Below are 136,549 nucleotides of genomic sequence, written 5' to 3' on the forward strand. Positions count from 1 at the left end.
TTTTTTAACAAACTTTAATTTTGGATTAACTTTGGATTTATAAACAATTTCCATGTTTTTTGAGGCTAAAACTCAGGGGGAAATTGGCCCAAAAAGAAAACTAGAAATCAAAAACAAATAATGTTTCTTTCATACTTTGGCAATACTGCAATATTTGTTAAAATAGGATTTTTAAAAACTTTCATAACGTATAAAATCCACTTGTAGGCTATATTTCCTCACTTCTCAAGAATTCATACACACATGTACACTAATTAGTGAGAAATAAAATAAGAGAAATCATGAGTTGCATGGAAAACACAACAAAGAAATCATTAAGTATTTGGCCAAGGTATCTTCAGTCTAATTTCATAGCAAAGCTATTTTTGCAATCCTTTCAATGCTTTTTAACAGTAAAAAAAACTTATATTTCCTGGGCCATATAAAGACATATTAAATGCCACAGGGGAATTTCCTCAGGTAAGGGCACAAATCAGCCCTGCACTGAGACCTTAGCCTTATCATGGCACAGGTCCACTGAGCCCACCCCCAACAATGCCAGGTCTCCCCCTAGGTTGGCCTTTCCCAAAGGCAGCCACCACCACCCGCCCAGCACTCCCCAGGTCTTGGGGACTCAATCTTCACCAGTGTGTTGGTGCCTTCAAACTGTCCCATGACAGCTATGACAAAGTTCTTCATCTGCTTAAAGTCCCTTTGGTCAATACTTCCAGAGCCATCAATCAGGAAGACAATGTCCATCTCTTGACTTGGACACTCTGTAGAGAAGGAGGAAGGAATCAGAGATGCTAGTGTGGGACCCAGCTGTCTCCCAGGGCCCAGAGACCCTTCCTGCTCAACAGACTTACCGGGTCATTCTTGGTCTATGAACCAATTACTACCAATTTTCCAACACCCTCCACAGAAAAGGCCCAAATCCATTGCCCAAATATTAAGAAAGAAAACAAAAACACAAAGAAAGAGAGATAGAGACAGAGAGAAAGAGAGAAACAGGGAAACAGACTCTCAACTATAGACAACAAACTGATCCTTTTCAGAAGAGACATAGGTGGAGGGATGGGTTACATAGATGATAGAGATTAAGAATATACTTCCTAGTGCTGAAATGCCACATCCCCTACCCTGGCTGCACAGACATCCAAGGCAGGTCACGGTACCCCCCAAAGTCCTGAACACCCTTCCTCCACTCTCTCTGTCCCCACTGTAGATTCTGCTCTCACAGTTTGGTTGAGAGTTGTTTATGCTGCTATTTTATTTTTCCCTGGCATCATGACTTCTCTGGTCCAGAGCATTGCTCTCAGTAAGCACTTTAAGTGCCCCTGGCTCTTACTTGGAGCCCAGTATCTCTTCTGATACCACAGAGAAGACAGTTTATCTATATCTTCCTCCTAGTCCAAACACATGGTCCTAGCTAGAATTTCAGTCATAATGGTAATTACATATTATGTGCCAAGCAGAAGTCTAAGCACTTTATATTTATATTAAATATTTTACTCCTCATAACCATCTTAATTATTAAGACCCAGTTAACCAATGAGGAAATGAAAACCAGGGAATTAGGTCACTTGCCCAAGGACACAGAAGACAGACTTATTCAGAACGACTCTCAGAGAGATGCTGTTCAGTGTCCCTGGCACCACTCTCTGTGGAAGACATCAGCAACAAAATTGTGCATCACATTTTCCATGGTCCTAACGTTTGCTCCCCTTAGAAATTCATCAGTGAGTTATCAGGAATGGCCTCGTACTTGGATCGCTGGATCTATCATCCTCACCACATTTTCACCATCCACCTTTCACCTTTCCTCTGAAAGCCCAAGAAGCATCTCTGCACCTGTTGGCAACTATGAGATCCTCATGCCTCCTGTTGCCAGCACTCTGAAGCTCCCTTCCGCCTCATCTGAACCTTTTCCCCTCGGCCAGCTTAGAGAACCTGTTGTAAGCTGCCCTTCTTACGAGGCCAGACCATGTTCCCAGACCTTCTTGGGCTCACTGAGGCCTCTGGGAAGAGGCCATGAGCACAGGAAGCCAAGACCATAGTCTCAGGCTCTGCCCACTCCTCTGTGCCAGTATGTGTATAAAACAGAAATGCTGTCTCTAAAGGGACCTACTTGGCAGGGCAGCAGGCACTGTCCGAATGGTCTGCAGGTGGGAGCCCAACAGGAAGCAAAAGCCTTCTGCATACATATTCTCCCCACAGGCTCTGTGCATGGTTGGGCCGCAGGCCTAGAGGCAGAGACCTGTGTGAGCAAAGGGGCCCCAGAATTCTCCATATTCTTCTCCCCCAGCCCAAGCCTCCTCTGGCCCCTGATCCTGCCCTTGTGACCCTTCTATGACCCAGAGAAACTCACCAGCAGCCAGGAGCGATTGGTGGAGGCTGCCAGGGACAGGCCCAGGGACATGTTCACGGCCTCTGGTGGTGCTGAGGGCGGATACACATGATCATACTCATGGGCACACCCTCATTTTGGGGGAGAATCAGGACTAGAGGCCAAGGAGAGACATTCTTGTACAGGAGGAATGAGGGCCCCAATTCCCAGGTGGAGTCACTTACTGTGCAGTGATATAGGTTGACATAGGCCAGTGGCAGCTGCACAGTCATACAACCGTCCTGTCCGGTTGACCGCCACCACCTCCAGGGGGGCTCCCACCACGAGTCTGGAGGCACAAGCATGACATATAGTTGTATGAGGGGTAAGGACACAGGGCGCTTCAGGTGAGGAAGTATCACCATGTAACAAGGAAGTGAGAGTTTGAGAGGGAAGCTCTTGGCATTTGCCACTCATGAGGCTATTCAAAAAGGAGAGCTTCAGTTTAACCCACATGTGCTGAAGGACTATGCTGGACTTTTTGTTTGTGTATGTGTGAGGATACATAAATAAATTTGTATTTATATATACAAATGGTTTGAGTGCTGTTTTTTAACATTAACCAAAAATAAATATATTCAAAAGAAAAACATTTTTCAGCCGTGAATAAGTGCATTTTGTTTCTGGGGTACCATCATTCTGAGCCACCCAAGAAATAGATCACCTCAAGTTACATGGAAAAAAAAGAATTTTTTTGTATTAAATATAACTTATTGTCAAATTGGTTTCCATACAACACCCAGTGCTCAATCCAACAGGTATCCTGGAAAAAAAATTAAAGGTTATTTATTTTTGAAAGAGAGAGAGCATGAATGAGCTGGGGAGGGGCGGGGGGGGGGGGGGAGACAGAATCCCAAGCATGTTCCGTGCTGTCAGCACAAAGCTGAATGTGTGGCTCTAAGCCACAAACTGTGAGATCATCTCCTTAGCCAAACTCGGATGCTTAGCTGACTGAGTCAGCCAGGCACCCCTACATGGAAAAATTTTAAGCCATAAGGTATCAAAACAAAAAGATTATTCTGTATTTAATTGGATAATTTAAATATAACATAAACAATTTGAGTTGGACAACTTAAAGCAAAAGCATCAGACTCCATATCAATATCTACAGTCATATAAGTGCAAAAATTTATTTATAAAACCTTTTGAGAGGAGAGAATTTTTTAATTTTAAAAAAATGTTATCTCTGCCAACAATCTCTCCACTCAGATGAGAAAACTAGACAAATATTTGTGTGTTTTTAACTAATTAGCCAGGCAAACCACATTAGGTTAACATTTAAATCTTCCTTCTAGAAAGCTATTCCTTTATGGAAAGCTGAGATCCTTGTGGGTCTAACACTTGCTGATGAAAACCTAAATAGATGGTTAGAGATGTAGCAGTTTGGGACCTGCTGGCATAAATGGATGAGCAAACTTTTCATCTACATGTTTTTCTTTACCCTATCTATTCCTGATTCATAGGCTTGGTCTTTTCAGTGTTTGGGTTGTGTTTCAACAGACAACAGGAAAAACAATAGCTTTGTAGCAATCAGCATGTCATCCAGTCTATATATTTACTTTTTTGTAAATACTGGTGAACAGCAGTCAATCAATAGTTTATAGGTGTGTGTGTGTGTGTGTGTGTGTAACTGATGGTGATGGAAGTGGGACAGTGGCTATCTTTGAATTTGTTGGATTTTGAGTGATCAGAAAAGGCCTAAGGGAATCCAGGGGAGTGGACCTGAGGATGTTCTGTACCTGGATCCAGGCGGCAGCTACCTGGGTATACACATATGAAAAATTTATTGAGTTGGACCTTCCAAGATTGGGCACTTCAGTTTTTGCCCTGTATATTTCAAAATAAACAAACAAACAAACAAAAAAACCCCATAACTCTGACATCTGGCATTTTCTTCCATGCCCCAGGCTGCCAGCTGGGTGAGGAAGGGGGATGGATGTGCTTTTAGAACTCAGTGACCTCAATATGCTACTTCTTGGCCAATTAAATCTTCTTGTATTCTCAGGCTCATTGCCAACTTGACCTCCTCTGTGAAGCCTTCCTAGAATTCCCTCCTGGGTTTGATCTCTTCCTTCTTATGCCTCCAGATTTGTGTTATACTTGCATCACATTGGGACTTTAACAACTTGGGTCCCTGCTGCTGGGACCTGAGAATGTGAGTTTCTGGAAGCAGGGTGAGGTACATAATTGACAGTCCCAGTGTGAAATAAAAATGTGGGCCTTTTGTTCTGGGAGAAAAAAAGTTTTTTTCCCTTTTTTTTCCTCCCCATGATCCTCCTCTTTACCTGTCCTGTCTTTACCTGTTTGCTATTTAGTGTTGAATTCCCCAAGGCACAGGGATTTTCCCAGGGCCAGTGCAAACCCCACAGCCTGGGCAAACTGTGCACAGCCAACCTTGACCTTGCCTAACTCATACCAGGGGCTGAGGGCAGCAGGGGTCACTGGATAGGTGTGGGGAAGCAGGAAGCTAAGAACCACTCCACAGAAGGCTAGACTGCATGTGAGCCAAAGCTCCAAGCCTCCAGCACATCTCCGCTTCCCCATCAATCTTAATGACCACACACAAATGCTAAGATCAATTCTTAATAATTTCAAGAAGAAGACTGCAAAACATTATTACAAGTGCAAGGGTAACTGCAAGGGTGACCACTTACACTGGTCACATGCCACAAAGCGAGACCTGTCTGGAGGAGATTCAAGATCTCCCTCCTGAAGGAGTGTCTTGTCCAGAGTTTGTGGCCCTTCCTGGGACCGTGAATAGTTGGTAGTAGTGGTGTCAGTGGTGTCAGACTTTGCCCATGCTGCCCTTCCTCCAGATACCTCCTAACCCATGTTCATCCATTTGCCTGAAGGCTGAAGGGGTGAGGGTGGGGAGAGTGGGCAGGGCTTACCTCGATCTGCCAAACTGGGCCACACTCTGTCCAAAGCTAACTCCATCCTCTTGAAAGACCATGGGCTCCTCCACATCCAAGTTGAACCCATAATAAGAAGCAATGACTGAGGAATATGGAGAGGGAAGTGAGGGTGGGAGGAACAGTCAGAGAAGCCTCATCTCCTCTGGATACCTGACTTTTGGGATCTTGATGCCCACCCCAGTCCAGCTCATCTTCCCAGGAGAAGGGTGTTCTTTTTGTTTCCTGATTTGCCATCTGTGTGGCTCCTGTCTCTCCCTTCCTCAACAATAATCAAACCACAATACAAATGGCAACAATCCAGAGAAATGCCCCCTCAAGGATATTTCAAAGGACATGTACAACCTGAAATTGAGCCTGTCACCTCATGGTATGTTAGCCCAAGAATGTCCCTTATGATAATACAATTCATTTCCTAAACTGAGACCTTCTGAGAATGAAAGGGACACCATTAATAATTACATCATGGTCCACCCTAAGGTCCAGATGGGGAAACAGACTTAGAAGTTTTTGATTAATTATTTATTCTTATGTGTTTCCCATGCCCCCCTTCCTTGGTGCTAGGCTCTAAGACAACAAGGACTGCAACCATCTTGTGTTGGTGCCTGAGGCAGTGCCTGGCCCTTAACAGGTGACTAATTATTATTTGTTGGCTGACCCAGAACTGCACAGGAAGTCCCTGGTATAGCCAGGATTCCAACCCACTCTCCTGATCCTTCACATTCTCCTCTCTGGTGACTAAGCTCAAAAACCTCAGTGGAAGGCCCCCTACATTTCAAGGGCTTTTCCCACAACTCTCACTCCTAGACAGCAGGTTTCTTCTCCATTTCTACTAGAATTCCCAGCTGTCTCTGGATTGAGGAGTCAACTCCAACCCCAAAGTAGGGAAGCTCTAAGAATATAAAGCATTAGGCCAGGATGTGACAGGCAAGGTCCAAACAACTGAATCTTGGGGTTCTGGGAAAAGGCCAGATGTTGAAGGTGCCATAATCCTACCATGGCCACATGCAAGGGAGCTTCACATCCCAAATCTCCTCAAAGGATGATTCTATTTTTGAGTCTGAAAAAAGAACCTATGACCAGACAAGTAGGATGATGCCAAAAGTCTCAGACTGAAATGTCTCAGAGGCCAAGAGGGTGACATCAGTGAGTGAAGTGGGTGGTGTGAGTACCAGGGAATTATGGGCACTTAGAGCATGTGGCCCTTTTAAAGGAGGTAAGCATTACCAGGGTCTAGAATTCAGAGCTCCAGACCTTCCCATTTCTCAAGAGAAGCTGAAAGTCTGGATTTTTGTGTGGAATCTGATTTTTGACTGACACACAAATGATTTCAAATGACACAGAAATGTGATCCTGTTACAGGTTCAATTTCTGGACTATTCTCTTGGCAGTCGTGGAACAACCTACCTGAAATAAAAACCAAGGACCAAGGATGAGATATCCAAAGTTTCCCCTCCCTAGTGACTTCTATGGCCTTCCCCGCTGGGGCTCTGAGGCTGACTCCTGTCAACCATACCACCACCACCACCACACACACACACACACACACACACACACACACACACACCAGGGACCTGACAGAAGGTGGGGGGAAGCCTTGGGGAATGTGGAGAAGTAGCTTATTCTCCACCCAAACTTAGCCTATGAGTCTATCTTATCTCATCTTTGCTCAGGTTATGACCCTCCCCTGATTCCAGGCCATTCCTCTTTCCACACCAGACTCTAGACACTAAGGCACTCCCTTGCCTCACCTCCTCCACAGAGCTATATGAGCTGACCACCAGCCCCAGAATGCCCTATCAGACGGAGACGCCCCCGCCCAGACCTCTTCCAGTTCTGAGGCCCCACTTACCACCTAAGAGGAGCATAATTCCAAAAGCCATCATTGAGCAGCGTATTGAAGGAGGCGTGAAGAGCTGAGCAGTAGAGCACTGAAGGATACTCAGCGTCCTCGGGGAGAATTAAAATAATGACTCAGGCCTTCAAGTGACAGAAGGAGGGGCATAGTGAGGAAGTCTTTGGTTAATCATAGAACAGAGGCAGGGACAGGAGGCCAAAGACACTCTTGGGGAAAATCGCCCATACTCTCCCACCGCCACCACCTCTAGAGATCTGGCTTCCTTGTCTAGGACCTGGCTTTCCCAGAAGTCCACCCTCCCCCATCCCTTGAGATCCAGTTGATACCCAGGGAATCCTGGGACCCCTCTGGGGCCCAGAAACCAAAGTGCATATGACTGGAAGGGGTAAAACAGATGGCTGCAGATGCCCCACCACATGGATGTGAGTCTGGAGAACGGCAGACCTCCCCCTCAGATAGCAGTGTTGAGGATTGAGCATGAGTTAGGAGGCTGTTGTTTTAAAAACCAGACTCGGTGCATCTGGGTGGCTCAGTTGGTTACGTGACTGACTACAACTCAGGTCATGATCTCATGGTCCATGAGTTTAAGCCCTGTGTCAGGCTCTTAAATACAGAATAGAAACTGAGGGTTGCTAGAGGGGAGGTAGGTGGGGGTGAGCTAAATGGGTGATGGGCATTAAGGAGGGCACTTGTTGGGATGAGCACTGTTGTATGTTATATGTAAGTGATGAATCACTAAATTGTACTGAAACCAATAATAAACTATATGTTAACTAACTTGAATTTAAATTTAAAAAATTAATATAAATTAAAGACCAGATTCCATCAAGAGGAAAATGTATAATCAAACTGGCAAATAGGCGTAGTAGTCATACAAGGGGTTTACTAGTCCATAATAAGAGAACAGACTACAGATTGATGTAACAATATGGATGAATCTCAACTTTGTCATTAGGAAAAGAAGTCAAACACCAGACTGCAAAATGTTTGATTCATTTTGTATGAACAGGCAAAACTAATCTATGAGGATAGAATATGGAATAATGTTTACCTCAGATGAGGTGGAAAGGGAACTTCTAAATTTGTTAAACTTAACATTCAACTCCTGATATTTTGATATATAATACTTTAATATTTTAACATTTGTTAAATGGGATAAGGGTAGATAAGGGTATTTATTCTTTGTAATTTCCTTTGTGTTTTGAATATTCTATAATTAAGCATACACAAATGTTTCTCAAAAACATGAAAAAAGGTCCAAAGTATCAAAGTCCAGGAATAGATTTATAAGGTTAAAATACAGGGCAAAATGATACTCAGCAGAGATAGTTTAGCCAACCAAGAACTGATGTCCAGCTACCAGTGCAAAGGTAAAATTCCCCTGTGCTACAGCATGTGATAGGGAACAATGGCAAGGTGTAAGTGGGCAAGATGATCTTCTACATTAGGTTGCTGCATGGCTTTCATTACTGCTGGTTTTACCATGGCAGGAGCTAACTTCCCCCAAGGTCTTCAGAAGGCTATTTAGATCAGCCAATTGTAGACTTGACCATACTAAACACTCTTGGATAGTCCTCACAAACTCTTGGTATTTGTAGTATTAATGTCCCCTTTTCAGGGTTGCTTCTTCACATATTTTTACTGATAAGCCTCCAGCAGGGCTCTCAGCAGCTGAGCTACTGAGTTTTTATTAGTGAGAAAAGATGAGATAATGACATCCTGAAACAACTTTTTTATTTTCTTTTATTTTTATATCAAAACAACTTTACTTATGAAGGCAAGTTTTATTTTGTCTTGCTAGTGGATCTAAAATCATATTAAACCAATACATAAAACCTGTGCTTCTGACCCACTGGCTATAGCTTGAAGGTCTGCAACAACCCCTTCCTTGGATTTGAGTAATTTCCTAGAGCAACTACAAAACTCAGTAAAACCCTTTACTTACCAAACTACTGATTCATTAAAAAGGTTGTAACTCAGGAATAGCCAAATGCAAGAGATGCATAGGACAAGGTATGGGGAAAGGGCATGAAGGCTTCATGGCAATCATGGCAATCTGCCCAAATCTTTACTTGTTCACCTACCTAGAAGCTACCAGAACTCTGCTTTTGGATTTTTATGAAAGCTTCATTACATAGGCATGATTTATTAAGTCATTGCTCTTTGGTGGTTGAACTCAATCTAGAGCCCCTCTCTCCTCCCAGGAAATTGGGGAGGGGGGGTTGAGACTGAAACTTCTAACCTTGTAATTCCATGTTTGGCTCTACTGGCAACCAGTTCCCACTTTTAGGTGCTTTCCAAACCTCACCTTGTAACATGAGACACCTATATTGTTCTTATCACTTGGGAATTCCAAGAATTTTAGGAGCTCTGTGCCAGAAAAAAAGACAAAGACCAAATATGTATTTATTATAAATTACCATATCAAAAACTTTAAAAAAATTACAGAGAGTTGGTGGTTCTGCCAAGTATAGAACCCCCATTAAGTGCCCTGAAGATACCTAGAGTTGAGGAATATCACCTGCAGCAAGTTGGAGGAATCAGAACCTTGGAACATTCATCACCAGGCCTAGGAGAAAGATACTTTTATGACACTGTGTGGTTTTTATAAATATTTTAATATCTTTTTGCAATATGCCCTTATTGTTTTTTTTTTAATGAGTGCAAAACAAGCAAAAATTTTGCTGAGACAAATGATAATACAATTGAGGCAGTTGGAAATCTTTACAGTTGCTGAAATCAGCGAAATATTAGTTACCCTCAAGCTTTGCTTGGGAAGGGAAGTCCCAAATTAAAAATTATGTATGAAATGTTAATTCATTCAAGATTGTGTCTAAAAGATGAGGTGTACTGTAGATGGAGGAAACGAAGATATCTTTACATTTTGTGTTAAGGAAAATAATCAAAAATCATTTTGTGGTTCTAAACACAGAGACAAGTTCACAGATTCACAGAACTGATGGAGGGTGCTGTTTGCTACGGACCCCTTAGCACAAGAGGAAGAAGGGTATTGTTCAACTTGTCCTTGACATTCTTTGCAGAAAGTAGGTAAGTCAGCCTCAAAGCCAGCAATCATAATCTTTGGCCCTGTTCCCTGCATCAGTGCCCTTCCCAGCTTCTAATTAATTTTTTTTATTCATTAAATATCAGCTCAAGTAAATTGAGCTAAAAACTTTTGTTTAGAAATGATTTTATAATGATAACATGTATTTGACATTTCCAGTATTTTAAATAACTGTCACATATATACTTAAAATGATATGCCATAGGTAGGGCCATTAAATTTTGCCTGGGAAACTATTTCTTTTTCAATTCTGAATGTTAACATTGCTGGATAAAATATTCTTGTTTGGTTTTCTTTTGCTGCTTTCAAGGTTCTCTCTTTATTTTTTGCCATTTTAATTATTATGTGTCTTTTTTTTCTTTTTTTCTTTTTCTTTTTTTTTTTATTATGAAATTTGTTGTCAAGTTGGTTTCCATACAACACCCAGTGCTCATCTCAACAGGTGCCCTCAATACCCATCACCAACCCGCTCCTCCCTCCCACCCCCCATCAACCCTCAGTTTGTTCTCAGTTTTTAGGAGTCTCTTATATTTTGGCTCCCTCCCTCTCTAACCATTTTTTTCTTACCCTCCCTCATGGTCTTCTGTGAAGTTTCTCAGGATCCACATAGGAGTGAAAACATATGGAATCTGTACTTCTCTGTATGACTTATTTCACTTAGCATAACACACTCCAGTTCCATCCATGTTGCTACAAAAGGCCATATTTCATTCTTTCTCATTGCCACGTAGTATTCCATTATGTATATAAACCACAATTTCTTTATCCATTCATCAGTTTGTGGACATTTAAGCTCTTTCCATAATTTGGCTATTGTTGAAAGTACTGCTATAAACATTGAGGTACAAGTGCTCCTATGCATCAGCACTCCTGTATCCCTTGGGTAAATTCCTAGCAGTGCTATTGCTGGGTCATAGGGTAGATCTATTTTTAATTTTTTGAGGAACCTCCACACTGCTTTCCAGAGTGGCTGCACCAATTTGCATTCCCACCAACAGTGCAAGAGGGTTCCCATTTGTCCACATCCTCTCCAGCATCTATAGTCTCCTGATTTGTTCATTTCAGCCACTCTGACTGGCATGAGGTGATATCTGAGTGTGGTTTTGATTTGTATTTCCCTCATGAGGAGCGACGTTGAGCATCTTTTCATGTGCCTGTTGGCCATCTGGATATCTTCTTTAGAGAATTGTCTATTCATGTTTTCTGCTCATTTCTTCACTGGATTATTTGTTTTTCAGATGGGGAGTTTGGTGAGCTCTTTATAGATTTTGGATACTAGCCCTTTGTCTGATATGTCATTTGCAAATATCTTTTCCCATTCCGTTGGTTGCCTTTTAGTTTTGTTCATTGTTTCCTTTCCTGTGCAGAAGGTTTTTATCTTCACGAGGTCCCAATAGTTCATTTCTGCTTTTAATTCCCTTGCCTTTGGGGATGTGTCAAGTAAGAAATTGCTGCAGCTGAGGTCAGAGAGTTTTTTCCCTGCTTTCTCCTCTAGGATTTTGACGGTTTCCTGTCTCACATTTAGGTCCTTTATCCATTTTGAGTTTATTTTTGTGGATGGAGTAAGAAAGTGGTCTAGTTTCATCCTTCTGCATGTTGCTGTCCAGTTCTCCCAGCACCATTTGTTAAAGAGACTGTCTTTTTTCCATTGGATATTCTTTCCTGCTTTGTCAAAGATTAGTTGGCCATACTTTTGTGGGTCTAGTTCTGGGGTTTCTATTCTATTCCATTGGTCTATATGTCTATTTTTGTGCCAGTACCATGCTGCCTTGATGATTACAGCTTTGTAGTAGAGGCTAAAGTCTGGGATTCTGTTGCTTCCTGCTTTGGTCTTCTTATTCAAAATTACTTTGGCTATTCAGGGCCTTTTGTGGTTCCATACAAATTTAGGGTTGCTTTTTCTAGCTTTGAGAAGAATGCCAGTGCAATTTTGATTGGGATTGCATTGAATGTGTAGATAGCTTTGGGTAGTATTGACATTTTAACAATATTTATTCTTGCAATCCATGAGCACGGAATGTTTTTCCATTCCTTTATATCTTCTTCAATTTCTTTCATAAGCTTTCTATAGTTTTCGACATACAGATCTTTTGCTTTTTTAAAAAAAAAGTTTTATTTATTTGTTTTTAGGGAGAGAGAGAGAGATAGGGGGCAGAGAAAGAAGAAGGAGAATTCCCAGTAGGCCCCAAGTGCCTGACACAGGGCTTGATCTAACAAATTGTGAGATCATGACCTGAGCCAAAATTGAGTCAGATGCTTAACCAGCTGAGCCACCTAGTCACCCCTCTTTAACGTTTTTAAGTTTTTATTTTATTTCTAGTATAGTTAACATACAGTGCTATGTTAGTTTCAAGTGTACAATATAGTGACTCAACAATTCGATACATCACTGTGTGCTCATCGTGACAAGTGAACTGCTTAATCCCCATCACCCCTCACCCTTCACCCCTCTGCTATCCATCAGTTTGCTGTTTATAATTAAGAGTCTGTTTTTCTATTTGTCTGTTTCTCATTTTTCCCTTTTGCTTGTATGTTTTGTTTCTTAAATTCCACATATGAGTGAAATAATATGGTATTTGTCTTTCTCTTACTGGCTTCCTTTGCTTAACATTATGCTCTTTAGCTCCATCCATGTCATAGAAAATGGCAAGATTTCATTCTTTTTTATGGCTGAATAATATTCCATCACACACACACACACACACACACACACACACACACACCCCATACATATACATCCTCTTTATCCATTCATCCATTGATGGACACTTGGTCCTCCTGGCATTCATTTGGTTGGAGTTGTCCATGCTTCCTGGACCTGAATATCCATTTCCTCTCCCAGATTAAGGAAGTTTTTACTTATTTCTTCTTAAATAATTTTTCTGCTCCTTTCTCTTTTTCTTCTCCTCCAACAACCCATATAATGCTAATGTTACTATGCTTGGTGTTATTGTAGAGATCCTTTAACTTATCCTCACTTAACAAATTCTTCTTTTTGTTGTTCAGCTTGGATGCTTTCCACTACCCTTTCTTCCAGATTGCTGATCCATTCTTCTGCATCCTCTAATCTGTAGTGATTCCCTCTAGTGTATTTTTCATTTCAGTTAATGTATTTTTTTTTATCTCTGACTGGTTCTTTTTATGTTTTCTGTTTCTTTGATGAAGTTCTCACTGAATTGATCTACTCTTCTCCCAAGTTTGGCGAGTATTTTATTACTTTGAACTCTTTATTAGGCGAATTGCTTATCAGTGTTTCCTTTTACTATTTCTTGGGAGCTTTGTCTTGTTTTTTCATTTGGAACATATTTCTCTGTCTCCTCCTTTTGTCTAATCCTCTGTGTTTGTTTCTGTGTACTAGGTCCATCAGCTATGTCTCCTAGTCTTAAAATTGGTGGCCTTATGTACAAGACATCCTGTGGTATCCAGTAGCACAATCTCCTGGTTACCAGAACCAGGTGCTCCAGAAGTGTGCTTTATGTGGGTTGCTTGTGTCCTCCTGTTGTGACTGATCTGTCACTACTGCAGACATGCTGGTCAGTGAGGCAGACCCTCAGCCCAGTTGTCAGCAATGACTGGCCATGACTACTGTGTGTGAACTTGTAGTTAGGGCTTGCATCCTGTGCTGCTGGCTGAATAGCTACTTCATGTGTGCTGGTGGCTGGGGCTAGCTTGGGGCAGGAGCCACTCTGGAAGGGTTTCTGGTCCCAACCAGGACTACCTGCTGTGCCCTAGCAGTCACTTTAGAGGGAGACTGGTCCTGACCAATGCTGTCTGTCGGGTGTGGTGCAGTAGGAGAATCTTTGGAAAAGTGCCTGTTAGGGTAGATGGGTTGAGTGGGGTAGGTCCAAAGGGGAATGTCAGGGTGGGGCAAGCAGTGCTAGAATGAGAACGTGGATGGCATGAGAACTGGCTTCTGAACGCCTCTGGCCAGATAGGCTGAAAAAAGGCAAGAAAAATGGTGCTTATCAGCACTTCTGTTTTAGGAGAAACCTCCTGCAGAAACTTACCCCTACAGCACACACCCTAAAATTAGTCAATAAATCTCCTTCATTTATTACCAGGTGCTTTCATATGGATGCTTCTGTTTGGGGCTCTGACAAAGTGATACAGTGTGCTGGCCCCTTGATAGCAAAGACTTCATTTCCTATAGCCCTCAGGTATCCCAGAGTTAATTAAGCCTTGCTGATTTTCAAAGCTCCCAGAGGGAAGTCCTGCTCATTTTCAAAGCCAGACATCATGGGGCCTCTTCTTCCCCGTGCAGGTCCCCAGAGCCATGGGTGTCTGGTGTGGAGCTTGATCCTCTCAGTCCTCTGTGCCTGTGATATCCTTCTGACTTACGGGTCATTGTGATGGGAATTTGGTGCCTGACCATGTCTCTGCCCCTCCTACCCTTCTTGATGTGACCTTCTCTTTATGTTTTTAGATGCAGAAGGTCTCTTCTGACAGTCTTCAGGTTGCTGTCAGGGTGAGTTGCATTACATGTTGCCTCAGAATGTCCATGGAAGAAGGTGAGCTCAGGATTCTCCTATTCTGCCATTTTCTCCCACTTTCTCAAAGCTATCAATAGCTTTTTCTTGACTAAGTTGCTCTGCTCTTCTTATAAAATCAATCAGCTCTTCTGTGTTTCTGGTGCCTGAAAATACTGTAAATAGTGCTGTTCTGTCCAATGGGAGCAGTTTTTAGGATGACATTTTAAATTTCTTCTGTTGCTTCCACATGTAGCATGAGAGTGTCTGTCCCTTCTCAAACATAGCCAATAGTCTTAATTTAATTATTGTATGAGTAGCTTCCCTGATATTTTCCATTGAGATGTTTTTCAGGGATGGCATTAGATATAGGCCATCTTACTGTCTAGGCCTATGCTATCCAATCAAAGATCTTTGTAAATTAATATTATTTTCTCCAAATACTCTAAGATGTTGACTAAATTCAGTATTGATGGTAAGAGGTCTGGGTTGCACATCCTCTGTTCCTATGAGGATCAGACTGTGCTCTCATTTGCAGCATAATTCTAATAGCTGCTGGGTTTCTGTGTCTAAATCAGTTGTTGGGACTCAATTCTATTTTTTTTTTCAGTTATCTAGTATAAGCTTTCCCTTCAGTGACTCTGACTAGTTTCATATTATCATTTGTTGTGGTTTTGTCTATTTTCATGGGCTTAACTACTAGTAAGTTAAAGTTACCAGGATCAAAAATGTTAAAACAATTATTATTTTCAGGGCATGGATTGGTGCTTTTAGGAACAAAAAGGTCAGGGGTGCTTTTTATTCTGGAGATTACTTTTTGTACTACTTTTGTACTGTTCTTTTTCTACCTATTGACATCTATGTTACTTAATTCTCCTAAGAAGAACATTGGGAAGACCTCCTTATTCGGTCTTTCAAATATATGCTATAACTCACTGGCTTGGGAAATGAGGCCAACATCTGGAGTTTCTTTTTTCTGGATTATATCTTCAGTAAGATTCCAAGTGCCCTCAGAAGTTATTATATAATCCAATCTACCACTAAAGCACCCCTTGAGTAATTTGGATATGGTTAATGAATGAGGGATTGCCCTTCTGCCTTTCACAACAGTGTTCAAAGTTTTGTTTTAAAGACGTTTAATAGAGCATTCCAAAATGTTCATATTATGGTAAAGCAGTATTAAGATAATTATTGTGGTCAATGTTAGTATCCAATCTATCATGGCTCTATAAATTTTGTCTATTCACAGTCTGTTTATAATTTTGGTATAATGCCATAAATGGTAAATAGAATATTAAATGTGAAGTTTGCCTGTCCAATAATTGGCTTTATCAGGTTTTGGTCAATTATGAACTTAACATAAGTTACCAACTTGAATTTCAAATTTGGCATGGAGTATGATATAACCCACAGCACTGACCAAGTTTAATTATTACTATTTTGGGGTGGGTACCAACTATGTCAATTATTTTGTTTTGGGGAAACTTTTTTTCTTTGATAATATTTTTATTTTTTTCCTTCATTTAAGACAGATTTTATTTTATTTTTTAATATAATTTATTGTCAAATTAGCTAACATACAGTGTGTAAGTTGTACTTACACAAGTAGATCCCTGTGGTTCATTGCTTACATACAACACCCAGTGCTCATCCCAAGTGCCCTAAGTCCTCAATGTTCATCACCCATTTTCTCCTCTCCCCCACCACCACATCAACCCACAGATTGTTCTCTGTATTTAAGAGTCTGTAATGGTTTGCCTTCCTCCCTCTCTGTTTTTAACTATTTTCCCCCTTCCCTTCCCCCATGGTCTCTGTTAAGATCCACATATGACTGAAATCTATGATATGTCTTCCTTTGACTGACTTATTTCACTTAGCATAATACCTTCCAGTTCCATCCATGTTGCTACAAATGGTATGATTTCTTTCTTTCTCATTGCCAAGTACTATTCCATTGTCTATACATAACCACATCTTCTTTATACATTCATCAGTTGATGGATATTTAGGCTCTTTCCATAATTTGGCTATTGTTGAAAGCGCTGCTATAAACATTGGGGTACATGTGCCCCTGTGGATCAGCACTTCTGTATCCTTTGAAAATTCCTACTAGTGCTATTGCTTGGTCGTTGTTTTGTTTTGTTTTGTTTTTTGAGGAACCTCCATACTGTTTCCCAGAGCAGCTGCACCAGTGTGCATTTCCACCAACAGTGCAAGAGGGTTCCCTTTTCTCCACATCCTCACCAGCATCTGTTGTTTCCTGAGTTGTTAATTTTAGCCACTCTGACTGGTGTGAAGTGGTATCTCAGTGTGGTTGTGATTTGCATCTCTCTGATGATTAGTGATGTTGAGCATTGTTTCATGTGTCTGTTGGCTCCCTGGATGTCTTCTATGGAAAAGTGTCTATTCATGTTTTCTGCCCATTTCTTCACTGGATTATTTGTTTTTCAGGTGTAGAGTTTGGTAAGTTCTTTATAGATTTTGGATACTAACCCTTTATCTGATATGTCATTTGCAAATATCTTTTCCCATTCCGTTGTTTGCCTTTTAGTTTTGTTGATTATTCCTTTGCAGTGCAGAAACTTTTTATCTTCATGAGGTCCCAATAGTTCATTTTTGCTTCTAATTCCCTTGCCTTTGGAGATGTGTTGAGCAAGAAATTGCTTCAGGTGAGGTCAAAGAAGTTGTTGTCTGCTTTCTCCTCTAGGGTTTTGATAGTTTCATGTCTCACATTTAGGTCTTTCATCCATTTTGAGTTTATTTTTGTGTATGGTGTAAGGAAGTGGTGCAGGTTCATTCTTCTGCATGTTGCTGTCCAGTTCTCCCAGCAGCACCACTTGCTGAAGAGACTGTCTTTATTCCATTGACTATCCTTTCCTGCTTTGTCAAAGATTAGTTGGCCATACTTTTGTGGGTCCAATTCTAGAGTCTCTATTTGATTCCATTGGTCTATGTGTCTGTTTTTGTGCCGATACCATGCTGTCTTGATGATTACAGCTTTGTAGTAGAGGCTAAAGTCTGAGATTCTGATGCCTCCCACCTTGGTCTTCTTCAAAATTACTTTGGCTATTTGGGGTCTTTTGTGGTTCCATACAAATTTTAGGATTGCTTGTTCTAGCTTTAAGAAGAATGCTGGTGCAATTTTGATTGGGATTACATCAAATGTGTAGATAGCTTTGGGTAGTATTGACATTTTAACAATATTTATTCTTCCAATCCATGAGCATGGAAGGTTTTTCCATTTCTTTGTATCTTCTTCAATTTCCTTCATAAGCTTTCTATAGTTTTCAGCATACAGATCTTTTACATCTTTGGTTAGGTTTATTCCTAGGTATTTTATGGCTCTTGGTGCAACTGTAACTGGGATCGAAGACTTGATTTCTCTTTCTTTTTCTTCATTATTGGTGTATAGAAATGCAACAGATTTCTGTACATTGATTTTGTACCCTGTGACTTTGCTGAATTGATCTATCAGTTCTAGCAGTTTTTTGGTGGAGTCTTTCTGGTTTTCCATGTGGAATATCAAGTCATCTGCGAAAAGTGGAAGCTCAATTTCTTTGCCAATTTTGATGTTTTTTGTTTCATATTGTCATCTGATTGGTGATTTTAGGACTTCCAACACTATGTTAAACAACAGTTGTGAGAGTGGACATCCGTGTCGTGTTCCTGATCTCAGGGGAAAGATCTCAGTTTTTCCCCATTGAGGATAATATTAGCTGTGGGATTTTCATAAATGGCTTTTATGATGTTTAAGAATGTTCCTTCTATCCCAACATTCCTGAGAATTTTTATTAAGAAACGATGCTGTGTTCTGTCCAATCCTTTTTCTGCATCTATTGACAGGATCACATGGTTCTTATCCTTTCTTTATTAACGTGATGTATCACATTGATTTGCAAATATTGAACCTGCCCTGAAGCCCAGGAATGAATCCCACCTGATCATGGTGAATAATTCTTTTTATATGCTGCTGAATTCAATTTGTTAGGACCTTGTTGAGAATTTTTGCATCCATATTCATCAGGGATATTGGCCTGTAATTCTCCTTTTTTTGTGGGGTCTCTCTCTGGTTTGGGAATCAAAGTAATGCTGGCTTCATAGAATGAGTCCTGAATTTTTCCTTCTGTTTCTATTTTGGAACAGCTTTAGAAGGATAGATATTATCTCTGCTTTAAATGTGTGGTAGAATTCCCCTGGGAACCATCTGGCCCAGGACTCTTGTTTGTTGGGGCATTTTTGATAACTGATTCAATTTGTTCACTGGTTATGGGTCTGTTCAAATTTTCTATTTCTTCCCGTTTGAGTTTTGGTAGAGTGTGGGTGTCTAGGAATTTGTCCATTTCTTCTAGGTTGTCTTATTTGTTGGCATATAATTTTTCTTAGTATTCTGTAATAATTGCTTGTATTTCTGAGGATTTGTTGTCATAAATCCATTTTCATTCGTGATTGTGTCTATTTAGGTCCTCTCTCTTTTCCTTTTGAGGAATCTGGTTAGGGGTTTATGAATTTTGTTTATTTTTTCAAAAAACCAGCTCTTAGTTTCATTGACCTATTCTAATGTGTCTTTGGATTCTAGATTGTTTATGCTCTGATCTTTATTATTTCTCTTCTACTGCTGGCCTTGGGGTTTCTTTGTTGTTCTGCTTCTAATTCCTTTAGGTTTGATGTTCCATTTTGTATTTGGGTTTTTTTCTTGTTTCTTGAGATAGGCCTGGATTGCAATGTATTTTCCCCTTAGGACAGCCTTTGCTGCATCCCACAGGGCTTTGACTGTCTTGTTTTCATTTTCATTTCTTTCCATATATTTTTAAATTTCTTCTTTAATTTCCTGGTCACCCATTCATTCTTTAGTAGGATGTTCTTTAACTCCATGCATTTGGAGGTTTTCCAAACTGTTTCCTGTGGTTGATTTCAAGTTTCATAGCATTATGATCTGAAAAGGTGCATGATATGATGTCAATTCTTTTATATTTATTGAGGGCTGTTTTGTGACCCAGCATGTGATCTATCTTGGAGAATGTTCCATGTGCACTCAAGAAGAATGTGTATTCTGTTGCTTTTGGATGAAAAGTTCTGAATATATCTGTCAAGTCCATCTGGTCCAGTGTATCATTCAGGGCCATTGTTTCTTTACTGATTTTCTGTCTAGATGATCTGTCCATTGTTGTAAGTGGAGAATTAAAGTCCCCTGAAATTACCACATTCTTACCAATAAGATTGCTTACATTTGTGAATGTTTTATATATTTGGATGCTTCCATATTCAGTGCATAAATATTTATAATTATCTCTTCTTGATGGACAGACCCATAATTATGATACAATGCCCTTCTTCATCTCTTGTTACAGCCTTTAGTTTAAAATCTAGTTTGTATGATATAAGTATGGCTACTCCAGCTTTCTTTTGACTTCCAATAGCATGATAGATGCTTTCCCATCCCCTCACTTTCAATCTGAAGGTGTCCTCAAGTTTAAATGTGTCTTTTGTAGACAGCAAATAGATCTTGTTTTTTATCCATTCTGATACCCTATGTCTTTTGATTGGAGCATTTGGTCCATTTACATTCAGTGTTATTACTGAAAGTTACAGATTCAATGTCATTGTGTTATCTGTAGGTTTCATGTTTGTAGTGATTTCTCTGGTCCTTCGTGGTCTTTGCAACATTACACTCACAGAGTCCCCTTAGGATCTCTTGTAGGGCTGGTTTAGAGATGATGAATTCCTTCCATTTTTGTTTGGGAAGACCTTTATCTCTCCTTCTATTCTGAATGACAGACTTGCTGGATAAAGGATTCTCGGCTGCATATTTTTTCTGTTCATCACATTGAAGATTTCCTGCCACTCCTTTCTGGCTTGCCAAGTTTTAGTAGATAGGTCTGCTACTCCCCTTATGTGTCTACCCTTGTAGGTTAAGGCCCATTTGTTCTAGCTGCTTTCAGAATTGTCTTTTCTTTCTATTTTACTAGTTTCACTATAGTATGTTGTGCAGAAGATCGATTCAAGTTATGGCTGAAGGGAGTTCTCTGTGCCTCATAGATTTCAATGTCTTTTTCCATCCCTAGATTGGGGAAGTTCTCAACTATGATTTGTTCAAGTACACCTTCCGCCCCTTTCTCTCTCCCTTCTTCTGGAACTCCTATGATATGGATATTATTCCATTTCATTGAAGCACTTAGTTCTCCAATTCTCCCTTCATGGTCCAGAATTTTTTTATCTCTCTTTTTCTCAGCTTCATCTTTTTCAGTAATTTTATCCTCTATTTTACTGATCTCCTCTCTGCTTCTTCAATCCTCATTGTCACTGAGTCCAGTTTATTTTGCACCTCAGTTACAGCATTTTTAATTCATCATGACTATTTTTTAGTTCCTTTATCTGCTGCAATAGGTTCTCTGCTGTCTTCTATGCTTTTTTAAAGCCCAGTGATTAATTTTATGACTATCAATATACATTCTTGTTCAGTTATACTGTTTATATCTGTTTTGATCAATTCTTTAGCTGTCATTCCTTCCTGGAATTTCTTTTGAGGAGAATTAATCATCTTGGCTAGTTTTCTATCCCTTATATGTTTTAAAGCATTTTATGTGCCCTGTGCCTGTGAGCACTACTATATTCAGAGGTGTTTTTTTGGAGAGTGTTACTTGCTCTCTGTTGTTGTGACTCTAGTTGTTTCATCACCTTACTCATAGTGAGCACCAGGTGTGCACACACCAGGGATGCTTTGATTTGTTCACTGAAGTAGCACTAGAAAAGAAAACAAACAAAAACAGAAAAAAAAACACCAGCTACATCAATATAATGGGCTGGTGGCATTGTTGATTGAGGAAACCTTATCCCATACAAAGAGAGATGTGACAGGGGCAGGGAAAAAGAAAAGAAAACAAAATTGACCATGCAGAGAAACTCTATGGCTTAATCCAGAGAGAGAGAGGGAAAAATAAAGAAGGAGATATAGAACAGGTATAAAGAGAATAGATTGAATATGTCTGCTTAAACAAACCAACAATGAGAATAACTAGACGAGAAGAAGGAAGAAATAAGAAGGAGAAAAGGAAGGGGGGAAGGAAAAAATAAATATATACAAATATATATATGTATATATGTATATACAAATATATATATATATATATATATATATATATATGTCCAAAATTGTCCAAAATTAAATCAGAAAATGCACAACCACTGGGTGCCTTGGGACCAGTGGCAGTGCTAGTCTGGAGGAAGTGCTGTCTGGTTCTACAGCATCAGTCCTGTTCCAGTAGATATGCAGTTATCAAACATGAAGGGGAGTGGTTTGGTGTAGTTAGGTCCCACCTCCAATGTGGGCTTGCTGTCTGTTCCCTGAGTCCCCACCTTGTTGGTGATGGTGAGAAAAATGGCAACATCCCAGTCTCTTTTCCACAGAGTGGGTGTCCCAAACCATTCTGTTCAGGTTGTCCTCACAGTGCAATGGAGAAAATGAGGCAATTTGTCCTGTTCTGCCAACTCCCGCGCCTCCCTGTTGCTTGGCTGGGATTTAAACCCTGATGTCTTCATTTTGGAGTGAAGATGGTTGCATAGGAGGACTCTGGGCTCACCTCATCCTGCTGATCACTTAGATTCCACCAACATCTGCCTAAATAACCCAGAAAACCACCAGAAGACTAGCAGAACGGACTCTCAGGAGACAAGCATAGACAACAGGCCCACAACAGTGTAGGAAGGGCAGAGAGGCAGTGCGTGCTACATGGACTGGCAGGAGGGAGCCGGGTGGTGAAGGGGCAGCCCGCCTGGCAAGGCAAAGCCCTTTGCAAAAGCAGAGGGGTTGGACTGCGTGAGTTCTGACAGCCAGCAGGACTTAACATCTGGAATGTTAAAAGTCAACAATTCTGCTCTTAGAGAGCAGGGAGGGCAAGAGGACACCGGGAGGGAGAGTTGCTGAGCCCCAGAAGACAGAGCTCAGCTCAGCGGGAATAAAGGCACCGGCAAGCACCATATCCCTCTCCCATCCCCCAGCCAAAACCACAAGGGGAACTAGTTCCCATCACTGAACTTGCTGGCACCACCCAAACACCCAATGTTGTGCTTCTGTGGACCCATTTCTCTGACGGGTCTGCCTCCCTCCTGTGCTGCGGGGCCCCTCCCGCAGGGGCCCGTTGAAGGCAAATCGAGCTAAGACTTCACCTCCCACCCCTGTGCATCTTGCGGATCCACCTCAGCTAATACACCAGATCCCAATGAAGCAGCACTACATGACTGGCAGTGTGCAAGTAGTCCAGACAGGGGCCACACCACTCCACAATGAGTCTGGCCCCTGGGAGAGGGGAAGATAAGGTACAACCAGTCTGACTGTGGTCCCAATGGTGGGCTGGAAACAGACATTGGGTCAGACTGCAGCCCCGCTGACCAACACAAGCTACTCAAGACAGCACAGGGGAAGAGCCCTGCAGTTTGGAGCCACTGCAGGGACTATCCAAAATGATGAAAAGGAAGAACTCTCCTTAAAAGAAACTCCATGAAGTAGTGACAGCTAACGAATTGATCAAAAACGATTTAACCAATATAATGGAACAAGAATTCAGTATAATAGTCATAAAATTAATCACTGGGCTTGAAAAAAGCGTAGAGGACAGCAGAGAATCTATTGCTACAGAGATCAAGGGACTAAGAAATAGTCGTGAGGAGCTAAAAAATGTTATAAATGAGGTGCAAAATAAAATAGAGGCGACCACAGCTTGGATTGAAGAGGCAGAGGAGAGAATAAGTGAATTAGAAGATAAAATTATGGAAAAAGAGGAAGCTGAAAAAAAGAGAGATAAAAAAAATCCAGGACTATGAGGGGAAAATTAGAGAAGTAAGTGATGCAATCAAACGGAACAATATTCATATAATAGGAATTCCAGAAGAGAAAGAGAGAGAGAAAAGGGCTGAAGGTGTACTTGAACAAATCATAGCTGAGAAGTTTCCTGATCTAGGGAAGGAGAAATGCACTGAAATCCAAGAGGCACAGAGAACTCCTTTCAGATGTAACTTGAATCGATCTTCTGCACGACATATCATAGTGAAACTGGCAAAATACAAGAATAAAGACAGAATTCTGAAAGCAGCTAGGGATAAACACGCCCTAAAATATAAAGGGAGACTGATAAGACTAGTGACAGACCTATCTACTGAAACGTGGCAGGCCAGAAAGGAATGGCAGGAAATCTTCAATGTGATGAACAGAAAAAAATGTGCAGCCAAGAATCCTTTATCCAGCAAGTCTGTCATTCAGAATAGAAGGAGAGATAAAGGTCTTCCCAAACAAACAAAAACTGAAGGAATTTTTCACTACTAAACCAGCTCTACAAGAGATCCTAAGGGAGATTCTGTGAATTAAATGTTGCAAGGACCGCAAAGGACCAGAGACATCACTACAAGTATGAAATCTACAGACATCACAATGACTCTAAACCCATATCTTTCAATAATAACACTGAATGTAAATGGACTAAATGCGCCAACCAAAAGACATAGGGTATCAGAATGAATAAAAAAACAAGACCCATATATTAGCTGTATACAAGACACTCATTTTAGACCTGAGGACACCTTCAGACTGAAAGTGAGGGGATGGAGAACTTTCTATCATGCTACTGGAAGTCAAAAGAAAGCTGGAGTAGGCATACTTATATCAGACAAACTAGACTTAAATTAAAGTCTGTAACAAGAGATGAACAAGAGCATTATATAATAATTACAGGGTCTATCCATCAGGAAGAGTTATCAATTATAAATATCTATGCACTGAATACGGAAGCCCCCAAATATATAAAACAATTAATCACAAACATAAGCAACCTTTTTGATAAGAATGCGGTAATTGCAGGGGACTTTAATACTCCACTTACAACAATGGAGAGATCATCTAGACACAGGATCGATAAGGAAACAAGGGCCCTGAATGATACATTGGATCAGATGGACTTGACATATATTTAGAACTCTGCATCCCATAGAATGCACATGGAACATTCTTCTTGAGTGCACATGGAACATTCTCCAAGAGAGATCACATACTGGGTCACAAAACAGCCCTTCATAAGTATACAAGAATTGAGATCATACCAGGCACACTTTCAGACCACAATGCTATGAAACTTGAAATCAACCACAGGAAAAAGTCTGGAAAATCTCCAAAACATGGAGGTTAAAGAACACCCTACTAAAGAAGGAATGGGTCAACCACACAATTAGAGACGAAATTTAAAAATATATGCAAACAAATGAAAATGAAAACACAACGATCCAAATGCTTTGGGATGCAGCAAAGGCAGTCCAGAGAGGAAAATGCATCGCAATCAAGGCTTATCTCCAGAGACAGGAAAAATCCCAAATACAAAATAAACAGCACACCTAAAGGAACTAGAAGCAGAACATCAAAGACACCCCAAACCCAGCAGAAGAAGAGAAATAATAAAGATCAGATATAAACAATATAGACTCTAAAAAAACTGTAGAGCAGATCAATGAAACCAAGAGTTGGTTTTTGAAAAAATAAACAAAATTGATAAATCTGTAGCCAGGCTTCTCAAAAAGAAAAGGGAGATGTCCCAAATAGATAAAATCACAAATGAAAATGGAATTATTACAACCAATCCCTCAGAAATACAAGCAATTATCAGGGAATACTATGAAAAATTATATGCCAACAATTGGACAACCTGGAAGAAATGGAGAAATTCCTAAGCACCCACACACTTTCAAAACTCAAACAGGAAGAAATAGAAAACTTGAACAGACCCATAACCAGCGAAGACATTGAATCAGTTATCAAAAATCTCCCAACAAATAAGAGTCCAGAATTCCCTGGGGAATTCTACCAGACGTTTAAAGCAGAGATAATACCTATCCTTCTCAAGCTGTTCCAAAAAATAGAAAGGGAAGGAAAACTTCCAGACTCATTCTATGAAGCCAGCATTACTTTGATTCCTAAACCAGACAGAGACCCAGAAAAAAAAAAGAGAACTACAGGCCAATATCCCTGATGAATATGGATGTAAAATTCCCAACGAGATACTAGCAAATCGAATTCAACAGCATATAAAAAGAATTATTCACCATGATCAAGTGGGATTCACTCCTGGGCTGCAGGGCTGGTTCAACATTCGCAAATCAATCAATGTGATACATCACATTAGTAAAAGAAAAGATAAGAATCATATGATCCTGTCAATCGATGCAGAAAAGGCCTTTGACAAAATTCAGCATCCTTTCTTAATAAGAGAAAGGATAGGGAGAAAGTCGGGATAGAAGGAACATACATAAACATCATAAAAGCCATTTATGAAAAGCCCACAGCTAACATCATCCTCAACGGGGAAAAACTGAGAGCTTTTTCCCTGAGATCAGGAACACTACAGGGATGTCCACTCTCACCGCTGTTGTTTAACATAGTGTTGGGAGTGTTAGCATCAGCAATCAGACAACAAAGGGAAATCAAAGGCATCAAAATTGGCAAAGATGAAGTCAAGCGTTCACTTTTTGCAGATGACATGATAGTATACATGGAAAACCCGACAGATGCCATAAAAAGTCTACTAGAACTGATACATGAATTCAGCAAAGTCGCAGGATACAAAATCAATGTACAGAAATCAGTTGCATTCTTATACACTAATAATGAAGCAACAGAAAGACAAATAAAGGAACTGATCCCATTCACAACTGCACCAAGAAGCATAAAATACCTAGGAATAAACCTAACCAAAGATGTAAAAGATGTGTATGCTGAAAACTATAGAAAGCTTATGAAGGAAATTGAAGAAGACACAAAGAAATGGAAAAACATTCAATGCTCATGGATTGGAAGAATAAATATTGTTAAAATGTCAATACTACCCAAAGTTATCTACACATTAAATGCAATCCCAATCAAAATTGCACCAGCATTCTGCTCGAAGCTAGAATAAGCAATCCTAAAATTTATACGGAACCACAAAACACCCAGAGTAGCCAAAGTAATTTTGAAGAAAAAGACTAAAGCGGGAGGCATCAGAATCCCAGACTTTATCCTCTACTACAAAGCTGTAATCATCAAGATAGCGTGGTATTGGCACAACAGACACATAGACCAATGGAATTGAATAGAGACTCCAGAATTGGACCTACAAAAGTATGGCCAACTAATCTTTGACAAAGCAGGAAAGGAGAGTCAATGGAATAAAGACAGTCTCTTCAGCAAGTGGTGCTGCTGGGAGAACTAGAGAGCAACATGCAGAAAAATGAAACTAGATCACTTTCTTACACCATTCACAAAAACAAACTCAAAATGGACAAAGCACCTAAAATGTGAGATAGGAAACCATCAAAACCCAGAAGAGAAAGCAGGAAAAAAACCTCTCTGACCTCAGCTGCAGCAATTTCTTACTTGACACATCCCCAAAGGCAAAGGAATTAAAAGCAGAAATGAAAATTGGGACCTCATGAAGATAAAAAGCTTCTGCACTGCAAAGGAAACAATGAACAAAACTAAAAGGCAACCAACGGAATGGGAAAAGATATTTGCAAACGACATACCGGATAATGGGCTAGTATACAAAATCTATAAAGAGCTCACCAAACTCCCCACCCAAAAAACAAAGAATCCAGTGAAGAAATGGGCAGAAAACATGAATAGACACTTCTCTAAAGAAGACATCCAGATGGCCAAAAGGCACATGAAAAGGTGCTCAACCTCACTCCTCATGAGGGAAATACAAATCAAAACCACACTCAGATACCATCTCACTCCAGTCAAAGTGGCTAAAATGAACAAATCGGGAGAATACAGATACTGGCGAAGATGTGGACAAATGGGAACTGTTTCCACTCTGGAAAACAGTGTGGAAATTCCTCAAAAAATTAAAAATAGATCTACCCTATGACCCAGCAAGAGCACTGCTAGGAATTTACCCAAGGGATACAGGCTTGCTGATGCACAGGGGACACTTGTACCCCAATGTTTATAGCAGTACTTTCAACAATAGCCAAATTATGGAAAGAGCCTAAATGTCCATCAACTGATGAATGGATAAAGACATTGTGGTTTATATACACAATGGAATACTACGTGGCCATGAGAAAGAATGAAATATGGTCTTTTGTAGCAACATTGATGGAACTGGAGAGTGTTATGCTGTGAAACAAGTCATATAGAGAAAGACAGATACCATATGTCTTCACTCTTATGTGGATCCTGAGAAACTTAACCGAAGACCATGGGAGAGGTGAATGAAAAAAAAAAGAGAGAGAGGGAAGGAGCCAAACCACAAGAGACTCCTAAAAATTGAGAACAAACTGAGGGTTGATGGGGGTAGGAGGGAGGGGTGGGTGCGTGATGGGTATTGAGGAGGGCACCTGTTGGGATGAGCACTGGGTGTTGTATGGAAACCAATTTGACAATAAATTTCATATATTGAAAAAAAAAGAAAAAAAAGAAAAGAAAATAATAAAAGAAAATAAAGGAAATAAAATAAAATTTAAAAATTTAAAAATGTTTATAAAAATAAAAAAGAATTTGCTCTTTCCATATCCAAGAAAGAAAGAAGAGAAAGAAAAAAGAAAACAATTTAAGCAAAAACAGAAATAAAGAAAATGAACAAATAAATGAACCAGCAAACAGAATTTACAAACCATAAGAGACTCTTAAATACAGAAAACAAACTGAGGGTTGATGGGGGGGTGGGGGAGAGGGAAAGTGGGTGACGGGCATTGAGGAGGTCACTTGTTGGGATGAGCACTGGGTATTGTATGGAAACCAATTTCACAATAAATTTTATTTAAAAAAAAAAAAAAAACAGAATGAGACCTGAATGAAGTTACATCCAATTTCCCCTAGGACTGAAACTTTGAAGCACACTATAGTTCTTAGACTAAGCAGGTGGGAGGGATTTGTGCTGGTTTTCTGAGGATGTGCTCAGAGGGTGAAGTTGGGAAGGACTTGGTGTAACAGCTCCATCTTCCACTTGGTGGCACTGCTTAGCTACTGTGGTGCATCTGTGTGTGCTACTACACATGTGGGTGCACATGTGCCCACATGCGCTCAGGGTGAAATTTGATTCACTCAGCCCCCTAGTCTCTGGTACAGGAACTTTGTGCTCTCACTGATCTGTGATCAAGCACCTCTCGCTTGTCTCAGACCGCCACCCACTCCCCACATCTACCTTCTCCATGTCCAAGCTGTCTCCCTGCCAAGTGGCACCTCCCTCCAGACTTTTATCTCAGATGGGGCTGTGTTTCAAAACCCCACACTTTAGAGCCACCCGCATCTTAGACCCGTGCTGATTCTCTGGGGGAGGGTCTTGTGGAGCAATGGCCAGGTGCCAGCTTGTCCCAGAAAATATTTGCATGATCGTGCAGTGGCAGAGGTTCAGAGTTCATGGCAAATCGCAACACACAGCTGGCACCAAGTTTGCCACACTCTGACGTCTTTGTCCCAATATCAGCAAACGTGGTCGTTCTCAGGAGTCCGCCAGGATCTTTGCCCAAGGGGAGGATGTATGGCCTCTATCAAATGCACTCTAATCACTTCCCATGTGGCACTTGGACCCCTCAGACTACACTGCCTGCTCCTGGGGATTCAACCTATTTCCTTACCAGAGCACTGCCAGGCACTAAGCTCTGAACCTGAAGACTCTGCACTCCACTGCTTATAGAACAATAATAGATAATAGAACAAAACCTGTGGTATTGAAACCCTCTCCTATATCCCCATCACTGGATACTTCTTGTCCAGTGCCCTGCAAGTGCTTTCACTCTTACTTTCTCACTTTCTCTCCAGGTACTATTGGGTGGAGTGATTTTCTTGCACGATCCTGATACACTGCATTCCCCCTCTTTCTCTTTCTGTCTCGTCCTCTCTCTGAAAAAAACAGCTCCCTACCCTCCGTGTCTTTGTGGCATTTCTCTCCCCCAACTCACCCTTCACACCACATACCTATCAAGTTCTGTGACTCAAATTATGCAAGATTGTTGTGTTAATCTCGGATAAGTTTCCTAAGTGTTCAAAATGGTTTGATGCTGATCCAGCCATGTTTCAGGGACAAGACAAACTCAGAGTCCCCGTACAACTCCTCCATCTTAACTCCCTCCTCTGTACACAAACTCTTAAATCATGGCAGGTGGGTGTGGAGATATACTTGTCCTGTGGCTGCCAAAACAATCTCTTGCTTATTAACCCTGCCACCTACCAGTCTGGAGCAGCCTACCTCTTTCTTCAGTCTCTCCTGACCCTCTGTGCACAGGGGCAATTTTCAGAGTTCATCCTGGCGATTCCCAAGTTTGAAAACCCATGCAGTTTCTCCTCTCATCTTTATTATCAGGGAAATAAATCATTTCCGTAGATCCTCAGATTCCCCCTTAGGTCCTGTGGACCTTGATTCAAGTAAGTTCCATCCCTAGGTTACATGAGTGCTGAGAGAGTAGTCACCTGCCTTTTAGAAGCCTAATAACAGAAGTAATTGTGCTAGCCAGGAAGAAATAGCAGGACTGATGGCTATTGAATAGGCTACCCTGAGCTTTTGGCAAATGTTATGCCTGAAGAATTAGATAAGGCCAAAATCCCTTTACCAAGGAACAGCTTGGACATTGTATAGTCTCAGAAGTATATGGTGGAATATCAATGACTAAATCATGTGTGGCAGAATAAACACACCTCTTTATACTTGGATTAAATCAATGATGTTGAAAGTCTGAATCAGCCCTAGGCTCTTTGCAGTGCATATATGAGGGAGACGTGCTTGACGGATTTTTGTTTATTGCTGAAAACCCAAGTAACAGAAAATGAGGTTTGGTTGTTTGTTTGCAATTAATGCTCACCCTGTGAGTGGCAGAAAACTGGGTGGGATCGCTGCTGATGGAGCATTTCCCTAAAGAGGTTGGTCTACATATACTTTATTTGTTGCGGATGGTGCAGTTTGTAACAATATACCTTTAACCTTGATTAAGTGCTGAAGGAGAGAGAGCAAATTTTAAATCTGACAAAATCATGGCCTCTTGGTGTTCATCTTTGCAGTGCTGTATGGAAATATACGTTAGCAGGAGACTCCTTTCACACTAATGTAATGTTAGGGAGAAATACAGTCCTTTGAATTTTTTTTTTAATGTTTATTTATTTTTGAGACAGAGAGAGACAGAGCATGAATGGGGGAGGGGCAGAGAGAGAGGGAGACACAGAATGTGAAGCAGACTCCAGGCTCTGAGCTGTCAGCACAGAGCCCGATGCGGGGCTCGAACTCACAGACCGTGAGATCATGACGTGAGCTGAAGTCGGACACTCAACCGACGGAGCCACCCAGGCGCCCCCAGTCCCATGAATTTTTATTTTTATTTTAAATTGTGGTAAAGTACACATAAGATGAAATGTGTCATCTTAATCATTTTTGCGTGTATAGTTCAGTAGTATCAAGCACATTCCCATTTTTGTGCAACCATTCCTCCCATCCTTCTCCAGAACTCTTCTTGTCTTGCAAAACTGAACCTCTATATCCATCAAACAATGACTCCCTATTCCCATCAACTCCCAGCTCTTAGTAACCACCATCTTACTTTGTGTCGCTATAAATTTGACTATTTTAGGCACCTCACCTAAGTGGAATCAAAGAGTGTTTGTCTTTCTGTACCTGGCTTATTTCACTTAGCATAGCGTCCTCAAGTTTCATCCACATTATAGCATATGTCAGAATTTCTTTCTTTTTCAGGCTGAATAAGCACTATTTCATTAGTATTTTATTTATCCATTGATGGACACTTGGATTGCTTCTATCCTTTGGCTATTGTGAATAATATCTCTATGAACATGAGTGTACAAATATCTCTTCAAGATTCTGCTTTCAGTACCTTCTGGGTACATAGCAGAAGTAGAATTCCTATGTCATGGCAATTCTATTTTTAATTATTTGAGGAACCACCAAACCACTTTCCATAGAAGCCACACCACTTTACATTTTCATTAATAGCGCCCATGGGCTGTAACTTTTCCATAGCCTTCCCAAACTTGTTATTTTCTATTTTAAAAAAGACAATGTTCATCCTAATGGTTGTGAGGTGGTTTTTCATTGTGGTTTTGATTTGCATTTCCCTAATGATTAGTGATGTTGAACATCTTTTCATGTGTTTGTTAGCCATCTGTATATCTTTGGAATATATATAATATAATATAATATAATATAATATATATTATAGCCATCTGTATATCTTTGGAATATATATATTATATTATATAAAATTATATAATATAATATAAAATTTAATATATTTAAATATATTTAAATTCATTAAATATATAATATATATTTATATATTATAAACATTAAATATATTTAAATATATTTATATTATATATTATATTAAATATATATATTATAAATATATTATATATGTATATTTATTTAATGTCTTTTGCCCATTAAAAAATTGTGGTTATTGCTGTTGAGCTGTAAGAGTTCTTTAGATATTCTGGATATTAACCTCTTATCAGATATATGATTTGCAAATATTTTCTCCTATTCCATCTTTTCACTCTGTTGATGGTGTCCTTCAATGCACAGAATTAATTTTGATGAAGTTCAATTTATCTATTTTTTGTTGTTGTTGTTGTTGTTGTCTGTTCTTTTGGTGCCATATCCATGAAATGATTGCCAAATCCAATGTAATGAATTTTTCAGGAATCCAGCTTCTCCTATTTTCAAAGGGTGTTGTAGGTTAACTAACTCACTTAGGTCTTTGAGCCATTTGAGTTATTTTTTGTACATGTTTGAGCCATTTTGAGCTAATTATAAAGATATACAATAATTGTCTCCTCAGCATTGCATCTGAGCACATGTTTGTTTATTAAGTAAAATATATTTTTTCTTCTTAAAGCTAGCTAAAGAAATATTCTTGAGTAGGGTTAGTTTGTAAAGCAATAGACAGACAAAATTTGAGTATATAATACAATCCAAGGATGATAGTATGTCAGAAGGGGAAAAGACCTTGCACCATGGTCTTCATTTATTCCAGCCAATCTTTGGCTCTGAGAGCACACTCCCCATCAAGTTCACCCCTTTTAAGGCCACTCAGGCAATGGTAAGGGGCCAGCTTCAAGCTTTTAGATGTGGGTATCCAGTTTTGCCACCTTGTGCCTCTTTTTAATCCTCTCTCTTCCATCCTCAGGCAACCACTGATCTTATTTCTGTTACTATATGTTAGTTTGCATTTTAAAAAGATTTTCTATACATCATATCACATAGAATTTGTTATTTTTCATTAGGCTTCTTTCACTCAAGATAATTACCTTTATTTATTTGTTTATTTATATTCAAGTCAGTTAACGTACAGTGTAGTATTGGTTTTAGGAGTAAAACCCAGTGATTCATCGTTCATATAACACCTAGTGCTCATCCCAACGACTTCCCTCCTTAATGCTGTCACCCATTTAGCAGATAGCCCCCTCCCCGCCTTCTCTCCAGCAACCCTGAGTTTGTTCCCTGTATTTAAGAGTCTCTTATGGTTTGCCTCCCTCTCTGTTTCATCTTATTTTTTCTTCCTTCCCTTATGTTGATCTGTTTTGTTTCTTAAATTCCACATGAGTGAAATCACATGGTATTTGTCTTTCTCTGACTGACTTACTTTGCTTAGCACAATACACTCTAGTTCCATCCACGTTGTTGCAAAAGGCAAGATTTTATTTTGAGATTCGTCCATATTGTTGTCGGTATCAATACTTCTTTCCTTTTTATTGCTGAGTAGTATTCCATTGTAATCATATGGGATTTAAAAATTAACGCGGTTTAAAGCATTTTATCAGAGTCAGAAGATAACTTGTAGGTCCAGTTTTAAAATTTCAAGTAGTTTTTTCAAGCTTCACATCTTAGCAATATATTGTTCCACATATTAAAGAGACTAAACCTGTCCCGCTAGGACCAAAATAGCACAATTTTAAATATTAAGGACAAGCTTTGGGAATTTCTTAAGACCAAATTGTGTTACAAACTTTCCCCCGGACTTTAAGATGTTCTTTACTCATCAAAGAAAGACAAAGAAAGAAGTGATGCATTGTTAGACATATTTTAACACACATCCAAATGGTGCAGCACAGCATAGAATCTTTGATCAAATGCAATCAAAGACAGGGCTAGGAGTCCATTTGCTACTATCCTTGAATCTCAGCACCCAAACTTCTCTCTTTGGAATTCTCATTGACTTAAAGCCTAAGAAAATTCTGAAAGTGATCTGAGAGACTTCTCCATAACTTAGGGTTTACATTTTATCTGAAAAGATAGAAATATACACAGCTGTCAACACATGCTACTATCCTGTTGACTTATAATTTTCATCAGGATTTTCTTGTTTAATCAAATAAAAACTAGGGACCAACCCCCCCCCCCACACACACACACACACTCACTCACTAGATGTGGAAATTAAGCTGTGTGGACCTGTGGTCATGATTTCCATTACTGAGGCAGGCAGAAGTCATTCTGGTGAAAGATGGGAAACACATCCTCCTTCACACTGATTTGAAAAAATTATTAAATGTGTTGCTTAATTTTTTTTTAAGTATAGCTATAATGGTTCTGAGCATCCCAATCCCAATGAAGTTTGTGTGTGATGTTTTCCCACAAATGAGCAATTCTTCAACACCAACTGTGTGCCCTACAATTCAACTCAATTTGACACTATCTACCTGGAGATTCCACAGATTAAGGATTCAGTCCTACAAGACTGCCCTCTACTGCCATTTCAGATGCCAACTGTAGGTCCGGTTTGTCATTTGTGCTTCTGACCAACAGACTATAGACTGGAGGTTTCAGCAACCCGCCCCCATTGGGTTAATTTGCTAGAGCAGATCACAAAACTCCTAAAAACATTTTACTTTCAAGGTAACCAATTTATTATAAAAGATATAAAGAAGAATAGTGAGGCAGGAGAAATACATGTGGTAAGGTTTGGGAAAAGGTGAGAGCTTCTGTGCCACCTCCAACTTCATCACTCTCCCTAAATTTCTGTGTGTTTACCAACCAGAAGCTCTCCAAACCCATCCCTTTGGGTTTTTCTGGAGGCATTGTTACATAGGCATGATCAAATCATTGGCTGTTGGTGATTGGTTTAACCCTAGCCCCTCTTCCTTCCCGGGATGTTGTTATTTCAGGGTGGACCTGAAGGTTCCGAACACATTGTTGTACCTACTGGCAACTAGCCCCTACCCTTAGGTGATTTTCAAAGTCACCTCAGCAATGTAACAGAAGATACCTTTATCACTGCACAGTGAAAGTGTTGTAAAACTGGCCAAACAGCACAAACTTGTCAAACCCCCTGACCGGTAAAATGGGTTCCCTGATCACCATGAAGTTTTAGAGGGGTTCCCCAGGTAGGGATAATCTTTTCTAACAGAATTTTAGCCACGGAAGAGATGCAAGCCTATCCACGAAGGAAAAGATTTGGTCCAGTGAGAAAACATACAAACTACGAGATGGAGAAGTTGTATGAAATCCATCCGTATGAGCAGCTTTTCCTGGATTATACTTTGGACAAGTGGGACAAGTAAGGTAGGCCCTTCTTATGGTCTTATTAACTGTTCTCCACCAATATGGGTCCACGAATGCTGTCATTTTGTCAGTACACCAATGGCTTAATGCATGTTACAATTACAAGTATTGAGAATTTTAGAATTACTGGAATGACCAGATTGTTATTTGGCCGAAACCAGAGTTCTCTCTCTCTCCTTTTATCAAACCAATAATTAATAAATTTCCAATATTGCTTCTCCTTTTCTGTGGTCATGTTTCCCCAATTTTTTTCTGGTCAATTTTCCCAACACTTATCATTTGGGAGAACATCCCTTTGGAACATGACAGAGATTTGGCTATTGGTCTCATTATAAGCAGCATTTTTGGTACATATATCAGTGAGGTGGCTTCTGTTGGCATCTATGGAGTTGAGTCTGGAATACCCCAGAACCTTAATAACAGCTAGAGCCACATGCAAAAGTATGACATCTAATAAATGTTGTACATAGGAGCCATTTTAAATCTTATCCCCATTGGGGGTAAGGAAACCTCATTGTTTCTATAATATTTGAAAATCATGAGCTACTCCAGAGGCATACTGACTATCAGTATAAATATTTGTGGTTTTATCCTTGGCTAAAGTATAAGCTTGAGTAAGGGTGTATAATTCAGCTGTAATAGCCAAAGGTAAAAGTGCTGCAATGACTGCAATGACTTCAAAGAGAGTTGCAATAGCATACCCAGGACAATATTTACCATTTTTATCCTTTAAATAAGAACCATCAGGAAACTATGAACAACGTGTATTGGTTAGAGGAGGTATCTGTAAATTTTCATTGGGATTGAAAAGGTAACCTGCCGGTATTAAGCAGTTGTGAGGAGTTTCTTCTGGATCAAATGCAGTCCTTGATTTGAGATCCAATTCCCTAAGTATCTAACCTGAGCCTGAGTAAACTGTAATCTTTCTTTGGAGACTTTGTGTCCTTTAAGGCCAAGAACTTTTCTGTGAAGAGGTTTGAGGAAGGGGAAGGGAGAAGCAAATCATCTGTATACCGTAATAAATTAGAGCCTGTAGAAGACTTTATATCATCTAAATCAGCTTTTAAGATTTGTAAAGGTGGGAAGGACTCTCTGTGAATCCCCTGGGCATTATTGTCCAGGTGTATTTCTGTTCTTTCCTGTAAAAGACAAAAAATATATTGGTTATCTTTATCAACTGGAATACTAAAAATGCACTGCATAAAACAATTATAGTGAAGAGTTTGCTCTCAGTGGGAATGGATGTTAGCACATGGGGGTTATGAACTTTAGGGCACTGGGGGATAACTGTGGTTATTTGTATTTATTGTTCAGAGGTCTTGGAGAAACCTCCATCCGTGGCCATTGGGTTTTCTCACAGGTAAAACAGAGGTGTTGCAGGGACCATTGGAAGGGGTAATTAGACCCTGAGCTTTATAATCTTTTATAATGGGCTTGATGCCTTGAAGGACTTCTTTATAAGGTATTGATTATTATGGGAGGAGGCTTTAAAGGATCTATTTAAATCCTGATGGGAGACGCAGTGTAGATTCTGCCCATATAAGTTGAGGATTTTCTTGCATAAAGAGGATGGTATCAGATCTAATAAGAATAAATAATCAGTGTCCGCAGACTCAGCAATAGTGCTGTCAGAGACAGAACAAACAAAAGATGTCGAATGGTCATTTAATTCCCCTAGTTGGCTACTTTGGTTACAACTGTCAAGTTCTGGAATGATTTCCCCCTTTTGGGAGAGATTTTGCTATGATACTTTTCTAAGAAATCTTGGTCCGAAAAATGAATAAGGGCATAAGAACAAAGGAGAAAAAGGATGGGTGTCTCTCAAGGGACCTAGATAAAAGAAAATATGCTCAGAGGCAGGAAACTATTGAAGCTTATTAGACATCCCCAGTATTTGAGCTGTTTTAGTGCTTCAAGACAGGGACTGCTTTATATCAGGGGTGTTAAGCGCTGAGAGTGTAGGTCTGATGTCAATAAGGACAGGGAGAGATTAATTACCAATCTGAAAAGTGTTTTTTTCTGAGCTGATTAAGAAGAAGGATTGGGAAGAGCCCTTGTAGTTCCCTGGACCATGTCACTGGCAATTCAGAGGGCTTTGGAAAGACTGACCAGAGGGCTGAGGATGCATGGAACATTTAAATTTGTAACAATCTCTCTCTTTTTTTTAATTCATTAATAGCAGAAAGGCTATTTGGTTTTGTTCAAGGGTCTTCATTTTCTGGAGTTGAACATTGAGAATTTTAGCAATCTTTCTTCTAGTTGACTCATGTAGGGCGTGAGTTGGCTTTCCATATTAAGTATATTTGGAGTGGGTTACTTCCCATTCCATTCTGCTCCTCTTTAACTAAAAGAGAAAAGCTTAACCCTCTGATAAACATAGAGTTAAATGCTACCTAGGTGGATTCAACATCTAAAAGAAGATCAGAATTTTACTTAAAGACAATTTGGAGTTGATTGTAATAATCATTAACACATTCATCCAGCTTTGGTGTGCAAGCCTGAATTTTGTTCTAATCAACAGGCTTTGGAAAAGTTATTGTTTTTTTTTTAATATGAAATTTATTGTCAAATTGGTTTCCATACAACACCCAGTGCTCATCCCAACAGGTGCCCTCCCCAACACCCACTACCCACCCTCCCCAACCTCCCACCCCCCATCAACCCTCAGTTTGTTCCCAGTTTTTAAAAGTCTCTTATGTTTGGATCCTTCCCTCTCCAACCTCTCTTTTTTTGTTGTTCCTTCCCCTCCCTCATGGTCTTCTGGTAAGTTTCTCAGGATCCACATAAGAGTGAAAACATATGGTATCTGTCTTTCCCTGTAGGACTTATTTCACTTAGCATAACACTCTCCAGTTCCATCCACGTTGCTACAAACGGCCATATTTCATTCTTTCTCATTGCCACGTAGTATTCCATTGTGTATATAAACCATAATTTCTTTATCCATTCATCGGTTGATGGACATTTAGGCTCTTTCCATAATTTGGCTATTGTTGAAAGTGCTGCTATAAATATTGAGGTACAAGTGCTCCTATGCATCAGCACTTCTGTATCCCTTGGGTAAATTCCTAGCAGTGCTATTGCTGGGTCATAGGGTAGATCTATTTTTAATTTTTTGAGGAACCTCCACACTGTTTCCCAGAACGGCTGCACCAGTTTGCATTTCCACCAACAGTGCAAGAGGGTTCCCGTTTGTCCACATCCTCTCCAGCATCTATAGTCTCCTGATTTGTTCATTTTAGCCACTCTGACTGGCGTGAGATGGTATCTGAGTGTGGTTTTGATTTGTATTTCCCTGATGAGGAGCGACATTGAGCATCTTTTCATGTGCCTGTTGGCCATCTGGATATCTTCTTTAGAGAAGTGTCTATTCATCTTTTCTGCCCATTTCTTCACTGGATTATTTGTTTTTCGGGTGGGGAGTTTGGTGAGCTCTTTATAGATTTTGGATACTAGCCCTTTGTCCGATATGTCATTTGCAAATATCTTTTCCCATTCCCTTGGTTGCCTTTTAGTTTTGTTGATTGTTTCCTTTGCTGTGCAGAAGCTTTTTATCTTCATAATGTCCCAGTAGTTCATTTTTGCTTTTAATTCCCTTACCTTTGGGGATGTGTCAAGTAAGAGATTGCTACGGCTGAGGTCGGAGAGGTCTTTTCCTGCTTTCTCCTCTAGGGTTTTGATGGTTTCCTGTCTCACATTCAGATCCTTTATCCATTTTGAGTTTATTTTTGTGAATGGTGTGAGAAAGTGGTCTAGTTTCAATCTTCTGCATGTTGCTGTCCAGTTCTCCCAGCACCATTTGTTAAAGAGACTGTCTTTTTTTCCATTGGATGTTCTTTCCTGCTTTGCTAAAGATGAGTTGGCCATACGTTTGTGGGTCTAGTTCTGGGGTTTCTATTCTATTCCATTGGTCTATGTGTCTGTTTTTGCGCCAATACCATGCTGTCTTGATGATTACAGCTTTGTAGTAGAGGCTAAAGTCTGGGATTCTGATGCCTCCCGCTTTAGTCTTTTTCTTCAAAATTACTTTAGCTACTCTGGGTGTTTTGTGGTTCCATATAAATTTTAGGATTGCTTGTTCTAGCTTCGAGAAGAATGCTGGTGCAATTTTTATTGGGATTGCATTGAATGTGTAGATAGCTTTGGGTAGTCTTGACATTTTAACGATATTTATTCTTCCAATCCATGAGCATGGAATGTTTTTCCATTTCTTTGTGTCTTCTTCAATTTCCTTCATAAACTTTCTATGGTTTTCAGCATACAGATCTTTTACATCTTTGGTTAGATTTATTCCTAGGTATTTTATGCTTCTTGGTGCAGTTGTGAATGGGATCAGTTTCTTTATTTGTCTTTCTGTTGCTTCATTATTAGTGTATAAGAATGCAACTGATTTCTGTGCATTGATTTTGTATCCTGCAACTTTGCTGAATTCATGTATCAGTTCTAGCAGACTTTTGGTGGAGTCTATCGGATTTTCCATGTATACTATCATGTCATCTGCAAAAAGTGAACGCTTGACTTCATCTTTGCCAATTTTGATGCCTTTGATTTCCCTTCGTGGTCTGATTGCTGATGCTAGAACTTCCAACACTATGTTAAACAACAGCAGTGAGAGTGGACATCCCTGTCGTGTTCCTGATCTCAGGGAAAAAGCTCTTAGTTTTCCCCATTGAGGATGATGTTAGCTGTGGGCTTTTCATAAATGGCTTTTATGATGTTTACATATATTCCTTCTATCCCGACTTTCTCAAGGGTTTTTATTAACAAAGTTGCTGAATTTTGTCAAAGGCATTTTCTGCATCGATTGACAGGGGCATATGGTTCTTATCTTTTCTTTTATTAATGTGATGTATCACGTTGATTGATTTGCGAATGTTGAACCAGCCCTGCATCCCAGGAATGAATCCCACTTGATCATGGTGAATAATTCTTTTTATATGCTGTTGAATTCGATTTGCTAGTATCTTATTGAGAATTTTTGCATCCATATTCATCAGGGATATTGGCCTGTAGTTCTCTTATTTTACTGGGTCTCTGTCTGGTTTAGGAATCAAAGTAATACTGGCTTCATAGAATGAGTCTGGAAGTTTTCCTTCCCTTTCTATTTTTGGAATAGCTTGAGAAAGATAGGTATTATCTCTGCTTTAAATGTCTGGTAGAACTCCCTTGGGAAGCCATCTGATCCTGGAGTCTTATTTGTTGGGAGAGTTTTGATGACTGATTCAATTTCTTCCCTGTTATGGGTCTGTTCAAGCTTTCTATTTCCTCCTGATTGAGTTTTGGAAGCGTGTGGGTGTTTAGGAATTTCTTCCAGTTGTCCAGTTTGTTGGCATATAATTTTTCATAATATTCCCTGATAATTGCTTGTATTTCTGAGGGATTGGTTGTAATAATTCCATTTTCATTCATGATATTATCTATTTGGGTCATCTCCCTTTTCTTTTTGAGAAGCCTGGCTAGAGGTTTATAATTTTGTTTATTTTTTCAAAAAAACCAACTCTTGGTTTCATTAATCTGCTCTACAGTTTTTTTAGATTCTATATTGTTTATTTCTGCTCTGATCTTTATTATTTCTCTTCTTCTGCTGGGTTTAGGCTGCCTTTGCTGTTCTGCTTCTATTTCCTTTAGGTGTGCTGTTAGATTTTGTATTTGGGATTTTTCTTGTTTCTTGAGATAGGCCTGGATTGCGATGTATTTTCCCCTCAGGACTGCCTTCGCTGCGTCCCAAAGTGTTTGGATTGTTGTATTTTCATTTTCATTTGTTTCCATATATTTTTTAATTTCTTCTCTAATTGTATGGTGACCCATTTCTTCTTTCATAGGGTGTTCTTTAACCTCCATGCTTTTGGAGGTTTTCCAGACTTTTCCCTGTGGTTGATTTCAAGCTTCATAGCATTGTGATCTGAAAGTATGCATGGTATGATTTCAATTCTTGTATACTTATGAAGGGCTGTTTTGTGACCCAGTATGTGATCTCTCTTGGAGAATGTTCCATGTGCACTCAAGAAGAAAGTATATTCTGTTGCTTTGGGATGCAGGGTTTTAAATATATCTGTCAAGTCCATTTGATCCAATGTATCATTCAGGGCCCTTGTTTCTTTATTGGGCGTGTGTCAAGATGATCTATCCATTTCTGTAAGTGGAGTGTTAAAGTCCCCTGCAATTACCACACTGTTATCAATAAGGTTGCTTATGTTTGTGAGTAATTGTTTTATATATTTGGGGGCTCTTGTATTCAGCGCATAGACATTTATAATTGTTAGCTTTTTCTGATGGATACACCCTGTGATTATTATATAATGCCCTTCTTCATCTCTTGTTACAGCCTTTAATTTAAAGTCTAGTTTGTCTGATATAAGTATGGCTACTCCAGCTTTCTTTTGACTTCCAGTGGCATGATAAATAGTTCTCCATCTCCTCACTCTCAATCTGAAGGTGTCCTCAGGTCTAAAATGAGTCTCTTGTAGACAGCAAATGGATGGGTCTTGTTTTTTTATCCATTCTGATACCCTATGTCTTTTGGTTGGTGCATTTAGTCCATTTACATTCAGTGTTATTTTAGAAAGATATGGGTTTAGAGTCATTGTGATGTCTGTAGGTTTCATGCTTGTAGCGATGTCTCTGGTACTTTGTCTCACAGGATCCCCCTTAGGATCTCTTGTAGGGCTGGTTTAGTGGTGACGAATTCCTTCAGTTTTTGTTTGTTTGGGAAGACCTTTATCTCTCCTTCTATTCTAAATGACAGACTTGCTGGATAAAAGATTCTTGGCTGCATATTTTTTCTGTTCATCACATTGAAGATCTCGTGCCAATTCTTTCTGGCCTGCCAAGTTTCAGTAGAGAGATCAGTCACGAGTCTTATAGGTCTCCCTTTATATGTTAGAGCACGTTTATCTTTAGCTGCTTTCAGAATTTTCTCTTTATCCTTGTATTTTGCCAGTTTCATTATGATAAGTTGTGCAGAAGATCAATTCAAATTACGTCTGAAGGGAGTTCTCTGTGCCTCTTAGATTTCAATGCCTTTTTCCTTCCCCAGATCAGGGAACTTCTCAGCTATTATTTCTTCAAGTACACCTTCAGCACCTTTCCCTTTCTCTTCCTCCTCTGGAATACCGATTATGCGTATATTATTTCTCTTTGGTGAATCACTTAGTTCTCTAATTTTCTGCTCATGCTCCTGGATTTTTTTTTATCTCTCTTTTTCTCAGCTTCTTCTTTTTCCATAACTTTATCTTGTAGTTCACCTATTCTCTCCTCTGCCTCTTCAATCCGAGCCGTAGTTGTCTCCATTTTATTTTGCAGTTCATTGATAGCATTTTTTAGCTCCTCCTGGGTGTTCCTTAGTCCCTTGATCTCTGTAGCAAGAGATTCTCTGCTGTCCTTTATACTGTTTTCAAGCCCAGCGATTAATTTTATGACTATTATTCTAAATTCACTTTCTGTTATATTGTTTAAATCCTTTTTGATCAGTTCGTTAGCTGTTGTTATTTCCTGGATGTTTTTCTGAGGGGAATTCTTCCGTTTCGTCTTTTTGGATAGTCCCTGGAGCGGTGGGAGACTGCAGGGCACTTCCCTGTGCTGTCTTGAATACCTGGTGTTGGTGAGCGGGGCCGCAGTCAGACCTGATGTCTGCCCCCAGCCCACTGCTGGGGCCATAGTCAGACTGGTGTGTGCCTTCTCTTCCCCTCTCCTAGGGGCGGGATTCACTGTGGGGTGGCGTGGCCCATCTGGGCTACTTGCACACTGCCAGGCTTGTGGTGCTGGGGATCTGGAGTATTAGCTGGGGTGGATCGGCAAGGTGCACAGGGGCGGGAGGGACAGGCTCAGCTCGTTTTCCTTCAGAGATCCGCTTCGGGAGGGGCCCTGCGGCACCAGGAGGGAGTCAGACCTGCCAGAGGGATGGATCCGCAGAAGCACAGAGTTGGATGTTTGTGCGCTGCATGCAAGTTCCCTGGCAGGAACTGGTTCCCTTTGGGATTTTGGCTGGGGAATGGGCGAGGGAGATGGCGCTGGTGAGCGCCTTTGTTCCCCGCGAAACTGAGCTCTGTCGTCCAGGGGCTCAGCAACTCTCCCTTCCATTGTCCTCTAGCCTTCCCGCTCTCCCAGCAGAGCTGTTAACTTATAACCTTCCAGATAAGTCCTGCTTGCTGTCAGAACACACTCCATCTGGCCCCTCTGCTTTTGCAAGCCAGACTCAGGGGCTTTGCTTGGCCGGCGGGCCACCCCTCTGCCCCAGCTCCCTCCAGCCTGTCCGTGTAGCGCGCACCACCTCGCCGCCCTTCCTACCCTCTTCCGTGGGCCTCTCGTCTGCGCTTGGCTCTCGAGACTCTGTTCTGCTAGTCTTCTGGTGTCTTTATCTGTTGTCAGTTTTTAAGAGTCTCTTATGCTTTGGTTCTCTTCCACTCTAACCTTTTTTTCCCCTCCCCTTCCCCTATTGGTTTCTGTTAAGTTTCTCAGGATCCACGTAAGAGTGAAACTATATGGTATCTGTCTTTCTCCGTATGGCTTATTTCACTTAGCATAACACTCTCCAGTTCCATCCATGTTGCTACAAAGGGCCATATTTCATTCTTTCTCATTGCCAATTGGCTCAGTTCTAACATGAACATCCTAGTGCCAAAAAGAAGCCAAACAGAAGGCTATTACAGTCCTGGAAGGACCAGTCTGATTCCCTGCAGGACTTAGGCTGAAGGCTAGCACAATTCCATCAGGAACAGTCTGATTCTGGAAAGGAGTCCATCTAAACTCCAAACAAGCACTGTCAGAGATAACAACAACAACAACAACAACAACAACACAACCAAGGCCTTAAGATATGTCCTGAATAAAGCCTGGAGAGCTCAGAACAAGGCCTGAAACTTGAAATCCTGGAGAAAATTTACCATCAAACTCCAGGGTCAGTGAGAAAACCCATTCAGGTCTGTGGGTTCTGTACCTATTAGCTTACAAACCCTGCAGTCATTGGAGGGTCCTCTCTGGATGTTGGTTCTGATCATTAAGTAATGTTAATCTTTAAAAAAATCCTGCCAGTTATTGTACCAGAAAAAAAATAGGTTTATTTGGTAATAAAACAGAATTGCAATGTGGGACAAAGAGTTACAGCATAAATGTAGATGAGTTCAGAGAACAAAGGAGAGTAGCACCCTGTTTTTATGGAGAAAAAGGTTAGTTGGGAAGGCTGTTATAAACTAAAAGTCCATACTGTAGTGGCTCTTCATTGGCTGAGTTGCGACAGTCCCTCATTGGCTAAGCAGTTGCCAGGAAGGGAGAAAATCTTTCTTTCTCCTGACTGGGGTAGTAAGGTATAGGCTTATTCCTGTTGGGAATGCAAGGTAAATCTCTTCCTGTTCGTTCTTCAAAGGGCTGCAAGCGCTCTGGAAAGCAGTGTGGAGGTTCCTCAAAAAATTAAAAATAGATCTACCCTATGACCCAGCAATAGCACTGCTAGGAATTTACCCAAGGGATACAGGAGTGCTGATGCATAGGAGCACTTGTACCTCAATGTTTATAGCAGCACTTTCAACAATAGCCAAATTATGGAAAGAGCCTAAATGTCCATCAACCGATGAATGGATAAAGAAATTATGGTTTATATACACAATGGAATACTATGTGGCAATGAGAAAGAATGAAATATGGCCGTTTGTAGCAACGTGGATGGAACTGGAGAGTGTTATGCTAAGTGAAATAAGTCATACAGAGAAAGACAGATACCATATGTTTTCACTCTTATGTGGATCTTGAGAAACTTACCAGAAGACCATGGGGGAGGGGAAGGAAAAAAAAGGTTAGAGAGGGAGGGAGGCAAAACATAAGAGACTCTTAAAAACTGAGAACAAACTGAGAGTTAATGGGGGGTGGGAGTGAGGTGGGGTGATGGGTATTGAGGAGGGCACCTGTTGGGATGAGCACTGGGTGTTGCATGGAAACCAATTTGACAATAAATTTCATATTTAAAAAAATGTCAATACTACCCAAAGCAATCTACATATTCAATGCAATCCCTATCAAAATTGCATACATCATTCTTAACTTGCCAAAAGTTTTTAATCATAAAAAGATGTTGGATTTTTTACTTGAATATTGTTTAGTCTTCCATCTTGAATTACTTTTAGTGCTTCTGAGTAATTCTCTTTAGTTTTTTTAGTGTTGCTCTCAGCACTACAGTATATACATGTGATTTATAATAATTTGCTGGCATCAACATTTTTCTACTCTCAGTTAAGTGTGGACATCTCACTTCAATTCAAGTCCCTTTGCCTTCAATTGTCTTGTGTGTCAAATGGTGCTCTAATTTTGTTACAGTCTTTAAAACATGATTTATAAAACCCTTGAGGAAAAGGATAGTCCACTATATGTACTCATACTTCTGATATTTCCATTGTTTCCTTTCTTTGTGCTTCCTGAGGCTCCAATATTTTTTCTTTTACCAGTCCCTTTCCAAATATTCTCTAAGGTGCCTCTCATTCTAATATTCTACAAATTCAAAATCTTTCAAAGAAACAACGAGTTAAAAGTTAGGCACTCAGAGAAGTAAACATTTTTAGAAGTCTGAGAGAGGAAACCAAGCTGGTATGAAGCTGAGGTCCTGACTAGAAAGACCATACTAGGAAGCTGAAGAAAACAGAGTATCAATGAAGAAAGAGTAATGGAGCAAATTTTATACCCTACACAATTATGTTTTGGACAAAACAATTTAGTTTTGTTTAAATTTATAAAGAACATTACCATTCAAATGAACTATCCTAGAAAGTATTTTATTCAAACTTATAGGACACCTACAACGTGCCAGGAGCTGTGCTGGGTGGTGGAGATGCAGAGATAAGAAATACATGGTCCTTGTCCTAATTCATGATTGGCTTAGACAGGAGTACCTAGAAGCAGAGCCTAAGATGGGGATTCTGGTAATTATGTGCTGTTAAAAGAATGTTCAAAGAGGAAAAATAGTGAGGGGAGTGGGAGGAAAGGTCAGAAGATGAAGTGAGACAAGATGTGGGCTCAGCTATAGTCTACATTAGTCTGATTGAAAGGAGACCAGAAAGAGCTATGCAATATGAATGACATCACAGAGCCCACCTTAAGGCAAAGATCAAACTTTCAAATCTCTGTAATAGCACAATTCTAGGGAGAAGGCCAATTGTGGGCCATTAGCAGCCAGCATTCTAGCAACTAGAAGATTGGCAAATTGTCTGGGAAGAAAGATCTGAGTGGGTACCAACAGCATCCACTGCAATGGTCTGGGATAGCAAGTAGATGGTAATCAACTTATAGTGGAATTTGGTATCATGGTTCAGACAGGTACCAAAATAAGCATAAGAACAAAGAGGAGGAGTGGTGTCCAGCTGGCTCAGTCAGAAGAGCATGTGACTCTTGATCTCAGGGTCATGAGTTTGAGCTCCACATGGGGTGTAGAGATTATTTAAATAAATAAAACCTGGGGTGCCTGCAGGCTCAGTCGGTTAAGCATCTGACTTTGACTCAGGTCATGATCTCACTGTTCGTGGGTTCAAGCTCTACATCCAGCTCTGTGCTGACAGCTCACTGACTGGCACTTGCCTCTGATTCTGTGTCTCCCTCTTTCTCTGTCCCTCCCCTACTCATCCTCTGTCTCTGTCTCTCAAAAATAAATCAACATTATAAATTAAATAAATAAATAAATAAATAATCTTAAGGAAAAAAAAGAACAAAGAGGAGGAAAGAATAAATTCTGTCTGGGGCAGCTGAAAAAGGCTTCCCACATAGTTTCTGGGAACCAGTGGAAAATGAAAATGTGGGACACTTTATTCAAAATTATTAATCACTTCAAAATGATGACATGGCACTAAACCAAGAACAGAGCCCTTCTAAATGTGCAGCTCTGTGCAACTGCATAGTTCACTCACCCATGAAGCTGACTCTGATGAGGAAGAATTTGTTAACACTGAGGAATCAACAGGGTTGTGAAGAGTTATAAGCTCCAATCTGTATTTTTCAAAGCAGTTTCCAGAAGCAGGGCAGAGGATGATTAGGGAATCAGCTTTGTGATAAATTCATGATGTTTTCTAGGCCATTTAAATGCCTCATCACTCGTCTCAATGAAACAAAATGTTCACTCTTCATCATGTATGGTGATTTTGTTGCTGTTTAGTTAATACTAACATCTGTAATAGTCAATTTTATGTGAAGAAATAATTATATATCCTTAATGAATAATGTTCTAATGAATAATGTTCTTCTAATTATTTATGACCTGATAAATTCTGTACCTAGAGACAAATTTTCAGAAATAGGCAACTTTGTAAGAGCACAATACAGAGTTCCAACATTCACACTCAGAGGTCAAGATTGAAGATATATCTAAGGAAAATTGTGAGTGTATGTAACAATCTATTTTTGACTATAAGCCACATTCACATGTCAAGAGAACAAAATTTTCTTTTTGTATTTTTTCAGCTTTTATTTCATTCTAAGTAAAAGCCTACTTCAGATAAAAGCAAATCCATTTTAAAACTTTATTTCCTCTGGGTGCAGAACACTGTTGTTAATAAACACATTTAATTCTGAAAAAAAAGGGGGGCTGCAAGGAGTGTTACAATGTGAGAGCTCCCCCTTCTGGTCTCTGAACTCCATTCAAGTAATTAATTAATTTTAATTAATTAAACATATAGTGTTACATCAGTATCAGGTGTACAATATAGTGATTCAATAGTTCCATACATCAGTCTGTGCTCATCATAACAAGTGCATTCTTTAGTCCCCACCCCCTATTTAACTCATCCTCCCACCCCTCTCCCTTCTGGTAACCACCAGTTTGCTCTCTAAAATGAAGAGTCTGTTTCTTGAGGCGCCTGTGTGGCTCAGTCAGTTAAGTGTCTGACTCTTGATTTCAGCTCAGGGCTTGATCTCACTGTTCATGAGATCGAGCCCCACATCTGTGTCAGCACAGAACCTGCTTGGGATTCTCTCTCCCCCTCTCTATCTGCCCCTCCCTCTCTCTGTCTCAAAATAATCAACATTTAAAAAAGAGTCTGTTTCTTGATTTCTCTCTCTCTCTTATTTTTCCCTTTGCTTGTTTGTTTTGTTTCTTAAATTCCACATATGAGTGAAATCATATGGTATTTGTCTTTCTCTGACTTATTTCACTTAGCATTATACTCTCTAGCTCCATCCATGTCAATGCAAATGACAAGATTTCATTCTTTTTTTATGGTTGAGTAATGTTCCATCACACACACACACACACACACACACACCCCTTTTTTTATCCATTTTCAGTTGGTGGACACAGGCTGCTTCCATATCTTGGCTGTTATTGTAAATAGTGCTGCCATAAACACAGGGGTGCATGTATCCCTTTGGTTTAGTGTTTCTGTATTCTTTGGGTAAATACCCAGTAGTAAAATTGCTGGAATGTAGGGTAGTTCTATTTTTAATTTCTTGAGGAAACACCATACTGTTTTCCACAGTGGCTTCACCAGTTTACATTCCTACCAACAGTACATGAGTGTTCCCTTTTTTCCACATCCTCACCATCAAATGTTGTTTCTTGTATTGTTCATTTTAGCCATTCTTACAGGTGTGAGGTGATATCTCATGTAGTTTTGTTTTTTTTTTTTTTTCCCTGATGGTAAGTGATGATGTTTCTGCTGACCATTTGGATGTCATCTTTGGAGAAATGACTGTTCATGTCTTCTGCCCATTATTAATTGGATTATTTGTTTTTTGAGTGTTGAGTTTTATAAATTCTTTATATATTTTTGATACTAACTCTTTATTAAGTGTGCAATTTCCATATTTTCTTCCATTCTATAGGTTGCCTTTTGTTTTGTTGATTGTTTCCTTCTCTGTGCAGAAGCTTTTCATTTTGATGTAGTCCCAGTAGTTTATTTTTATTTTGTTTCCTTTGCCTCAGGAGACATATCTAGAAGGAAGTTGTTATGGCCATTGTCAAAGAAATTACTTCCTATGTTGGCTTCTAGGATTTTTATGGGTTCAGGTCTCACATTGAGGTCTTTGATCCATGTTGAATTTATTTTTGTGTATGATATAAGAAAGTGGTCTAGTTTCATTCTTTTTTGCGTGTTGCTGTCCCATTTTCCCAACACCATTTATCGAAGAGACTCTTTTTTTGCATTGGATATTCTTTCTGCTTTGGCAAAGATTTAATTAATCATATAATTGTGGGCTTATTTCTGGATTTTCTATTCTGTTCCATTGATGTTATGTGTCTATTTGTGTGCCAATACTATACTGTTTTTTAGTACTACAGCCTTATAATATAACTTGAAGTCCAGATTTGATGTCTGCAGCTTTGTTTTTCTTTTTCAAGATTGCTTTGGCTATTCAGGATCTTTCATGGTTCCAAACAAATTTTAGGATTGTTTCTTCTAGTTCTGTGAAAAATGATCTTGGTATTTTGATAGGAATTGCATTAAATGTGTATATCACTTTGGGTAGTTATAAACATTTTAGCAATATTTGGTCTTCCCAAATATGAACTTGGAATATCTTCCCATTTCGTTGTGTCACTTTCAGTTTCTTTCATCACTGTTTTATGGTTTTCAGAGTGTAGGTCTTTCGCCTCTTTAGGTAGATTTATTCCTAGGTATCTTATTATTTTGGGTGAAATTGCAAATGGGATTGTTTTTGTTATTGCTTTTTCTGTTTCTTCATTATTAGTGTATATAAATGCAACAGATTTTTGTATGTTGATTTTGTATTTTGTAACTTTACTGAATTCACTTATTAGTTCTAGTAGATTTTTGGCAGAATCTTTTGGGTTTTCTATATAGAATATCATGTCATCTACAAACAGTGAAAGTTTGACTTCTTCCTTGCCAAATTTTATTTCTTTTGTTGTCTGCTGTGGCTGGGACTTCCAGTACTATGTTGAATAAGAGTGGTGACAGTGAACATCCTTCTCTTGTTCCTGACCTTAGGGGTAAATCTCTCAGTTTTTTTTCCATTGAGTGTGATGTTTGCTGTGAGTTTTTAATATTAGGGCTTTATTATGTTCCCTCTAATCTACTTTGTTGAGGGCTTTTATTATGAATGGATGTTATACTTTGTCACATGATTTTTCTGTACCTATTGAAATGATATATTCTACCCTTTCTCTTATTGATATGATGTATCATGTTGATTAATTTGCAAATATTGAATCATCCTTGCATACCAGAAATAAATTCCTTTTGATTGTGGTGTGTGATTTTTGAAAATGTCTTGTTGGATTCAATTTGCCAGTATTTTTTTTTTTTTTTGAGAATTTTTGCATCTGTGTTCCTCAGGGAAATTGGCCTGTAGCTCTCTTTTTTTCGTGGTGCCTTTATCTGGTTTTAATATCAGGATAGTGCTGTTTTCATAGAATGAATTTGGAAATTTTCCTTCCCTTTCTATTTTTTTGAATAGTTTGGCAAGATTCTGTATTTAAATGTTTGGTAGAATTTACCTGTGAAGCCCTCTTGTCCTAGACTTTTGTTCACTGGGGTTTTCTGATTAGAGATTCAATCTCCTTGATGGTAATCTGTTGATTCAAATTTTCTATTTTTTCCTGCTCCAGTTTTGATAGGTTATATATTTTTAGGACTTTATCAATTTCCTCTATGTTGCCCAATTTTTGGCATTTAATTTTAGTATATAATTTTTCACAATATTCCCTTAAAATTGTTTGTATTTCTGTGGTGTTCATTATTTCTCCTCTTTCATTAAATGATTTTGTTTGAATTCTCTCTTTATCTCTCTTTGATAAGTCTGGCTAAAGGTTTATCAATTTTGTTGATCTTTTCGAAGGACCAGCTCCTGGTTTTGTTGATCTGTTCTATTCAGTTTTGTTTGTTTCTGCTCTAATCTTTATTATTTCCTTTCTGCAGCTGTTTTTGGGTTTTGTTTTTCCTGTTCTGGCTCCTTTAGGTGTAAGATTAAGTTGTTTATTTTAGATTTTTCTTGCTTCCTGAAGCAGACCTGTATTGCTATAATCTTTCCTCTTAGAACCACTTTTTCTGTATCCCAAAGGTTTTGGACCATTGTGTTTTCACTTTCCATGTTATTTTATATTTTCTTCCTTTATGTCTCCATGTTATTTTTTATTTTTTATTCAACCCATGCACTGTTTAGTAGCATGTTATTTAACCTCCATGTATTTGTTGTTCTTTCCAGGTATTTTCTTGTAGATGATTTCTAGTTTCATAGCATTATGGTCCAAAAGATGTATGATATAGCTTTGATTTTTTTTAAGAAATAACTTTGATCTTTTTAAATTTGTTGAGATTTGTTTTGTGACTTAACATGTGACCTATTCTGGAGAATGATGTATGTGCCCTTGAAAAGAATGTGTTTTCTGTTGTTTTATGGTGGAATCTTCTGAATATGTCTGTTAAATCCATCTTGTCCAGTGGAGTGCCTGGGTGACTCAGTTGGTTGAGCATCTGTCCAACTCTTGATTTTGGCTCAGGTCATGATCTCATGGTTCATGAGTTCGAGCCCTGCATGGGACTCTGTGCTGACAGCACAGGGCCTACTTGGGATTCTCTGTCTTCCTCTCTCTGCCCCTCTCCTGCTCACAATCTCTCACTCTGTCAGAAGTAAATGAATAAACATATAAAAAAAATCCATCTTGTCCAGTGTTTCATTCAAAGCCACTATTTCCTTGTTGATTTTCTCTTTGGATGATCTTTCCAGTGATGTAAGTGGGGTTTTAAAGTCCCCTAGTATTATTGTATTACTATCAACTAGTTCCTTTATGTTTGCTATGAACTTTTTTGTGTATGTGGGTGCTTCCATGTTGGGTTCATAAATATTTATAATTGTTATATCTTATTGTGGGATTGTCCCCTTTTATTATTATATAGTGTTCTTCTTTGTCTCTTGTTACAGTCTTTGTTTTAAAGTCTACTATGCCTGATGTATGTATTGCTACCTTGGCTTTCTTTTCACTTCCATTTGTGTGATAAATGTTTCTCCATCTCCTCACTTTCAATCTACAGGTGTCTTTGGGTTTGAAATGAATCTCTTGTAGGCAGCATATAGATAAGTCTTGTTTTTTAATCCACACTGTCACTCTATGTTTTCTGATTAGAGCTTTTAGTCCTTTTAATTCAAAGTAATTATTGATAGATATATGTTTATTGCCATTTTGTTACTTTTTGTGGTTGTTTTTATAGTTTTTCTCTGAGCTTTTCTTCTCTCTCTCTTTTTTATGGTTTTCTGGTTTTCTTCAGTGATTATACTTGCATTCCTGTCTCTTTATTCTTTGCATACCTATGACTGGTTTTTGATTTGTGGTTACCATAGATTTGTAAAACATCTTCTGCATATATGAGTCTATATTAAGTTGATGATCACTTAAATTTGAGCCCATTCTTTACTCCTCTTCCCCCAGTCCCTTGGTTTTAGGTATATGGTATCATATATCACATCCTCTTATTTTGTTAATCCCTTGACTGATTTTTATGGCTATATTTATTTTTTATACTCTCATTTTCCCTTCCACTCAAAGAATCCCCTTTATTATTTTTTGTAGTATTGGTTTAATGATCACAAACTCCTTTAGTTTTTGTCTGAGAGACTCTTTATATCTCCTTCTATTCTGAATGATAAGCTTGCTGGATAGAATATTTTTGGCTGCAGATTTTTTCTATTCAGTACTTTGAGTATATCACTCCCTTCTGGCTTGGGAAGTTTCTGATGAAAAATCTCCTGAGAGCTTTATGGAATTTCCCTTGTATGTAACTATCTTTTCTTCTGTTGCTGCTCAAAAAAATTTTTTTTAATCACTACCTTTTGCCATTTTAGTTTCTATATGTCATTGTGTGCACCTCCTTGGGTGGATTTTTTTTTGGGGGGAGAGATCTCTGTGACTCCTGGATCCGGATATCTGTTTCCTTTCCCAGATTAGGGAAGTTTTCAGCTATTACTTCTTCAAATAAATGTTCTGCCCTCTTTTCTCTCTCCCTCTTCTTCTTCTTCTAGAATGCCTATAACGTGAATGTTATTACACTTGATTGAGTCACTGAGTTCCCCCAGTTTATTCTGGTTTACATACTTTTTCCCCTCATTTGCTCAGCTTGATTAACTTCCATTACTCTGCCTTGCAGGTCATTAATTCACTCCTCTGCTTCCTCTAGCCTGCTATTTATTTAATTGAGCATATTTTTATTTCATTTATTGTGTTCTCTATCTCAAGTTGGTCCTTTAAAAAACTCTTTGTTAAAGGTCTCGCTGATGTCCTCCACTCTTTTCTCAAGGCCAGTGAGTACCTTTATAATCATTACTTTAAATTCTTTATCTGGAATATTACTTATATCTGTATTACCTAGGTCTCTTGCTGTTGTTTTGTCCTGTTCTTTCATTTGTGATATATTCTTCTGTCTCCTCATTTTACCTAACTCTTTGTGTCTGTTTCTCTGTGTTAGGAAAGTCAGCTATGTCTTCTGCTCTTGAAGGTAATGGCTTTATGAAGAATAAATCCTGTAGTGCCCTTTAGTGCAGTGCCCCCTGTTCCCCAGGGCTTTGTGCTTCAGTGAGTGTCTCCTATGTGTTGTGTGTGCTCTGCTATTGAGTCCTAGCCTTCCTTTTCCTTAGTCCAATTGTCTGCAGAAGCTCCCTTTGCTTGTTGTGGGAAGTGTTTGACCCTGGGCCCAATAGGGTACATTTTAACAAGGTGTACAATGGCCTGCTTGTAAATTGAGAACTGCCGCCACTGCCACTGCTGGAACCAAGGTCCCACAAAATGTTCACATTTGTTAATGAGGTGTTGGTGGGTTTTGTGCTGGTCTTCTGGGGGAGGGGTCCTGCATTGCCAGGACTAAGGCAAGCATGATTGGAAAGGGTGGATCTGTTGAAGCATGGGAGGTGGTGGGCTTGGAGCAAGTAAGTTAGGAAGTGATTGTCAGCACTAAGCTGGTTTCTGAAGGTGGCTGTGTGTTTATGCTGGGATGTGGAGAGGGAAATGGCACCTACCAGCTCCTTTGGTCCTGGTAGGGTCTCTCCACAATCCCTGCCTCTCTAGGCCATGCTCTGAAATGAGTAAATAAGTCTCAAGTTAGTCCCAGGCAGCTTTCAAACTGCTGGTTCTATGCTGTATCTGCAGGAGCTGTTTGTCATACTGTCTCTTTAAGGGCAGAGACTCACTCAGCTTCCTAATTCACTCAGGGCTCTCTCAGAGCCAAGCTCATGGGTTTTTAAAATCCCATGCTTTAAGTTCTGCTGGTTGTAAGAACTTACAACAGCCCCTCTCACTTTTAAAGCCAAATGTTAAGGGGATTAATCTTCTCCATATGGACTCTCCAATTTGATAGCCTATTTCTCACCCTTCTCTGTGACCTCAGTTCCCTCTAACTGTGGGTGGCCATGGTCCATTTTGCTCCCAAACTGTGTCTCCATTCTTCCTAACTTCTTCTATGTGGCCTCTTCTCTACCTTTAGTTGTGGAGTTTGTTCTGTCAATTTTTAGGTCATTTTTCTGGGTTGTTTATATTGATTTAAATGTTATCTAATTGTATTCAGGAGAGGAGGAAAGCTTAGGGTCCTCCTACTCCACCATCTTCCCAGCCTCTCTCCTCTTCCATTGTGATTTGATGACTTTTTTAAGTATAACACTTGGATCCTTTCTCTTTATTTATGGTTTTGTATCAATTATAGGTTTTTGGTTAGTGGTTACCATGAGGTTCATATATAACATCTTATGGATATGGCAGCTTAGTTTTAGTTTATGATGGCTTAAGTCATACACATTCTAAAATCACTACAATTTAGCTCTCCCCGGTATCTCACCGCTGTGTCAGTGCAGGCATCAGCAAATTAATGAGAGGAGAGAGGAGGCCCCTGCTCTTGGGCACCTGCAGGAACTTACTCCAGCTCCAGACTCACCGTAAACACTTTCATCTAACGGAAGATAAGCTGAGAAATCAGATTTCTGAACCACAAGACACTTGTGTAAAAACTGCATTCCATGCCAGGCCTGAAATGTTCCAAAGCTCAGTTTGGTAATATATATTTGCATGGCTCAGAATTCCAAAGCTATCAGCATCCCAGGTGGTGCAATTAATAAAGAGCTAGCGTGGGGCCACTGGCATAAACAAGGCAGCTCCTTAGAACCTGAACTTCCTATTTGTTCCATTCCTTGGGTAGATAACGCCTGTTAATTACTCTGGAGTATTTTCTTTTAGAAATTATTTTGGCGAGGAGAGAGGGAAGATGGTGGTGTAGGAGGACGCTGGGCTCACCGTGCATCCTGCTGATCACTTAGATTCCACCTACACCTGCCTAAATAACCCAGAAAACCTCCAGAGGATTAGCAGAACGAGTCTCCAGAGCCAAGCGCAGATGAGAGGCCCACGGAAGAGGGTAGGAAGGACGGTGAGGCGGTGCGTGCTCCACGGACTGGCGGGAGGGAGCCGGGGTGGAGGGGCGGCTCGACGGCCGAGCAGAGCCCCCGAGTCTGGCGGGCAAAAGCGGAGGGGCCTGACGGACTGTGTTCCGACAGCAAGCGCGACTTAGTGTCTGGGAGGTCATAAGTTAACAGCTCTGCTTGGAAAGCGGAAAGCGGGAAGGCTGGAGGACAAAGGGAGGGAGAGCTGCTGAGCTCCCGGATGACAGAGCTCAGTTTGGTGGGGAACAAAGGCGCTCGCCAGCGCCATCTCCCCCGCCCATCCCCCAGCCAAAATCCCAAAGGGAACCAGTTCCTGCCAGGGAACTTCCTTGCTCCACGCAAACACCCAACTCTGTGCTTCTGCGGAGGAGCCAAACCTCCGGCAGCATTTCTGACTCCTTCCTGCTGCCACAGGGCCCCTCCTGAAGTGGATCACCTAAGGAGAAGCGAGCTAAGCCTGCCCCGCCTGCCCTGGTGCACCTTGCCTACCCACCCCAGCTAATATGCCAGATCCCCAGCATCACAAGCCTGGCAGTGTGCAAGTAGCCCAGACGGGCCTCGCCACCCCACAGTGAATCCCGCTCCTAGGAGAGGGGAAGAGAAGGCACACACCAGTCTGACTGTGGCCCCAGCGGTGGGCTGGGGGCAGACATCAGGTCGGACTGCGGCCCCACTCACCAACTCCAGTTATACACCACAGCACAGGGGAAGTGCCCTGCAGGTCCTCACCACGCCAGGGACTATCCAAAATGACCAAGCGGAAGAATTCCCCTCAGAAGAATCTCCAGGAAATAACAACAGCTAATTAACTGATCAAAAAGGATTTAAATAATATAACACAAAGTGAATTTAGAATAATAGTCATAAAATTAATCGCTGGGCTTGAAACAGTATAGAGGACAGCAGAGAATCTCTTGCTACAGATCAAGGGACTAAGGAACAGTCACGAGGAGCTGAAAAGCGCTTTAAACGAAATGCAAAACAAAATGGAAACGACAACAATTCGGATTGAAGAGGCAGAGGAGAGAATAGGTGAACTAGAAGATAAAGTTATGGAAAAAGAGGAAGCTGAGAGAAAGAGAGATAAAAAAATCCAGGAGTATGAGAGGAAAATTAGAGAACTAAGTGATACACTAAAAAGAAATAATATACGCATAATTGGTATCCCAGAGGAGGAAGAGAGAGGGAAAGGTGCTGAAGGGGTACTTGAAGAAATTATAGCTGAGAACTTCCCTGAACTGGGGAAGGAAAAAGGCATTGAAATCCAAGAGACACAGAGAACTCCCTTCAGACGTAACTTGAATTGATCTTCTGCACGACATATCATAGTGAAACTGGCAAAATACAAGGATAAAGAGAAAATTCTGAAAGCAGCAAAGGATAAACGTGCCCTCACATATAAAGGGAGACCTATAAGACTCGTGACTGATCTCTCTTTTGAAACTTGGCAGGCCAGAAAGAATTGGCACGAGATCTTCAGTGTGCTAGACAGAAAAAATATGCAGCCGAGAATCCTTTATCCAGCAAGTCTGTCATTTTGAATAGAAGGAGAGATAAAGGTCTTCCTAAACAAACAAAAACTGAAGGAATTTGTCACCACTAAACCAGCCCTACAAGAGATCCTAAGGGGGACCCTGTGAGACAAAGTACCAGAGACATCACTACAAGCATAAAACATACAGACATCACAATGACTCTAAACCCGTATCTTTCTATAATAACACTGAATGTAAATGGATTAAGTGCGCCAACCAAAAGACATAGGGTATCAGAATGGATAAAAAAACAAGACCCATCTATTTGCTGTCTACAAGAGACTCATTTTAGACCTGAGGACACCTTCAGATTGAGAGTGAGGGGATGGAGAACTATTTATCATGCTACTGGAAGCCAAAAGAAAGCTGGAGTAGCCATACTTATATCAGACAAACTAGACTTTAAATTAAAGGCTGTAACAAGAGATGAAGAAGGACATTATATAATAGTTACAGGGTCTATCCATCAGGAAGGCTAACAATTATAAATGTCTATGCGCCGAATACCGGAGCCCCCAAATATATAAAACAATTACTCATAAACATAAGCAAACTTATTGATAAGAATGTGGTAATTGTAGGGGACTTTAACACCCCACTTACAGAAATGGATAGATCATCTTGACACACGCCCAATAAAGAAACAAGGGCCTTGAATGAGACATTGGATCAGATGGACTTGACAGATATATTCAGAACTCTGCATCCCAAAGCAACAGAATATACTTTCTTCTCGAGTGCACATGGAACATTCTCCAAGATAGATCATATACTGGGTCACAAAACAGCCCTTCATAAGTATACAAGAATTGAAATTATACCATGCATATTTTCAGACCACAATGCTATGAAGCTTGAAATCAACCACAGGAAAAAGTCTGGAAAACCTCCAAAAGCATGGAGGTTAAAGAACACCCTACTAACGAATGAGTGGGTCAACCAGGCAATTAGAGAAGAAATTAAAAAATATATGGAAACAAACGAAAATGGAAATACAACAATCCAAACACTTTGGGACGCAGCGAAGGCAGTCCTGAGAGGAAAATACATCGCAATCCAGGCCTATCTCAAGAAACAAGAAAAATCCCAAATACAAAATCTAACAGCACACCTAAAGGAAATAGAAGCAGAGCAGCAAAGGCAGCCTAAACCCAGCAGAAGAAGAGAAATAATAATGATGAGAGCAGAAATAAACAATATAGAGTCTAAAAAAACTGTAGAGCAGATCAACGAAACCAAGAGTTGGTTTTTTGAAAAAATAAACAAAATTGACAAACCTCTAGCCAGGCTTCTCAAAAAGAAAAGGGAGATGACCCAAATAGATAAAATCATGAATGAAAATGGAATTATTACAACCAATCCCTCAGAGATACAAACAATTATCAGGGAATACTATGAAAAATTATATGCCAACAAATTGGACAACCTGGAAGAAATGGACAAATTCCTGAACACCCACACTCTTCCAAAACTCAATCAGGAGGAAATAGAAAGCTTGAACAGACCCATAACAGGGAAGAAATTGAATCAGTCATCAAAACTCTTCCAACAAATAAGAGTCCAGGACCAGATGGCTTCCCAGGGGAGTTCTACCAGACGTTTAAAGCAGAGATAATACCTATCCTTCTCAAGATATTCCAATAAATAGAAGGGGAAGGAAAACTTCCAGACTCATTCTATGAAGCCAGTATTACTTTGATTCCTAAACCAGACAGGGACCCAGTAAAAAAAGAGAACTACAGGCCAATATCCCTGATGAATATGGATGCAAAAATTCTCAGTATGATACTAGCAAATCGAATTCAACGGCATATAAAAAGAATTATTCACCATGACCAAGTGGGATTCATTCCTGGGATGCAGGGCTGGTTCAACATTCGCAAATCAATCAACGTGATACATCACATTAACAAAAAAAAAGAGAAGAACCATATGATCCTGTCAATCGATGCAGAAAAGGCCTTTGACAAAATCCAGCACCCTTTCTTAATAAAAACCCTTGAGAAAGTCGGGATAGAAGGAACATACTTAAAGATCATAAAAGCCATTTATGAAAAGCCCACAGCTAACATCATCCTCAATGGGGAAAAACTGAGAGCTTTTTCCCTGAGATCAGGAACACGACAGGGATGTCCACTCTCACCGCTGTTGTTTAACATAGTGCTGGAAGTTCTAGCATCAGCAATCAGACAACAAAAGGAAATCAGAGGCCTCAAAATCGGCAAAGATGAAGTCAAGCTTTCGCTTTTTGCAGATGACATGATATTATACGTGGAAAATCCGATAGACTCCACCAAAAGTCTGCTAGAACTGATACATGAATTCAGCAAAGTTGCAGGATACAAAATCAATGTACAGAAATCAGTTGCATTCTTATACACTAACAATGAAGCAACAGAAAGACAAATAAAGAAACTGATCCCATTCACAATTGCACCAAGAAGCATAAACTACCTAGGAATAAACCTAACCAAAGATGTAAAGGATCTGTATGCTGAAAACTATAGAAAGCTTATGAAGGTAATTGAAGAAGATTTAAAGAAATGGAAAGACATTCCCTGCTCATGGATTGGAACAATAAATATTGTCAAAATGTCAATACTACCCAAAGCTATCTACACATTCAATGCAATCCCAATCAAAATTGCACCAGCATTCTTCTCGAAACTAGAACAAGCATCCTAAAATTCATATGGAACCACAAAAGGCCCCGAATAGCCAAAGGAATTTTGAAGAAGAAGGCCAAAGCAGGAGACATCACAATCCCAGACTTTAGCCTCTACTACAAAGCTGTCATCATCAAGACAGCATGGTATTGGCACAAAAACAGACACATAGACCAATGGAATAGAATAGAAACCCCAGAACTAGACCCACAAACGTATGGCCAACTCATCTTTGACAAAGCAGGAAAGAACATCCAATGGAAAAAAGACAGTCTCTAACAAATGGTGCTGGGAGAACTGGACAGCAACATGCAGAAGGTTGAAACTAGACCACTTTCTCACACCATTCACAAAAATAAACTCAAAATGGATAAAGGACCTGAATGTGAGACAGGAAACCATCAAAACCTTAGAGGAGAAAGCAGGAAAAGACCTCTCTGACCTCAGCCGTAGCAATCTCTTACTCGACACATCCCCAAAGGCAAGGGAATTAAGAGCAAAAGTGAATTACTGAGACCTTATGAAGATAAAAACTTCTGCACAGCAAAGGAAACAACCAACAAAACTAAAAGGCAACCAACGGAATGGGAAAAGATATTTGCAAATGACATATTGGACAAAGGGCTAGTATCCAAAATCTATAAAGAGCTCACCAAACTCCACACCCGAAAAACAAATAACCCAGTGAAGAAATGGGCAGAAAACATGAATAGACACTTCTCTAAAGAAGACATCCGGATGGCCAACAGGCACATGAAAAGATGCTCAACGTCACTCCTTATCAGGGAAATACAAATCAAAACCACACTCAGATATCACCTCACGCCAGTCAGAGTGGCCAAACGAACAAATCAGGAGACTATAGATGCTGGAGAGGATGTGGAGAAACGGGAACCCTCTTGCACTTTGGTGGGAATGCAAATTGGTGCAGCCGCTCTGGAAAGCAGTGTGGAGGTTCCTCAGAAAATTAAAAATAGATCTACCCTATTACCCAGCAATAGCACTGCTAGGAATTTATCCAAGGGATACAGTAGTACTGATGCATAGGGGCACTTGTACCCCAATGTTCATAGCAGCACTCTCAACAATAGCCAAATTATGGAAAGAGCCTAAATGTCCATCAACTGATGAATGGATAAAGAAATTGTGGTTTCTATACACAATGGAATACTACGTGGCAATGAGAAAAAAAATGAAATATGGCTTTTGTAGCAACGTGGATGGAACTGGAGAGTGTGATGCTAAGTGAAATAAGCCATACAGAGAAAGACAGATACCATATGGTTTCACTCTTATGTGGATCCTGAGAACCTTAACAGAAACCCATGGGGGAGGGGAAGGAAAAAAAAAGAGGTTAGAGTGGGAGAGAGCCAAAGCATAAGAGACTGTTAAGAACTGAGAACAAACTGAGGGTTGATGGGGGGTGGGGGGGGGGGAGGGGGGGTGATGGGTATTGAGGAGGGCACCTTTTGGGATGAACATCATCCTGTGCCCATCATGACAAGTGGACTCCTTAATCTGCATCATCTATTTCATCCACTCCCTACCATCTCTCCTCCAGTAACCATTTGTTCTCTATATGTTTCTTGATTTCTCTCTTTCTCTCTCTCTCTTTTATTTTTTTCTCTTTTCTCATTTGTGTTGTTTTTTAAATTCCATATATGAGTGAAATCATATGATATTTGTCTTTCTCTGGCTATTTCACTTAGCGTTATACTCTCTAGCCCCATCCATATCATTTGTGTGTTAGCACCCAAATGGCTGAATAATATTCCATCGTGTGTGTGCATGTGTGTATGCATCCATCAATGGAAACTTGGGCTCTGTCTTGAAGTGGCCCTCCTGGTATTCATTTTGTTTGGAGCTGTCTGTGCTTCCTGAACGTGGATGTCTGTTTCCTACCCCATGTTAGGGAAGTTTTTAGCTATTAGGTTTTTTAGGTATTTAGCTATTTAGGTATTTAGCTATTTTAGTTTTTAGGATGACCTTTTACATTTCTTCTGTTACTTCCACATGTAGCAGTAAGAGTTTCTGTCCCTTCTCAAATCATAGCCAATACCTTAATTTCATTATTTTATGAGTAGCTTCCCATGCTACTTTCCATTGAGATGTTTTGAGGGATGGCATCAGATAGACGGTATCTTACTGTCTCAGTTGTTGTTACCCAGTCAAACGAAGGTCATTGTAAATTAGTATTATTTTCTCAAAAGGCCCTAGATGTTGATTAAATTTAGCATCAGTGGTAATCGGTCTGGGTTGCACACCCTCTGTTCCTGTGAGGGTCAGAATATGGATTTGACCCATAAATCTAATAGGTGCTGGGTCTCTGTGTCTAAATCAGTTTATTGGAATTCCTATTTTTTTTTTTGTCATTTCTTATCTAGTATAAGATTTCTCCTCCGTGACTCTGACTGGTTCCATATTATCATTCGTTTTGGTTTTGTCTATTTTCATGGGTTTATCTTTTAGTAAGTTAAAGTTACCAGGGCTGAAAAGGTTAAAATAATTATTGTTCTAGGCTGTGGATTGGTACTTTTAGGAACAAAAGGATCTGGACTTCTTTTTACTCTGGGGTCACTTTTTGTACTACTTTTATATCACTCCCCCCCCCCCCCATCTATTGGTATCTATGTTATTTAATGTTCCTGAGAAGAGCATTGGGATGTCTTCCTTCTTTGGTCTTTTAAATATAAGATATAACTCACTGGGTTGGGAAATGAGGCCAACATCTGGAGTTTCTTTCCAGATTAAATCTTAAATAAGACTCTAGGGGTCCTCAGAAGTTAATATATAATCCAATCTACCCCTAAACCACCCCCTTGAGTAATTTGTGTATGGTTAATAGGTGAGAGATGTTTGGTATTGCCCTTTTGTCTTTAACAACAGTGTTCAAAGTTTTATTTTACCTTTTAAAAATGTTTATTTATTTTTGAGAGAGAGAGAGAGCAAGGCAGAGAGAAGTGGACAGAAGATCCAAAGCAGGCTCTGTGCTGACAGCAGAGAGCCTGATGTGGGGCTTGAACTCATGAACCATGAGATCATGACCTGAGCTGAAGTTTGATGCTTAACCGACTGAGCCCTGCAGGTACCCTCTAAGTTTTATTTTAAAGGTGTTTAATAAAGCATGCAAAATGTTCATAATGGTAAAGCAGTATTACGATAATTATTGTGGTCAATGTTAGCACCCAAACTATAATAGCTCTATAAATTTTGTCTATTCACAGGCTGTTTATAATTTCCATAGAATGCCATAGATGGTAAATAGCATATTTAATTTAAACTTTGCCAGTTCAATAATGGGCTTTATCAGGTTTTGGTCAATTATGAATTGAACATAAGTTGTCAATCTTTATTTCAAATTTGCAATGGGTATGATATAACCCACAGCGCTGACTGCTTCAAATATTATTACTTAAGGTTGTGTACTAATTATGCCAATTATTTTGTTTGGGGGAGAATTAACCCTCAGAAACTAAGTTCATCTTTGCCGGCAATTTATTTAACTGTGGGAATTTCACAAGCCAATAACATGCAGAATAATGTCTCTTAATAAGTCATTAAAGAAATAACACACTGCAGGGGTGCCTTGGTGGCCCAGTCTGTTAAACACCCAACTCCTGATTTTAGCTCAGGTCATAATCTTAGTTTGTGGGATTGAGCCCCACACTGGGCTCTGTGCTGACAGCACAGAGCCTGCTTGGGATTCTCTCTCTCTCTTTCTTTCATTCCCTTCCCTGCTCATTCTCTCTCTCTCTCTCAAAATAAATAAACATTAAAAAAAAAAAGAAATAACATACTCCAAACCAATGATGGATTTGTCACACTATTGTTCCAGGTGAGGGGAGATGAAAGGAATAGAATCCAAGTTTAGTTGTGGTGTGTCTTTATAAAGTTGATAATCAGCAGAGACAGTTTAGCCAACCAAGAACTGATGTCCAGCTGCCAGTGCAAAAGTAAAATTCCCTGGTTACTACAGCATGTTGATAGGAAAAGATGCCAAGGTGTAGGTGGGCAAGATGATCTCCTTCACAGAGTTTCTGCATGGCTTTCACTATTGCTAGTTTTACCATGGCAGGAGTTAATTTCCCCAAGGTCTTCAGAAGGCTATTCAGATCAGTAAATTGTAGCCTTGCTCAGATTAATACTCATGGATATCCCTCACAAACTCTTGGTATTTGTAGTTTAAATGTCCCCTTCTGAGAGTTGCTTCTTCATATATATTTTTAAATATAATTTGTTGTCAAATTGGCTTCCACACAACACCCAGTGCTCATTCCAACAAGTGCCCTCCTCAATGACCATCACCCACTTTCCCTTCTCCCCCACCCCATCAACCCTTAGTTTGTTCTCTGTATTTAAGAGTCTCTTTGGTTTGCCTCCCTCTCTCTGTTACTCTTTTTTCCCCTTCCCTTCCCCCCATGGTCTACTGTTAAGTTTTTCAAGATCCACATGTGAGTGAAAACATATGGTATCTGTCTTTCTCTGACTGATTTATTTCACTTAGTATAACACCCTCCAGTTCCATCCACATTGTTGCAAATGGCATGATTTCATTCTTTCTCATTGACAAGTAGTATTCCATTGTATATATAAAGCACATCTTCTTTACCCATTCATCAGTTGATGGACATTTAGGTGCTTGTTGAAAGCACTGCTATAAACATTGGGGTACATGTGCCCCTATGCACCAGCACTCCTGTATCCCTTGGGTAAATTCCTAGCAGTGTTATTGCTGGGTCATAGGACAATTCTATTTTTAATTTTTTGAGTAACTTCCACACTGTTTTCCAGAGTGGCTGCACCACTTTGCATTCCCACCAACAGTGCAAAAGTGTTCCCATACCACCTCACACCGGTCAGAATGGCTAAAATGAACAGCCCAGGAAGCTTCTTCACATATTTTGACTGGTAATCCTTCTTCAGCAGGGCCCTTCAGCAGCTTAGCTACTAAGTTCATATCAGTGAGAAGAGATGAGATAATGATATACTGACACAACTCCTTTATTTTTATATTAAAACAACTTTATTTCTTTTTTAATTTAAATTTTAGTTAGCCAGCATATAATGCAATATTGGTTTCAGGAGTAGAATTCAGTGATTTATCACTTACATTCAATACCCAGTGCTCATCACAAGTGCCCCCTGTAATACCAATCACCCATCTAGCCCATCTCTCACTCACCTCCCTCTGTCAACCCTCAGTTTGTTCTCTGTTGTCAAGAATCTCTCATGGTTTTTTTCTCCTCTCTCCACTTTCTTCCCCCTTTCTATATGTTCATCTGTTTTGTTTCTTAAATTCCACATATAAGTGAAGTCATATTGTATTTTCTTTCTCTGACTTATTTTGCTTAGCATAATACATTCCAATTCTATCCATGTCATTGCAGATGGCAAGATTTCATTCTTTTTGATGGGTGAGTAATATTCCATTGTATGTATATGGATAGATATATATCTTTATCCATTCATCAGGTAATGGACATTTGGGCTCTCTCCATAGTTTGGCTATATTTGAAAATGCTGCTATAAACATTGAGGTGCACGTACCCCTTTGAATGTGTATTTTTTTATCCTTTAGGTAAATACCTTATAGTGTGATTGCCAGGTTCTATTTTTAGTTTGTTTGTCTTTTTAAGTTTACTTATTTATTTTGAGAGAGAGAGAGAGAGAGAGAGAGAGAACAAGCTGGGGAAAGGCAGAGAGAAGGAGAGACGGAATCCCAAGCAGGCTCTGCCATTAGCACAGAGCCTGATGCGGGACTTGAACCCACACACTGTGAGATCATGACCTGAACCGAGATCAAGGGTCACATGTGTAACCAGCTGCGCCACTCAGGCACCCCTCTATTTTTAGTTTTTTGAGTAACCTCCATAGTGTTTTCCAGAGTGGCTGCACCAGTTTGCATTCCCACCAACAGTGCAAAGAAGTTTCCCCTTTCTCCCAACACCTGTTGTTTCTTGTGTTTAATTTCAGCCATTCAGACAGGTGTGAGGTGTTATCTCATCATGGTTTTGATTTATATTTCCCTGATGATACATGATGTTGAGCATCTTTTCATGTGTCCATTTACCATCTAGATGTCTTCTTTCGAAAAGTGTCCATTCATGTCTTCTGCCCATTTCTTAACTGGGTTGTTTTTTGGGTTTTGAGTTTGATAAGTTCTTTATAGATTTTGGGTGCTAACCCTTAATTAGATATGTCATTTGCCAATATCTTCTCCCATTCTCTAGGCTGCCTTTTAGTTTGGTTGAAGGTTACCATGCTGTGCAGAAGCTTTTTATCTTGAAGTATCAATAGTTCATGTTTGCTTTTGTTTCCCTTGCCTTTGATGATGAAAACAACTTCACTTCTAAAAGCAATTTTATTTTGTCTTGGTTATAAACAAGGGGATTTGAAATCATATTAAACCAATATACAACACATGTGCTTCTCACCCATTTCTGATACATTGGAGGTCCCAACGACCCCTTTCTTGGGTTTAATTTCCTAGAGTAGCTCACAGAACTCGGCAAAACATTTTACTTACCAAATTACAGATTTATTATAAAAGGATATAACTCACATACAGTGAGATGGAAGAGATGCCTAGGGCAAGGTATAGGGAAAGGGCATGAAGTCTTCATGTCCTCTCCAATCATGGCATTCTCCCCAAATCTCCATGTTTTTGCCTACCAGAATTCCGTGCTTTTGGATTTTTATGAAGGCTTCATTACATAGGTGTGATTAATTAATTCATTGCCCATTGATGATTGAACCCAATCTCCAGCCCCTCTCTCCTCCCAGGAAATTGGGGAGGTGGGACTGAAACTTCCAAACCTCTAATCCCATGATTGGCTCTACTGGCAGCCAGTCACGTTTTTAAAATAAATATCTATTCATTTTTGAGAGAGATAGACTGAGTGGGGCAGGGGCAGAGATAGAGGGGTACAGATCTGAAGCGGGCTCTGCGTTGACAGCAGTGAGCCCAATATGGGGTTTGAACTCATGAACCATGAGATCATGACGGACCTGATGTTAGACATTCAACTAACTGAGCCACTCAGGCACTGTGACCAGTTCCCATTTTTAGTTGCTTCCCCAAGGTCCCCTTGTAACATGATACACTTATATTGTTCTTATAACTTAGAAGTTCTAAGAATTTTAGGAGCTCTGTGCCAGAGAAGACAAAGACCAAATATATGTTTATTATAAATTATCATATCAAAAGCTTTATTTTTTTTTATTATATGAAATTTATTGTCAAATTGGTTTCCATACAACACCCAGTGCTCATCCCAAAAAGGTGCCCTCCTCAATACCCATCACCCACCCTCTCCTCCCTCCAACCCCCCATCAACCCTCAGTTTGTTCTCAGTTTTTAACAGTCTCTTATGCTTTGGCTCTCTCCAACTCTAACCTCTTTTTTTTTTTCTTTTTTCCTCCCCCTCCCCCATGGATTCCTGTTAAGTTTCTCAGGATCCACATAAGAGTGAAACCATATGGTATCTGTCTTTCTCTGTACGGCTTATTTCACTTAGCATCACACTCTCCAGTTCCATCCACGTTGCTACAAAAGGCCATATTTCATTTTTTCTCATTGCCACATAGTATTCCATTGTGTATATAAACCACAATTTCTTTATCCATTCATCAGTTGATGGACATTTAGGCTCTTTCCATAATTTGGCTATTGTTGAGAGTGCTGCTATGAACATTGGGGTACAAGTGCCCCTATGCATCAGTACTACTGTATCCCTTGGATAAATTCCTAGCAGTGCTATTGCTGGGTCATAGGGTAGATCTATTTTTAATTTTCTGAGGAACCTCCACACTGCTTTCCAGAGCGGCTGCACCAATTTGCATTCCCACCAAAGTGCAAGAGGGTTCCCGTTTCTCCACATCCTCTCCAGCATCTATAGTCTCCTGATTTGTTCATTTTGGCCACTCTGACTGGCGTGAGGTGATACCTGAGTGTGGTTTTGATTTGTATTTCCCTGATAAGGAGCGACGCTGAACATCTTTTCATGTGCCTGTTGGCCATCCGGATGTCTTCTTTAGAGAAGTATCTATTCATGTTTTCTGCCCATTTCTTCACTGGGTTATTTGTTTTTCGGGTGTGGAGTTTGGTGAGCTCTTTATAGATTTTGGATACTAGCCCTTTGTCCAATATGTCATTTGCAAATATCTTTTCCCATTCCGTTGGTTGCCTTTTAGTTTTGTCGGTTGTTTCCTTTGCTGTGCAGAAGCTTTTTATCTTCATAAGGTCTCAGTAATTCACTTTTGCTTTTAATTCCCTTGCCTTTGGGGATGTGTCGAGTAAGAGATTGCTACGGCTGAGGTCAGAGAGGTCTTTTCCTGCTTTCTCCTCTAAGGTTTTGATGGTTTCCTGTCTCACATTCAGGTCCTTTATCCATTTTGAGTTTATTTTTGTGAATGGTGTGAGAAAGTGGTCTAGTTTCAATCTTCTGCATGTTGCTGTCCAGTTCTCCCAGCACCATTTGTTAAAGAGACTGTCTTTTTTCCATTGGATGTTCTTTCCTGCTTTGTCAAAGATGAGTTGGCCATACGTTTGTGGGTCTAGTTCTGGGGTTTCTATTCTATTCCATTGGTCTATGTGTCTGTTTTTGTGCCAATACCATGCTGTCTTGATGATGACAGCTTTGTAGTAGAGGCTAAAGTCTGGGATTGTGATGTCTCCTGCTTTGGCCTTCTTCTTCAAAATTCCTTTGGCTATTCGGGGCCTTTTGTGGTTCCATATGAATTTTAGGATGCTTGTTCTAGTTTCGAGAAGAATGCTGGTGCAATTTTGATTGGGATTGCATTGAATGTGTAGATAGCTTTGGGTAGTATTGACATTTTGACAATATTTATTGTTCCAATCCATGAGCAGGGAATGTCTTTCCATTTCTTTAAATCTTCTTCAATTACCTTCATAAGCTTTCTATAGTTTTCAGCATACAGATCCTTTACATCTTTGGTTAGGTTTATTCCTAGGTAGTTTATGCTTCTTGGTGCAATTGTGAATGGGATCAGTTTCTTTATTTGTCTTTCTGTTGCTTCATTGTTAGTGTATAAGAATGCAACTGATTTCTGTACATTGATTTTGTATCCTGCAACTTTGCTGAATTCATGTATCAGTTCTAGCAGACTTTTGGTGGAGTCTATCGGATTTTCCACGTATAATATCATGTCATCTGCAAAAAGCGAAAGCTTGATTTCATCTTTGCCAATTTTGATGCCTTTGATTTCCTTTTGTTGTCTGATTGCTGATGCTAGAACTTCCAGCACTATGTTAAACAACAGCGGTGAGAGTGGACATCCCTGTCATGTTCCTGATCTCAGGGAAAAAGCTCTCAGTTTTTCCCCGTTGAGGATGATGTTAGCTGTGGGCTTTTCATAAATGGCTTTTATGATCTTTAAGTATGTTCCTTCTATCCCGACTTTCTCAAGGGTTTTTATTAAGAAAGGGTGCTGGATTTTGTCAAGGCCTTTTCTGCATCGATTGACAGGATCATATGGTTCTTCTCTTTTTTTGTTGTTAATGTGATGTATCACGTTGATTGATTTGCGAATGTTGAACCAGCCCTGCATCCCAGGAATGAATCCCACTTGGTCATGGTGAATAATTCTTTTTATATGCCGTTGAATTCGATTTGCTAGTGTCTTATTGAGAATTTTTGCATCCATATTCATCAGGGATATTGGCCGGTAGTTCTCTTATTTTACTGGGTCTCTGTCTGGTTTAGGAATCAAAGTAATACTGGCTTCATAGAATGAGTCTGGAAGTTTTCCTTCCCTTTCTATTTCTTGGAATAGCTTGAGAAGGATAGGTATTATCTCTGCTTTAAACGTCTGGGAGAACTCCCCTGGGAAGCCATCTGGTCCTGGACTCTTATTTGTTGGGAGATTTTTAATAACTGATTCAATTTCTTCGCTGGTTATGGGTCTGTTCAAGCTTTCTATTTCCTCCTGATTGAGTTTTGGAAGAGTGTGGATGTTCAGGAATTTGTCCATTTCTTCCAGGTTGTCCAGTGTGTTGGCATATAATTTTTCATAGTATTCCCTGATAATTGCTTGTATCTCTGAGGGATTGGTTGTAATAATTCCATTTTCATTCATGATTTTATCTATTTGGGTCATCTCCCTCTTCTTTTTGAGAAGCCTGGCTAGAGGTTTGTCAATTTTGTTTATTTTTTCAAAAAACCAACTCTTGGTTTCGTTGAAATGCTCTACAGTTTTTTTAGACTCTATATTGTTTATTTCTGCTCTGATCTTTATTATTTCTCTTCTTCTGCTGGGTTTGGGGGGTCTTTGCTGCTCTGCTTCTATTTCCTTTAGGTGTGCTGTTAGATTTTGTATTTGGGATTTTTCTTGTTTCTTGAGATAGGCCTGGATTGCAATGTATTTTCCTCTCAGGACTGCCTTCGCTGCGTCCCAAAGCGTTTGGATTGTTGTATTTTCATTTTCGTTTGTTTCCATATATTTTTTAATTTCTTCTCTAATTGCCTGGTTGACCCACTCATTCGTTAGTAGGGTGTTCTTTAACCTCCATGCTTTTGGAGGTTTTCCAGACTTTTTCCTGTGGTTGATTTCAAGCTTCATTGCATTGTGGTCTGAAAGTATGCATGGTATAATTTCAATTCTTGTATACTTATGAAGGGCTGTTTTGTGACCCAGTATATGATCTATCTTGGAGAATGTTCCATGTGCACTCGAGAAGAAAGTATATTCTGTTGCTTTGGGATGCAGAGTTCTAAATATATCTGTCAAGTCCATCTGATCCAATGTCTCATTCAGGGCCCTTGTTTCTTTACTGACCGTGTGTCTCGATGATCTATCCATTTCTGTAAGTGGGGTGTTAAAGTCCCCTGCAATTACCACATTCTTATCAATAAGGTTGCTTATGTTTATGAGTAGTTGTTTTATATATTTGGGGGCTCCGGTATTCAGCGCATAGACATTTAAAATTGTTAGCTCTTCTGATGAATAGACCCTGTAACTATTATATAATGTCCTTCTTCATCTCTTGTTATAGCCTTTAATTTAAAGTCTAGTTTGTCTCATATAAGTATGGCTACTCCAGCTTTCTTTTGGCTTCCAGTAGCATGATAAATAGTTCTCCATCCCCTCACTCTCAATCTAAAGGTGTCCTCAGGTCTAAAATGAGTCTCTTGTAGACAGCAAATAGATGAGTCTTGTTTTTTTATCCATTCTGATACCCTATGTCTTTTGGTTGGCGCACTTAATCCATTTACATTCAGTGTTATTATAGAAAGATACGGGTTTAGAGTCATTGTGATGTCTGTATGTTTTATGCTTGTAGTGTTGTCTCTGGTACTTTGTCTCACAGGGTCCCCCTTAGGATCTCTTGTAGGGCTCGTTTAGTGGTGACAAATTCCTTCAGTTTTTGTTTGTTTGGGAAGACCTTTATCTCTCCTTCTATTCAAAATGACAGACTTGCTGGATAAAGGATTCTCGGCTGTTGGGGCGCCTGGGTGGCGCAGTCGGTTAAGCGTCCGACTTCAGCCAGGTCACGATCTCGCGGTCCGTGAGTTCGAGCCCCGCGTCGGGCTCTGGGCTGATGGCTCAGAGCCTGGAGCCTGTTTCCGATTCTGTCTCCCTCTCTCTCTGCCCCTCCCCCGTTCATGCTCTGTCTCTCTCTGTCCCAAAAATAAATAAAACGTTGAAAAAAAAAAAAGGATTCTCGGCTGCATATTTTTTCTGTCTAGCACACTGAAGATCTCGTGCCAATTCTTTCTGGCCTGCCAAGTTTCAAAAGAGAGATCAGTTACGAGTCTTAGGGGTCTCCCTTTATATGTGAGGGCACGTTTACCCCTTGCTGCTTTCAGAATTTTCTCTTTATCCTTGTATTTTGCCAGTTTCACTATGATATGTCGTGCAGAAGATCAATTCAAGTTACGTCTGAAGGGAGTTCTCTGTGTCTCTTGGATTTCAATGCCTTTTTCCTTCCCCAGTTCAGGGAAGTTCTCAGCTATAATTTCTTCAAGTACCCCTTCAGCACCTTTCCCTCTCTCTTCCTCCTCTGGGATACCAATTATGCGTATATTATTTCTTTTTAGTGCATCACTTAGTTCTCTAATTTTCCCCTCATACTCCTGGATTTTTTTATCTCTCTTTCTCTCAGCTTCCTCTTTTTCCATAACTTTATCTTCTAGTTCACCTATTCTCTCCTCTGCCTCTTCAATCCGAGCTGTGGTGGTTTCCATTTTGTTTTGCATTTCATTTAAAGCGTTTTTCAGCTCCTCGTGACTGTTCCTTAGTCCCTTGATCTCTGTAGCAAGAGATTCTCTGCTGTCCTTTATACTGTTTTCAAGCCCAGCGATTAATTTTATGACTATTATTCTAAATTCACTTTCTGTTATATTATTTAAATCCTTTTTGTTCTGCGCATTAGCTGTTGTTATTTCCTGGAGATTCTTCTGAGGGGAATTCTTCTGCTTGGTCATTTTGGATAGTCCCTGGCATGGTGAGGACCTGCAGGGCACTTCCCCTGTGCTGTGGTGTATAACTGGAGTTGGTGGGCGGAGTCGCAGTCAGACCTGATGTCTGCCCCCAGCTCACTGCTAGGGCCACAGTCAGACTGGTGTGTGCCTTCTCTTCCCCTCTCCTAGGGGCGGGATTCACTGTGGGGTGGCGTGGCCCGTCTGGGCTACTTGCACATTGCCAGGCTTGTGACGCTGGGGATCTGGCATATTAGCTGGGGTGGGTAGGCAATGTGCACAGGGGCAGGCGGGGCAGGCTTAGCTCGCTTCTCCTTAGGTGATCCACTTTGGGAGGGGCCCTGTGGCAGCGGGAGGGAGTCAGATCTGCTGCCGGAGGTTTGGCTCCTCCGCAGAAGCACAGAGTTGGGTGTTTGCGTGGAGCAAGGAAGTTCCCTGGCAGGAACTGGTTCTCTTTGGGATTTTGGCTGGGGGATGGGCGGGGGAGATGGCGCTGGCGAGTGCCTTTGTTCCCCACCAAACTGAGCTCTGTCATCCGGGAGCTCAGCAGCTCTCCCTCCCTTTGTCCTCCAGCCTTCCCGCTTTCCGCTTTCCAAGCAGAGCTGTTAACTTATGACCTCCCAGACGCTAAGTCGCGCTTGCTGTCGGAACACAGTCCGTCAGGCCCCTCCGCTTTTGCCCGCCAGACTCGGGGGCTCTGCTTGGCCAGCGAGCCGCCCCTCCGCCCCGGCTCCCTCCCGCCAGTCCGTGGAGCGCGCACCGCCTCGCCGCCCTTCCTACCCTCTTCCGTGGGCCTCTCGTCTGCGCTTGGCTCCGGAGACTCCGTTCTGCTAATCCTCTGGCCGTTTTCTGGGTTATTTAGGCAGGTGTAGGTGGAATCTAAGTGATCAGCAGGACGCGCGGTGAGCCCAGCGTCCTCCCACACCGCCATCTTCCTCCCTAAGTCTATCAAAAGCTTTAAAAGTTTTACAAAGAGCTGGTGGTTCTGCTAAGTGTGGAACCCCTATTAAGTGCCCTGAAGATACTTGAGTTGAGGAGCATCAACCTACAGCAACTGTTGAAGGAAAACTCATTAACAGGCCTAGGAGAAAGATACTTTTGTGGCACTGTGTGGTTTTCATAAGTATTTGAATATCTTTTTGCAATATGCCCTTATTATTGTTGTTGTTGTTTTTTAATGAGTGGAAACTAAACAGAAAAACTTTTGCTGAGACAAGTGATAATAAAATTGAGCAAAATTGGAAATCTTTACAGTTGCTGAAATCAGCGAAATATTAGTTACCCTCAAGCTTTGCTTGGGAAAGGAAGTCCCAAATTAAAGATTATGTATGAAATGTTAATTCATTTGAGATTGTGTCTAAAAGATGAGGTGTGCTATAGATGGAGGACACGAAGATATTTTTACATTTTGTGTTAAGGAAGACCACCAAAAATTATTTTGTGGTTCCAAACACAGAAAGAAGTTCACAGGTTCACAGAACTGATGAGAGGGTGCCGTTTGCTACAGACACCTTAGCACAAGAGGGAGAAGCTTGTTGCTCAACTGTCCTTGACATTCTTTGCAGGAAGTAGGTAAATCAGCCTCAAAGCCAGCAATCATACATAATCTTTGGCCCCATTCCCTGCATCAGTGCCCTTCCCACCATCTACTTAATTTTTTTCTGTATATTAAATATCAACTCAAGTAAATTGACCTAAAATTTTTGTTTAGAGATGATTTTATATTGTCTATAGTTGACATGTAAACTACATTTTTAGTATTTTAACTGTCACATATATACTTAAAATAACGTGCCATAGTTAGGGATTTTGTCATATATTTTAGCCTTCTAATTCTATTCCTGGTACTATACTCAGTACCTTTTTTTCATGTTTTTGAGAAACATTCATATATGCTTAATTATAGAATATTCAAAACACACAGAATATTACAGAGAATAAATAACAACCACACATTTATCTATCTTTTCCACATTTAAAAATGTTAAAATATTAAAGTATTAAATATTAAAATATCAAGAGTTGAATGTTAAATTTAACAAATGTCAGAAGTTCCCTCTCCACCTCAAAATTGAGGCAATCACTGTTCTATATCTATCCTTAACAGATTAGTTTTGCCTGTTCATGTGAAACGAATCAAACATTTTGCAGTCTGGTGTCTGATTTCTATTACTTATGACAAAGTTGAGATTCATCCATGTTCTTACACCTATCTGTAGTCTCTTCTCTTTTATTGTTGACTGGTAAGCCCTTTTATGGCTACTAAGCCCATTTACTAGTTTGATTATCCATTTTCCTCTCGATGGAGTCTGGTTTTATAAACAACACTGTAACTCCTGCTACACCCCCAACACTGCTATCTGAGGTGGAGGTCTGCCGTTCTCCAGGCTCACATCCGTGAAGTGGGGGCTCTGTAGCCATCTGTTTCACCCCCTTTCAGTCATATGCACTTTGGTTTCTGGGCCCCAGGGGGGTCCCAGCGTTCCCTGGGTATCAACTGGGTCTCAAGGGATGGGGGAGGGTGGACTTCTGGGAAAGCCAAGCCCTGGACAAGGAAGCCAGATCTCTAAAGGTGGTGGCGGTGGGAGAGTATGGGCGATTTTCCCCAAGAGTGTCTTTGGCCTCCTGTCCCTGCCTCTGTTCTATGATTAACCAAAGACTTCCTCACTATGCCCCTCCTTCTGTCACTTGAAGGCCTGAGTCATTATTTTAATTCTCCCCGAGGACGCTGAGTATCCTTCAGTGCTCTACTGCTCAGCTCTTCACGCCTCCTTCAATACGCTGCTCAATGATGGCTTTTGGAATTATGCTCCTCTTAGGTGGTAAGTGGGGCCTCAGAACTGGAAGAGGTCTGGGCGGGGGCGTCTCCGTCTGATAGGGCATTCTGGGGCTGGTGGTCAGCTCATATAGCTCTGTGGAGGAGGTGAGGCAAGGGAGTGCCTTAGTGTCTAGAGTCTGGTGTGGAAAGAGGAATGGCCTGGAATCAGGGGAGGGTCATAACCTGAGCAAAGATGAGATAAGATAGACTCATAGGCTAAGTTTGGGTGGAGAATAAGCTACTTCTCCACATTCCCCAAGGCTTCCCCCCACCTTCTGTCAGGTCCCTGGTGTGTGTGTGTGTGTGTGTGTGTGTGTGTGTGTGTGTGGTGGTGGTGGTGGTATGGTTGACAGGAGTCAGCCTCAGAGCCCCAGCGGGGAAGGCCATAGAAGTCACTAGGGAGGGGAAACTTTGGATATCTCATCCTTGGTCCTTGGTTTTTATTTCAGGTAGGTTGTTCCACGACTGCCAAGAGAATAGTCCAGAAATTGAACCTGTAACAGGATCACATTTCTGTGTCATTTGAAATCATTTGTGTGTCAGTCAAAAATCAGATTCCACACAAAAATCCAGACTTTCAGCTTCTCTTGAGAAATGGGAAGGTCTGGAGCTCTGAATTCTAGACCCTGGTAATGCTTACCTCCTTTAAAAGGGCCACATGCTCTAAGTGCCCATAATTCCCTGGTACTCATACCACCCACTTCACTCACTGATGTCACCCTCTTGGCCTCTGAGACATTTCAGTCTGAGACTTTTGGCATCATCCTACTTGTCTGGTCATAGGTTCTTTTTTCAGACTCAAAAATAGAATCATCCTTTGAGGAGATTTGGGATGTGAAGCTCCCTTGCATGTGGCCATGGTAGGATTATGGCACCTTCAACATCTGGCCTTTTCCCAGAACCCCAAGATTCAGTTGTTTGGACCTTGCCTGTCACATCCTGGCCTAATGCTTTATATTCTTAGAGCTTCCCTACTTTGGGGTTGGAGTTGACTCCTCAATCCAGAGACAGCTGGGAATTCTAGTAGAAATGGAGAAGAAACCTGCTGTCTAGGAGTGAGAGTTGTGGGAAAAGCCCTTGAAATGTAGGGGGCCTTCCACTGAGGTTTTTGAGCTTAGTCACCAGAGAGGAGAATGTGAAGGATCAGGAGAGTGGGTTGGAATCCTGGCTATACCAGGGACTTCCTGTGCAGTTCTGGGTCAGCCAACAAATAATAATTAGTCACCTGTTAAGGGCCAGGCACTGCCTCAGGCACCAACACAAGATGGTTGCAGTCCTTGTTGTCTTAGAGCCTAGCACCAAGGAAGGGGGGCATGGGAAACACATAAGAATAAATAATTAATCAAAAACTTCTAAGTCTGTTTCCCCATCTGGACCTTAGGGTGGACCATGATGTAATTATTAATGGTGTCCCTTTCATTCTCAGAAGGTCTCAGTTTAGGAAATGAATTGTATTATCATAAGGGACATTCTTGGGCTAACATACCATGAGGTGACAGGCTCAATTTCAGGTTGTACATGTCCTTTGAAATATCCTTGAGGGGGCATTTCTCTGGATTGTTGCCATTTGTATTGTGGTTTGATTATTGTTGAGGAAGGGAGAGACAGGAGCCACACAGATGGCAAATCAGGAAACAAAAAGAACACCCTTCTCCTGGGAAGATGAGCTGGACTGGGGTGGGCATCAAGATCCCAAAAGTCAGGTATCCAGAGGAGATGAGGCTTCTCTGACTGTTCCTCCCACCCTCACTTCCCTCTCCATATTCCTCAGTCATTGCTTCTTATTATGGGTTCAACTTGGATGTGGAGGAGCCCATGGTCTTTCAAGAGGATGGAGTTAGCTTTGGACAGAGTGTGGCCCAGTTTGGCAGATCGAGGTAAGCCCTGCCCACTCTCCCCACCCTCACCCCTTCAGCCTTCAGGCAAATGGATGAACATGGGTTAGGAGGTATCTGGAGGAAGGGCAGCATGGGCAAAGTCTGACACCACTGACACCACTACTACCAACTATTCACGGTCCCAGGAAGGGCCACAAACTCTGGACAAGACACTCCTTCAGGAGGGAGATCTTGAATCTCCTCCAGACAGGTCTCGCTTTGTGGCATGTGACCAGTGTAAGTGGTCACCCTTGCAGTTACCCTTGCACTTGTAATAATGTTTTGCAGTCTTCTTCTTGAAATTATTAAGAATTGATCTTAGCATTTGTGTGTGGTCATTAAGATTGATGGGGAAGTGGAGATGTGCTGGAGGCTTGGAGCTTTGGCTCACATGCAGTCTAGCCTTCTGTGGAGTGGCTCTTAGCTTCCTGCTTCCCCACACCTATCCAGTGACCCCTGCTGCCCTCAGCCCCTGGTATGAGTTAGGCAAGGTCAAGGTTGGCTGTGCACAGTTTGCCCAGGCTGTGGGGTTTGCACTGGCCCTGGGAAAATCCCTGTGCCTTGGGGAATTCAACACTAAATAGCAAACAGGTAAAGACAGGACAGGTAAAGAGGAGGATCATGGGGAGGAAAAAAAAGGGAAAAAAACTTTTTTTCTCCCAGAACAAAAGGCCCACATTTTTATTTCACACTGGGACTGTCAATTATGTACCTCACCCTGCTTCCAGAAACTCACATTCTCAGGTCCCAGCAGCAGGGACCCAAGTTGTTAAAGTCCCAATGTGATGCAAGTATAACACAAATCTGGAGGCATAAGAAGGAAGAGATCAAACCCAGGAGGGAATTCTAGGAAGGCTTCACAGAGGAGGTCAAGTTGGCAATGAGCCTGAGAATACAAGAAGATTTAATTGGCCAAGAAGTAGCATATTGAGGTCACTGAGTTCTAAAAGCACATCCATCCCCCTTCCTCACCCAGCTGGCAGCCTGGGGCATGGAAGAAAATGCCAGATGTCAGAGTTATGGGGTTTTTTTGTTTGTTTGTTTGTTTATTTTGAAATATACAGGGCAAAAACTGAAGTGCCCAATCTTGGAAGGTCCAACTCAATAAATTTTTCATATGTGTATACCCAGGTAGCTGCCGCCTGGATCCAGGTACAGAACATCCTCAGGTCCACTCCCCTGGATTCCCTTAGGCCTTTTCTGATCACTCAAAATCCAACAAATTCAAAGATAGCCACTGTCCCACTTCCATCACCATCAGTTACACACACACACACACACACACACACACACACACACACACACACCTATAAACTATTGATTGACTGCTGTTCACCAGTATTTACAAAAAAGTAAATATATAGACTGGATGACATGCTGATTGCTACAAAGCTATTGTTTTTCCTGTTGTCTGTTGAAACACAACCCAAACACTGAAAAGACCAAGCCTATGAATCAGGAATAGATAGGGTAAAGAAAAACATGTAGATGAAAAGTTTGCTCATCCATTTATGCCAGCAGGTCCCAAACTGCTACATCTCTAACCATCTATTTAGGTTTTCATCAGCAAGTGTTAGACCCACAAGGATCTCAGCTTTCCATAAAGGAATAGCTTTCTAGAAGGAAGATTTAAATGTTAACCTAATGTGGTTTGCCTGGCTAATTAGTTAAAAACACACAAATATTTGTCTAGTTTTCTCATCTGAGTGGAGAGATTGTTGGCAGAGATAACATTTTTTTAAAATTAAAAAATTCTCTCCTCTCAAAAGGTTTTATAAATAAATTTTTGCACTTATATGACTGTAGATATTGATATGGAGTCTGATGCTTTTGCTTTAAGTTGTCCAACTCAAATTGTTTATGTTATATTTAAATTATCCAATTAATTACAGAATAATCTTTTTGTTTTGATACCTTATGGCTTAAAATTTTTCCATGTAGGGGTGCCTGGCTGACTCAGTCAGCTAAGCATCCGAGTTTGGCTAAGGAGATGATCTCACAGTTTGTGGCTTAGAGCCACACATTCAGCTTTGTGCTGACAGCACGGAACATGCTTGGGATTCTGTCTCCCCCCCCCCCGCCCCTCCCCAGCTCATTCATGCTCTCTCTCTTTCAAAAATAAATAACCTTTAATTTTTTTTCCAGGATACCTGTTGGATTGAGCACTGGGTGTTGTATGGAAACCAATTTGACAATAAGTTATATTTAATACAAAAAAATTCTTTTTTTTCCATGTAACTTGAGGTGATCTATTTCTTGGGTGGCTCAGAATGATGGTACCCCAGAAACAAAATGCACTTATTCACGGCTGAAAAATGTTTTTCTTTTGAATATATTTATTTTTGGTTAATGTTAAAAAACAGCACTCAAACCATTTGTATATATAAATACAAATTTATTTATGTATCCTCACACATACACAAACAAAAAGTCCAGCATAGTCCTTCAGCACATGTGGGTTAAACTGAAGCTCTCCTTTTTGAATAGCCTCATGAGTGGCAAATGCCAAGAGCTTCCCTCTCAAACTCTCACTTCCTTGTTACATGGTGATACTTCCTCACCTGAAGCGCCCTGTGTCCTTACCCCTCATACAACTATATGTCATGCTTGTGCCTCCAGACTCGTGGTGGGAGCCCCCCTGGAGGTGGTGGCGGTCAACCGGACAGGACGGTTGTATGACTGTGCAGCTGCCACTGGCCTATGTCAACCTATATCACTGCACAGTAAGTGACTCCACCTGGGAATTGGGGCCCTCATTCCTCCTGTACAAGAATGTCTCTCCTTGGCCTCTAGTCCTGATTCTCCCCCAAAATGAGGGTGTGCCCATGAGTATGATCATGTGTATCCGCCCTCAGCACCACCAGAGGCCGTGAACATGTCCCTGGGCCTGTCCCTGGCAGCCTCCACCAATCGCTCCTGGCTGCTGGTGAGTTTCTCTGGGTCATAGAAGGGTCACAAGGGCAGGATCAGGGGCCAGAGGAGGCTTGGGCTGGGGGAGAAGAATATGGAGAATTCTGGGGCCCCTTTGCTCACACAGGTCTCTGCCTCTAGGCCTGCGGCCCAACCATGCACAGAGCCTGTGGGGAGAATATGTATGCAGAAGGCTTTTGCTTCCTGTTGGGCTCCCACCTGCAGACCATTCGGACAGTGCCTGCTGCCCTGCCAAGTAGGTCCCTTTAGAGACAGCATTTCTGTTTTATACACATACTGGCACAGAGGAGTGGGCAGAGCCTGAGACTATGGTCTTGGCTTCCTGTGCTCATGGCCTCTTCCCAGAGGCCTCAGTGAGCCCAAGAAGGTCTGGGAACATGGTCTGGCCTCGTAAGAAGGGCAGCTTACAACAGGTTCTCTAAGCTGACCGAGGGGAAAAGGAGGCATGAGGACCTCACAGTTGCCAACAGGTGCAGAGATGCTTCTTGGGCTTTCAGAGGAAAGGCCTTGGATGGTCGAAAATGTGGTGAGGATGATAGATCCAGGGATCCAAGTATGAGGCCATTCCTGATAACTCACTGATGAGTTTCTAAAGGGAGCAAATGTTAGGGCCATGGAAAATGTGATGCATATTTTGTTGCTGATGTCTTCCACAGAGAGTAGTGCCAGGGACACTGAACATCATCTCTCTGAGAGTCATTCTGAATAAGTCTGTCTTCTGTGTCCTTGGGCAAGTGACCTAATTCCCTGGTTTTCATTTCCTCTTTGGTCAACTGGGTCTTAATAATTGAGGTGGTTATGAGGATTAAAAGATTATATATATATATATATATATATATATGTATATATATATATATATATATATATATATATATATATATATATACTTAGACCTCTGCCTGGCACATAATATGTGACTACTGTTATGACTGATATTCTAGCTAGCTAGAACCATGTGCTTAGACTAGGAGGAAGATACAGGTAAACTCTTTTCTCTGTGGCATCAGAAGAGATACTGGGCTCCAAGTTAGAGCCAGGGGCACTCTAGGTGCTGACTGAGAGCAATGCTTTGGACTAGAGAAGCCATGATACCAGGCATGGTGGGATTTTAGGCAAAGGTGAAATAGCAGCAGAAACACCTCTCAATCAAACTGTGAGAGCAGAGTTTACAGAGGGGACAGAGAGAGTGGAGGAGGGGTGTTCAGGAGTCTTGGGGGTGCCATGAACTGCCTTGGATGTCTGTGCAGTCAAAATAGAGGATGTGGCATTTCAGCACTAGGACATAACTCCTTTATTCTAGATGTCTCCATGGCTCATGAGATGGGATGCTTGTTGAAAATGGAACTTAGGCACATAAGCCTGGTGTAAGCTAGGCAAGTTTGAGTAGAGGATGAAGGGACTGCATGCCAGACAGTGCTGGATGTGTGATGTGCATTTTTATTGCATCCTCATAGTTTCTGGTTGGTAGGCAGGATGATCCCTGTCTCACAAGCAAGAAAACTGAGTCTTAGAGAGCTGAGTTCCCACTGTTTGGAAGTAACAAAGCTCAGAGATGAAACCAACCTTTCCTGATGTTAACCTGTCTTTTCTCGGGCAGTGCTCAGCTATAGCCTGGTGCCTGCTGTTGGGAGCCCAGTGGATATAATAAAAGGAACAAAGAACATAAGTGATATTGTGAGGGAACTTGCCACTGGGCTGGCCTGAGAGAGGATATGGTGGGTGGTTTTGTGGTCCAGCTAACAAATGCACACAAGTGAAAGATGTGGGGACAGGGAACTTCAGCTACCCAGCTGTTGGGAGATAACAGGTGAGAAGGGGAGCACCTTAGGGCTTCTTGGCCAGCCATGTGGAGGGCTGAATTTTCTGGTCAAGGAAGCAGGAGGAAAGTGATCTTCCATTTCTTTTCAGCATGGGTGAAGCACCAGCTGGTTGAATAGGCGAGATGGGGGAGGTGTGGGGAGTGAGGAGAAAGTATTTTTGTTTCAGTGGCAGGAGGCCAGCTGCCACAGTTCAGCATCATGCCTCATTGCTGTCTGTGGTGGCCTGATCTCTTACCATACTGAGAGCAACACAGGATGTGGGGTACTGGTGGAGGCACCAACTGTGTCCTTTACACAAGCCACACACTTTATGTGAGTTTGGGGTTGGTCTGAAATGTCTTATTTGTTCATGGGTATCAGGTGTGTCTTTACCCTGTGTGGACTCCATGAAGGCAGGGATGGTATCTTTTCTAAAACTATGGACTTAGACCAGATTTCCTGAGAAATGAACTCTGTGTCTCATTTGGGAATATTCTCAGCAGCAATACTTCTGAGAGCATGAAAGAAGTAGGACTCATTAGAGAAAGAGGGTGGACTGTGATGGATCAGAACAGAGGCTTCAGCCAACTCAGAGAAGCTTGGAACATGACTGCATGCAGGTTGCCCCCAGGAGCAGGAGGTGTAACTGTGGGCAACTCCTGATGCTTAGTTATCAGCTGGGAGCCATCAACAGCCAACTACCTGCAGCTGATAATAAGCACCTCCATCCTGATAGGGGGTGTGTCTTGGTGGCACAACTTAGCATCCATGCAGGTGTGTTTTGGGGCCTGAAACAATGCCTGGCACATGGTGATGATGGTGATAGGAGCTAACCTTTATGGGGGGCCAGGCCCAATCTTAAGCATTTTATACACATATTACTTTTTATCCTAGTCCATGTGTTAGGCACTATTATTATCTCCATTTTACAGATGGGGAAAACTGAAGCCCAGTGAAGTTACATAACTTGCTTGAATTGACCACTAGTAGATGCAAGAGCTGGGATTTGAGCCCAGGCATGCTCAGAATACACACTCTGAATCACTTTCATAAATTGCTTTCCCCTGTGCTCTACAACATTCCTAGAGTGTGTATTCAATAAATACTTGTTGACTAAGTGAATGAGGAGCCCACCTTGTCTCTGTCCTTTCCTTCCTCCTCCATGTTCTAGGCCTTGTGGAAGGTGGGAAGCAATAGGGACCCTGATGAGGGGGAAGGGGCTTGGGCAACAGATTTTTCTTTTGTGGTTAGAATGCTTTTTAAAATAAAGTTTTAATTTTAATTACAGTATAGTTAGCACACAGTGTTATATTAGTTTCAGATGTACAAAATAGTGATTCAACAATTCCATGTATCACCTGGTGCTCATCATGACAAGTGTGCTCCTTAATCCCCATCACTTATTTCACCCATCCACCACTCGCCTCCCTCCTGGTAACCAAGAGTTTGTCCTCTATAGTTAAAAGTCTGTTTCTTGTTTGCCTCTCTCTTTGTGTTTCATTCTCTCTCTCTCTCTCTCTCTCTCTCTCTCTCTCTCTCTCTGTCTCTCTCTCTTTGTTTGGTTGGTTTCTTAAATTTTGGGCAGTGGATTTGGGCCTCCTCTGTGGAGGGTGCTGGAAACTTGGTGGGAATTGATTCCTAATCCAGGAATGACACTGTAAGTCTGTGGAGCAGAAAGGGTTTCTGGGTCCTGGGAGATGGCTGGGCCCCACACTAGCATCTCTGATTCCTTCCTCCTTCTCTACAGAGTGTCCAAGTCAAGAGATGGACATTGTCTTCCTGATTGATGGCTCTGGAAGTATTGACCAAAGGGACTTTAAGCAGATGAAGGACTTTGTCATAGCTGTGATGGGACAGTTTGAGGGCACCAACACACTGGTGAAGATTGGGTCCCTGAGACCTGGGGAGTGCTGGGGTGGTGGTGGCTGCCTTTGGGAAAGGCCAACCTAGGAGGAGGCCTGGCATTGCTGGGGGTGGGCTCAGTGGACCTATGCCATGATAAGGCTAAGGTCTCAGTGCAGGGCTGATTTGTGCCCTTACCTGAGGAAATTCCCCTGTGACATTTAATATGTCTTTATATGGCCCAGGAAATATGTTTTTTTTTACTGTTAAAAAGCATTGAAAGGATTGCAAAAATAGTTTTGCTATGAAATTAGACTGAAGATGCCTTGGCCAAATACTTAATGATTTCTTTGTTGTGTTTTCCATGCAACTCATGATTTCTCTTATTTTATTTCTCACTAATTAGTGTACATGTGTGTATGAATTCTTGAGAAGTGAGGAAATATAGCCTACAAGTTTATTTCATATGTTATGAAAGTTTTAAAAAAAATCTTATTTTAACAAATATTGCAGTATTTCCAAAGTATGAAAGAAGCATTATTTGGTTTTGATTTCCTAGTTTTCTTTTTGGGCCAATTTCCTCCTGGGTTTTAGCCTCAAAAAACACATGGAAATTGTAAATCCAAAATTATTCCAAAATAAAAGTTAATTTAAAAATAACTCCTGAGACCCAGGGCCTTCCTCTTGGTCTTTGCAGTTCTCACTCATGCAGTACTCCAACCATCTGGAGATCCACTTCACCTTCACTAAATTCCAGAGAAGCTCAAGCCCTCAGAGCCTCGTGGATCCCATCAGACAACTGAAAGGCCTGACTTTTACAGCCACAGGCATCCTGAAAGTAGTGTAAGTTCTCCCTTCTGCCTCATTTGGACACACTGCCACACCACTTCCTCATGCTGGTCTGCACAGCTCTAGGAAGTTCTGGAGAAAGGGGCTCTAAAGGGGAGTGGAGGGGCTGTCCTCCCTGGAGTGTTCCCCCCCGATATAGTGTGGGATTCTTCTGCAGTGTGTTTCCTCTCTGCCGGCCCTGGATTGGCTAGATTCTGACTCCACCTGGGGCAGCAGAGACATAAGCTTTGGTTCAGACAATCAGAGTTCTCATTCTGGCTCCCTGCTGATAACCTGGGCAACACTGGAAGTTATTGAATCTAAGTCTCAGTAAACTGTCAAATGAGGATAAACGTACATCTTGGTTGTAAGGATTACATGAGATCTGATGCATGAGGTGCTTCTGAACATAAAGTGCTGGACAAGTGGTTAGAGTTTTATCCAGAAAATGGTGCACCCCTTTTTGACATCCCTGGCAGAGAGTCAGGAATTGTTGCCAAGTGTGTTCTGCCTGTCTCCTCACTCACATCCCTCTACCCCCACATCCTCATTTATGTGAGTTCTCTGCATTAACTGGGTGCTTACCATGTGCCTGTCCAGCATTGGGTGCTAGGCAGACCATGAAGAAATGGCTTAGGTGGTGGGGCCAGAACAGAAGATGTGGCTCTTCTGGGAAAGAACTGGGTGAATGTCTGGGATCTTTGACTTGTGCACCCCAGGGTACCACTCTAGGGGTGGTGCTGGAGAATGGCTGAACAAGGCATACCCCTACCAACTTTGCTCCCCAAAGTGCAAGAGCTGCCAAGGCTTTTTAAGCCCATAACTAGAATAGTGTCATTTCCATTTCATGGTACTGATTAAAACAAGTCACAGGTCAGATTCAATATGGGAAGGGAATCAGATGTGGCACACTGGGGCCAACATTGAAGATGAGCTATGGCACAATTCTTATTCTCATATTCCACAAGGACAAGCAGAGGTTCAGGGAGGTAAAGAAATTGACCAAGTGTCTGAATCCAAAGCTCCTACTCTGAACCACACTGTCTCCGGAAATGAGGTTCCATAATGGCAGGATTTTTAGAACAAGACATAGGAGTACATTTATTATTGTTCTTAATAATCATGGTATGGCTTTCAGAAAGGACTGAGACTATTTCTTTTCTTTAAGTTTTCATTTATTTTGAGAGAGAGAACGAGAGAGATTGGGGGAGGGGCAGAGAGAAGGAGACAGAGAATCCAAGTAGGCTCCAGGCTGTTAGTGCAGAGTTCCATGTGGGGCTCCAACTCATGAGATGTGAGATCATGACCTCAGCCAAAGTCTGACACCAAACAAACTGAGCCACCGAGGCACCCGTAGCTGAGGCATTTTCTTAACATTTTTCCTGGTAAAGTCAAAGGGTACCAGAACACCAAAGTCTCCCCAGATGACCTTCTAGAGCTGCAAATGATTTCTTTTCAAAATCAGTTTCATCTCAGGAGAGCCAACTCCCTTTCTTCCTTGACAGGAAAGAACTGTTTCATAGTAGGAATGGTGCCCGTGAAAGTGCCAAGAAGATTCTCATTGTCATCACAGATGGGCAGAAATACAAAGACCCCCTGGAATACAGTGATGTCATGCCCCTGGCAGAGAAAGCTGGCATCATTCGCTATGCCATTGGGGTACGTCCTCTTCCTCGTGGCTCTCTCAGACTGAGACTGCATCTCACTCATGCAGAAAGGCTGGTGGGCTCCTCCTCAGCTGCCTCTCTGCCACAGGTGGGAGATGCTTTCCAGGAACCCACTGCCAGGGAGGAGCTGAACACCATTGGCTCAGTGCCCTCTCAGGATCACGTGTTCAAGGTGGACAACTTTGCAGCACTCAGCAGCATCCAGAAGCAGCTGCAGGAGAAGATCTTTGCAGTGGAGGGTACATACAGGGCGAGCTTGGGTCTTGGAATCCAAAGGTTCCCAACCCAATTGTTCCCTACAGTTCTGAGGGTCCATCCCTATTCACATGTCACCCAAAATTGTGCCCCAGAACCTGAGACCCAGACTCATTCTTCTCCTTCTAAGTCCTTGTGGTCTCATGGTCCCCAGAGCCTAAGTGACCTGTTTTCCCACAGGAACCCAGTCGAGGACAAGTAGCTCCTTCCAGCATGAGATGTCACAAGAAGGCTTCAGTTCAGTGCTCACCATGGTAGGTGGAGCATATGCTTGATAAACAGGTCTCAGGCACCAATCCTGGGCCAGCCCTGTGCTGGGTCCTGGGACCCAGAAGTAAATAAGGAGATCCTGTCCTGAAGGTCACTGTCCGTTTAGAGAGAGACATATAGGCAGTGTATGTAGGTGCTAGGAGCACAGCAGAGAACAGGATAGCCAAGGTTCCTGCTCTCACACAGAGCACATATACAGTGGGAGGAGACAATAAACACAAACAAAAGATCTTCAGATTATGCTCAGTGTTAGAAGAGAGCAAGAGAGATGATCAGAGGAGGCCTGAGGAATAACAACTGAGGGTGAATGATGAGAAAGGGATAGGTGTGGGAAAATCTGGGGAGAGATTGCTCCAGGGAGAGGAAAAGGCAAGTGCAAAGGTCCTGAAGCATGAACAAGGTTACTGCACTAGAGAGATAAAAGGGACAGCATAGCTGGAGCAGGGTGAGTGAGGGGCAGCATGGAAGGAGTGGGTGGAGAGATGGGAAAGGCCAGATCATGCAGACCAAAGAAATGACAAAATAGCATGACTTATGTGAAAGTAGATGTGTGTTAAAAATATCCAGAGGGATTTTCTTCAAAAGAGTTTTGGGGGTGAGTTGGGGGGACATAGAAATGAATCGAGGTTGGTAATGAATTGATCATTGAACCTGGGTACTTATGAGTTCATTGTGCATTCCTTCCTACTTTTGTATATGTTCTAAATTATCTATAGTCAAAAGTTTAGAAAGGCAATAAGCAAGGTATGCAGAGTAGGAAACACCTATCACTCCCCGAGGGAGCCAAGGAAGACCTCACAGAGAAGGTGGCTTTGAGGATGACTCTTCCCAAGAGAGGAGTTGCATCTCAGAAAGAGAGGAGAGGTGTCCAGGTCAAACACTTGGTGTGTTCAAAGCATAGAGCAACTCCACAGGTTTGTCTGGGGAGGACCTGAGATACCATCCTCAGGGTCTTGGTGACAGGGAGCCATCTTGGGTTGCCAGCTGGGTGATGGCTATATATTTGGTCTGAGGAAACCTAACACTGAGGAGGATGGAGCAGAGAAGAACACAATAGGAGGCAGAAAGGGCAGTGGGTGAGAAGAGCTGGGACTTACTGGAGCAGCGGCACTGGGGATGGACTGAGAGAGATATTAGGAGTCAGGGATTTAAGCTGCTGGACAGGACCGGGGAAGGAGAAGAGAATTCCAAATAATGAGTGGAGTCGGTAGCAGGCATTGCTTTGGAATAGGCTGCCTTGTTTTGACTCAAAACTGCTTAGCCCTGGAATCCTTTCCTCCCAGGATGGACCAGTTCTGGGGGCTGTGGGGAGCTTCAGCTGGTCTGGAGGTGCCTTCCTATACCCCCAAAATATGAGCCCCACTTTCATCAGTGTGTCTCAAGAGAACGTGGACATGAGGGACTCTTACCTGGGTGAGAAAAAGCTGTGGTTGGGGGCACAGGCGGGAGGAGATGAGCTGCCTGGAAAGGGCAGGAGCTTAAGGGATGGGGAGGAAGATTTTGTGCTGAGGCCTGCCCCCCCCAGGTTACTCCACCGAGCTGGCCTTTTGGAAGGGGGTGAAGAGCCTGATCCTGGGGGCTCCCCGCCATCAGCATACTGGGAAGGTTGTCCTCTTCACCCGGGAGTCCGGACAATGGAAGCCAAAGGCTGAAGTTGCAGGGACCCAGGTTGGGTGTAGAGGAATCCAGAGTGGACCATGAGGGTGGCAGGGTGTCCAAGGATGGAGAGGGAGGAGATGAAGGGGTTTGGGGGACCACGGGGTAAGGTTCTGGTGGCAGGGGGCAGGCAGGCAGGGTGACTTCACGCTCTGCCCTCCAGATTGGCTCCTACTTTGGGGCCTCCCTCTGTACTGTGGATGTGGATAGAGATGGTAGCTCTGACCTTGTCCTCATTGGGGCTCCACACTACTACAAGCCGACGTGGGGGGGCCAGGTGTCCGTGTGCCACTTGCCCCAGGGGGTGAGTGTCTGATGAGACCTGGGCTGGGTGGGGCCTGGGAGTAGGGTGGAGGGGTTGTCTGGGTTGGGGCATGACACTGGTTTTGTTCTGCAGAGGGCTAGGTGGCAGTGTGAGGTCATTCTCTGTGGGGAGCAGGGCCACCCCTGGGGCCGCTTTGGGGCAGCCTTGACAGTGCTGGGGGATGCGAATGGGGACAAACTGACAGACGTCGCCATCGGTGCCCCAGGAGAGCAAGAAAACCGGGGTGCTGTCTACCTATTTCATGGAACCTCAGAACTGGGCATCAGGCCCTCCCACAGCCAGGTGAGGCCCCTCTCTGAAGCCTCTTCCAGTTCCACCTCCTTTCCCATGTCTTAGATGTGCCTGATGGCCCTGTGCCTCTTGTCATGGACCTTAGTAGTAGCTATTCTCCTTTTAGGGGTTTATTGCCATGAATTTCACCAGGCCCAGCTGAGTGCAAATTATCTCTCTTTTGTCCTTTCGCTCCAAACAGACTCCAATCTGTTGTGGGCAGTTTAGTGGGTAAGAGATTGCAGGCCCTGGTCAAATGCCTGGCCAGTCATGTCAGCTGTGTTGCCTTAGGCAGTGACTGATTTAACCTCTGTGAGCCTCAGTTCCCCTCTATGAAACATTAAATGATAAACTCCATAGGCTTCTTGTGAAGATGACTCAATGGAGTACTAAGTACTCTGTTCATCAAATATTTATGAAGGAAGATACATGTGATGAGTAAATTAACCTATTATATTTCTATTGTTATGCTTTAATTTTGTCATTAGCCTGTACCCTCACATGAATTGGACCAAAGGAGCTTGCCTCTCTCTGTCTGAGATCCCTGGGGTCTCACTACACTTGCTTTCCATTCCTACCCCTTCATTTCTCCTTTTCAATTTTTCCATTCAGTTCTACTTTCATTCACTGTATTCTCCTTTCCAAATCTTTATTCTCAAACCTTTCAAATGACCTTCCCTTGACTTCCACTTCTCCTTTCCCTCTTTGGCCAGAGGATTGCAAGTTCCCAGCTCTCTCCCACACTCCAGTATTTCGGACAGTCGCTGAGTGGGGGTCAGGACCTCACCCAGGATGGACTAGTGGACCTGGCTGTGGGGGCCCGGGGACAGGTGCTGCTGCTCAGGTGATAACTCCCCACATCCCACCCTTTCCCTCTGTGTGTCCAGTTCGAAAGCTGCCCCCTCCCTTGTTCTCCTCCCCAAGGTCAGAGTCAGGTCCTCAGCCCCTCTTTGCACCCTCAGGAGTCAGCCAGTGCTGAATGTGGGGGTGACTATGAGATTCATGCCCTCGGAGGTGGCAAAGGCTGTGTACCAGTGCTGGGAAGAGGTGCCCACCACTCTGGAAGCTGGAAATGCCACAGTCTGTCTCACTATCCACAAAAATTCACTGGACCAGTTAGGTGAGTTTCTTTCTAGTGAATCTAGCCCCTTACCCCATAAAGGTTCCCACCCTATCGTCAGGAGAGAATGGGCCCAGGAATCCAAATACCACCTCCACATCCACCCAGCTGCCAGTGTTGGAAACCTGGGTCCCTTTTCTCCCCCTCTCCCCACACCCAGGCCATAGGTTCTATCTCCAGGATACATCTGCCCATTTCTCCCCACTGGCCCCAGCCACCTCCTACCTTTCCTACCTATACTTTGAGCTGTTCCCATGTCTGTGTTTTGCAGCTCCCACCCTATCTCCATAGAGAAACTATAGGGATTGTTCCTAAAATGCAAATCTAGTTTCCTTACTTTCCTGCTTAACACCCTTCAACCACTTTCTTCTTGCATTGAGAGAGACCAAAATCCTTCCCTACAATGTCCTTGCTGACTTTGCTCCTCTCTGCCCTTCCAAACTCACCTCATCCCACTCTCCCTTTTTGTAAATGTGCCATCCTCTCTCTCCCTTCTGGTCTTAGCCACCGTTCTCATGGTCTGGGATTTTCTCTTCCCCATTCTTCACCAACCCCTGCTCATCCTCCAGGTCAGAGATCAGACAAGGCCCACCCAGGGAGGCACCTCTGATGTCCAGCAAGCCCTCCTTGGTACAACTGAGGATCCCACTGTTGAGTTGATCATGGTGTGACATTAAGTCCTACATGCTCATCTCTTTTCCTAGACTGTGAGCTTGGGGCTATATTTCTCTATCTCCTTCTCTACCTATATCCCCAGCACCTGTTACATCTCATGACCCATAGAAAGTGTGCAGCAAATATATATTGCACGAATAAAAAAACAACAACAACAACAACAACATAGAACTTCAGAGGTTCTCTTTGACTTTTCGTCTTCTGTGTCCCATTCTGCTCCAGGTGATGTCCAAAGCTCTGTCAGGTATGATCTGGCATTAGACCCAAGCCGCCTGATTTCTCGTGCCATTTTTGATGAGACCAAGAACAGGACTTTGTCTCGAAGAAAAACCCTGGGGCTGGGGGATTACTGTGAAACCATTAAGCTGCTTTTACCAGTAAGGACTTTGGGTTCTGGGAAAGGTGGGGGGAGAAGGAGCCCAAGGATAATCTCTGGCATCTCTGCTGCCTGTCGGGTGAGGTGGAAAGGGTGGGGAGAGTGGGGCCTGAGAGAGGAAAGTTGAGGCCAGAGTACCTGGCTGAACAGCTTGCACAGAATTCTGACTGGACAGCAGGAAATGGATGCAGTTGAGAAGGGCCAGTGGTGGAAAGTAAGGAGAAGGATAGTGGGGCTTTGAAAGCCTATTCTCCCTCAGGACTGTGTGGAGGACGTGTTGAGTCCCATCATCCTACACTTCAACTTCTCCCTGGCTGGGGAGCCCATCCCCTCGTCTCAGAACCTTCGCCCTGTGCTGGCTGTGGGCTCACAGGACCTCTTCACTGCTTCTGTGAGTCTTCTGACAAAATCCCAGGGATGTACTGATTTTCACTGTATCTCTGTGTGCTTCAAAACCTATTTTGGTTCCCAACCACATCAAGTCCAAATTGCCTCCACCCAGTTACCAAGGCCCCGCCTAGCTAAGACCCTTACACGTGTCCCAGCTGGTGCCCACTTTATCTCAATATAAACTCTCTGGTTCTCATTTTTCAAATCCTTCCCAACTTTTCTCATTCCTACTTCTGTTCCTTTTTCCATGTGGTATCTCCTACTTGGAAAACATTTCCTTCTCTCCACCCCAAATCTTCTCTAGTCCCCAAAGCTCCAGTCTTATCTTCCACTCTTTTGGAAACCACATTCAGCATCTATCACTTCTCTGGCTTCCTATTACTTCACGGTGATACCAACATTACATGACTGGAATCATAGCAATCTGCATCTACTTTTGTGGGTCCTTTAGAATTGTGGGTTCCATAAGTACAAGAACCATGTCTAATTCACCTGTAGTTTCCAGTTTTTCTAACTCCCTACCCACCCCCTTATTGTTACTTAACAGTGTTAAATAATTGTTCCAATGTGAGTTGGATTTAACTCCTCAACTAAATTCTGTGCCCCTTGAAACCAAAGTTCTTATCATTCTTTTATAGTCTAACTGCCCCTTCCCTACTGCCCCACTTCTTGTCAGTGTCTAGCACACTGTTGGGTGCAGAGTGGGTGTTCAGTAATACTCAATAATGAGTATTACTCATTATTAGGAGGAGTGCTCCTAATGAGGGGAATGAAGAAAGGTTGAGACATGGATGGGAAGAGATATTCTGTTTTGCTGCAGCTCCCCTTTGAGAAGAACTGTGGACAAGATCACCTCTGTGAAGGAGACCTGAGTGTCAGTCTCATCTCCTCAGGGTGAGCTCTATCTGCTTTCATTTCTAGACACTTAAGCTTTTGGGTCTCCCACCCTCATAGGATGAGATGTACTTTTGTTTCCCTTTGGCTCTCCTTCTAACAAAGAAATTTTGATTGGAGTGTTCTCAGCCAATAGTTCATGAGTTCCCACAGTCCCACCCCTACCCCCTATCCAATTCCAACTCATTTCCAATGGAGCCTCTTTTTCAGTTTTGCCCTTCCTCCTCCAGCCTGCAGACCCTGGTGGTAGGGAGCTCCGTGGAGCTTAATGTGACAGTGACTCTGTGGAATGAAGGTGAGGATTCCTATGGAACTGTGATCAACTTCTACTATCCAGCAGGGCTGTCCTATCGACGAGTGTTAGGAACCCAGGTAAATAGCTCCCTTGGGCTCCAGTTGCTGGGATCTCTTCCCTGCTCTGGGTTATAGTAGTTTTCTTTTATTTCTTCTCTGGTGAAATATAAACACACACACACACACACACACACACACACACACACACACACACACAGAGTTCCAGAGTCAGAGAGGGATGGAGGGAGGGAGGAAGGGAGATAGAGTGAGAAGTGCATAAAGCTTATGTATAAAGAATAATATTAATGAAATGTCTATGTAATTAGCATCAGGTCAAGAAATAATACACTGCTGGCACCCCCAGATGTCCTCCCTGTGCCTTTCCTTATAACCTCACTCTCTCCCCGAAGGTAATCACTAAAGTATATTAGGAACTGATGATCACAGTAAGAATAGTGATTGCCATTTCTTAGATAAAACCAGTGAGTTTTTGCCAATATTTGAAATTTATATGAATGGAAACATGTTATATGTTCTCTTGTATATTTATTCATTTCTTCAACATATGTTTGTGAAATTCATCCATGTTGTTCCTTGTGGCTGTAAAACACTTTTATTGCTATTTGGAATCCCTTTGTATGACTGTACCACAACTTATTTACCCATTTCACAATTGATGGTCATTTGAGTTGTTCTCTGATATTGACCATGACTATTCTTGAGCATGTATCTTGGTACACATATGCATAATATTTGGAAGATGTATGTCAGTTATGGAATTTCTGAATCATTGAGTATGCATATTTTCAATTATAATAAGTAAAGTCAAACCATTTCCACCTATTTGCACTTCCATCACCTGTGGCTTTCCATCCACTCCAACACTTGGCATTGTCAGACTTTAAAATTTTTGTCTACCTGTTGATACCTCCTTGAAGTTTTAACTTACATTTATTTAATGAAGTTGAGCAAATTGTAATCATTTCCTGGTCATTTTGATTTCTTCTTTTAGGAAGTGCTTGTCCAAGCCTTTTCCTTATTCTTCTACTGAGTTGTCCATAGTTTTCTAGTTGTTAAGAGCTCTTTAATATTCTTGTTACTAATACTTTTCCAGTTATATGTATTAAGTATATTTTACAGTCCTGTTCCCAGTCTTTTCAGTCTCTGTATAGTGTCTCTTGATGAGCCAAATGTCTTAATTTGATTGTGGTTGAATTTTATCAAATATTTTCCTTTGTCTTTTTTTTTTTTTTTAATGTGTGGATCTTGTCTGAAATGCTTCCCTACTCCAAGGTTATGAAGATAATCCCCTGTATTATCTTTTAAAAGCTTTATAATTGTGCCTTTTCACATTAAGAATTTTTATCTAGCTGGAATATTTTAATGTATGGAGTGAGGTAGGGATCCAATGTGTTTTGCTCTTTTGTTTGTTTTATTTTGTTTTGAATAGGCCGATTTTCCTAAGACCATTTTTTGAAAAGTCTGTCCTTTTCCCTACTGTTCTGCAATGCCCCACTGTTATATATCTAGCCCACATATGCACATGGGTAACATATTTGAATTTCTTTTCCTCCTCTGGAAGCAACCACACCAGCGCCCACTGCGACTGGAATGTGAGGCAGCGCCCACAGGGAATGAGAGCCTGAGGAGCAGCAGCTGTAGCATCAACCATCCCATCTTCCACGAGGGCACTAAGGTGAATGCTTCCCCCCAAATCCTCATCACTCTGCTCCTTTGTCCTTACCCATTTTCTTCCCTCACTCCCCCATGACTTTCCTTATCCCCATTCTTTCATTCTTTTCCTCTCAGGGCACCTTCCTAATCACATTTGATGTCTCCTACAAGGCCACCCTAGGAGACAAGTTGTTTCTGAGGGCCAATGTAAGCAGGTGAGTCCAGGTGTATCCCTCACTCTTCCATCTCATGCCCCAGTCAGAGATTTCTCTCTTGGATTCCTTCCCAACTGGGCTTCCCCCCGCCTCTCTCTCCAGTGAGAATAATAAGCCTGCATCCAGCAAGACCACCTTCCAGCTGGAGCTCCCTGTGAAATATGCTGTCTACATGGTGATCAGCAGGTATTTAATACCTGCCCTCCCTTGACCTCTGACCTTCCTCTAAGCCTAGTACCTCCCATGGTTGCCCAGCCTGCTCTTGAAAGGATGGGTATCTAAACTATCCCCTCTGATTCCTCACATGGAAATACTTGTGACCAGCCGTACATTTATCTATAATACCATCTACCATACAGTTCTTGCTTCTTCTCTGATGAATTGGCCTACTATTTGGATGCACATTTGCCACCATTGTGCACTCCTCTCTCTTTCTCTAAGATGGAAGCTTCCTTTAACATGAAGCCAATTCTGGTTTTGGTGCTAGATATGAAAGTGCAGAGGTGAAACTAACTAGGTTAAGATTGAGGCTTTTTTAGCACTCTGAAGTGGGGAATATGGTTTGTCACCACACAGAGGAAATAAAAGGTCAGGTTTTCACCAAACCAGAAGGAGAGCAGAGGTGTGAGAAACTGCTGGGAAAGTCTCTAAGAGGCCAAGGCTGCAGCAGGCCACAGGAGAGGCAAGTGCAGGGCTGTTGCTCTCAGTTTTCAAGGTGGGTGGAGGAGCAGGGGCAGGTCAGGCTGGAAGCAGGGCAAAGAGCCCTGAATACCTCACCAAACTCCAGAGGTTTAGTGAGTTGGTCAGAAGCTTATAATATTGCCATGGGACAGAGTTTGCTACTGTTGTTGCTGCTGCTGCTGCTGCTGCTGCTGCTGCTGCTGCTGACACATGAAATTTTAGGGGAACTGGGTTGGGGGTGCTGATCAAACAGTGTGTCATTGCCCTTCCAAACTCCGTGTCCTAATTTCCCCTTCTAACCATGGGAGAACGTGAAACTTATAATTTAAGAGCTTCCAGTTATATATACTTATGATATGACAGGCATTTTAAATGTACTTGACACGTATCTACATTCCTTTAATCCTTTGAATAACTCTCACATAGTTATTGTTAACCACCCTTTTTTAGCAACAAAGAAATCAAGAGGTTAAATAACTTGCCCCTGTAAGTCAGCTGGGAAGTGATAGCACCACGAATCACTCAGATGGTCTGGCTCCAGAGCTTGTGCTCATGCCCATATACTACTGTGCCTCTCCAAGGATTGGGGAAACTGAGTGATTTACTCAAATTTGAAAAGAGAGTTAGAACTGAAGTTTTAAGGTGAAAAAACTGAAGCACAGAGAGAACCATTTGGGATCAGGAGCATAGAGGAGGGCAAACACACTGAGGGAAAAAATAAATTCTAACACTTAATGTCATTGCTGCAAACTGCCTCACAACTGTATTACAGGCACTATTATTAGCATCCTCATTCTAAAGAGGAAGAAACTACAGGGCTCCAGAGAGGTTTAGTAGCTTGCCTTAAATTAGTTGGGTAGGAAGTGGTAGACTGAAATGTGAACCCAGATGGCTTGGCTCCAAAACCTGTGTTCTTAATCATCAAACTGACAGTCACATCTGTGGGAAAACTGGGGGGTGGGGGGGTGGGTGGAGTTTCTGTATGGCTGGCCTGGCTTCTGTACACTAGCTGCTGGTGAAATGTGCAGGTCCCATTGCTTGTTTGCTTGATTCCACTGAGACCTTAGATGATAACTCTGGAAAGACAGGGATTATGGCTTGTTAACTGTTGTATCTCCAGAGTCAAGCACACAGCCAGTCACAGGGTAAATGTTTACTGAAGAAGGCCATGGATGCATGGATAGATGGATGGAAACCCACCTGCAGCCTGGGACATTTATGTCCGCTCCAGGGTCTTGTGTTCATGCACCATCCTTTTTCACATTTACTTAGCTGCCCCAGGATAGCCACATTTATTTTATTCTTTCCATCTGGAGGGGCTTGCACTGCATTTTTTCCTGAGTGATCCAACCAAGTTTCCCTTGAGTCCCCTTAGGCTTTTTTGTTCTGGCAGTGGCCTCTGCAAGCATTACCTAAGGCCAACCACGTACCTACTAGAGGAGAAAGCCATGGGAATGCCTTCTTCTCGTGGGAAAGTGTTTAAATGTTATAATAAGTAATGTTTAAGTTGGGCCTTTAAGTGACATTTTCCAGAAGGGGAGTGGTAATTACATTCCAAGCAAAAGAAAGAACTTGAACAAAGTTATGGGAACTTGAAAGAGCCAGGGTATCAGAGGGCAACCTAGCAGTTCTGGGTGACTGGGGCAAAAGTCATGGGAGAAGGGCTGAAGCTGAATCTGCAGAGGCACGTGGAGACTGTAATTATATCTCTGGGCATTCTTCTGGGCCCACAGAGCCTTTGGAAGACGACTGGGGCAAAAGTGAGGATAGCTCCGTAGCTGTTTCTCACCAACGAGCCCTCTCTCTCCAGGCAGGAAGAATCTACCAAGTACTTCAACTTTTCAACTTCTGGTGAGAAGAGCAAGAAAGAAGCTGAGCATCGTTATCGTGTGAGAAGCCAGGGAGCGTCCATATCTTCCCTCCCATGGTGCTGCTAATGTTTGGAGCTTGTGGAAAAGAGACAGGCAGTGTACCTGAGGGCTAGATCCAGGAAAGGAGTAGGATTGGGGATGCTCTAGGACCACAATAACGTTCTGTCTCAATTTTCTGCAGGTGAATAACCTGAGTCAGCGAGATCTGGCCATCAGCATTCATTTCTGGGTTCCTATCCTGCTGAATGGTGTGGCTGTGTGGGATGTGGCTGTTGTGGCCCCTTCACAGGTGCCTGCTTGCCTTTCCTAATGCTCCGGAGTCTGACCCCACAGTGCCCCACACCGTCTTACCAGTGAAATGTTGGTCATTTTGTGGCTATTTTCTCTCTCTCACTAGAGTCTCCCCTGTGTGTCAGAGAAGGAACCTCCCCAGCATCCTGAATTCCTGACCCAGATTCCAGGGAGTCTTGTACTGGTGAGAAAGACCCTGGATTCCCATTGCAGGACCAGCTGCATATTGGGGTATATAGGGAAATGCACTTGCTGGGTTGCAGATGTATACATATGTCCTATAATTGTTCATCTGTTCTCGACCCCGAGCCTGACAGAGTTTATTTTCTGCTGTCGTTCTTGCCTAAATTAAGACCCTCCTCAACTTCATTCCTCTCCTGTCCCTAGAACTGCTCCATTGCTGTTTGCCTGAGGTTCCGCTGTGACCTGCCCTCCTTTGGCATCCAGGAGGAAGTTGAATTCATCCTGAAGGGCAACCTCAGCTTTGACTGGGTCAGCCAGGTGTGTAGGCCCAACAGGAGAGCCCCCCCTTCCCCCCAGGATTCAGGTGTCACCAGATGACATCTGTGTCCATCCTCCAGCCAGGACATTTCTTGAACTCTGTGCCTTTCCCAGTGCTAGTTCCTCATCTGTGCCCCCTCTGTTTTGTAGACATTGCAGAAGAAGGTATTGATTGTAAGTGTGGCTGAAATCACGTTCAACAGGTCCATGTATTCCCAGCTTCCAGGACAAGAGGCATTCTTGAGTGCTCAGGTAGTGACTGTGTGGTAGGCAGTGGCCAGGCTGGTAAGAGGGCTCCTAATGCAAAATCTGTGGTGCCTTGTGGGAGACTCGCAAGCCTGGAGGGAGGAAGGATGAAGGTCTCTCAGCAGGAGGGTTGTCCCTACGCCCATGAGTTTTTCTGTATGTCACCCCTTGGAGTAAAGGAAGGAGGGGAGAGAGCTAAAGGTTGGGGAACCTGGGAAGAGTCTGGGACAGCAAGAGTTCTGATACTTTCTGATGAGGTCACCTCCACTCCAGATGGAGATGGTACTAGAGAAGTATGAGGTCTACAACTCCATCCCCATTATTATGGGCAGCTCTTTGGGAGGACTGCTGCTGCTGGCTCTCATCACAGCCATCCTCTACAAGGTGAGTGTTTTCATCCTGCTTTTGATACCACCAGTTTTTGATCCCATTCTTTCTGCATTGTGGGGAAGAGCTCACCTTGGATATAGGTACACATTCTTTGTTTTTTGTTATTATCAAAATTTTTATTAATTTTTTAAATCTAATTCACATCCAGTGCAATATTGGTTTTAGGAGTAGAATTCGGTATTTCATAACTTACATACAACACCCACAGTTCATAACAACATGTGCCCTCCTTAATACCCATCACCCATCTAGCTCACTCCCACCCACCTCCCTCCATCAACTTGCAGTTTGTTCTATATCACTTAGAGTCTCTTGTGGTTTGTTTCCCTCTCTCTTCTTTCCCCTCTTGCCATATGTTAATCAGTTTTCTTTCTTAAAATCCCCATATGAGTGATTTCATATGGTATTTGTCTTTCTCTGATCGACTTATTTCACTTAGCATAATACATTCTAGCTCACCCACATCATTGCAAATAGCAAGATTTCATTCTTTTTGATGGCTGAGTAATATTCCATCATATATATATATGTATACACACACACACACACACGTACACATACACACACACACACACATACACACACACGACATCATTATCCATTTATCAGTTCAATGGAAATTTGTTCTCTCTCCATAGTTTGTCTTTTGTTGATAATTCTGCTATAAACATGCAGTGCATGTACCCTTTCGAATCTGTCTTTTTTTTATCTTTGGGTGAATATTTAATAGGGCATTTGTGGATCTAGGGTAGTTCTATTTTTAGTTTTTTGAGGAACCTCCATATTGTTGTCCACTTTGCATTCCCTCCAACAGTGCAAGAGGTCCTCTTTCTCCCAATTCTTGCCAACACCTGTTGTTTCTTGTGTCGCTAATATTAGCCATTCTGACAGATGTGAGGTGGTATCTCATTGTGGTTTTGATTTGTATTTCTTTGATGATGAGTGATATTGAACATATTCATGTTAGCAATCTGGATGTGTTCTTTGGAGGTATTTATTCATGTCTTCTGCACATTTCTTAACAGGGTTGTGTGTTTTTTGGCTACTGAGTTTTATAAATTCTTTATCAGATATGTTGTTTGCAGATATCTTCTCCCAATCCACAGGGTGCCTTTTAGTTTCATTCTTATTTCCTTCACTGTGCAGAAACTTTTTATCTTGATTAAGTCCCAGTAATTCAGGTTTGCTTTTGTTTCCCTTGCCTTTAGCAACGTGTGTAGTAATAAGTTGCTACAGCCAAAGTGAAAGAGGTTGCTGCCTTTGTTCTCTTCTAGGATTTTGATGGTCTCCTGTTTCACATTTAGGTCTTTCATCCATTTTGAATTTGTTATTGTGTATGGCATAGGATAGAGGTGCAATTTCATTGTTTTGCATGTCACTCCCCAGTTTTCCAAACACCCGTTGTTGAAGACACCGTCTTTTTTCCATTGAATATTCTTTCTTGCTTTGTTGAAGATGAGTAAACCATATAGTTGTGGGTCCATTTCTTGGTTTTATATTTTGTTCCATTGACCTATGTGTCTATTTTTGTACCCACACTGTCTTGATGACTACAGACTTGCAGTATAGCATGAAATCTGGAATCATGATGCCTCCAGTTTTGTTTTGCTTTATCAGGATTGCTTTGGCTATTCAGGGTCTTTGGTGGTTGCATACAAATTTTAAGATTGTTCTAGCTCTGCAAAAAATGCTGGTGGTATTTATTTATTTACTTACTTTTTTTAATTCATTTTTAATTTAAATTTTAGTTAGTTAACATACAGTCAATATAAGTTTCAGGAGTGGAATCCAATGATTCATTACTTATATACAACACCCAGTGCTCATCACAACAGGTGTCTTGGTGGTATTTTGATAAGGATTGCATTAAATGTGTAGATTGCTTTGGGTAGTACAGACATTTTCACAATGTTTTTTTCTTCTAATTCATGAGCATACAGGCTTTTCCTTTTTTTTGTGTCCTCTTCAATATCTTTCATATAGTTTCACTATAGTTCATATAGTCGATGATTTCAGGAGTAGATTCCTTAATGCCCCTTACCCATTTAGCCCATCCCCCCTCCCACAACCCCTCCAGTAACCCTCTGTTTGTTCTCCATATTTAAGAGTCTCTTATGTTTTGTCCCCCTCCCTGTTTTTATATTATTTTTGCTTCCTTTCCCTTATGTTCATCTCTTCTGTTTGACTCTTCTTTAAATGTCTGGTAGAAATCCCCTGGGAAACCATTGGCCCAGGACTCTTGTTTTTTGAGGAGATTTTTGATAACCGATTCAATTTCTTTGCTGGTTATGGATCTCTTTAAATTTTATGTATCTTTGGGGTGCCTGGGTGGCGCAGTCGGTTGGGCGTCCGACTTCAGCCAGGTCACGATCTCGCAGTCCGTGAGTTCGAGCCCCGCGTCGGGCTCTGGGCTGATGGCTCAGAGCCTGGAGCCTGTTTCCGATTCTGTGTCTCCCTCTCTCTCTGCCCCTCCCCCGTTCATGCTCTGTCTCTCTCTGTCCCAAAAATAAATAAACGTTGAAAAAAAAATTTTTATGTATCTTTCTCTTTAAGTTTTTGTAGTTTGTGAGTTCCTAGGAATTTTCCCATTTCTTCCAGATGGTCCAGTTTGCTGGCATATAATTTTTAACAGTATTCTTTTATAATTGTTGTATTTCTGTGGTGTTGGTTGTGATCTCTCTTTTTCATTTGTGATTTTATCCATTTGAATCCTTTCTCTTTTTTTTCTTAATAAGTCTTTTTAGCAGGTTATCAATTTTATTAATTCTTCCAGAGAACCAGCTCTTAGTTTCATTGATCTGTTCTACTGTTTTTGTTTGTTTGTTTCTATATTATTTACTTCTGCTCTAATCTTTATTATTTCAGTACTTCTACTGGCTTCTACTGTTGCTTTTCTGCCTCTTTTAGGTGTAAGGTTAGGTTGTGTATTTGGGACCTTTCTTGCTTCTTGAGACAGGCCTGAACTGCAATATATTTTCCTCTTAAGACTGCCTTTTCTGCATTGTGTTTTCATTTTCACTGGCTTCCATGTATTTTTAAATTTCTTCTTTAATTTCCTGGTTAACTCATTAATTCTTTAGTTAGGATGTTCTTTAACCTTCATGTATTTGAGGGTTTTCAAAATTTTTTGTGTGCTTGATTTCAAGTTTCATAGCATTGTGATCTGAAAATATACATAATATTATCTCAATTTTTTTGTACTTGTTGAGGGCTGATTTGTGACCCAGTATGTGATCTATTCTGGAGAATGTTCCATGTGCACTTGAGAAGAATGTGTATTCTGCTGCTTTAGGATGAAATATCCTGAATATATCTATTAAGTTCATCCGTTCCAGTGTGTCATTCAAAGTCATTGTTTCCTTGGGGGTGTTAAAGTCCTCTACTCTTATTGTATTATTATCAATGAATTTCTTTATGTTTGTTATTAATTGAATTATGTATTTGGGTGCTTCCAATTTGGGGCCTAAGTATTTACTATTGTTAGATCTTCCTGATGGATAGATGCCTTAATTATGATCTAATGTCCTTCTTTATCTCTTGTTACACTCTTTGTTGTAAAGTCTGATGTGTCTGATAGAAATATAGGTACCCCAGCGTGTTTTTTTTTTTTTTACATCCATTAGCATGATAGGTAGTTTTCCATCTTTTTATCTTCGATCTGCCAGTGCCTTTAGGTCTAAAATGAGTCTTTTGTAGGCAGGATATAGATATACCTTTTTTAAAAAAATTCTATTCTGGGCGCCTGGGTGGCGCAGTCGGTTAGGCGTCCGACTTCAGCCAGGTCACGATCTCGCGGTCCGTGAGTTCGAGCCCCGCATCAGGCTCTGGGCTGATGGCTCAGAGCCTGGAGCCTGTTTCCGATTCTGTGTCTCCCTCTCTCTCTGCCCCTCCCCCGTTCATGCTCTGTCTCTCTCTGTCCCAAAAATGAATAAACATTGAAAAAAAAATTTTTTTTTTTTAATTCTATTCTGACACTTTATGTGTTTTGATTGGAGCACTTAGTCTATTTACATTCAGAGTAATTATTGAAAGATATGAATTTGTGCCATTTTGTTGACTGTACAGTGGTGTTTCTGGTGATGTTCTCTGGTCCATTGTAGTCTGTTGTTTGGTCTTTCTGTTTTTCCTCTTCACTCAGAGTCTCCCTTAAAATTTTCTGCCAGGCTGGTTTAATGGTCATGAGCTCCTTTAGTTTTTGTTTGTTTGGAAAGTCCTTATTTCTCCTCCTATACTGAATGACAGCCTTGCTGGATGAGGATCCTCTTGGCTGCATATTTTTTGCATTCAGCATGTTGAATATTTCCTGGCACATTTCCTGCCACTCTTTTCTGGCCTGCCATGTTTCTGTGGACAGATGTGATGCGAACCTAATAGATTCCTGCCTTCCTTGTAGATTAAGGACTTTTCCCTCCTTTCTGCTTTCAGGATTCTTTCCTTATCTGTGTATTTTGTAAATTTGACTATGACATGCCTTGGTGAAAACCCGCTTTTGTTGAATTTAATGGGAGTTCTCTGTGCTTCTTGGATTTTGATATCTGTGTCTTTCCCTAGATTAAGAAGTTTTTCAGCTATAATTTGTTCTGATAAACCTTCTGCCCTGTTTTCTTTCTCTTCATCTTCTGGGACTCCCAAGACATAGATGTTATTACATTTTAATAAGCGACCTAGTTCCCTAAGTCTGTCATTGTCACCTATGACCTTTCTTTCCTTCATCTTTTCATTTTCATTATTTTCCATAATTTTATCTTCTATATCACTGATTTCCTCCTCTACTTCACCCATCTTTGTTTTTATAGCTTCGATTTGGGATTGCATCTCAGTTTATACCATTTTAAACTTTGGCCCAAGTAGATTTTAGTTCTTTTATCTCTGCAGTAAGGGATTCTTTAGTGTCTCCTATGCTTTTTTCAGGCACAGCTAACACCCTTAATTGTTTAAATTATAGTTCAGACATCTTACTTATATCTGTATTGACTAAATATCTCTGACTGTCATTTCTTCCTGTTCTTTCTTTTGGGGTGAATTCCTCCATCTTGTGATTTTGGAGAGAAAGAAAGAAAGAAAGAAAGAAAGAAAGAAAGAAAGAAAGAATCAAAATACAACCAAATAAATTTTTAAAAAATTGGAGAAAGAAAAAGAAATTAAATAAATAAAATAAAATACATAAAGGAAGCTAGATCCTAGGTGTGTTTTGGTCTGCTTTTTACAAGAAGCTTGGTAGAAAAATGTAGAAGGAAAGAAAAGAAAAAGAAAAGAAAAATATATACATATAATTTAAAAATGATAGAAATTTTAAAAATGAAATAATAAAAATTGCTCTTTCTGTATCTAACAAAGATAAAGACAAAAATAAAAGAACAAAAAGAAAGGACAAAAGAGAGAGAGAAAGAAAGAAAGAAAGGCCCCCATGGGGCACTAGGCACTTTTTCCCTTAGAGCTGAAACTTTGCAGCCCTCAATGATCCATAGACTTAGTGTGTGAAGGGATTTGTGCTGGTCCTCTGGGAGTGGGGCCTGCCTCTCTGATTCTCTGGTACAATTGCTGTAATGGAGATATGCCTGCAGGGCACAGTGTCACCCGGGCTTGGTGTAGTGGCTCCATTCTCCACTTGGTGGCTCACTGAGTGGTTCAATTTGATGGGTTCAGTCACTGAAGTGTTTCAATCTGATGGGTGTCACAAGAAAATGGTTTGGCCCTGTTCTCTCTTCTTTGGAGTGGGAAATGCATGCCACCCCTCCTCAGCAAGCCCTCACAGATGTGCAGTGACACTGCCTGTGTCCCTGGTTTCTATCACCCTGTCTGTGCCTGAGCCTTCACCCTGTCTGTGCCTGAGCTGTCTGCCTGCCAAACGGTGCAGCACTCTGTGATTTAACTCAGGCACAACTGTGTTTCAAAACCTTCCACTTCACAGACGCCCGCCCCCCCCCCAGCCCCGCAGTTTCTTGGATGACCTGATCCCATGGAGGGTCTCCTCTTGGATGCCCATGGAGGGATGGAGGGTCTTCATGTTTTGTGGCTGGTGCTGGCTTGTTGCAGAAGACAGCTGCCTGACCACACAGCAGATCAGAGTTTATGGTAAATCGCAACACACAACCAGTACCAGGGTTTGCAGACCTCCCCTGGCCTACGTGCACATTCTTGCTAGGTCGCTGCGTGTGAGAGATCCCTTCCCACGTATGACATCACCAGTCCTCATTAGTCCCTATAAATGTGCCTTCCTATCTGATTCTCAGGACGCTGTTAATTGCTCTCCCTGTCTTTTCCACTCTCCTCTTCTTCACTACATGTTTCCCTTCATAGCAAATTGTAACATAAAAGCAAAGACCTGGATTTGGTGTGGATACCAGCGCTGATTCCTTCCATGACTATAGGCAGTGCCTGGCCCATGCTGGGTCTTGATTTCTCATTCTGAAGGTGATTGCACCCCACTCACAGAATTTTGGTAAAGGCTAAATGACATAGCATGTCTAACGTTTCTAGTGCAGTGCTGGAACATAGTAGGGGCTCTTCCAATGGTGATCCCTCTCCCTCCCCAGTTGTCTCATTTCCTCTCTTCCACCGGATTTCCTAATTCCCTTTTCCTTCCTCTCCACAGGTTGGCTTCTTCAAACGTCAGTATAAGGAAATGATAGAGGAAGCAAATGGACAGACTATCTCAGAAAATGGGACCTCAGACCATCAAGTTGCCCAATAAGAAACTACCTCCTATTCTCCCTTGGACCTGTTCTCCTGTGAGAGGTTTCTTGGCCCTCTTACTCTAACCTAAGTTAGGCCAGCAGGGAGAGAAATGCTCCGTGTGAGGGAGGCCAGGATCAGGTTGCTTTCTCCCTTTGGGAGATGCATTGTGTTCACCCAAAGTGCTTGCCTGGGAAGGGCTATTTGTTTTGTCAAGGCTGCAACTGGAAACCCCAGAACAGGATCTTCACCATTGCCCCTGGGTGGGCTTGATTTTGATTTTTACCTAGACATAAATGAACAATAGCCTCAGGCTCCAGTCTCTCTTTCTTCACTAGCCACCAATGATCTTTCTAAAGTACAGTACTAAACAATCCACAATCCTCATCTATCTTTGGTGGATCCCTAATTTTCATAGAATGGCAATTGAACTCGCCAATTCATATTAGGAATCCAGCTCCATTTCCAGAAGGTGGGCTTTGATACACACGTCATGAGTTGCTCTGTGCCTCACTATTGTCCTAATTCCTAGTAAAATACTATCAATATCAGCTCTTTGTCTCAGGAATCTCAGTCCAGATTTTGAAACTGAATTGGGAATAAAACGTCTACACATTGGAATTTGTAAACATGGCTTCCAGCCTTTGTCAGCATTGCTAGCTGGGAGGGAGAAGTAGTACCCCAGCAGGGGTATTGCCCCAATGTCACTTTGGCTCAGCTAGCTCCAGCATCTCTCAAGAGATCAAGATGCCCAGGATACTTCCATTTTTTGAGGTTCCAAATATAGTGAATGAAGAAATGCTAAAGCATTATCCTAAAAATTGTGTATTTTAAATGTTTGCATTAACAATTTAACACATTGCACAAAACAATGCATGTACATTTTTTGGTTACTATGTCAAAGGTCTAAAACTGTAGGGATGGGAGTCCTATATAGTGATGCCTATAGTGTCCACTAACCATGGTGGATGCAGGCCTGCTGTGAAGCCTGGGGCCAGGACAAGAAAGTTAAATACAATGGAGGTTATTAATGTCCCTATGTTAGGGTAACCTGACTTCTTAATCTACTCACTCTATTCTCCAGTCTGTCACCGATAGGAAGCTGATGGGGCTGTGGTGGGGGCAAGAAGAAGGGGCTCAGCTGGAAAGGTCATTAAAGTGGACTAATACACAGATATTTCTTACAAATCCTAGGATGTAATGAAGGGGTCATTATTTGCATATGCCTAGTGATTAGAAGGCACTTTGAAGCCCTATATCAGAGACCTGCCGCCCCAAATAAGCATTCTTACTCTTATGCCACCCATCTTAGCATAAAGACCAAACCAGTGCCCAGTATTGAGTTGTGAGTCAACACATAGCAGGCCATTCCATGCCCTAGAGGGATCCCACTGCTGCTGCCACCTCCCAGGAGTTTGGGCCATTTGGATGTTTGAATTAAAACTACAGGGGCGCCTGGGTGGCGCAGTCGGTTAAGCGTCCGACTTCAGCCAGGTCACAATCTCGCGGTCCGTGAGTTCGAGCCCCGCGTCGGGCTCTGGGCTGATGGCTCAGAGCCTGGAGCCTGTTTCCGATTCTGTGTCTCCCTCTCTCTCTGCCCCTCCCCCGTTCATGCTCTGTCTCTCTCTGTCCCAAAAATAAATAAACGTTGAAAAAAAAATTAAAAAAAAAAAAAACTACAGAAGGGTGAGACAGTTGATGAGTGATTTTAGGGGAAGCTGGAAAATGACCCTTTACTGCCAACCAAAAATATCTCCTGCATTCACCATTATAGGGCCCAAAATCCCTTTGGAGTTTCCAGAAGGACTAAATACTATGCAATAACTATGAGTGGGCCTTAAGATTAGAGTTTATGAGAATCAAGCTTGAGAATGTTGTTTCTCAAAATGTGTTCCATGAATCACAGTGGTGTCTGGTGGTCTCCTAAGTGCTAAGTTTTAGAAAAAAAAAAAAAAAAACAAACAGCAAGAAACAGTTTTGAACCCATACATTTCACACATTTGAAACTGGTGACTTTCATAGAAATACTGCTATATCCTTAATAATTCTGTTCCTAAAGGTTGTCCATGGGCTCTAAGGACTGCAGTGGGCTCTTGCCTAAAATGAAGGCAACAGGTGTTATTTTCACCTGTTTGCATATTTGCATATTATTACTTATATTAATTTTATTTGCATTTTTCACAGGTGCTCTTGTGTTATGCTATATCTCCAAATCACAAAAATAAGTCAATGGCTCAAAATTTTTTCACTGAAACATAAAAGTTGTGATTTAAAAAAAGTAAATTGCTTAGGATAATATCATCAAAATCAATATTGAATGAGATTCCAGTGCACATTTAGTATAGGGATATGAATGGTGGGATGAGTTATTCTGAGCCCAAAATTAAAATATATCTAGAAAATATTATACCATTGAAATTGGATTTTATTGGATTACGTATCTATTTTCTCCTAGGCCATTATCCATTATGAAACTTTGTCAAATGATGGCATGAAGTTATCAAAGCTTTTGTGTCATTTTCTCACATGATATAATGACCTCTCTGATAAGGCAACAAAGGTTTCTCAGAACAACTGAAGCATGTTTCTCAAAACATCCCAAAGCAACAATTTTATCATTAAATACGTAGAAGACAACAAAACTACAGTAGCATAAGTTAAAGTTGCTCTTATATCAAAAGTATGTAATAGTCACACAATTTCCAAGAAGCCTATAAAAGCAGCAACGAGGTTAATATCTATACTGGAAAGTTGGTTTTGGCTGTAAGTAACAGGGAACATCAAAATACATAAGGGTATATAAAAAGCCTTCTCACAAGGGGTCCAGATATAGTCATTAATTCAGTCACTCAACAATGACATTAAGATGCGGCTATCTTGTGATGCTTTTGTCTTAGACCATCCCCCTCATCATTGCAAGATGGCTGCCATAGCTACAGGCATTTTGTCCTTGGATAATAGTGCCCAAAGGCAAGAAGAGCACTTTGGTGGAGAAGGTCATTGAAAGGAGGTGACCATTGGTTGACCCAGGTAATTTGAGTCTTCTAATCCCCTGCCCTGTCCTTGGAATATATACTCTGCCCACCATTCCCACTGTGGGAGCCATTTTCAAGGACACAGCCTTAGAAAGCAATATGTACTGAGTCTATCTGGGTGGTACATGTGCCTCAATCTAGTTAAGTCCTCTGTATAAACTTAAGATTCTGGTGGACATGTGCAAAGATCTACTATTCTTGCAGCTGCCCAAGACAAGCCTCATATTTCCCTTGCTTATTAACTCTGCTACCTACCAATCTGGAGTGGCCTGACTCTTTATTCAGGCTCTGTCTGCCTTCAATATTGGGACTGGTTTCAAATTTCATCCTGGGAATTCCTGAAGTGCAAACCAACAACTTTCTAGCTAGCCAGGAGACTGAAAAATGGGTCTTGGGAGTTGGCCATGGGATAGATATCACTGGAACTGTGTAGTCATTCTGTCACTTTAAAGGATAATGACTGGTTTGGGACTGATTGGTTGAGTTGCCCAGATATTTGTTGGGTAACCCTGAATGGGACCCAGTGGTTGTGTGGACAAATCTTTGGCCATGGCTTCCACCTGGGTGATTGGGACACTGCATCCTGGGTTTTCCTTGGGCATGGAAGAGTTGGAGAGTTTACCCCACAGTAACAAAAATTGCTATCCCCCCTCTCCTCAAGGCCAGATGGGAAAGGTGTTTTGCAGTGATAAGATCATTTGGCTGCTGTCTTTGTTCTCTTAATTGGTCTGGAGGACATAATAGCACACACAGAAGCCCTTACTAAATTCATCCACCAAGACTTAAATTATAGCTGACAAAGCCTGTATTTACTGAATACTGAAATATCTCTAATGAGAAAAGATGTCCTCCAAAGTAGGATCACTTTGTATGTTATTGCTATCTCACAAGGAGACAACCTGTGCTATAACCCAAAAAGAGTGTTGTGTGTTCATATCTGATGAGTCTGTTAATGTATCATCTTTATTAAATCCCATGAGGACCCAAGTGAATGCCCTGAATGATCTGACCCCAAAACTAGGGGACTTAATAAATGGTTTGGATTATGGGGCTCTTGGTGGAAAAAAAGGTTACTTATTTTAGGAATCATTATCTTCATCTGTGTTTTCTCTTGCACATGCCTCTACTGCTACTGTGGTATCTGCCTGCAGTGCATGCAAATAGCTGCTAAAGGAGTCGCTGCTATCCTAGTGAAACTCATTGCTGACCAGTCAGGGCACATTGCATCAGAGAGGTGTGTGTAACATTCTAATAGCCAGTCACAAGGGGTAGAATGTTGGAGGAGGTCACTGACAGGTTGTGGCCACCAATTGACTCTTGAGCTGGACCTGGGCAATGGGACGCTCCTTACTCTCTCCCCTGTACTTGGCATGTACACTACCCACCATTTCCACAGTAGAAGCCTCAAAAGAGCAATGTGTTGTTGAGACTATCTGGATGGTATAGATGACAGCATGGTTAATATTGTATATAACTTAAAAATTTTTTGGATATATGTATGTATGTATATACATATGCATTCACACACAATTTAGCATTTAATCCTGCAAATGTGAGCTGATACTAAACATACTGCTTTGTAACCTGTTATGTTTCACTTCACAAAAGAGAATGGATATATTTTCATGCATATATGTGAAGCTTTCCAATTGAAAAACAGACCTGGAGAATGGGTCAAAATACAAAGTCCAGTGAGATGTTGGTAACAAGGAAACTTTGTTCTTTTACAAAATTCCATCAGATGATTAAAAGTACAAGGGAGTCAAAGATACACTAGGAAATGCTGGCAGTAAGAAAGCAGAGGCCAGAATTTAATATCAGTCAAGAACAGAATTCAAGCCTAAAGCATACAGAATAAGGATGGCTCTATGAATGCCTTTGCTTCCAATGCATCACCACAAACTTGTTTCTTGTTCTTCTCTTCCTATCTCTTCCCTAAGAATTTCCACCTCATCTACTCCTCTTATCATTTCTTCAGGCTCCAAATGCTTCACAGGCATGTCCTCTTTAAACCCATGGCCAGGGGCGCCTGGGTGGCTCAGTCGGTTGAGCATCCGGCTTCAGCTCAGGTCATGATCTCATAGTCCGTGAGTTCGAGCCCCGCGTTGGGCTCTGTGCTGATGGCTCAGAGCCTGGAGTCTGTTTCAGATTCTGTGTCTCCCTCTCTCTGCCCCTTCCCTGCTCGTGTTCTGTCTCTCTGTCTCTCAAAAATGAATAAACATTAAAAAAAATTGTTTAAACCCATGGCCAGGCCAACTTCTCTGACCTCAGCCATAGCAACTTCTTACTATACACGTCGTCGAAGGCAAGGGAAACAAAAGCAAAAATTATTGGGATTTCATCAAGATAAAATGCTTTTGCACAGTGAAGGAAACAATCAACAAACTATAGCAGCCTATGGAATGGGAGAAGATACTTTCAAACAACATATCTGAAAAGTGTTAGTATCCAAAATCTATAAAGAACTTATTAAACTCAACACCTAAAAGCAAATAACCCAGTTAATAAATGGGCAGAAGACATGAATAGGAGACATCCAGATGGCTAACAGAAACATGAGAAGATGCTCAACATCATTCAACATCAGGGAAATACAAATCAAAACCATGATGAGACACCACCTCACACCTGTCAGAATGACTAAAATTAACAACTCAGGAACAAATAGATATTGGTGAAGATTTGGAGAAAGGGAACCCTCTTGTGCTGTTGGTGGGAATGCAAACTGATGCAGCCACTCTGGAAAACAGTATGGAGATTCCTCAACAAGCTAAAAATAGAACTACCCTGTGACCCAGCAATTGCACTACTAGAAAGTTACCTAAGGGCTGCAAAAATACAGATGAAGGGTTACATGCACCCTGATGTTTATAGCATCATTATCAACAATAGCCAAACTATAGAAAGAGCCCAAATGTCCATCGACTGATAAATAGTAAAGAAGGTGTATAATGGAATATTAGTCATCAAAAGGAATAAAATCTTTCCATTTGCAACAACATGGATGGAGCTAAAGTGTATTATGCTAAGCACAATAAATCAGTTAGAGAAAGAAAATACCATAATGATTTCACTCATATGTGGAATTTAAGAAACAAAACAGATGGACATAAGGGGAAAGAAAAAAGAGAGAGGGAAACAAATCATAAGAGACTCTAGCAGAGAACAAACTGAGGGTTGGTGGAGGGAGGTGACTTGGGTAGGGCTAAATGCATGATGCATATTAAGGAGGGCACTTGTCATGTTGAGTACTGGGTGTTATATGTAAGTAATGAATCACTAAATTCTACTCCTGCAAACAAAGACTGTGTGTGAACTAAGCAAAATTTAAATAAAAATTTGAACAAATAATGCAAAATTGAAAAACCAAAACAAACAAACAAAAAACCCTAGTCAGGTGGGTCAGCCCTCCTCTAATGTTTCCTTAGGCTTCCTGGCTTGAACCTTCTTTAGAAATGTGAGGATTTCCTTCCACCTCCTGTGGTACATCTTCTGAAGAGTGATCTGTCACAGGCTTTGACATGTTCTGTGGTTTTCCTTCATTTTCTTCACAAGGCTTTGGCATGTTAAGTATTTTTCTGTTATTTTTTTTAAATAAATTAATCCTGCGGGGATCCAGGGGATTTTCCTCCCACTTCTCTCACACATTTTGTATTGTGCCCCAAAGACCAAGAGTCCTGAAAGGATCTGGGGTACTTTCCTCCTTCTCTGGTAATGAGGAGCTGCTGCAGGGAAACAGGCCTTTGATTATAAGGGCTTCTGCACACGTTGACTCCATTTCATTAATGACTGCTGGATGACTTCCATTCGGTTTTCTTTTTCTTTTTCTTTTTTTTTTTAATTTTTTCAACGTTTATTTATTTTTGGGACAGAGAGAGACAGAGCATGAACGGGGGAGGGGCAGAGAGAGAGGGAGACACAGAATCGGAAACAGGCTCCAGGCTCTGAGCCATCAGCCCAGAGCCCGACGCGGGGCTCGAACTCACGGACCGCGAGATCGTGACCTGGCTGAAGTCGGATGCTTAACCGACTGCGCAACCCAGGCGCCCCTCGGTTTTCTAACAGGCCTCAGACAGACCTCATGTCCTCTAGGATCTCATGCCTTGTTAATCAGATGAGTCCATAGAAAAGCCTGCTTTCCTCAGAGTGAACTTTATTTTGGAACTCAAATAAATATTTTGAAAAATAACTTTCATAAACTCACAAAACACTCAGAAAGTATAGAGTTCCCTGTATCTCACCATTTTGTGTGAGACTTATTAGCAGGTAGAATATTCATTAATACATGGCACTCGGGATATTTTTTTTAATTCAAGTTAGTTAACATACAGTGTAGTCTTGGCTTCAGGAGTAGAACCCAGTGATTCATCTCATGTATGACACCTAGTGCTCATCCTAAAAAGTGTCCTCTTTAATGCCCATCACCCATTTAACCCACCCCCATCCACCCCCAAGCCAGCAACCTTCAGTTTGTTCTCTGTATTTAACAGTCTCTTATGGTTTGCCTCCCTTTCTTTTTTTATCTTAATTTTCCTTCCCTTCCCCTATGCTCATCCATTGAATTTCTCAAATTCCAAGTATGACTGAAATCATATGATAGCCGTCTTTCTCTGACTGACTTATTTCACTTAGCATAAGACCCTCCAGTTCCATCATGTTGTTGCAAATGTCAAGAATTAATTATTTTTCATCATATATATACCACATCTTCTTCATCCATTCATCAGTTGATGGGCATTTGGGCTCTTTCCATAATTTAACTATTGTTGATAGTGCTGCTATAAACATTGGGATACATCTGCCCCTTTGAATCAGCATTGTTTAAAGTCCTTTAAGTTCCTAGTAACCTACATAATTTTACAGAGTGGTTACACAAGTTTGCATTCCCACTACAGTGCAAAAAATGTTCCTCTTTCTCCACATCCTCGCCAACATCTATTGGTTCCTGAGTTGTTAATTTTAGCCATTCTGACAAGTGTGAAGTGGTATCTCATTGTGGTTTTGATTTGTATTTCCCTGGTGATGAGTGGTGTTGAGCATCTTTTCATGTGTCTGTTTCCCATCTGGAAGTCTTCTCTGGAAAAGTGTCTATTCATGTGCTCTGCCCATTTCTTCACTGGTTATTTGTTTTTTGGGGGGGATGTTGGGTTTGGTAATTTCTTTATAGATTTTTGATATTAACCCTTTATCCAATATGTCATTTGCAAATATCTGCTCCCATTCCGTTGGTTACATTTTAGTTTTGTTGATTGTTTCCTTTGCTGTGCAGAAGATTTTTATCTTTATAAGTTCCCAATAGTTCATTTTTGCTTTTATTTCCCTTGCCTCTGGAGACATGTCAAATATGAAGTTGCTGCAGCCTAGGTCAAAGAGGTTGTTGTCTGTTATCCCCTGTAGGATTTTGATGGTTTCCTGTCTCACATTTAGGTCTTTCATCATTTTGAATTTATTTTTGTGTATGGTATAAGAAAGTGGTCCAATTTAATTCTTCTGCATGTTGATTTCCAGTTCTCCCAGCACCATTTACTAAAGAGACTTTTTTCCATTGGATATTCTTTCATGCTTTATCAAAGATTAGTTGGCCATGTATTAGTGGGTCCACTTTTGGGTTCTTGATTCTCCTCCATTGATATGTGTGTCTGTTTTGGGGCCAATACCATACTGTCTTGATGATTATAACTTTGTAATACAGGTTAAAGTCTGGGATTGTGATGCCTCCAGCTTTTTTTTTTTTTAACATTACTTTGGCTATTTATGCTTCCATATAAATTTTAAGATTGTTTGTTCTAACTCTGTGAAGAATGCTGGTGTTATTTTGATAGGGATTTATTGAATATGTATATTGCTTTGGGTAAGTATCAACATTTTAACAATATTTGTTTTTCCAATCCATGAGCATGGAACGTTTTTTTCCATTTCTTTGTGGCTTCTTCAATTTCTCTCATAAGCTTTCTAAAGTTTTCAGCATACAGATCTTTTATCTCTTTAGTTAGGTGTATTCCTAGATATTATGGGTTTGGGAGCAATTGTGAATGGGATCGATTCCTTGATATCATTTTCTGTTGCTTAATTTTTGGTTTATAGAAATGCAACTAATTTTTCTACATTGATTTTATATCCTAGGACTTTGCTGAATTCATGCATCAAATCTAGCAGTTTTTTGGTAGAGTCTTTCAAGTTTTCCAGGTATAATGTCACCTACACAGAGTGGAAGTTTTACTTTTTTGCTAATTTGGATGCCTTTTATTTCTTTTTGTTGTCTGCTGAGGCTAGGACTTCCAATACTATGTTGAACAACAGTGGAAAGAATGGACGTCCCTGTTGCATTTCTGATCTTAGGGGAAAAGATCTCAGTTTTACCCCATTGAGGATGATATTAGCTGTGGACCTTTCATATATGACTTTTATGATGTTAAGGTATGTTTCTTCCATCCCTACTTTCTTGAACATTTTTATCAAGAAAGGATACTGTAATTTGTCAAATGCTTTTTCTGCATCTATTGACAGAGTCATATGGTTCTTGTCCTTTCTTTTATAAATATGGTGTATCACACTGATTGATATGCTAATATTGAACCAGCCCTGCAGCCCAGGAATAAATCCCACTTGGTCATGGTGGATAATTCTTTTAATGTCCTCAATTTGCTAGTATCTTGTTGAGAATTTTTGCATCCAGTTTCTTCAGGGATATTGGCCTGTAATTCTCCTTTTTAGTGCAGTCTTTGTCTGGTTTTGGAATCAAGGTAATGCTGGCTTTGTAGAATGAGTTTGCAAGCTTTCTTTCCATTTCTTTCTTTTTTTTTTTTTAAGAGTTTGAGAAGAGTAGGTATTAACTCTTCTTTAAATGTCTGGCAGAAATCCCCTGGGAAGCCATTTGCCTAGAACTCTTGTTTGTTGGGAGATTCTTGATAACTGATTCAATTTCTTTGTTGGTTATAGATCTCTTTAAATTTTCTATCTCTTTATGTTTAAGTGTTTGTAGTCTGTGAGTTCCTAGGAATTTTTTCATTTCTCCCAGATGGCCCAATTTGTAGTATTTCTGTGGTGTTGGTTGTGATCTCTCTTTTTCATTTGTGATTTTATCCATTTGAATCCTTTCTCTTTTTTTCTTAATAACTCTTTTTACAGGGTTATCAATTTTATTAATTCTTCCAGAGAACCAGCTCTTAGTTTCATTGATCTGTTCTACTGTTTTTGTTTGTTTCTATATCATTTATTTCTGCTCTAATCTTTATTATTTCCCTACTTCTACTGGCTTTAGGCTTTATTTGCTGCTGCTCTTCTACCTCCTTTAGGTGTAAGGTTAGGTTGTGTATTTGGGACCTTTCTTGCTTCTTGAGACAGGCCTGAATTGCAATGTATTTTCTTCTTAGGACTGCCTTTGCTTTATCCCAAAGGGTTTGGACTGTCATGTTTTCATTTTCACTGGCTTCCATGTATTTTTAAATTTCTTCTTTAATTTCCTGGTTAACTCATTAATTCTTTAGTAGGATGTTCTTTAACCTCCATGTATTTGGGGGATTTCCAAATTTTTTGTGTGCTTGACTTCAAGTTTCATTGCGTTGTGATCTGAAAATGTGCATGGTATGATCTTGGTCTTTTTGTACCTGTTGAGGATTGTTTTGTGACCCAAAATGTGATCTATCCAAAATGTGATCTGGTCCAATGTGTCATTCAGAGTTGTTATTTCCTTATTGATTTTCTGCCTGGATTATCTATCCGTTGTTGTAAGTGGAGTATTAAAGTCTCCTACAATTACAGTATTATTATCCAAAAATTTGCTTATGTATGTGATTAATTGATTTATATATTTGGGTGTTTCATGTGGAAGCACAAATATTTACAATTTTTAGCTCTTCTTGATGGATATATTTATTAATTATGATATAATGCCATGATACAATGCCCTTCTTCATCTCTTGGTACAGTCTTTGCTTTAAAATCTAGTTTGTCTGATATAAGCGTGGCTACTCCGGCTTTCTTTTGATGTCTGTTAGTGTGATAGATGGTTCTCTATCCCCTCACTGTCAATCTGCAGGTGTCCTCTGGTCTAAAGTGAGTCTTTTGTAGGCATCATATAGATAGATATGTTTTTTTTTTTAATCCATTGTGATACCCTATGTCTTTTGATTGGGGCATTTAGTCCATTTACATTCAGAATAATTACTGAAAGGTATGAATTTAGTGGCATTGTGTTATTTGTAGATTTCATGTTTGTTGTGATGTCTCTGGTCCTTTGTAGTTTTTGCTCCTTTCCACTCACAGAGTCCGCCTCAGGATCTCTTGTAGGGCTGGTTCACTGGTGATGAATTCCTTCAGTTTTTGTTTGTCTGGAAAACTCTTTATCTCTCCTTCTATTCTGAACGATAGCCTTGCTGGATAAAGGATTCTTGGCTGCAAATTTTTCCTATTCTTCACATTGAATATTTCCTACTACTCTCTTATGGCTTGCCAAGTTTCAGTGGACAGGTCTGCTACTAACCATATATGTCTACCCTTGTAGTTTAAGAATCATTTGGCCCTAGCTACTTTCAGAATTCTCTCTTTATCTTTGTGTTTTTCTAGTTTTGCTATGATATGTCATCGTGTTGACCTGTTTTTTGTTGCTCTTACAAGGAGTTCTCTGTGCCTCTTGGACTTGGATGCCTGTTTTCTTCCCCAGATTAAGGAAGTTCTCAGCTATAATTTGTTCAAATAAACCTGTCCCTTTCCATTGCTCTTCTTCTGGAACTCCTATGATATGGATATTGTTTCATTTCATGGAATGACTTAATTCTCTAGTTCTCCCCTCATGATCTAGTAATTTCCTGTCCTTTTTTTCAGCTTCATTATTTTCCATTACTTTATATTCTATTTCAACTATTCTCTCCTCTGCTTGTTCCACCCTTGCTATCACTGTATTTATTTTATTTTGCATCTCAATTATAGCATTTTAAAATTCATGGTGACTGATTCTTGTTTTTTTTTTTTTTAATCTCTGCAGCAAGAGATTCTTCTATGCTTTTTTCTAGTCCAGCTATTAGTCTTATGGCTGTCATTCTAAATTCTTGTTCGTATATATTGTTTATATCTCTTTGAGAAATTTTCTGGCTGTGATTTCTTCCCGAATTTTCTTTTGGGGAGAATTTCTCTGTTTTGTCATTTTGACTAAATTTCTGTCTTTTGCATGTTTTAAAAGCTTGTTATGTTTCCTGCAACGGAGAGTACTGCTATTTTAAAAAGGGGCCATACACTGTCCAGGGTCTGGCACTTCAGATAGCATTTTTGGTGTATCTTGCATGCAGTCTGTTGTTTCATTTTGGCTGCTCTATCCCACTGGTCAGTGGTCCCATAAAAAGGGAAAAATGAAAAGGGAGAAAAGAAGACCAAACAGATAATCAAAAAACTATAAGGCTGGTATAAGGAAGGTTCAGAAGATGGTGGCGTAGGAGGACACTGGGCTCACCTCATCCTGCTGATAACTTAGATTCCACCCACATCTGCCTAAATAACTCAAAAACCTGCCAGAAGACTAGCAGAACGGACTCTCTGGAGCCAAGGGTAGACAAGAGGCTCATGGAAGAGATGAGGGAGGGGGGAGAGGCAGTGCGTGCTACATGGACTGGTGTGAGGGAGCTAGGGTGGTGGAGGGCAGCCCACCTGGGAAGGCAGAGCCCCTGAAGTCTGGCTTGCAAAAGGGGAGGGGCTGGCCTCTGTGAGTTCTGACAGCCAGCGGGACTTAACATCTAGAATGTTAAAAGTCAGCTCTGTTCAGAGGGCAGGAAGGTGAGAGGACACCGGGAGGGAGAGTGGTAGAGCCCTGGAAGACAGCTCATCTCTGTGGGGAACAAAGGTGCTGACAGGCACCATCTCCCTCTCCCATTCCCCAGCCAAAATTCCAAAGGGAACCAGTTCCCATCACTGAACTTGCTTGCACTGCACAAACACCCAACAATGTGCTTCTGTGGATCCATCGCTCTGACAAGTCTGCCTCCCTCCCAGTGCTGTGGGACCCATCCTGCAGGGGACCACAGATGGCAAAGTGAGCTAAGCCTGCCCCTTCTGCCCCTGTGCACCTTGTGGATCCACCCAAGCTAATATGCCAGATCCCATCAAAGCAGCACCACAAGCCTGGCAGTGTGCAAGTAGCCCAGACAGGAGCCATGCCACTCCACAGTGAGTCTGGCCACTGGGAGAGTAGAAGATAAGGTACACACCAGTCTGACTGTGGCCCCAGCGGTGGGCTGGGGACAGATGTCGAGTCTGACTGTGGTCCCGCCTACCAACACAGGTTAACTCCACACAGCACAGGGGAAATGCCCTGCAGTTTAATGCCACCCCAGGGACTATCCAAAATGACACGGAAGAATTCTCCTCAAAAGAAAATCCAGGAAGTAGTGACAGCTAACGAATTGATCAAAAATGATTTAAGCAATGTAAGGAAACAAGAATTTAGAATAATAGTCATAAAATTAATCGCTGGGTTTGAAAAAAATATAGACTGCAGAGAATCTATTGCTACAGAGATCAAGGGACTAAGAAATAGTCATGAGAGCTTAAAAATGCTATAAATGAGGTGCAAAATAAAATGGAGGTGACCACAGTTCGGATTAAAGAGGCAGAGGAGAGAATAGGTGAATTAGAAGATAAAATTATGGAAAAAGAGGAAGCTGAGAAAAAGAGAGATAAAAAAAAATTCAGGACTATGAGGTCAAAATTAGAGAACTAAGTGATGCATTGAAATGGAACAATATCTGTATAATAAATTCCAAAAGAGGAAGAGAGAGATAAAGGGGCTGAAGGTGTACTTGAACAAATCATAGCTGGGAACTTCCCTGATCTGGGGAAGGAAAAAGACATTGAAATCCAAGAGGCACAGAGAACTCCCTTCAGACATAACTTGAATCCATTTTCTGCATGATATATCAGAGTGAAACTGGCAAAATACAAGGATAAAGAGAAAATTCTGAAAGCAGCTAGTGCTAAATAGGCTATAACTTACAAAGGTAGACACATGAGAATAGTAGCAGACCTATCTGCTGAAACGTGGCAGGCCAGAAAGGAATGGTAGGAAATCTTCAATGTGAGAAACAGAAAAAATATGCAGCCAAGAATCCTTTATCCAGCAAGTCTGTCATTCAGGATAGAAGGAGAGATAGAGGTCTTCCCAAACAAAAACTGAAGGAATTCACCACTAAACCAGCCCTACAAGAAATCCTAAGGGAGATTCTGAGTGAAATGTTGCAAGGACCACAAAGTACCAGATATATCACTACAAGCATGAAATCTACAGACATCACAATGACTCTAAACCCATATCTTTCAATAATAACACTGAATGTAAATGGACTAAATGCTCCAAACAAAAGACATAGCGCATCAGAATGGATAAAAAAAACAAGACCCATCTATTTGTTGTATATAAGACACTCATTTTAGACCTGAGGACAACTTCAGATTGAAAGAGAGGGGATGGAGAACTTTCTATCATGCTACTGGAAGTCAAAAGAAAGCTAGAGTAGCCATACTCATATCAGACAAACTAGAATTAAATTAAAGGCTTTAACAAGAGATGAAGAAAGGCATTAGATAATAATTACAGGGTCTATCCATCATGAAGAGCTAACAATTATAAATGTCTATACGCCAAATACAGGAGCCCCCAAATATATAAAACAATCACAAACATAAGCAAACTTATTGATATGTGGTAATTGCAGGGGACTTTAACACCCCACTTACAGAAATGGACAGATCATCTAGACACAGGTTCAATAAGGAAACAAGGGCCCTGAATGATACATTGGATCAGATGGACTTGACAGATATATTTAGAACTCTGCATCCCAAAGCAACAGAATATACTTTCTTCTCGAGTGCACATGGAACATTCTCCAAGAGAGATCACATACTGGGTCATAAAACATCCCCTCATGAGTATACAAGAATTGAGATCATACCATGCACACTTTCAGACCACAATGCTATGAAACTTGAAATCAACCACAGGAAAAAGTCTGGAAAACCTCCAAAAGCATGGAGGTTAAAGAACACCCTACGAAAGAAGAAATGGGTCAACCAGACAATTAGAGAAGACACTAAAAAATATATGGAAACAAATGAAAATGAAAACACAACATTCCAAACGCTTTGGGATGCAGCGAAGGCAGTCCAGAGAGGAAAATGCATTGCAATCAAGGCCTATCTCCAGAAACAAGAAAAATCCCAAATACAAAATCTAACAGCACACCTAAAGGAAATAGAAGCAGAACAGCAAAGACACCCCAAAACCAGCAGAAGAAGAGAAATAATAAAGATCAGAGCAGAAATAAACAATACAGAATCTTAAAAAACTATAGAGCAGATCAATGAAACCAAGAGTTGGTTTTTGAAAAAATAAACAAAATTGATAAATCTCTAGCCAGGCTTCTCAAAAAGAAAAGGGAGATGTCCCAAATAGATAAAATAAAGAATGGAAATGGAATTATTACAACCAATCCCTCAGAGATACAAACAATTATCAGGGAATACTATGAAAAATTATATGCCAGTTTCACTCTTATGTGGATCCTGAGAAACTTAACAGAAACCCATGGGGGAGGGGAAGGAAAAAAAAAGAGGTTAGAGTGGAAGAGAGCCAAAGCATAAGAGACTCTTAAAAACTGAGAACAAACTGAGGGTTGATGGGGGGTGGGAGGGAGGGGAGGGTGGGTAATGGGTATTGAGGAGGGCACCTGTTGGGATGAGCACTGGGTGTTGTATGGAAACCAATTTGACAATAAACTTCATATGTTGAAAAAAAAAGAAAAAGAAAAAATAAAAAAATTAAGGAATGAAAAAAAAAAAGAAAAATTATATGCCAACAATTGGAAAACATGGAAGAAATGGACAAATTCCTAAGCACACACACACACTTCCAAAACTCAAACAGGAAGAAACAGAAAACTTTAACAGACCCATAACCAGCGAAGAAATTGAATCAGTTATCAAAAATCTCCCAACAAATACGAGTCCAGGACCAGATGGCTTCCCTGGGGAATTCTACCACACATTTAAAGCAGAGATAATACCTATCCTTCTCAAGCTATTCCAAAAAAATAGAAAGGGAAGGAAAACTAGGAGACTCATTCTATGAAGCCAGCATTACTTTGATAAGATAAGATAAGAACAATATGATCCTGTCAATCGATGCAGAAAAAGCATGTGACAAAATTCAGCATCCTTTCTTAATAAAAACCCTTGAGAAAGTCGGGATAGAAGGAACATACGTAAACATCATAAAAGCCATTTATGAAAAGCCCACAGCTAATATCATCCTCAATGGGGAAAAACAGAGCTTTCCCCATGAGATCAGCAACACGACAGGGATGTCCACTCTCACCACTGCTGTTTAACACAGTGTTGGGAGTGCTAGCATCATCAATCAGACAACAAAAGGAAAACGAAGGCATAAAAATTGGCAAAGATGAAGTCAAGCTTTCACTTTTTGCAGATGACATGATAGTATACATGGAAAACCCAACAGATGCCACCAAAAGTCTACTAGAACTGATACATGAATTGAGCAAAGTCGCAGGATACAAAATCAATGCACAGAATCAGTTACATTCTTATACACTAATAATGAAGCAACAGAAAGACAAATAAAGAAACTTATCCCATTCACAACTGCACCAAGAAGCATAAAATACCTAGGAATAAACCTAACCAAAGATGTAAAAGATCTGTATGCTGAAAACTATAGAAAGCTTATGAAGGAAATTGAAGAAGACACAAAGAAATGGAAAAACATTCCATGCTCATGGATTGGAAGAATAAATATCGTTAAAATGTCAAGACTACCCAAAGCTATCCACACATTCAATGCAATCCCAATAAAAATTGCACCAGCATTCTTCTCGAAGCTAGAACAAGCAATCCTAAAATTTATATGGAACCACCAAACACCCAGAGTAGCCAAGGTAATTCGGAAGAAGACCAAAGCAGGAGGCATCACAATCCCAGACTTTAGCCTCTACTACAAAGCTGTAATCATCAAGACAGCATGGTATTGACACAAAAACAGACACATAGACCAATGGAATAGAATAGAAACCCCAGAACTAGACCCACAAACGTATGGCCAACTCATCTTTAGCAAAGCAGGAAAGAACATCCAATGGAAAAAAAGACAGTCTCTTTAACAAATGGTGCTGGGAGAACTGGACAGCAACATGCAGAAGATTGAAACTAGACCACTTTCTCACACCATTCACAAAAATAAACTCAAAATGGATAAAGGATCTGAATGTGAGACAGGAAACCATCAAAACCCTAGAGGAGAAAGCAGGAAAAGACCTCTCCGACCTCAGCCGTAGCAATCTCTTACTTGACACATCCCCAAAGGCAAGGGAATTAAAAGCAAAAATGAACTACTGGGACCTTATGAAGATAAAAAGCTTCTGCACAGCAAAGGAAACAATCAACAAAACTAAAAGGCAACCAAGGGAATGGGAAAAGATTTTGCAAATGACATATCGGACAAAGGGCTAGTATCCAAAATCTATAAAGAGCTCACCAAACTCCCCACCCGAAAAACAAATAATCCAGTGAAGAAATGGGCAGAAAAGATGAATAGACACTTCTCTAAAGAAGATATCCAGATGGCCAACAGGCACATGAAAAGATGCTCAATGTCGCTCCTCATCAGGGAAATACAAATCAAAACCACACTCAGAAACCATCTCACGCCAGTCAGAGTGGCTAAAATGAACAAATCAGGAGACTATAGATGCTGGAGAGGATGTGGACAAACAGGAACCCTCTTGCACTGTTGGTGGAAATGCAAACTGGTGCAGCCGTTCTGGGAAACAGTGTGGAGGTTCCTCAAAAAATTAAAAATATTTCTACCCTATGACCCAGCAATAGCACTGCTAGGAATTTACCCAAGGGATACAGAAGTGCTGATGCATAGGAGCACTTGTACCTCAATATTTATAGCAGCACTTTCAACAATAGCCAAATTATGGAAAGAGCCTAAATGTCCATCAACCGATGAATGGATAAAGAAATTATGGTTTATATACACAATGGAATACTACGTGGCAATGAGAAAGAATGAAATATGGCCGTTTGTAGCAACGTGGATGGAACTGGAGAGTGTTATGCTAAGTGAAATAAGTCCTACAGGGAAAGACAGATACCATATGTTTTCACTCTTATGTGGATCCTGAGAAACTTACCAGAAGACCATGAGGGAGGGGAAGGAACAACAAAAAAAGAGAGGTTGGAGAGGGAAGGATCCAAACATAAGAGACTTTTAAAAACTGGGAACAAACTGAGGGTTGATGGGGGGTGGGAGGTTGGGGAGGGTGGGTAGTGGGTGTTGGGGAGGGCACCTGTTGGGATGAGCACTGGGTGTTGTATGGAAACCAATTTGACAATAAATTTCATATTAAAAAAAAAACAATAACTTTTCCAAAGCCTGTTGATTAGAACAAAATTCAGGCTTGCACACCAAAGCTGGATGAATGTGTTAATGATTATTACAATCAACTCCAAATTGTCTTTAAGTAAAATTCTGATCTTCTTTTAGATGTTGAATCCACCTAGGTAGCATTTAACTCTATGTTTATCAGAGGGTTAAGCTTTTCTCTTTTAGTTAAAGAGGAGCAGAATGGAATGGGAAGTAACCCACTCCAAATATACTTAATATGGAAAGCCAACTCACGCCCTACATGAGTCAACTAGAAGAAAGATTGCTAAAATTCTCAATGTTCAACTCCAGAAAATGAAGACCCTTGAACAAAACCAAATAGCCTTTCTGCTATTATTGAATTAAAAAAAAAGAGAGAGATTGTTACAAATTTAAATGTTCCATGCATCCTCAGCCCTCTGGTCAGTCTTTCCAAAGCCCTCTGAAATGCCAGTGACATGGTCCAGGGAACTACAAGGGCTCTTCCCAATCCTTCTTCTTAATCAGCTCAGAAAAAAACACTTTTCAGATTGGTAATTAATCTCTCCCTGTCCTTATTGACATCAGACCTACACTCTCAGCGCTTAACACCCCTGATATAAAGCAGTCCGTGTCTTGGAGCACTAAAACAGCTCAAATACTGGGGATGTCTAATAAGCTTCAATAGTTTCCTGCCTCTGAGCATATTTTCTTTTATCTAGGTCCCTTGAGAGACACCCATCCTTTTTCTCCTTTGTTCTTATGCCCTTATTCATTTTTCGGACCAAGATTTCTTAGAAAAGTATCATAGCAAAATCTCTCCCAAAAGGGGGAAATCATTCCAGAACTTGACAGTTGTAACCAAAGTAGCCAACTAGGGGAATTAAATGACCATTCGACATCTTTTGTTTGTTCTGTCTCTGACAGCACTATTGCTGAGTCTGCGGACACTGATTATTTATTATTAGATCTGATACCATCCTCTTTATGCAAGAAAATCCTCAACTTATATGGGCAGAATCTACACTGCGTCTCCCATCAGGATTTAAATAGATCCTTTAAAGCCTACTCCCATAATAATCAATACCTTATAAAGAAGTCCTTCAAGGCATCAAGCCCATTATAAAAGATTATAAAGCTCAGGGTCTAATTACCCCTTCCAATGGTCCCTGCAACACCTCTGTTTTACCTGTGAGAAAACCCAATGGCCACGGATGGAGGTTTCTCCAAGACCTCTGAACAATAAATACAAATAACCACAGTTATCCCCCAGTGCCCTAAAGTTCATAACCCCCATGTGCTAACATCCATTCCCACTGAGAGCAAACTCTTCACTATAATTGTTTTATGCAGTGCATTTTTAGTATTCCAGTTGATAAAGATAACCAATATATTTTTTGTCTTTTACAGGAAAGAACAGAAATACACCTGGACAATAATGCCCAGGGGATTCACAGAGAGTCCTTCCCACCTTTACAAATCTTAAAAGCTGATTTAGATGATATAAAGTCTTCTACAGGCTCTAATTTATTACGGTGTACAGATGATTTGCTTCTCCCTTCCCCTTCCTCAAACCTCTTCACAGAAAAGTTCTTGGCCTTAAAGGACACAAAGTCTCCAAAGAAAGATTACAGTTTACTCAGGCTCAGGTTAGATACTTAGGGAATTGGATCTCAAAACAAGGACTGCATTTGATCCAGAAGAAACTCCTCACAACTGCTTAATACCGGCAGGTTACCTTTTCAATCCCAATGAAAATTTACAGATACCTCCTCTAACCAATACACGTTGTTCATAGTTTCCTGATGGTTCTTATTTAAAGGATAAAAATGGTAAATATTGTCCTGGGTATGCTATTGCAACTCTCTTTGAAGTCATTGCAGTCATTGCAGCACTTTTACCTTTGGCTATTACAGCTGAATTATACACCCTTACTCAAGCTTATACTTTAGCCAAGGATAAAACCACAAATATTTATACTGATAGTCAGTATGCCTCTGGAGTAGCTCATGATTTTCAAATATTATAGAAACAATGAGGTTTCCTTACCCCCAATGGGGATAAGATTTAAAATGGCTCCTATGTACAACATTTATTAGATGTCATACTTTTGCATGTGGCTCTAGCTGTTATTAAGGTTCTGGGGTATTCCAGACTCAACTCCATAGATGCCAACAGAAGCCACCTCACTGATATATGTACCAAAAATGCTGCTTATAATGAGACCAATAGCCAAATCTCTGTCATGTTCCAAAGGGATGTTCTCCCAAATGATAAGTGTTGGGAAAATTGACCAGAAAAAAATTGGGGAAACATGACCACAGAAAAGGAGAAGCAATATTGGAAATTTATTAATTATTGGTTTGATAAAAGGAGAGAGAGAGAACTCTGGTTTCGGCCAAATAACAATCTGGTCATTCCAGTAATTCTAAAATTCTCAATACTTGTAATTGTAACATGCATTAAGCCATTGGTGTACTGACAAAATGACAGCATTCGTGGACCCATATTGGTGGAGAACAGTTAATAAGACCATAAGAAGGGCCTACCTTACTTGTCCCACTTGTCCAAAGTATAATCCAGGAAAAGCTGCTCATACGGATGGATTTCATACAACTTCTCCATCTCGTAGTTTGTATGTTTTCTCACTGGACCAAATCTTTTCCTTCGTGGATAGGCTTGCATCTCTTCCGTGGCTAAAATTCTGTTAGAAAAGATTATCCCTACCTGGGGAACCCCTCTAAAACTTCATGGTGATCAGGGAACCCATTTTACCGGTCAGGGGGTTTGACAAGTTTGTGCTGTTTGGCCAGTTTTACAACACTTTCACTGTGCAGTGATAAAGGTATCTTCTGTTACATTGCTGAGGTGACTTTGAAAATCACCTAAGGGTAGGGGCTAGTTGCCAGTAGGTACAACAATGTGTTCGGAACCTTCAGGTCCACCCTGAAATAACAACATCCCGGGAAGGAAGAGGGGCTAGGGTTAAACCAATCACCAACAGCCAATGATTTGATCATGCCTATGTAACAATGCCTCCAGAAAAACCCAACGGGATGGGTTTGGAGAGCTTCTGGTTGGTAAACACACAGAAATTTAGGGAGAGTGATGAAGTTGGAGGTGGCACAGAAGCTCTCACCTTTTCCCAAACCTTACCACATGTATTTCTCCTGCCTCACTATTCTTCTTTATATCTTTTATAATAAATTGGTTACCTTGAAAGTAAAATGTTTTTAGGAGTTTTGTGATCTGCTCTAGCAAATTAACCCAATGGGGGCGGGTTGCTGAAACCTCCAGTCTATAGTCTGTTGGTCAGAAGCACAAATGACAAACCGGACCTACAGTTGGCATCTGAAATGGCAGTAGAGGGCAGTCTTGTAGGACTGAATCCTTAATCTGTGGAATCTCCAGGTAGATAGTGTCAAATTGAGTTGAATTGTAGGGCACACAGTTGGTGTTGAAGAATTGCTCATTTGTGGGAAAACATCACACACAAACTTCATTGGGATTGGGATGCTCAGAACCATTATAGCTATACTTAAAAAAAAATTAAGCAACACATTTAATAATTTTTTCAAATCAGTGTGAAGGAGGATGTGTTTCCCATCTTTCACCAGAATGACTTCTGCCTGCCTCAGTAATGGAAATCATGACCACAGGTCCACACAGCTTAATTTCCACATCTAGTGAGTGAGTGTGTGTGTGTGTGGGGGGGGGGGGTTGGTCCCTAGTTTTTATTTGATTAAACAAGAAAATCCTGATGAAAATTATAAGTCAACAGGATAGTAGCATGTGTTGACAGCTGTGTATATTTCTATCTTTTCAGATAAAATGTAAACCCTAAGTTATGGAGAAGTCTCTCAGATCACTTTCAGAATTTTCTTAGGCTTTAAGTCAATGAGAATTCCAAAGAGAGAAGTTTGGGTGCTGAGATTCAAGGATAGTAGCAAATGGACTCCTAGCCCTGTCTTTGATTGCATTTGATCAAAGATTCTATGCTGTGCTGCACCATTTGGATGTGTGTTAAAATATGTCTAACAATGCATCACTTCTTTCTTTGTCTTTCTTTGATGAGTAAAGAACATCTTAAAGTCCGGGGGAAAGTTTGTAACACAATTTGGTCTTAAGAAATTCCCAAAGCTTGTCCTTAATATTTAAAATTGTGCTATTTTGGTCCTAGCGGGACAGGTTTAGTCTCTTTAATATGTGGAACAATATATTGCTAAGATGTGAAGCTTGAAAAAACTACTTGAAATTTTAAAACTGGACCTACAAGTTATCTTCTGACTCTGATAAAATGCTTTAAACCGCGTTAATTTTTAAATCCCATATGATTACAATGGAATACTACTCAGCAATAAAAAGGAAAGAAGTATTGATACCGACAACAATATGGACGAATCTCAAAATAAAATCTTGCCTTTTGCAACAACGTGGATGGAACTAGAGTGTATTGTGCTAAGCAAAGTAAGTCAGTCAGAGAAAGACAAATACCATGTGATTTCACTCATGTGGAATTTAAGAAACAAAACAGATCAACATAAGGGAAGGAAGAAAAAATAAGATGAAACAGAGAGGGAGGCAAACCATAAGAGACTCTTAAATACAGGGAACAAACTCAGGGTTGCTGGAGAGAAGGCGGGGAGGGGGCTATCTGCTAAATGGGTGACAGCATTAAGGAGGGAAGTCGTTGGGATGAGCACTAGGTGTTATATGAACGATGAATCACTGGGTTTTACTCCTAAAACCAATACTACACTGTACGTTAACTGACTTGAATATAAATAAACAAATAAATAAAGGTAATTATCTTGAGTGAAAGAAGCCTAATGAAAAATAACAAATTCTATGTGATATGATGTATAGAAAATCTTTTTAAAATGCAAACTAACATATAGTAACAGAAATAAGATCAGTGGTTGCCTGAGGATGGAAGAGAGAGGATTAAAAAGAGGCACAAGGTGGCAAAACTGGATACCCACATCTAAAAGCTTGAAGCTGGCCCCTTACCATTGCCTGAGTGGCCTTAAAAGGGGTGAACTTGATGGGGAGTGTGCTCTCAGAGCCAAAGATTGGCTGGAATAAATGAAGACCATGGTGCAAGGTCTTTTCCCCTTCTGACATACTATCATCCTTGGATTGTATTATATACTCAAATTTTGTCTGTCTATTGCTTTACAAACTAACCCTACTCAAGAATATTTCTTTAGCTAGCTTTAAGAAGAAAAAATATATTTTACTTAATAAACAAACATGTGCTCAGATGCAATGCTGAGGAGACAATTATTGTATATCTTTATAATTAGCTCAAAATGGCTCAAACATGTACAAAAAATAACTCAAATGGCTCAAAGACCTAAGTGAGTTAGTTAACCTACAACACCCTTTGAAAATAGGAGAAGCTGGATTCCTGAAAAATTCATTACATTGGATTTGGCAATCATTTCATGGATATGGCACCAAAAGAACAGACAACAACAACAACAACAACAACAAAAAATAGATAAATTGAACTTCATCAAAATTAATTCTGTGCATTGAAGGACACCATCAACAGAGTGAAAAGATGGAATAGGAGAAAATATTTGCAAATCATATATCTGATAAGAGGTTAATATCCAGAATGTCTAAAGAACTCTTACAGCTCAACAGCAATAACCACAATTTTTTAATGGGCAAAAGACATTAAATAAATATACATATATAATATATTTATAATATATATATTTAATATAATATATAATATAAATATATTTAAATATATTTAATGTTTATAATATATAAATATATATTATATATTTAATGAATTTAAATATATTTAAATATATTAAATTTTATATTATATTATATAATTTTATATAATATAATATATATATTCCAAAGATATACAGATGGCTATAATATATATTATATTATATTATATTATATTATATATATTCCAAAGATATACAGATGGCTAACAAACACATGAAAAGATGTTCAACATCACTAATCATTAGGGAAATGCAAATCAAAACCACAATGAAAAACCACCTCACAACCATTAGGATGAACATTGTCTTTTTTAAAATAGAAAATAACAAGTTTGGGAAGGCTATGGAAAAGTTACAGCCCATGGGCACTATTAATGAAAATGTAAAGTGGTGTGGCTTCTATGGAAAGTGGTTTGGTGGTTCCTCAAATAATTAAAAATAGAATTGCCATATGACATAGGAATTCTACTTCTGCTATGTACCCAGAAGGTACTGAAAGCAGAATCTTGAAGAGATATTTGTACACTCATGTTCATAGAGATATTATTCACAATAGCCAAAGGATAGAAGCAATCCAAGTGTCCAACAATGGATAAATAAAATACTAATGAAATAGTGCTTATTCAGCCTGAAAAAGAAAGAAATTCTGACATATGCTATAATGTGGATGAAACTTGAGGACGCTATGCTAAGTGAAATAAGCCAGGTACAGAAAGACAAACACTCTTTGATTCCACTTAGGTGAGGTGCCTAAAATAGTCAAATTTATAGCGACACAAAGTAAGATGGTGGTTACTAAGAGCTGGGAGTTGATGGGAATAGGGAGTCATTGTTTGATGGATATAGAGGTTCAGTTTTGCAAGACAAGAAGAGTTCTGGAGAAGGATGGGAGGAATGGTTGCACAAAAGTGGGAATGTGCTTGATACTACTGAACTATACACGCAAAAATGATTAAGATGACACATTTCATCTTATGTGTACTTTACCACAATTTAAAATAAAAATAAAAATTCATGGGACTGGGGGCACCTGGGTGGCTCCGTCGGTTGAGTGTCCGACTTCAGCTCAGGTCATGATCTCACGGTCTGTGAGTTCGAGCCCCGCATCGGGCTCTGTGCTGACAGCTCAGAGCCTGGAGTCTGCTTCACATTCTGTGTCTCCCTCTCTCTCTGCCCCTCCCCCATTCATGCTCTGTCTCTCTCTGTCTCAAAAATAAATAAACATTAAAAAAAAATTCAAAGGACTGTATTTCTCCCTAACATTACATTAGTGTGAAAGGAGTCTCCTGCGTATATTTCCATACAGCACTGCAAAGATGAACACCAAGAGGCCATGATTTTGTCAGATTTAAAATTTGCTCTCTCTCCTTCAGCACTTAATCAAGGTTAAAAGGTATATTGTTACAAACTGCACCATCCGCAACAAATAAAGTATATGTAGACCAACCTCTTTAGGGAAATGCTCCATCAGCAGCAATCCCACCCAGTTTTCTGCCACTCACAGGGTGAGCATTAATTGCAAACAAACAACCAAACCTCATTTTCTGTTACTTGGGTTTTCAGCAATAAACAAAAATCCATCAAGCACGTCTCCCTCATATATGCACTGCAAAGAGCCTAGGGCTGATTCAGACTTTCAACATCATTGATTTAATCCAAGTATAAAGAGGTGTGTTTATTCTGCCACACATGATTTAGTCATTGATATTCCACCATATACTTCTGAGACTATACAATGTCCAAGCTGTTCCTTGGTAAAGGGATTTTGGCCTTACCTTATTCTTCAGGCATAACATTTGCCAAAAGCTCAGGGTAGCCTATTCAATAGCCATCAGTCCTGCTATTTCTTCCTGGCTAGCACAATTACTTCTGTTATTAGGCTTCTAAAAGGCAGGTGACTACTCTCTCAGCACTCATGTAACCTAGGGATGGAACTTACTTGAATCAAGGTCCACAGGACCTAAGGGGGAATCTGAGGATCTACGGAAATGATTTATTTCCCTGATAATAAAGATGAGAGGAGAAACTGCATGGGTTTTCAAACTTGGGAATCGCCAGGATGAACTCTGAAAATTGCCCCTGTGCACAGAGGGTCAGGAGAGACTGAAGAAAGAGGTAGGCTGCTCCAGACTGGTAGGTGGCAGGGTTAATAAGCAAGAGATTGTTTTGGCAGCCACAGGACAAGCATATCTCCACACCCACCTGCCATGATTTAAGAGTTTGTGTACAGAGGAGGGAGTTAAGATGGAGGAGTTGTACGGGCACTCTGAGTTTGTCTTGTCCCTGAAACATGGCTGGATCAGCTTCAAACCATTTTGAACACTTAGGAAACTTATCCGAGGATTAACACAACAATCTTGCATAATTTGAGTCACAGAACTTGATAGGTATGTGGTGTGAAGGGTGAGTTGGGGGAGAGAAATGCCACAAAGACACGGAGGGTAGGGAGCTGTTTTTTTCAGAGAGAGGACGAGACAGAAAGAGAAAGAGGGGGAATGCAGTGTATCAGGATCGTGCAAGAAAATCACTCCACCCAATAGTACCTGGAGAGAAAGTGAGAAAGTAAGAGTGAAAGCACTTGCAGGGGACTGGACAAGAAGTATCCAGTGATGGGGATATAGGAGAGGGTTTCAATACCACCAGGTTTTGTTCTATTATCTATTATTGTTCTATAAGCAGTGGAGTGCAGAGTCTTCAGGTTCAGAGCTTAGTGCCTGGCAGTGCTCTGGTAAGGAAATAGGTTGAATCCCCAGGAGCAGGCAGTGTAGTCTGAGGGGTCCAAGTGCCACATGGGAAGTGATTAGAGTGCATTTGATAGAAGCCATACATCCTCCCCTTGGGCAAAGATCCTGGCGGACTCCTGAGAACGACCACGTCTGCTGATATTGGGACAAAGACGTCAGAGTGTGGCAAAACTTGGTGCCAGCTGTGTGTTGCGATTTGCCATGAACTCTGAACCTCTGCCACTGCACGATCATGCAAATATTTTCTGGGACAAGCTGGCACCTGGCCATTGCTCCACAAGACCCTCCCCCAGAGAATCAGCACGGGTCTAAGATGCGGGTGGCTCTAAAGTGTGGGGTTTTGAAACACAGCCCCATCTGAGATAAAAGTCTGGAGGGAGGTGCCACTTGGCAGGGAGACAGCTTGGACATGGAGAAGGTAGATGTGGGGAATGGGTGGCGGTCTGAGACAAGCGAGGGGTGCTTGATCACAGATCAGTGAGAGCACAAAGTTCCTGTACCAGAGACTAGGGGGCTGAGTGAATCAAATTTCACCCTGAGCGCATGTGGGCACATGTGCACCCACATGTGTAGTAGCACACACAGATGCACCACAGTAGCTAAGCAGTGCCACCAAGTGGAAGATGGAGCTGTTACACCAAGTCCTTCCCAACTTCACCCTCTGAGCACATCCTCAGAAAACCAGCACAAATCCCTCCCACCTGCTTAGTCTAAGAACTATAGTGTGCTTCAAAGTTTCAGTCCTAGGGGAAATTGGATGTAACTTCATTCAGGTCTCATTCTGTTTTTTTTTTTTAATAAAATTTATTGTGAAATTGGTTTCCATACAATACCCAGTGCTCATCCCAACAAGTGACCTCCTCAATGCCCGTCACCCACTTTCCCTCTCCCCCACCCCCCCATCACCCCTCAGTTTGTTTTCTGTATTTAAGAGTCTCTTATGGTTTGTAAATTCTGTTTGCTGGTTCATTTATTTGTTCATTTTCTTTATTTCTGTTTTTGCTTAAATTGTTTTCTTTTTTCTTTCTCTTCTTTCTTTCTTGGATATGGAAAGAGCAAATTCTTTTTTATTTTTATAAACATTTTTAAATTTTTATATTTTATTTTATTTCTTTATTTTCTTTTATTATTTTCTTTTCTTTTTTTTTCAATATATGAAATTTATTGTCAAATTGGTTTCCTTACAACACCCAGTGCTCATCCCAACAGGTGCCCTCCTCAATACCCATCACGCACCCACCCCCCCCCCTACCCCCATCAACCCTCAGTTTGTTCTCAGTTTTTAGGAGTCTCTTATGGTTTGGCTCCTTCCCTCTCTCTCTTTTTTTTTCATTCACCTCTCCCATGGTCTTCGGTTAAGTTTCTCAGGATCCACATAAGAGTGAAGACATATGGTATCTGTCTTTCTCTGTATGACTTGTTTCACTTAGCATAACACTCTCCAGTTCCATCAAGGTTGCTACAAAAGACCATATTTCATTCTTTCTCATGGCCACGTAGTATTCCATTGTGTATATAAACCACAATGTCTTTATCCATTCATCAGTTGATGGACATTTAGGCTCTTTCCATAATTTGGCTATTGTTGAAAGTACTGCTATAAACATTGGGGTACAAGTGTCCCCTATGCATCAGCAAGCCTGTATCCCTTGGGTAAATTCCTAGCAGTGCTATTGCTGGGTCATAGGGTAGATCTATTTTTAATTTTTTGAGGAACCTCCACACTGTTTTCCAGAGTGGAAACAGTTCCCATTTGTCCACATCTTCGCCAGTATCTGTATTCTCCCGATTTGTTCATTTTAGCCACTTTGACTGGCGTGAGATGGTATCTGAGTGTGGTTTTGATTTGTATTTCCCTGATGAGGAGTGACGTTGAGCACCTTTTCATGTGCCTTTTGGCCATCTGGATGTCTTCTTTAGAGAAGTGTCTATTCATCTTTTCTGCCCATTTCTTCACTGGATTATTTGTTTTTCGGGTGGGGAGTTTGGTGAGCTCTTTATAGATTTTGGATACTAGCCCTTTGTCCGATATGTCATTTGCAAATATCTTTTCTCATTCCGTTGGTTGCCGTTTAGTTTTGTTGATTGTTTCCTTTGTTGTGCAGAAGCTTTTTATCTTTATGAAATCCCAATAGTTCATTTTTGCTTGTAATTCCCTTGCCTTTGGGGATGTGTCAAGTAAGAAGTTGCTGCGGCTGAGGTCAGAGAGGTTTTTTTCCTGCTTTCTCCTCTAGGGTTTTGATGGTTTTCTGTCTCACATTCAGGTCCTTTATCCATTTTGAGTTTGTTTTTGTGACTGGTGTAAGAAAGTGGTCTAGTTTCATCATTCTGCATGTTGCTGTCCAGGAGACCTTCTTGACCATAATGATTTGTCCTCTGTATCCATCAAGGATGCTGAGGTGGGGCAGAAAACTCCTGAAGGTTACCATGTAACAAAATACATTTAGCTCCACTATAACTAGAGCCATCACTTTTTGTTTATTTCTGGGGAGCGATTGTAAGCTCAACATGAGATCTCCAATTGCCTCCAATGGCTCTGACCTGGAGGCAGTCTTGCCCTGGTTCCTATACCTGGAGAATAGGATGCATCAACCCTGAATATGACAATATTCTTGAGGCCTCTACTAGAGTGGACAGGGCTTCAAAGATGGTAGGGGACAGGTCTTAACTGGTGTCCAGGTTTTAAGGCACAGTATGATGCTTCCTGAGGTTTCCAGTCTCTTTTCAGGTGTGGTCCTAGCAGCAATGAGATCAAACCACATTTGTTTCTGGGTTATTTTTGTCAGACTCACTATGGTTATATTGGGATAGTCTTTTTGCTTTCTGAGTTCCCTCTCTGTCTTGGGTCTTTCCCATAAACTGTACCTGTTCCCAGGATTTGTCAGTTTTCCCCAGATCAGCAATAGATTGTCCAACATCATCAAAATGTCTTGTCTTATGACTGGACTCTGCATGGATATCAGTGTCCCATACCAGGTGCTAAGGGTGGACTGAGTTATCCTGTTTTTAGTTCCTGCAGTGAATGTCACCTAATCAGAGCTTTTAAAAACTGGTCAAAAACAGCCTGTCTCAATCCCAACTCCTTACAAATTTGTTGTAACTCCTCCATAGATCTATAGATTACCAGGATCCCACATGCTTAGGGAGATTCCCTTTCATTGGGCCAAGCCTCCCTGTAGGCTAGAATAATCCAATCTATAAGGGAATGAGTAACTTTAAACCCCTGAGCACCAGGCCAGAACTGCTGGAAGACTGTGTGTGTGTTGTTGTTGCTCATTTTCTCTGTCCCCTACCTGGTCAGAGAAATGCCATCACCCACCATATCCCATAGCTGCAGTAACCATGCCAGGATAGTTTCCCTGGTCTTTTCCTAAACTTAGCAGCTACACCAATAAGCTCAGGGGGAGTATATTCTCCCATCATGAATGTTTCCTGAACTGTGGGCTGCCCCACTGGCTGGGATTGCTGTTGTTCTGCTTTTGCTTTCCTGTGTATTAAGGATCAAACAGCACCAGGTGTTTCATTCATTTCGCTGCTAATCACCATAAAATCGTCCTCCTCATTTTCCTCACTTTCCCAGGTATTCCACCTCTTTGTGTCCCAATCAGGCTTTGTCATAAACACTTGGACCTTACTCCATTGCAGCTTGTCATCTCCTAGTTTGTAAAGAAGAATGCTAGGATCTCCAACTAATTATCCTGCTCTTGCATCCTGTCTTCCAGCCCTCAAAGCCAGCAGAGTAGTGGAAACCTGCCCATCTTTCTCTAACCTCAGCTCTTCTTCCAACTTTATAACACAAGTTTCAGCCTCTAGTTGGGTACTAATGGCCAGCCCACAGTAGAAGCCAGCCAACTACACAGCTGTGCATTTCTCTTCTCTGCTGCACTGCACTCTGCACAGTTCCTCAAACAAAAGTACCAGACCAGTCACCATTTAGGGAACATCCCTGTACTCATGCACTGGTCCACAAGCATCTGACCCATGTCTCATCCCTCCCCACAAAAAGGTCATGAACAACTCCCAAGACCCATCTTTCAGTCTCTTGGCTGGCTAGCAAGTTGTTGGTTTGCAACCTCAGGTATTCCCAGAATGAAATTTGAAACCAGCCCCCATATGGAAAGCAGACAGAAAGAGGCAGGCTTTAGCAGGGTTAATAAGTGAGGGAAATAAGAGGCTTGACTTGGGCAGCTTCAAGAAAAGTAGATCTTTACACTGGCCCACTAGAATCTTAAGTTTATATAGAGGCTTTAACTAGGTTCAGGTACATGTACCATCCAGATAGACTCGATAATGCATTGTTCTCTCAGGGCTGTGTCTTTCAAAATGGTTCCCACTTTGGAAATGGTAGGCAGAGTATACATTCCAAGGACAGGGCAGGGAGTGAGAAGCCTCTATATACCCAGAGCCAACCAATGGTCATGTCCTCTCGATGACCTCCTCCAACAAACTGCTCCTCTTGCTTTTAGGTGCTATTATCCAAGGACAAAATGCCTGGAACAATGGCAGTCATCTTGCAACGAGTGGCATGGTCTAAGACAAAAGCATCACAAGATGGCTGCATCTTAATGTCATTATCGAGGAACTGAATTAACCAATG

The 136,549-nt window shown here is 41.0% G+C and overlaps 2 protein-coding genes and 1 pseudogene across 11 annotated transcripts in view; 1 reads left to right on the plus strand and 2 right to left on the minus strand.

Annotated features, from left to right (window-relative positions):
- ITGAD (integrin subunit alpha D) overlaps positions 1-7,344 on the minus strand; it is a 21,690-nt gene extending 14,346 nt beyond the window's left edge. For 2 of the 5 annotated variants that reach the window (XM_045460622.1, XM_045460619.1), the window contains exons 1-6: positions 7,130-7,340; positions 5,257-5,362; positions 2,551-2,654; positions 2,348-2,418; positions 2,108-2,222; positions 625-755 (exon numbers count right to left, since the gene is read on the minus strand). In XM_045460622.1, coding sequence (XP_045316578.1) covers positions 625-755; positions 2,108-2,222; positions 2,348-2,418; positions 2,551-2,654; positions 5,257-5,362; positions 7,130-7,163 — 561 coding nt within the window. In that variant the 5' untranslated portion in view covers positions 7,164-7,340. Of the gene's footprint in view, positions 1-624; positions 756-2,107; positions 2,223-2,347; positions 2,419-2,550; positions 2,655-5,256; positions 5,363-7,129 lie in introns of all 5 variants that reach the window. The other 3 variants (XM_045460623.1, XM_045460621.1, XM_045460620.1) reach the window with 3 other exon arrangements.
- Positions 7,345-35,036: 27,692 nt separating this feature from the next.
- Positions 35,037-105,559, plus strand: LOC123588977 (integrin alpha-D-like). 6 transcript variants are annotated; one of them, XM_045460482.1, is made up of 30 exons: positions 74,788-74,999; positions 76,767-76,872; positions 79,492-79,595; positions 79,728-79,798; positions 79,924-80,038; positions 83,350-83,480; positions 84,142-84,287; positions 85,778-85,931; positions 86,028-86,178; positions 86,375-86,448; positions 87,748-87,877; positions 87,990-88,132; positions 88,284-88,424; positions 88,518-88,727; positions 89,429-89,559; positions 89,678-89,835; positions 90,733-90,887; positions 91,146-91,277; positions 92,097-92,170; positions 92,401-92,542; positions 94,047-94,160; positions 94,274-94,353; positions 94,456-94,539; positions 96,845-96,923; positions 97,087-97,194; positions 97,303-97,380; positions 97,584-97,697; positions 97,848-97,949; positions 98,217-98,327; positions 104,929-105,559. In XM_045460482.1, the coding sequence occupies exons 1-30, from the start codon at positions 74,966-74,968 to the stop codon at positions 105,025-105,027; spliced, it is 3,471 nt and encodes a 1,156-aa protein (XP_045316438.1). In that variant the 5' UTR covers positions 74,788-74,965; the 3' UTR covers positions 105,028-105,559. The 6 variants fall into 6 exon arrangements, with proteins under 6 accessions (XP_045316440.1, XP_045316443.1, XP_045316439.1 ...); XM_045460484.1 differs by lacking the exons at positions 74,788-74,999; positions 76,767-76,872 and adding an exon at positions 35,037-35,190; XM_045460483.1 differs by lacking the exon at positions 94,456-94,539 and having other exon boundaries at positions 74,786-74,999.
- A 4,305-nt stretch (positions 105,560-109,864) lies between these two features.
- Positions 109,865-111,774, minus strand: LOC123589679 (annotated as a pseudogene).
- Positions 111,775-136,549: the final 24,775 nt, after the last annotated feature.

The sequence above is a fragment of the Leopardus geoffroyi genome, chromosome E3 (genome assembly GCF_018350155.1).
Source record: "Leopardus geoffroyi isolate Oge1 chromosome E3, O.geoffroyi_Oge1_pat1.0, whole genome shotgun sequence".
In the NCBI taxonomy this organism is placed as follows: Eukaryota; Metazoa; Chordata; class Mammalia; order Carnivora; family Felidae; genus Leopardus; species Leopardus geoffroyi.

Coding starts and splice junctions, on each gene's coding strand:
- LOC123588977 (XM_045460482.1), top strand. CDS start 74,966: ATGATGGCTTTTGGAATTATGCTCCTCTTAGGTG. Junction 80,039..83,349: donor AGTGCCTGCTGCCCTGCCAA/GTAGGTCCCTTT, acceptor CCTTCTCTACAG/AGTGTCCAAGTCAAGAGATG. Junction 94,540..96,844: donor GTCTACATGGTGATCAGCAG/GTATTTAATACC, acceptor CTCTCTCTCCAG/GCAGGAAGAATCTACCAAGT.